This window comes from Prosopis cineraria, unplaced genomic scaffold, assembly GCF_029017545.1.
Source record: "Prosopis cineraria cultivar Desert tree isolate PC_DT_omini unplaced genomic scaffold, ASM2901754v1 PC10, whole genome shotgun sequence".
In the NCBI taxonomy this organism is placed as follows: Eukaryota; Viridiplantae; Streptophyta; class Magnoliopsida; order Fabales; family Fabaceae; genus Prosopis; species Prosopis cineraria.
This window is the reverse complement of record NW_026555341.1, coordinates 27,988,648-28,132,826: the sequence shown is the minus strand read 5'-3', so window position 1 is coordinate 28,132,826 and position 144,179 is coordinate 27,988,648. Positions and strand designations below refer to the sequence as shown.

The 144,179-nt window shown below is 31.5% G+C and overlaps 11 protein-coding genes, 1 non-coding gene and 1 pseudogene across 26 annotated transcripts in view; 6 read left to right on the top strand and 7 right to left on the bottom strand.

Annotated features, from left to right (window-relative positions):
• LOC129284483 (uncharacterized) overlaps positions 1-2,376 on the bottom strand; it is a 4,000-nt gene extending 1,624 nt beyond the window's left edge. Inside the window, exons 1-2 of the mRNA XM_054919978.1 lie at positions 1,751-2,376; positions 1-196 (exon numbers count right to left, since the gene is read on the bottom strand). The exon at positions 1-196 is cut by the window's left edge and continues 61 nt beyond it. Of these exons, the coding sequence (XP_054775953.1) occupies positions 1-196; positions 1,751-2,215 (661 nt within the window). The 5' untranslated portion in view covers positions 2,216-2,376. The remainder of the gene's footprint in view (positions 197-1,750) is intronic.
• A 15,956-nt stretch (positions 2,377-18,332) lies between these two features.
• LOC129321815 (alpha/beta hydrolase domain-containing protein VTE7-like) lies at positions 18,333-23,483 on the top strand. 3 transcript variants are annotated; one of them, XM_054967726.1, is made up of 10 exons: positions 18,335-18,779; positions 19,648-19,742; positions 19,824-19,921; positions 20,012-20,061; positions 20,654-20,764; positions 20,901-20,990; positions 21,258-21,350; positions 21,639-21,734; positions 22,598-22,663; positions 23,057-23,477. In XM_054967726.1, exons 1-10 carry the CDS (start codon positions 18,609-18,611, stop codon positions 23,240-23,242), a joined length of 1,056 nt encoding a protein of 351 aa, XP_054823701.1. In that variant the 5' UTR covers positions 18,335-18,608; the 3' UTR covers positions 23,243-23,477. The 3 variants fall into 3 exon arrangements, with proteins under 3 accessions (XP_054823703.1, XP_054823701.1, XP_054823702.1); XM_054967727.1 differs by having other exon boundaries at positions 18,339-18,779; positions 20,669-20,764; positions 23,057-23,470; XM_054967728.1 differs by lacking the exon at positions 21,639-21,734 and having other exon boundaries at positions 18,333-18,779; positions 23,057-23,483.
• A 7,758-nt stretch (positions 23,484-31,241) lies between these two features.
• LOC129323012 (PLASMODESMATA CALLOSE-BINDING PROTEIN 3-like) lies at positions 31,242-33,339 on the bottom strand. Of its 2 annotated transcripts, XM_054969516.1 has the most exons (5): positions 33,174-33,339; positions 32,995-33,092; positions 32,535-32,774; positions 32,366-32,396; positions 31,242-31,758 (listed from the first exon to the last, which is right to left on the bottom strand). In XM_054969516.1, exons 2-5 carry the CDS (start codon positions 33,050-33,052, stop codon positions 31,497-31,499), a joined length of 591 nt encoding a protein of 196 aa, XP_054825491.1. In that variant the 5' UTR covers positions 33,053-33,092; positions 33,174-33,339; the 3' UTR covers positions 31,242-31,496. The 2 variants fall into 2 exon arrangements, with proteins under 2 accessions (XP_054825491.1, XP_054825490.1); XM_054969515.1 differs by having other exon boundaries at positions 32,995-33,337.
• Positions 33,340-57,539: 24,200 nt separating this feature from the next.
• Positions 57,540-59,750, top strand: LOC129323145 (uncharacterized). 2 transcript variants are annotated; one of them, XM_054969720.1, is made up of 6 exons: positions 57,540-57,620; positions 57,687-57,827; positions 57,905-57,977; positions 59,093-59,144; positions 59,258-59,327; positions 59,432-59,750. In XM_054969720.1, exons 2-6 carry the CDS (start codon positions 57,720-57,722, stop codon positions 59,519-59,521), a joined length of 393 nt encoding a protein of 130 aa, XP_054825695.1. In that variant the 5' UTR covers positions 57,540-57,620; positions 57,687-57,719; the 3' UTR covers positions 59,522-59,750. The 2 variants fall into 2 exon arrangements, with proteins under 2 accessions (XP_054825695.1, XP_054825696.1); XM_054969721.1 differs by having other exon boundaries at positions 57,572-57,620; positions 57,713-57,827.
• Positions 59,751-60,586: 836 nt separating this feature from the next.
• On the bottom strand, positions 60,587-63,825 carry LOC129322388 (14-3-3-like protein GF14 iota). Its single transcript, XM_054968714.1, is given in 8 exon segments — positions 60,587-61,005; positions 61,118-61,164; positions 61,719-61,867; positions 61,966-62,075; positions 62,158-62,193; positions 62,195-62,246; positions 62,551-62,857; positions 63,579-63,825. Coding segments are annotated over 8 exon segments (783 nt in total). The 5' UTR covers positions 63,652-63,825; the 3' UTR covers positions 60,587-60,996.
• Positions 63,826-74,968: 11,143 nt separating this feature from the next.
• On the bottom strand, positions 74,969-76,391 carry LOC129284576 (uncharacterized protein At2g29880-like). The gene is made up of 2 exons (XM_054920091.1): positions 75,847-76,391; positions 74,969-75,724 (listed from the first exon to the last, which is right to left on the bottom strand). The coding sequence occupies exons 1-2, from the start codon at positions 76,189-76,191 to the stop codon at positions 75,143-75,145; spliced, it is 927 nt and encodes a 308-aa protein (XP_054776066.1). The 5' UTR covers positions 76,192-76,391; the 3' UTR covers positions 74,969-75,142.
• Positions 76,392-76,406: 15 nt separating this feature from the next.
• LOC129322529 (protein ALP1-like) lies at positions 76,407-78,963 on the bottom strand. The gene is made up of 4 exons (XM_054968836.1): positions 78,869-78,963; positions 77,241-77,749; positions 76,935-77,150; positions 76,407-76,861 (listed from the first exon to the last, which is right to left on the bottom strand). Exons 3-4 carry the CDS (start codon positions 77,110-77,112, stop codon positions 76,407-76,409), a joined length of 633 nt encoding a protein of 210 aa, XP_054824811.1. The 5' UTR covers positions 77,113-77,150; positions 77,241-77,749; positions 78,869-78,963.
• A 478-nt stretch (positions 78,964-79,441) lies between these two features.
• LOC129321627 (putative pentatricopeptide repeat-containing protein At1g26500) lies at positions 79,442-87,012 on the top strand. Of its 11 annotated transcripts, none has more exons than XM_054967464.1 (4): positions 79,442-79,715; positions 80,303-80,370; positions 81,135-83,341; positions 84,853-85,316. In XM_054967464.1, exons 3-4 carry the CDS (start codon positions 81,254-81,256, stop codon positions 84,856-84,858), a joined length of 2,094 nt encoding a protein of 697 aa, XP_054823439.1. In that variant the 5' UTR covers positions 79,442-79,715; positions 80,303-80,370; positions 81,135-81,253; the 3' UTR covers positions 84,859-85,316. The 11 variants fall into 11 exon arrangements, 10 of the variants coding, with proteins under 10 accessions (XP_054823439.1, XP_054823436.1, XP_054823437.1 ...); XM_054967461.1 differs by having other exon boundaries at positions 80,258-80,370; XM_054967462.1 differs by having other exon boundaries at positions 80,102-80,370.
• A 13,162-nt stretch (positions 87,013-100,174) lies between these two features.
• TRNAA-UGC (transfer RNA alanine (anticodon UGC)) lies at positions 100,175-100,247 on the top strand. The gene has a single exon. It is a non-coding gene; the product is annotated as a tRNA-Ala (tRNA).
• Positions 100,248-100,807: 560 nt separating this feature from the next.
• LOC129284631 (probable methyltransferase PMT5) lies at positions 100,808-107,626 on the bottom strand (annotated as a pseudogene).
• Positions 107,627-121,829: 14,203 nt separating this feature from the next.
• Positions 121,830-125,736, bottom strand: LOC129322953 (uncharacterized). The gene is made up of 9 exons (XM_054969421.1): positions 125,450-125,736; positions 124,841-125,058; positions 124,549-124,663; positions 124,206-124,298; positions 123,859-124,032; positions 123,637-123,756; positions 123,170-123,280; positions 122,191-122,272; positions 121,830-122,090 (listed from the first exon to the last, which is right to left on the bottom strand). The coding sequence occupies exons 1-9, from the start codon at positions 125,606-125,608 to the stop codon at positions 122,032-122,034; spliced, it is 1,131 nt and encodes a 376-aa protein (XP_054825396.1). The 5' UTR covers positions 125,609-125,736; the 3' UTR covers positions 121,830-122,031.
• A 1,718-nt stretch (positions 125,737-127,454) lies between these two features.
• On the top strand, positions 127,455-128,312 carry LOC129322527 (uncharacterized). The gene is made up of 2 exons (XM_054968835.1): positions 127,455-127,552; positions 127,700-128,312. The coding sequence occupies exons 1-2, from the start codon at positions 127,455-127,457 to the stop codon at positions 128,310-128,312; spliced, it is 711 nt and encodes a 236-aa protein (XP_054824810.1).
• A 4,297-nt stretch (positions 128,313-132,609) lies between these two features.
• LOC129322526 (L10-interacting MYB domain-containing protein-like) lies at positions 132,610-133,612 on the top strand. The gene is made up of 2 exons (XM_054968834.1): positions 132,610-132,927; positions 133,007-133,612. Exons 1-2 carry the CDS (start codon positions 132,610-132,612, stop codon positions 133,610-133,612), a joined length of 924 nt encoding a protein of 307 aa, XP_054824809.1.
• Positions 133,613-144,179: the final 10,567 nt, after the last annotated feature.

Here is a 144,179-nt window from a genome sequence, read left to right as displayed (position 1 = left end):
CATAGAAACGAAGGTCGTCTTGGGAGAGCCAAGAAGGCAAGGTAGTTGGTGATGATGATGAGTCAGCATTTGATGAATTGTATCCAAACCCTTCTTTTGGAAGGATTGGTGGGCCAGGTTTGCGACTTGAAAGCACATTCGTCAGTACACGTTCGCTTCCAATTTTAGCTATCTCATCTTCCGCCTTCCCCGCCTCCTATATCCCATTTAAAGCCACGCTATTTATTACTAGCTACATCAACAAACTGTACTCCGGACAATGAATATAATATCTGATCAACAAATGTTTATCCGGTTTTAAAGAATTTGACTCATAATTTATAAAGTCTTTAGATCATATCTTACTATCAATGTGAGGATATTATTGATAGATAATTTGTAAATGTTTCTGAAAAGCGCTACTAAAATTCAACTCGCTTAAACTTTTTTTCACTATATATTTTTCACCCTTAATCCTTTTTTGAGGGGCATTACGCATCTTTTATTGAAAGGTAGGGTAATATCCTTCCTAAATAATTTTTTTCAGGAGCAAAATTTCTCTTCCATTAAAAACTCATCATCTTTCTTATTATCTATTGATGTGGGATAGTTGTGTATCCACATACAATAATAATAATGCATTCTTACCCATTTGGACCATTTGATGTGGGTCAAAGGGGCTAAAAGTGCAAAAATCGGGCATGATTCTAGTAATAAAATTACTGCAAAATGGGTCAAAATACCATTTACTACTATCTGTGAGTCCCACAATTATTCAATATTAACAAATAATAGAAAAAGATGATGATTTTATGACAAACTGATATTTTGCTTTTGAAAATATTGTTCAGCGAGGATGTTAAACCCACCCTTTAGTGCAAAGTATTTAATGCTCCTTAAAAAAATGTAGGAAAAAATGATCTTTAACCCAAAAATATAATATAATATAATATAATATAACTATATATATATATATATAATCTATAAGAATGTATGCTATTCAGAACTTTGTATACAACAACATGCCTTAAATAACATCTGTAGTTGTGATATATGCACACAAGAGACTCATGTCATGGCCCTTTTTTCATCAAGTATATCATAACTAAACTGTGGGAGTAATATTATTGCACAGTCCATGTTACATATATAAATTGAAACAAGAATACAAAGTTAAACAGTGTAACGAGTGGTTGATGAAAGGGGACAAGTATAGGAACCATGCATGAAACCCAAGTTTTCAATTTTTTATTTGTATGTGTTATATTGTACTTAAATGGCTTATCCAAAATTTATGCAAATTTTATACTTTTCAATTTGGACTTTTGCATAATTAAATCCTCGCTGAGTGTGCAAACTAATTAAATTTCTAAAACATAGCAATTAACATTTTATGTGATGTTTGTTAATTGATATTAGTGATATACAAGGGAACAAAGTATAAATCATTTACAACAACTTATTTGACCGCGTTCATCCAGTCACGAGCTATATGTAAAATTTTCAGCTAACTTAAAACTTAAGTTAGCTTATAAAAGATGAACCTAGACTTTGTCCAATTTTATTTTCTACATTCACACATTTAAAAAAAAATAATATGCAAATTAATTCAGCATTGCATTCTCATGTCTCTTTTCTGTCTGTCTCTGCACTGTGCGGATTCGCAAATCAAATGAGATAGCTAGCAAGCGTTAATTTATAGATCTGGAGAAATTAGCAAGCTAAGGTAATTAGACGAAGAATAAGAAGAAGAAGAAGATCGAAGAAGAACCTGGAATCTGCAGATATAGTAATCGTCTCCATACAAAGCTCGGAATGCATCAAGAGGCTTGACTCGTGGATTTCTGGGCATGAGAGGCACACTGAGACACACATAGGCCTTCACTTTCTCAGGACGAAACATGCAGAGGTACCATCCAATGATAGCTCCCCAATCGTGAGCCACGAGGAACACCTGATCCACGCCCAGCGAATCGATGAGAGCCACGACATCGCCGACGATGTGAAAGCAGGTGTAGCTGGAGACGGAAGACGGCGCCTCCGTGTCGCCGAAGCCGCGGAGATCCGGCGCGACGGCTCGGAAACCAAGGGAACTGAGGGACAGGATCTGGTGGCGCCAGGTGTACCAGAGCTCCGGGAAGCCATGGAGGAACAACACAACAGGACCTTCTCCTTTCTCGGCGACGTGCATTTTGATGCCGTTAACTTCGACGGTTCTGTGTTGAATTCCTTCCATGTTGGTGTTGCTCTGTGATTATCAGTACGTTGATGGGCCAACAATGGTTAGAGAAGAAAACCTGTGCCGCTGAAGAACGTTGACAGAAAGGAAGAATTTGTTAAATGGCAACGCATGTTCACGAGGGAAGAGCAGGACGGTGTTATTGCTAATGAAGTACTGTAATTAATAGCATTTTTCCCCTCCTTTCTGGGCCATATGATACTTAATCCTAGTATTTAATATTCTGTACATCTTAAATTATAAAATAATTTTAAAAGTATTTTATTATTATAAAATACTCATTTCATTTTAAATTATAAAATACTTTTAAATAAAATTTTATATACCAATAAAATTCATTAAATACACTTTACAACTTTACTTTTTTAAGACAAAAATATAAATTTTCAAAAATATCCTTCATTTTTGGCCAAAAAAAATGCCTTTCATTTAATACTGCATTGATAAAAGAATAATAAAGAGAAAATATATGGGATGGATAATATTAAAAAAGTATAATTAATGAAATATTATTTTTATTAAAGTGTCTTATATTTTGAAACGTTGAATATGCCTTAAAAGTTTATTGTATTTTGGAATGAAGGGAGTATAAGCTAATTTGAAAAAATAAAATTTTTTTAATAATTTTTTTAATGTTATCTTTAAGTTGAAAGAAAATTGAGATGATATTATAGTGTACTGATTGAGGATTCATTTGGTTTCAGTTCAATTTATCAAAAGGATTTTTAAAATGGATTTTGAATCCAAATGTTGTTTAGTTTTCAATCTTTTCAAAGAAGTTCATTTAAAAAAGTCATTTCCAAATGTGATTGAATGTGCTTTTGGCTAATTAAAATAATAAAACTTTTAAAAAGTAGATTGAAAAGTGAAATGTTATTTAATTATACTACCCTAAGTTTAATCTCTTATTTTTAAAAAAATAATTAATTTATTAAAAATATAATTATTATTTAAATAATAATAATTAGATATCAAGTTTTTAACATTATAAATTGAATAATTAATCATGTTAGCATTATAGGTCAAATTTTATGTTATTTAAAATCTTTATCACATTTTTTAAATATTTCAAATATAGTACATTTGTATAATAAAAATTACAAATCATCATAAATTAATATCTTTTTTAATAATTATACATTCAAAAGCACATTTTATTATCATAACCCAAATAATTTTTAGTTTACCAAACTAACTTTTGAAAAAAATATATTCAAATATAAATTTTATTACAACAATTGACTTTTACTAAATAAACTTTCAGCAAATGAACTTTTAGTAAAATAAAAACTAAACACACACTAAGTGTGTAAGATATTTTTAAAAGTTTATAGATTTGTCTTGAAAATATAAATTTATAAAGTATCATTATTAAGCTTTATTAGCGTGTATAATCTTGTCTCAAATTATCTTATAATTTAGGATAGAATGAGTCTAATACTCCATCCAATCCCTATTATAACGCAACTTTAATCATCTCATTGGAATTAAGAAAATGTAGTTAAGTCATTAACTTTATTTGAAAATAAAAAATATTTTTAATTTTACCTATACTTAAATGAATTCTTTTTTTCAAAACTTGCATTTAATTTTCTATCATAGCTAATGAATTTAAATAGGGGTACCATTGAAAAAATAATAATTAATACATCACCTAGTTTTTTATATCAAGGACTAAATAATTCTTCTGAAAAATGTTCTATAATGGGCGCTGGAATAATATGCATATTACTTACTGGCTCCTTTGTTTCTTAGGCTTGAATGTCTTGATGAGAGCGAGAGATCAATTGAAATAAGAAAGAGATTTAATAAAATGAAATAAAAAACAATATGTTTGATATATACTCCCTCTCATCCTATTTGTAGAGTAGAGATAGAAGTTTTTTTTTTATTCTATTTATAAGTCACTTTGTTAAATTTTCATCACAAACTTTTCAATTTACCTTCTATTGAATGTTGGAGAAAAAAAATATCGTCAAGGAGTACATATTGAAAGTTAAAAAATTATTAAATTTTTAAATAGAGTTTAGGAGTTTAAAATTTTTCTTAGTTTTGATTAAACATATTGAAAGTAATTTATGAATGAAATCAAAAGAGTACATAAGGAAAGAAATCTTACTATCAATTGGATGACTATATTAAGAGGCAATCTGGAAATATTTTTAAGCATTCATTAAACTCATAATCATATCTTGCAAGGTTCTTATACCTAATGCAAATAATTGTATAATACTCTTTCTGTTCCAATCAATAAGATCTTTTTATAAAATTACATATATCAATAAAATTTGTTAATATTGTTTACAATTTTAATTCTATGATCTCCAAAATATTCTTCATTAATAGGAGTTTGGGAAATAAATATATTTAACGAGTGAAATAATAAGGGGAATTATTGAGATAATATCATTAACGAAGCTTTATCTTTTTAAAAATATCATAAATTTTGGGATATCAAATCACCTTAAAAAAATATTTTATAAGATGGGATGGAGGGAGTATAACATGAGAGAAAATCACATATATCTCATGTAAGTAAATTAATTATCAACAGGTTCATTGAATTTGAGTTATCACTTACTCCCTCCATTCTTAAATATATATAATCCAATTTTAATCAACTCACATAATTTAAAAAAGTTAGTTATTAATCCTAATAATTATATCTAAAATTAAAAGGTTTAGACTAAAATGTCTTTGTAATTAGTGTTTACCTTTTTCCTCTAATTTAATGATATTATCCCTTTATAAGGGATAATTTAAAAAAAAATGATAAATGCTTCTTGAAATGTATTGTTTCACTTACAAAAAATAATGAAACACATTCCCTCCTTTTTCTATTATTAGACATCTATGGTTATATTATCAGAATTAGGAAGAAGTGATTAAATCATTAATTTTGTCTAACAATAAAATAACTTTGAATCTTATAATCTCTGTTTAAATAAAAAAATTTTAAATTTACATTACATTATCTATAATAGTTAATGAGTTTAAATAGAGATGATAATAAAAAATATAATTAATGTCTCATTAAGTGTCTTATATTAAATATTAAAAAAATTTCAAAAGGTTCCTTATAATAAGGATCAAAATAGTATGATATTTTCTCTTTCAATAAAAAACACTGAAAGAGTATGAATATTAATAATAGATTAAAGGAGACTTGGGATTATGCTAAACCACAATCTGGAAAAGTGTCTAATAAAATATTTTTAAATTAATATTTTAAAACTCAATTTGTTCAATTTTTTCATGTATTACCAATTCGTGTTTCAATATTTACAAGTAATAGTTCAAATACTAATAACAATGTAACCATAATTAATTAAAGCTCATAAAAATATTTGAAAAATAAATTTATAACATATCTATTTTTTATCTAACATAATATTAATAACTTGTCAAAATTTAAGAAACAAGTTTGGTTTTAAAAATTAATATTTTTTTTATATATTAACAAGTTATGTTTAAATTTTTACAAGTGATAGTTCAAATCTTAATAACAACGTATCCATGATTAATCAAAACCTATAAAAATGCTTAAAAAATAAATTTATAATATATATTTTTTATTTAGTATAATATTGATAATCTATCAATATTGAAGAAACAAGTTGACAAAAAATAAATAAGTTCAGTTTTAAAAATTTGCTACTTTTTTAATATATTTACAATATGTTTGGATGTTTATAAGTAATTGTTCAGGTAATAATAATATGCGTCCATGATTATGGGCCCATTTCTTTAAGATTAGAAAATATGTAATTTTTAGATAGTTTAGATATTTTATTAAAAGAGATTTATTTTATAAAAATTTTACAAAAAGTAGACATGACTTTATATTTGGTTACAATAATAAAAAAATAATTATTACTTAATTATTTTTAAATTTTATGATATCTTCTTTGATTTTTATTTTATAAAAATGATTTATCACTATATTATTTTAAAATTTTATGATATCTTTGCATATACCACCTCTTTAAAACACTTTCTCTTATCAACCTCATTAGATTATTTTCAAAAGCTACTCAAAGTAGCTTCTTAAAATAATCAAAAATATATTTTTGAATTCTAATTATTTTTAAAAATTTAAACAAATGTAATAAAAACTCAAAAAAATAATTGATTTTTTCATGAAATAAACTAAAACAAACTAGCTGTACCAGCAACTCATAAATGCTTGATAACAAAAGTTAAAAATATACATTATACTTTGCAATACTTAACTAAAATATTTTTGGTGTTTTAATGGTAAAAATTTTTTGGAACAACTAAATGGTGAAGGGTTCAAATTCACTATGAATTTTAAAAAATATAACTTTAAATCCCTACACTTTACTTAAATTTTGCTATAAATTTGTATATTTTTTTAATATTTTAAGTCTTTACACTTTTATTTTTTGATGTTCTAAGTCCCTCTATAAGAAGTGTTATAAGAACTTAAAACACTAAAAAATAAAAGTATAAGGACTAAAAATATAAAAAAAATACAAAGATCTATAACAAAACTCAAGCAAAGTACATGGACCTAAAATTATATTTTCTCAAAAAATTTAATGGTAATCAAGGCTTTTGGATCTGTAGAATAATATCATATTCTATTGAACATTCTTTGCCAATATCTTGATTTTGAGAGCCTTTAATGAAATGAAATTCTTCCATAGAAAATTGTTGTGAATATCTCACTTTACGTCGATTTATATGTAAGTGTACAAGACTTTGATATGAACCTCCAATCATTAAATACTGATGCAAGAATTATATTGTATTCATACTAACATTTATTATGTACCATTTCTCAACACTAACTTTTCATTTAGATGAAGAAAAAAATTAAAGCTGGTGATTGGGATTAAATGGTTAAACTTAACGAGCTAATCTAAATAAATCTAAAAAATGTTAATGCTGAACTTGGAAGTTTAAAATTTTTTCTTTACTTCAACTCGAACAAACTTAAAAAATTCAAATTAAGCCCGAACCTAAATTGGCTTAGCCCGAATACTCAAATTTCTTTTTATTATTAATAAAATAAATTTAAAAAAGATAAAAATTAAAAATCTTAAAAGAATAAAATAAAATAAAATAAATTTAATAATTTAAATATTTGGATATATATTTATATATTTTAAATATGATTCGAGTAGGTTTGGCCTGAATTGAGCATAATCCATTAGGCAACTCTATAAAAAAAGTGAGGAAAGAAGGCTAAGAAGAAAAACTCCTAAAAAAGATTAAAAAAAATTTACTATTTTTTGAAAAATTCTCCCCTAGTTTTTCCCCCTATCTATTTTCTTCTCATTTTCCATCCATACAAACCAAACTTAAAAAATTATAAATAGGACAAGATTCAAACACTTAGCCTTATACATTTAATATATTTTTATTCAATCCAATTAAAACAAGTTAATTTTATTGTATTAATAATAAGAGTTTGTTATAAAATAAATAATTTATAAAAAAATACGTATCTTAATTTAAAAAGAGACAAATATCTTAAATATATAAAACTAAGTATACAAGCTTCTTTTCATAGATGTGGTACATATGAACGTTCATGCACTTAATAACTTGGACTTATGTACAGAGCACGATATATATATGCATATAAAAGGTTCATGCATGAAAGTCATGTTTGGATTCTTTGAATATTCATAGATCATGAAAATCTATGAAATATGATTATTTTTATAACAAAAAAATCATTAAATTTATTTTAAAAAATGCATTCCTTCAACAACAATTACCCTTGTTTAACACGTTAAATTCTAACATAATATTAATTACAATGGATTAATAAAATCAAGAGAAAATCATTATATTACTTTCTATTATAAAATAACAAGCTTTCTAGAAAATCTAGACAATAAAAAGTATATAAGGAAATATTTTACTAAGATTATATTAGAGGTTGGATGTTGTAACATCTCGTTACTTATACTAAACAATTAGACAGAGAATTTATGCGAATAAACTTCATTAAGAACTTAAATTTGTTAAGAAGGACCCCTTTTCCTAAATCAAGTAATCAACTCGTGGTTGCACCTTTTAAATCCCAACTACCATTTCAAAAAATGTTTATAAAATGTCTAAAACTCATTAGAACTAGAACCATTACAGATTTAAAAATAAAAATAAAAATTGACGAAAAGTGGTAAACCATATATTTGGTTACGACCTAGCAACCAGAGCACCCTGCATTGCGACCAATGACACAAAGATAGACATAGAAGCCTCACTTTTACAGCATGCACTACGGTCGATGACAAATGACACTATGTAATGTCAATGTTTTGAAACCAAGACAAACCCTAATGGTCGGACCATCACCCAATAAAGAAACAAGTTTAGTTTAATCATTTAATACGTTTTAATAGTTAGCTGAGTTAGCCAACTTTGACCCAAGAAGGTTTTGAAAACCTAGCAAAAAATCAAAATATGAAACAGTTGGACCGTTTAGAACCGTTTTTTTAATTTTTTACTCTTATTTTAGTTATACATTTTTTTATTCAATTTAAAAATATTAATATCAACTTACTTATTGGTTATTATATTAAAATATTGAGTGTATGATTTGTCTATTGACATTAAATGAATAAAAGTATAGAGAAAATGTAAAACTCATTAGCTTTAAAAGAACAAATAAGGTAAATATATATGAAAAAAATGAGGAAATTAAAATTTAATATGCTATATTTGAAAACCTTTGAACCAGTAATGATATTGTTAGTATTTTTAATGTTTTATATATGCGTGTGTGTATATATATATTATTTTTATTTAATTATTATGTTATCGATTGGTCCATCAATCTAACCAATTAAATCATGAAAACTATGACCTGTTAATCTTTTCGATCATCGTTTGGTTTGATTGCAAAGCAAGCGCTTTTAATTGAGCACATATGGTTATGCAAATTTAATTAGAATGATTATTAATTCAAAATTTCACATGAAACTTATAAAAATATTTAACTAATGACATTGATTTATTATACAAAAATTCAATCAGATTAGAAAGTTAGACACTTTAAATCCAAAAACAACACAATTTGATTCATAAATACAACTTGGGATTCCAAAACTATCTACACACTTAGCAGGCTTTAAGTCACATGTATTCAACATGCCCAAATTGACTTACAACAATCAATTTAACAACCCAAAATATTATAAAATCTATTTTGACAACTCAAAACCCACAATTGTAAGACACTTTAGGATCAAAAACATGAATTTGCATCCATATTAATTCTAAACCTTCAAACCCTTCATAATTCATCAAAATGCACATGTGAATACACTAAAGAGAGTCATAGTAATTATCATTACATCCAACACAGCCAAAACAATATAATTACACTAATAATAAGTCCAACATGCTCAAGGACAAGCCCTTGACAATGTAGATCAACAATCACATGAATACAATAAAGAGAGTCATAGTAATTATCATTACACTATGCCTAGCTAGGCCTTTGTTCTTTCTTCCTTGTTTTCACATGAGCCATCTCCTAAAAATAAATATTTTTTCTCATAGGCTTCTTTGGGAACCTCTTTAAAAACTTCAGAGTTATCTTTAAAGTACATTTTCTTTGCTTGGAAAGTCTTAAATAGATGCATATCTGCAGGTGATATATATCCTCCTTTCTGATCAACTTTCCAATAAACATTACCTACATCTTTGGTTGTGATAGCCAAGAAATTTTTTATCACATTTTCATGTAATGAAACTCACTAAGAAAATATTACGTATTTCCCACGGTCAGAAAATGCTCATTACCACAGTTCTAACCATGGTAATAAAAAATTGCCACAATTTATTCAAATCTTGACTATTTTAAACATGGAATTTAGCATTCCCACGATTTTCATGTAAACTATGGTAAATGTGACGGTTCTTTAAACTATAGCATTTTCCATGGTTTTGTCATAATAACGGTGGCAAATACCATGACATTGAGAAGAAAAGTGGCAATTGCCTTGATTTTTTTTATAAAAAAAATGGAGAATCACGTTTAGGCTCTCAAAATGTGTATATTTGCAAATAAGGCCCAAATGATCTTGATATGTCTCCACATGTCAAAATTATCATTTGTAAATATGTTCATAACTTAAATAATCTAATTACCCATCACATTCAATTCGCTATTTGACATTGTATTTACTTTGCTCTCTTCTTATTTCTCGCTCTTCCTTCTTCTCTTCTTCTTTTGACACCAAGTTCATGTGCTTTTTTTAAAACATTTTCAAGTAAGGGTAATTGGAACTAGTCATTTTATATGGAATCTAAACCTCTATCAATCTCTTCTTGGGTTTTCACTTTTTTTTTTTTTTAGTTAAAACAACAATTATATTAACTAGAACAAAAGGCTACATATTGGAAAGGCAAAGAAAAAGATGGATTGGCACTACAACAAATCAGCGATTTTCTCTCACAATTTTCTCTCAAACTTTTATTTTGGAGAGTTTCTCTCAAAAATTACCTCAAAAAAGTTCTCATTTTGACTTTCTCTCATATTTTCTTTCAAAATAATTATTAAAGAGAAATTTTGGAAGAAAAACTGAGAGAACTTGGAGAGAATGTGCCCACATCTTGGCGGAAAATGTTTCTCTCAACAAATTTCATAAGAAAAGCTTGACAAAATATGAATTTACAAAATAAAATATGATCTTTCTCTCAAATATTAAGAGAACCTTTCTCTGAAGAATTTTTGAGAAAAATTTGATAAGAGAAACTTTCTCTCAAAAACTTTTAAGAGAAAGTCATACATTTCTCTCAACATTATTCAAGAGAAGATTTCTTTTAGAGTTTTATGAGAGGACAATATATTTTGCTATACATTTTGTAAAGTAAGTTAAAAATATAAAAAAATAACCCTATCGTTTAGCATGAAATTAAAGCTTGATTTCTTATTATTTTATGGTATGAATAATAAATACTATTTTATAATATATTTTACAAGGTTTAAAAAATTTTATGAGCAATTAGTATATTAATTTTTTATATGTCATACATGGTATTTAATAATCAGCAAAATATATTTATATTATTAATATGTATGATATGTTACTTTTGTAATACATATAAATAATTATGATTAATATAATTGTATAAAATAATAGCAACTTTCACTTATATATATATATATATATATATATTAAAACTTCTCCGAGAGAAATTTACTTTTTTTCTTGTAGTGTGGAAGGAACATTTGATTCTCAGCGTCATTACTGTTGTTTGCTATAGCCATCCACACCCTCTTCTAATTTATGAATTTCTTGCTATTATTCCCACTGCACTCATCCTGCCTTGTTGTAAATATATGAATTTTGATTGTTATTAATTGACCTTTTTTTAAAATAAATTTCATCTAGGTTATGTGTAAATTTTATCTTGTAAATTTTCAAGTCAGATATAGTTGTTGACTTTTTGGATATATAAAATTTAATGTAAAATTTCACATCAGTGCTTGTTTCACTAGAAGAGTCAGTATTAGCATCAGATTTTCCATATTAATATACATCTTTATGTCAATTCAATGAAAGCAAATTATTATTCATTAATATTTTGTTGAAAATTTTTTCTGCTGTGCAACACATTATCAACTGTCAAAACCACATAAACCTGATAAATGGGCATTTCATTGAACATAATTGGGCTTTGATTGTTATTTATGTATCTTTTATTGTAAATTTTATCTAGGTAATTTGTAAGAAATACAATACAACATTTTTCTTATAATTTATATTTTACAACACTGACAAGTCCAGGTATAGATATTCACAATAAAATGTTCATAAATTTACAAGCCATGGTCCAGAATTGACAACTTTATATGTTGGCAAAGTTTGAAAATTGGCCGGAAAAAATTTGAATATTAACAAGTAAATGTTATGATATTTACAAATAAAAGTTTATAGATTGACAATTCAAGGTTCATAATTGACAAGATGATAAAAGTTTAAATATTGACAAGTACATATTTAAATATTTACAAGTAAAAGTCCATCTATTGACAAGACAAGACAAAATTTAAAATCGACAGTTCCTCTGTTGGCCTAATTCAAAATTAACAGGTAAAGATTCAAATATTGAAAAGTACATGTTTTGGTATTCACAAGTAAAAATTTATATATTGAGAGGCCAAGGCTCAAGTGACAAGATTATGAGTATGTAAAAAATTCACTAGTCCCCAAATCAAGAAAATATTCAATAAGCAGCCAGAAGTTTATAATAATACCAAGAGAATCTCCCTTATTAGCTCCTTCATGGCGTCTTTTTATTGGTGCTTATGCTGCTATTGATCACTTTGATGGTGCAGGCATGGATTTGATAGACATGAGGAAAAGGACTGGTCTAAATTATCACTTGAGGTTAGTAATGCCAGGATCATCCATGTAATTAATACATATTGAACTTGTCTTCGCTATTCAAGGACTTTTTGGTAATACTAAATTAATAATTTCAATTAAAACAACAGGATTTAATTCTCATAGCTGTTGCTGGAAATATTGCTCCATATTTCGTAGAGAGGTATGTTGTGAATAATTCTGAATCTTCAAGGGGAACTTCACTAGCAGAGCCGAGTTTTTTCTTCCAGAGCTCTATGATTTGGGCTTCTTTTTATTCCCAAGTGAGAGTGTTTTGGGCCTGAAAATTGGGCTACGCTAAACCCCAACTCAAACTTGACTTTGAGGATGAGCCCATCTTTTGGCTTTTCTTTGGGCTTTTTTTCAGTTTATGGGCCTTATTATAGTTTTTCTTGTCTTTGGTGGTCCAGAGCTTTGAAAAGAAATTTACCTTTCGTCGCCTCCTCTACTCCCTCCATAAGTAGCCTAGTGGAGCTGAGAATATGTGTGTTATATGTGTTAGTCTGGGTACACTCTATTATAAGGGTTAGATTAGGTTAAAAAAATATTGACTCATATAAAAAAAATATTTTTTGACTCAGACAAGATAACTTGAGAGTCAAATGGATTAACTTTAATGGATTAGAGTTGACTCATGCAACCCATAATATTTTATCAGAATAAAAAATGAAAAAATTAAAATGGAGGGAGTTTTAAGCACCAAAATCTCACAAGAAAAGCAAATATGGAATTAATCAATCTCATATGTTTTTATGTTAATTTTTTTAATTGTATGAAATATCATAATAGAACTTCTCATTTAAATATAATTTAAAAAAGATTATGAAAAATAATAAAGTGGTTAGTCTGTTGGACCAACCAACTCACAAAGAATAGATTGGATTATGATTTTTACAACTCATGAGTTAAATTCAATTCAATCCTGTGCATACATCCTTTAACTTATTCGGTGGGGTTGTCCGCCCTAAACTTATCTCTTTTGTGCTGTACTGTTACCAACTTTCTTTCCAATTTTTTTTTTTTTCTTTATCCTTCTCCATATTAGGCACGTCTCTTTATTGTCTCCATTCAAGTCTGCAAGTACATCGAACCTTGAACTAGTTACCTTCCTGCTACAGACTCCGACATCTATCATTCACGTTCTTGGAGGTTCCCTACTAATGATTCTCAATAATTGAAAAACCAAATCCAACAGACCGTCGAACCACCCACTGAAGCTATTAATAATTTATTTTGGATTACAAGATTATTTTTATGAATGAATCAAATTAGATCAGTGTTGAGCCATTATTGCGCTTGAAACCAGAGCAATTTTTAGAAAATTAAATTATTTTAAAAAATAATATTAAAAAAGGTTAAATAATTTTAAAAAAATTAAAAATTAGATCCTACTGTTGACTTTTATCCTTACCACATTTTAATCAATTTATTTTTATCTTTATCTTTTTAATTCATTTTATTTTATTCTTTTCTAACAAACAAATAGGCCCTAGGTCATATTTAGAGTTAATAATTCAATGCCAAGCCTAAAGCCAGCTCTAATAAGCCAACAAAAAAAATTGAGATCAAGCTTAGCAAAAACATACTTTTTTTCCATGTTTTGGCTTATTTGGATCAGCTTGAATAAGCCCGACAAATTTAAATCTAACCTAATCATGTTCAGCTTGGCCCAAATAGCTAAATAATTTTTTTTAAAAAAATATATAATATATTAAATATCGATTAATCCTTTAAATTTTATTTCATTTTATACTAAGAGACCATATATTTTAGTACATTTAGAGATATTTTCTAAAAAAATTCACATTGTTATATTTTTAATTTATAAAATATCTCAAAAAAATTATTTAAAATGTATCTTAATCTTGATTTTTAAACTTTAATACCCACAAAAATTTTTTAAAAAAATTGAGTCTTCTACATTTTTTAAGTAAAAAAATATTCTACATTTTTATAACATAAAACTAATTAATTTTAAAATAAAAAAATTGAAATCTGTATTTAAAAAATTTAAAAAAAAAGGGCAATTTAAACTAAGCTGAATAAGTAGAAACCTGAAAAGATTATGGTTGGACTTATCTTTTTGAACTTGTTTATAAGCACAGCTTGCTCAAAGTTACCTACTTTAATCATATTAATAGGTTATATCAAGAAAACACCATTTTTTTTCTTTTTGGGTAAAAAGAGGACACATTTTGAAGGAAAGAAGAAAGAACAACGTAAGAAAGTTTTGGACTTCGGATGCAGGGCACTATCACATACTCAACTTTAATTAATATTAATATTATTATTATTTGTCTTTTCATGCTAAAGAAAAGTCATTTCTGGAACTAAACCGTCCGGAGATTGTAAAACTTAAAAGGACAAATCATTTAGTGAAGTGGTGGTGGGTCTCTAAGCATCATTTACCATGTAAAGTACAAACAACATCGAGATTTGCTATTAAGTAAAAATATCGAAATGTGAAACACGAGGACAAGGCTTCAGGTGTGAACAGCGTGGTTTATTTCGCTTGCATTTCGGTTCACCATCTTTAACTAAGAGTGTTGAGGAGGCTGTACCCATCCTGACCAACCCATGCCAACTTATACTCATCTCGATTATATTAGAATGAGTTTATCTCAATCCAAAAAGAATTAAGATAGAAATTTTGGGACAGACCAAAATGGAGACGGGCAGGACTTAGGTTCATCAATGGGATGTCTCGTTTATTACAAGTATGTTATTATTATTAACCATTATTATTTTTTGTCTTTTAGACCAGTTTTTAAATTCAGGGTCAGGAGGACATTTGTGACTTTCATGTTCATTTTTCACTTTTAGCTTCCTACTTCACTTTCCCTTCTTCCAGTCTTCTACAGCACAGACCACAGCTCCATGTCTTTGCCTCCACCTCCACGCCTCCATGGCCATGTGATGTAACACGATTGTGAGAGTAAAGATGAACTTTCCCTTCCGGTCTTCCACTCTTCCACAGCAACTACAAACTACCCAGCGGCCAACAATACCCATGCCATGAAATAGCCTTCACTACTAAACACAATCAACTAATCAAACTCATGGTAATTAAAAGATTAACCTAATTAAGAGATAACTAAGTTTTAGTTTTAAAATAAAGAATTTTAAGTTTTCATAATTAAAATGAGTTTAAATCAATTATAATCTCTTATGTTAAAGTAAAAACAAGTTAGGGAAGCACGAGATATTTTAGAAGAGTGAAAGAAATTAAAAACAGTTGAAAAACAACTTATGTGTTACAAAATAAGGCAATGCGTTGTGGCTTGTGCACGCTGTGCCACAACGTGTTGCTTTCTATGCCATGCACCGTGGCTCAAGTGCCTAAGCGCAGCAGCATGTTGCACATTAATAATAGCAGATTTTTCTATCATTTGATAGCAAAATTGAGAAACTTTTGATGCGTCCCGATTCTTTGTATGATGTCCAAATGATATGATCTAAGTATCTACAGAAAGCTCTTTTTGTAAACTAGCTAATGATATAAATTTCACTTCTAAAACATGCCATACCAGGAAGTTGGACATTCAAATCCATTTTGATACTTTTCACAACTTTTCACAAACAAGAGGTGTCCAAACGTACAACAAGTGTCAAAAGCCTTTCCTAACACTTGGACCATATCCATTAGACCTAAAACTATCAGTACAACATGTCATGCACACTTAATTAACAATATAATACAAATCACTCTTCAATCCCTTTTCCACCAAAGAAAAATAGAAAGGAGAGGTAATTTTGTTGCATTGACTCATAAATCAATCATAACATGTTCAAAACATTATTTTTACACTTGCACTAGTATTTTGACTGTATCAACATATATATCTTATCATACACAAATACTCAAGGCCCAAAATATAATTCAAATATTTGCAACAACAAAATAGTGCAAGTACACACAATATGCAACCTAGAATTGGTAATAATATTCTATTACACAAAATAAACATAATCTAGAGGCATACAGTAGGAATGAACTAATTCCTAGTCTCTTGAGTCTTCTCCCTCTCTGCACTAAAGTTAGAGCCTGTAAAGTATTAAATGAAAAGGGTGAGTCTAGCCACTCAGTAACTAAGATAAAACCTACCCTATACAGTTATATATTAATTGCAATAAAATACATGCATGTGAAACCATTGAAGATGCCTCCTGTTGAAGAAGCAAAAAACTCTCTGTGTCAATCTATTAATAACTAATGGTGCTTGGGATCTCTCTATTCTAGAAGATTACTTTATCGACTCTGAAAAAGAATATATTAGAAGCATCCCCCTCTCTGCTCGTCTCCCTTTTGATAGGCCCCATTGGCTTGGAAGCAAAAATTGCTTATATACGGTGAAGAATGGCTATAATTTCCTTCAACAACCTACTCTTTCAATAAAGGCAGGTTCCTCTTTTCATCTGCATGAGCACATTTGGAAAGTTCTCTGGAAAACTTCGTGTTCCTAGGCGTGTTAAGTAGTTCTTCTGGAGACTACTTAATAATGCCTTACCCTCACATGAAAACCTTTAGAGACATCATTGTAGGTCTGATCTACTCTGTCAATACTGTAAGCGCCTCCCAAAAACTTATGAACACTTACTCTTACTTACTCCTTCTCTGTGAGTGGTCTAACAAGGTTTGGTTTGCCTCATCTTTAGGCCTAAAAATTGATAGCTCCAATATGACGCGACTTGATAGGTGGTTTCTTGATTTTTGCTCAAATCCCATTACTGATGATTGGCATTCAGCTCTTTTTGCTATGACCTGTTGGTATATTTGGAAAAATAGATGTGCTCATTATTTTGACAAACTCCCTCTTCGACCTCTAGAAACTTCCAAGCATGCTGAGGATGCTCTTCTTGAATTTTGGTCTGTCAATGTCTGGTGCAATACTACTCAACATGATCACAGCCAATGCATGGAAGTGGTTCGAAAGGAAAACTGGAAACCACTAGATGTAGGGCTGTGAAGTGCAACTTTAATGCTTCTTACTATTTTGATTCTAGCATTGCGGGTCTTGGAGTCATTTCTAGAGATCATTATGGTAGTCTTCTTGCTGTATCTGGAGAAAGAATTCGTGCTACTTCACCTTTCATGAGTGAAGCTTCTGCACTTTCCAAAGCTCTCTCCCTTGCTAATCAATACAGCTTCCAGACAATTACATTTGAATTAGATTGTAAAGTCTTTGTAGATGCAATGAATTTTGGTCACACTTGCCCAGAATGACCCTATACTGTCCTTTTTGCTGATGTTTGCGGCTCCTTTTGGTTAATAATTCTTGGTCCATTTATTAGATCCCTAGATCTACTAATTTAATTAATGATTGGTTAGGTAAAGAATGTCTCAAGGAGGTATGTCCTTTTGGGTGGAATCTTTGTCCTCCTTCCTTTTATCTGACTTGCTCTCTCTAGACTCTATGACTTGCTTTCTTTAGATTCTATGTCTTACTCTGATGTAATTACTTGATCTTTAATGAATAATCTTTCTGGCCAAAAAAAAAAAAATCAACTTTTTTAATATTTATTATTATCAAAACCTATATCGGATGTCCCGATGCTGATTTTGGCGAAAAGTCAAAGAATGACGTATGCCCTTGAAGAGAACAAGACCCGACAGCAAATAAAACAAGAGAGTTTTGGAGCAGAGCCTGACCACGTATTCTTAAATTTTAATTAATATTATGCCTTTTTAACATAGAAAAAGTTAAAGACAAAGCCATTTCAGGCAAGTGGCACTGAAACGTACGGATGGGTCCAGTGCCATAAAAACATAAAATGGATGATCATTTGATGAACTGATGGTGGTCTTCAATCGTCATTTACCATGTAAAGTATAAACAATATCGAGATTTGTTATTAAAAAAAATATCGAAATTTGAAACACGAGGAGAAGGTTTCAGGTGTGAATATCGTGGTTTATTTCGCTCGGATTTCGTTTCACTGTCTGAACTCGCGCTTAAAAGCTCACCGTCTTCGTTGCCAATGCTTAACTCAGTTTGCGCTTTGCAATCACAAACATGCAAGTTTTCTCTCTCGGTGCATCAGCTATGCCTACTAGTTGTCGAATGTTAAGGCGTTTCCGGGTTGTGGCTGATGGGTTCCCTTCGTTTCTTCCCAAAGAGGTGGAGAAAATCAAAGACCCATTTGCTCGAAACCTAGCCAAGAGGATTCAGAGACTACCTGTCCCTGTAATTTCTACGTTTACTCTTGTATTTCACCATTTCAGTGGAAATTTCGTGTGTTCCTGTTTATGAATTCGTGCATTAGGTGTGGGCTTGTCCTGCTTCACCGCCCTTTTGGGCTTCTTCTAAGTTGGGCGTTCGTTTATGATTTTCTTTCCTTTGGTATTTATCTTTGTGGCTGCCTTGTAAAGGAGTTAGATTATCAAAGATTATTATGATGGTGTCTTTTTTTATTTTTTTGGACCAGACGATTATTATGATAATGTTAAAAGCCTAAAGTTGTTTAATTTGGTGTCGGTTAACAAACAGCTGGACCTAAAACTGCTAACTCAGCTAGAAGGATTATGCGTTACTTTCGTGTCTCTAAAAGCATTTTGGACTTGAAGCATAACCGTTAGACTGGTCTACTATTACTTCGTCTCTTGAAATTCATGAACAAGGGATGTCAGTGAAAAAGCTGGTCTTGTGGTTCCCATAAACTTTGAGTGTATTCCTTCTAAGCAGAACTTGGTTCAATTATGAGTGTGATGCCATGGTTACTTGTAGTATGTATAGCAATTGACATTTTTTCCTGGAGAAAGGATGTCCTTATCTTAGTTGCTAGGATCTCTAGGCTGCCTTTTGAGACTTTGAAATTAGATTGTATAGGTTGTCCCCGATTACTTTCATACTCTGATCCCCTGAAGTGTAATTTAACTGCCAAATTGCTTTGGTTTGGAAAAATTTTGCCAAATGATTTCACTTTGAAATTTTCTTGATAATTTGATAAATTTTAAGTTTGCGTAATTTCTGATTCTCCCCATTCCCCAGTGTGATATGACAGTAATCCTTTTCTGCTTATAAACTGCTGATCTAGTCCATATGGTCGAAGCAGGTGAAGTTCTCAGAAAATCTGATAATGAGTAGTTGTGTGAAGCCACTGAAGGAGAACAAGAAAAATCCAATAGTTCTTCTACATGGTTTTGACAGGTTCTTTAACTAAGAGACAGAACTAGGTGATATACTTTGTGTTTAAATTGCTTCCGGATTTCACACTTTCTTAATATTCAGCTCATGTTTGGAATGGAGATATACATATCCATTGCTTGAGGAAGCTGGTTTTGAGGCTTGGGCTGTTGACATTCTTGGTTGGGGTTTCTCTGACTTAGGTCTGCTTTTTTGTTTCACCTTTGTTTTTCTACATCTTCCATTGCAAGATTAGTCATGATTTTATCCATCCTTTCTTCTTTATCCATCAGAAAAACTTCCACCATGTGATGTTGTATCAAAACGTGATCACTTCTATCAGGTACCAACATGTTTCTCAATGTATTCATTAAATCTTGTGCATTCTAAGGGACATTACAATTTAGTTGATAGTTGTAACAGTGTGGTCAATGTGAAGCATTATATAATTTTGTTAAACTCTAATTCTTTAAATTGCTTGCCTTTGCTACTAATAATGTGAAATGAAATTTTACCAAAGAAAATTATGTAAAATGAAATGATAAATCAGTTACATTATAGGCATTTACTTGATCATTAGGCAATTATTTTTTATTTTTTGAAGAAACAGTTGCTTTAGAGCACCAGAAAGAGCAAATGTATCATATGCGAACCTATATGATGAATAAATTGGAAAGTTTGCTGACGTTTTATGTTTGAATAGGTATATATAGTGGTATTACTGACGTGAAAAGGATAATAATAAAAACATCACAAACCCTGATTTTAGCACAATCATTACTCAATGTGCATGGCACACCAATTTGTACCAGGGATAGGTATGCTTGCAGGAAAGTCATATTGGTGCTTCCTAAAATGGCTGTTCACTGATTGTCAATTAATTTTGTTCTTCTTCTCTTTTGATTTCCTGCCAATCATTGCTCATTGTATTGAAGTTGTTCTATCAACAGTTTTGGAACTCATACATCAGAAGGCCTATGATATTAGTTGGACCAAGCCTTGGCTCTGCTGTTGCCATTGACTTTGCAGTCACTTATCCAGAAGCTGTATGTGTCATCCAATAATTAACTTCTGAATATCCCCCATAAACTGAATTTGGGAAAACTTCTGCTGCACAAAAAGGGTGCTTCATTTAGTGACAATGACATGCAACGAGAATTTATTTGCAGTTCATCTTTACAGGTGGAAAAGCTTGTTTTGATTGCTGCTAGTGTATATGCAGAGGGAACAGGAAACCTGGCAACCTTACCTAAAGCTGTAGCTTATGCTGGGGTAATCATCTGTTACTAAAATACTAAAGCCTCAACTGCTTGGCCTCAGCTATTATCTGGAAACTTATTTCAGAAATTTTTTCTGCCTAGATTATATTTTCTTTTTCTGTATTTCTTTATATAATGTTTAAAATATTTTCTGTGCCTTTTTTTAATGTTAGCTTCTACAGTATTCCTTTTTCCCTCCCAGTCAATATATGAGGATAGAATTGATTAGAAGCTGAAGTTATTCTTTGTTATACTCACTACTGGTACACTTTTGAATCAGGCGTATTTGTTGAAGAGCATCCCGTTACGCTTATATGCAAACTATTTGACCTTTTCTGACTTATCATTCAATACTAGCCTTGATGGGACTAATGTGAGTTTCCCAATTTTTAATATACCTCCTGTCATATAACGTATTGCTTGGATATTTGAATCATTGAATTTCATAACTGGATATTTGTCACATGAGCTGATGGATATCTTGGCATTTCATGCTCAAGAACCTAAAAAATTGAGCATGGAATCGTTGAGAGTCCAAATCTCCCACATGTATTAAGTGTTAGCACTCCTGCATTGTGTGCGGTACTCTCATACTGATCAATTATGATATACTTTGACACTTCAAAATTGAAATCACGGTGTTTATATAATATTTATATAGGTAGGCCGTTTGCATTGTTTGTTGCCTTGGTGGGAGGATGCTACTGTGGATTTTATGACTAGTGGTGGTTATAATGTTGCTTCCCAAATAGGAAAGGTACCTTTAGCATTACAAGTTAATGAGGCATTGTTTCGTGGTGTGTTGGTGTTTAGAAAAGAGAAGCATGTTATTTTTTATTGCTAAAAGTTTAGGTGAATTGGGTCCCATGAGTTCACTAGGGCTAGGGCATGCTTTAGGGCCCAAAGAGAAGCATATTGATACAGATTAATGGCTTAAAATTCGAGTACTCGACAGGGCCCATGAAGCATGCGCCTTTTGATAATTGATGATTCCATGAGACTTGTCATGTTATTTATGTTCGTTCCCCAACTGCTCCTATATAACTCATCATTTTAGCGGTCCCTAGAAAATATTTCCATATGTATGCTTCACACTACTGTCTTTGTCGAATGAAGCAGTTATACGAATTTTACATTTTTGAAGGGGAAGACAGATATATTATATACTTCCAAATTTAGTTATTTATATTTTAAGAAAATGTGTACCAATTATCATTTCTATAGTCTGAGTCAGCAAATGTTAGTGAAAAAGTTGTTGAGTGCTGGAACTTCTATAACCGGTAATTTTTCCAATGGGACATGTAGAAACTTTGTTTTATGATAGCTTTTATCTGCCCATGTTTTCATTCTTAGCAAAACAGTATTGCAGTCAGCTACTTTTACGGCAGACCAAAAGCATATCGTTTTCGGTTCGGAAAACAGTTAGATGTAAGTTTTAAATCGAGGATCAAGGGAGGGGATTGATTTCCCAGAAAGCTAATCAAATGCGATTGGTAAATGTCATAGACATGTTTAAATATTCAATTGGATAGATATTCGTACTATAGAAAAGTCCCTTATTCTTGAGTAAAGCAGTTTGCCTCCTCATTTTTGTGGGATATTATAACTTGTGCTTAACAGGTAAAGCAAAAAACACTGATCATTTGGGGTGAGAATGACCGTATCATCAGCAATAAGCTTGCCGTGGTTAGTTTCCATATTGTACTCTTTCTCAAACATGTGATTCACAAGATATGGGATTATTTTGTGTCTGGAACTCGTGTTTCTGAAGCACAGGGATCTAATTTCTTCAGATTTAGATCTAGTGAGTGGCCTAAATCCACTTACTCAATGTTTCGCGTGACACGATAATAACCATTTTATTTAATCAAAAAATTATCAGATCAAAATTCAAATTTTTGTTGGATGAAACTATATCTTGATAATTTTAAAGTACCGATAAAATTCAGTAGCTGTAATTGAGACACTCATTGAGTAAGTGAACTTAGGCTGCTTATTCAAATCTAATTTCTTTCAGTTTATTTGACTACTAGTAAGGCGATGATATTCTGTGTCAAAGTTAAAAAAAAACTTTTGCAGAGACTGCACTGCGAATTACCTGATGCAACTATACGCCAGATAGCCAATTGTGGCCATCTCCCTCATGTTGAAAAGCCAGATTCTGTTGTCAAATTAATAGCTGAGTTTGTTCAGAGGGAGGCCAGCAAGGTAAATCAGCTTGTGGCAAAGGAATCGTCACGTGATAGAACTATTATAGAAGCATAAGATGTATTGAATATTAATTTTTTTTTTGTGACATTAAATATTAATTATAGTTATTGCCTATTATAGTTGGATCCATAACTTGAATTTGATTTACGAGATGATATATTGCTCAATCATATTTCTCACTCTGGGGAACTGGAATCGGACAGTCTTTGAAGTTTTTCCCACGAGGACAATGTATATATCTCACATTGAACAAATATCAGAACTTAAAATTGACATTTATGCCTCGAGGTTCTTCATTCAATGAATTAGTATTTTGGGGAAGGGGGGGTACATCAGGATAAAGATGGAAGAAAAGTAGAGCAGTGAGACTCAGGATGGCAGTCTCATACATAATTACATTCTCTTGTGTCCCTCTAAACAAGTCGTCTACATAATTTCTTGTACTTGGCTTGGTTGTTGATAAAGTATAATGATGTCGTGCAATCTAAATAACTGATCTCACCTAGTGGAACATAGTTTCTTGCCGTCGTCATCACTGTATTCATCATGTAATGGCTCGTTTGGATGGATTACATGTAAGGGGTACATGTAATCCTGATGATCCTAAAGCAATTCCCATCTGTGAATCGTTCGGTTGTCATTTTACTTGTAAAGTTCATTACTTAATATAATCCAGATTACATAAAAAATTACATGTAATCCTCATTTCCTCCCATAAATTTAATCAAATATCCCTCCTCTCCTTCGTCTTCACATTGTGCCTGAACCTCATCACCAGTTGTCACCTTCCTCTGCATTCGCCGTCAACCCCTCCAGCCACCCACATCACTACCCTTTCTCACCCATGCCCTCAACATCCTCTTTCACTGTGCCTGGCTGACAGCGTCCTTCCTCATCGCTGCCAGAGTCATTATCGCCTCCCTCTGCTACCTCTGCTGCTGCCCAAAAATTGTTAATTCCAGAATCTCATAGTAGAGTGTCTTCATCCCGATTTAAGTATCTTAATCAAAAGCACCAAGGTTCACAGACGTCGTTTCCATTTGTCGCAAAAAATCTCACACACTGCAATTTCGGTTTTTGTTTTCATGTTGCATTCCTCCGTCTGTGTTTGCATTTCTGGATTTCTTATATGCGTTGCTGTTACTGACCTTTTCTTGGAGTGTGTTTCTGGACTTTGACCATGACAAGAGGGTGGTCCAAGGGAAGGAGTTGGGATTGTGTTAAGGGTACTTTAGTATTTTCATTTTCATAATTGTGAAAAGGGAAAATATAATTATTGGTCCCTGTAGTTTTATTGGGTTTTGTTTTTAGTCTTTGTAATTTTTTTTAAATATTTTTAATCCCTACAATTTTAGTAAGATTGGGTGACATTTGTTACTCAGATCCTTATATTTTCAGTGTTTTTTGTCTATGTAAGGATTGAAAACATTGGAAAAAAACTATAGATACAAAAGGCAAAATTTAGTACAATTATAAGGACCAATGATAATGTTTTTCCTTATTAAATTAAAATAAATATAAAAATTCTCATTTTTTTTCAACACTCCTAATGTGATACCAAACAAATTTATCGTAATCATTATCAAATTTCATTCCATTCTATTTTCCACCATTACATTACATTTCATTAGCTACCATTCAATGAACCAAACAGGCTATAAATAGAGAGGACTCTGAGGAGTTCTTTCGAATGTGTTCTTTTCATGTCTCAAGGTGTGTATTAGTTGCTGCTGGCTTTTGAGGGATATGAGATGAGATGTCTTGGTTTGGACAATGATCAAACCTTTAGGTTATACTTAAGCCGTGAGACTCTCTAGCCAAACAAGAAAATCTTTTTAAGATCCTTGAAAGTAATCCCTCAAATATAATTATTATTATTATTATTATTATTATTATTATTATTTGATACAGGGGCAGAAGAAATAAAAGCTATAAACGAAAAAAACTGCAAAATAAAACCAAGGGGACCTAAACATGGCTTCCACATAGAGGTCATCAGGGAGGATTATTGACGGTGCTTGGTTAGGTTTGCGATCTCCTATTTGATTATTCTCTTGTTAGTATGTCAGTGTCACACGCATACAGTTTGAAAATCTCCAACCCCCCTCCCCAAAAAACCTCCATTAAATTATTGTTAATTAATTAATTAATTTCTATAGTTTTGACTCAATTATAACTCAATCTCTAAATTTTAAGTCGTAATTTAATTTTTATAGTTTTAACTCGATTGTAACTTGATCCTTAAATTTTACCTCTTGCAATTGAGTCCCTATGATTTCAATCATTTAACTATTGATCCTTATGTTTAAAAAATTATAAAGATTAAAAATATTTTAAAATTTTAATATTTATAATATTTATAAAGATTAAAAGGGTTTAATAATTTAAAATATTAGTAATAAATTTTAACATAATTTTAATCTTTATAATTTTATTGCTGATATTATAAATATTATAAATATTAAAATATTATAATTTTAATCTTTTAATCTTTAAATATTATAAATATTAAAATTTTAAAATATTTTTAATCTTTATAATTTTATTTTTTTTAAAAATATATAAATCAATATTTAAGTGATTAAAATTATAGAGACTGAATTATAAGAGACAAAATTTAGGAATTAAGTTATAATTAAGTTAAAATTATAAAGACTAAGTTATAATAAGTCAAAGTTTAAATATTGAGTTATAATTGAATCAAAATTATAGGGATTAAATGATTAATTTTTTCATTAATTTACATTTCTAACAAACAAAAATTGGGTTTAGCATAAGGGATTAATTCCTCATAATATGATGAACTAATGTTTTGAATTTACGTTGAGAGAAGAGAAGTACCCACATTTAGTGCTTGACAGTGTCTTGAATTGAATTGTCTTCAATAAAAAGATACATGTAGGTAAAAAAAACTAATTTATGTTTCCAAAAACAAAGTTAGTTAAAATCTTTATTTTAAAAAAATTACATATTTTCAATTGTGTCCTTGAGTGTAATAAATATAACATAACTCATTCAAAACACTCTCATTAATTACTCAATAAAGCAAAAATGTAATTGAAATATATATATATATATATATATATATAATGCATTTTTAATGCCTTATATTTTGAACTAAATAAAACTTTTAAAAAATAACTTATATCATTGTTCGAAGGGAGTATATACAATAAGGCAAGAATTAAATATTTAATTTTATATATTTTATCTACTTTTATCCAATAAAATTAAAACAAGTGAATTTTAATGTGTTGATGACATTAAGAATAAGAATTTATTATAGAATAAATAATATATAAATAATACGCATGTCTTAATTTAATTAAAAATAAGTGCCTTAAATATATAATGCTAAGTATAAATTTTTCCTTAAGAACTACACCTTAAATATATATATATATATATATGCACTCCATCAAATCATACATATAAATCATTTCTAACAACTTCACCACAACTAAAGAGATGTAGTCAAATAATTGATAATGTCCAAAAAAATAAAGAAATTTATTAATTTATCCTTATTGAATCTATCATTTTAGAAATATTTTCTCTCTCATATGCAATATTTTACTCTACTCATAAAAAAATTGTGAATGGGTGAAATTAAAATGGAAAAACTATTGCTAAAAACCTGGAACAAAATCATATTTATTATAAGGAAAAATTTATCATTTAGTTTATGTAGTTTTGACCCACTTGTAACTCAATTTCTCAATTTTAACTCTTTGTAACTCATTTTTTATATTTTTAACTCAAATGTAACTTAATTTTTAAATTTTACCTCTTACAATTTAGTCTTTATAGTTTCAACCACTTAAATATTAGTTTCTATATTTTAAAAAATAAAATTACAAAAATTAAAAATATTTTAAAATTTTAAAATTTATAATATTTATAATATTAGAATTAAAATTATTAGTAATAAAAATATTTATAATATTTTTAAAATTTATTATTAATATTTTAAATTATTAAACCCTTTTAATCTTTATAAATATTACAATTTCAAAATATTATAGTTTTAATCTCTTAGTCTTTAAATATTATAAATATTAAAAGTTTAATATATTTTTAATCTTTATAATTTTATTTTTTAAAACATATGGATCAATACTTAAGTTTTTGAAACTATAGAGACTAAATTATAAGGGGCAAAATTTAGAAATTGAGTTACAACTGAGTTAAACTACTGAGTTAAAACTATAATGATTGAGTTACAATAAATTAAAATTAAATAAATGAGTTACAAGTGGGTCAAAATTACAAGAACTAATTGATTAATTTTCTTTTATTATAAAGGATCTTGAAAAATAGTAAGTATTGAGAAGGACTAAATACCAAAATATAAATTTTAAAAGATAAAATTGCCTCTAGTTAAATTTCATACATTTTCTCCAACCATATCTCAAATTGAATTTGAAAGTTACATTATTGATATTGGTAAATAAAAAAAATAAGTCTTATAAATATAAGTTGACAGTAAAAATGCTTTTAAACCAATGAAAAAAATAAAATGTAGTAATTTTTTAAAAAATAAATATTTTTAAATTACATTGGTTTAATTTTTGTAAAATTAATTATTTAAAAATTAATTATTTTTTAAAATATATTGATTTAATGAAATTTAATCCTTTTTTTTGTGTGAAATTGAAATCCGGACAACTTTATCTTTAAAAGATTTTTTTTTTGTAACTTATACAGTACCATGAACAGGGTTTATATTAATGTTATAATAGTTACTAACATTTATACGGGTCCTTTATCTTAATTTTAATTTTTATAGTCATTCATAATAAATATTATTTTCTTCAGTTCCTTAACAATAATTTTCCTAATTAAAATAGATTAATTTATAATCCATTTTTTTATGTACAAAGTGATTTATAATCATCAATCTCTTTTAGGATGTGGTTTTATATATAGAACTACATAGAAGCGTTTGCTAGTTTTATTCGCCCATTTCAGATAGAGTTCATTTATCTGGGGAATTAGGCAATTATAAAGTATATGGCTGGCATTGTAAGGACCCATTTGGTTGTGTATTTCATTTTTTTTTAAATTTTTTTTACAATATAATGTTTTAAATATTATGCAAAACAAAAGATAAAGAAAATATGTTTTTTGTGTTAATTTAAAAACAGTTTTACAATTTAAAAAAATAGTAATGATTGCTGCAGGTTAATAATAGTGGTTTATATAGTGACCGGTCATGATTAATTTACTTTTTAATGATCTAGTGTAACATATTTTGGAAGCAAAAAAAAATGAAAAAAATTTTAAAATATTTTTCTTTTTATTTAAAAACAAAAAATGAGACATTTTTGAAAATAGTTAAATTCAAAAACACTTACCCTAATTTAAGATATCAAACAAGCTCTAATTTACTTTTTTTTTTAATTGACACAAGCTCTAATTTACTTAAGTTTCAGAATACTAACACAAATCAAGTGGTTTTAAAACGTATGTTAGATCTATTAGTTTATACTAAACTAGCATCCAAAATTGTTAGGTATATTCAGATTTAATTTTTTAAAAAAATTTATTAATGTGAATTATATTATAAAAATAATAAATTTATTATACTTCATGTTCTTTTCAAGTAACTGAAATACTAAAATTAGCAACACTTTCTTTCTTTCTTTTCTTTTGTTTTTTTTGGTGGGATATTGAAAGGGAGATCTAATTAATACACGTGGTAATTAAATTAAGCGGTGAAATGCTTCACTTGTCTAGATTATTCACACCAACTACTTAATTGAATGTGGCTTCATAACTACGTAGCCACCGACCATTTATTTGTTTAACACCTAATTTTGTTGTTAATATAATATTTCATTTACCTGTTACATTTCATGTTAAACTAAATTCATTTTTTTATGTGTGGGATTTAGAAAAGAAAAATATAATATTAACATAAAGTGATATTGATAGCTAAACTTTCTAGCGAGTCGGTGATTCAGGAGACAGAGAGAGCATATTCCATGTTCATGGGGTGCTCTTCTTACATGTGGACTTTACGGATTAAATTTGAATTTGAATGGTGTAGATTTAATTTGATTTTATTATTTTAAAAGGCACATGATTGATTTCAAATAAAGATAATTTTTTCATTGTCATATTTTTTTTAAAAATAATTTTATCATTTAAAAATTTTAAACCCAAACCACCCATATAAATTTTAAACGATCCATATGTTAAGATAATATAAAGCTGTCAATAAATGTAAACTTGGCACTTAAATCCATAAGCCCTCTTATCTTAATATCATTACTTTTATCAAGCAACCTTATTGATAGGGCCGAAGTCAAAAGCTCATAATTTTTTTAAGATTAAAATTTTAAATTATACTCAAATACATATGTAAAGGGCAAGAGGGTGCTTGCCTCCGCCATAATTTCATTGGTCCCTTCAAATTTTTTAAAATTTTTAATTTTACTCATAAAAAAATGTAAAAGTTAGTGTTGGCTCTTTCGGATTATACTCATACATATATATAAATTACATACTACTTTAATCAAATATTTAAAATGTGTATATTCTTTATTTCTTATCATCATCCATTTTAATTTTTTTAAAAAAAAGGCATTAGACTTTTTAGAGAGAAATATACTTGGAGGAGGCGACGTTTTTTCAACAACCTCACTCACTTCTTTTTTATTACCTAAAATAAATATATAACAAATTAAATTGTTCTTATTCATTAATTTCAAAATCTAAATTATATAAGCAAAATAATAAAAAAAATATAAAGTCTCAGTAGCTTGCTAAGCTCAATTCCCTAAAGCTTTTTTGTACTAAAATTGTCAATTTTTTCAAGGCTAGCATTTAAAAAATACAGTACTCAAGAAGGTACCTTGTCATGCCCGGCTCTTATAGCCTTTGATGCCTTTGATGCCTTTGTAGAGTCCTATGTTAGTACAATAATGTAAGCCATAGGCATAGCCTTAAATTATTTCATATTTGTCGGTGACACAGTAATATCAGTCAAACAAACTTATTCTGACATTCGTCTCCAACCAACAAAATCTGCCCCACACAACGCAAGAGGAAGAAAAAACCCACCTGATCTCTGTCATTCTTCAATTATTAATTAATTAATTGTTCGATCCACGCAGCACAGTGATTGCAATCTCATTTATCAAACTTTTAAATTGACTCTTTGCATTTAACTTATTCACAAATCAAACTCAATAAAATTTAAAATTACATTATGAGAATAAAAGATAAATTAAAATTATTTTTTTAAAAGACCAAAATGCCCTTTAATTTGTGACTTTATTTATTAATTTAAAAAAACTTAACTTTTAATCATTATACTTTACTCGTATTTTCTTAAACTTTTATTTTTAATATTTTATGTTCATTTAAGGTCTTCATACTTTAATCATTTTAATCATTTAAGATCCTAAAACACCAAAAAATAAAATTATGAAGATCCAAAATATTGAAAAAAAATACAAGTATCTATAACAAAATATAAACAAACTACAAGAATCAAAAGTTATATTTTTTCTATTAATTTTTTAGCAAAATTTATTAATTACTTAATTTTACTTAACACACTCAACTGAATTATATCATTTGTTAAGTAATTTTATTTGTTAATTCTTCAATATGACTTATTAATTACTTCACTCATTAAATCAACAACTCTTAAATAAACTATATTACTTATTAATCATATGACTTTATTAATTAATTTCACAACACTTATTAATTTTGTAACTTGTTTATACCATATAAAAAATGGAAAAATGACTTATTACTTACTTCACATATAAAGATGATTTCAATTTTATCTTTTGATCTTATTGTGAATAAATCAATCACGTCTCTAATTCATAAATGAAATTCTCTCTAAACAAAAGGGGTCACGCCACGTACTTGCATTGACAAGCGCATAAAAGAATACAACGTCTCCATCAGCTGAAAACGACACGTCGGCCGTTAGAATGAATAATCAATCAATTTTATGTGGCTAAAATTTCATTAATTTTTTTTAATATAAAATACTGCCTCCCACAGATACACAAACAGGGGGGAAATGTAAGAAAAATAAAAAATAATAATAACAATAATAAACCAAACAAATTCTAGCTTAACCCAATTGAGGTATTGTTTCTGGATGATTCTCTCTCAAATCAGAAAATAAATTTACATGACTACCCATCCTCTGCAGTGGCAAAATCTCATCCACAAATCAAACCCCACCAGTATTTTCCTTCTAATAATAAAATAAAATAATAACAACAACACCAACAACATCAATCCTAGCGTACAATAACAGCAAGCACTGTACCTTTTAGAATCTGAGAAAAGATAACCACAAGGTAAAAACAAGAGGAATCAGTAGTTTAGTGCCTTCCACAAGAATCTTTCCCCCATTGCTACCATCGTTGAATGGTGATGTAGATGCTGATGGGCTAATTCCAAACACAGGACTCCCATTGCCGGTGCCGGTGCCAGTGCCGGTTCCAATACCGGTTCCTGTTCCGGTGCCGGTTGGTGGTGAGATGGTGGAAGGAGATGTTCCTGGTGTACCAGTTGTTGGGGTGCCTGTGTTGCTGCAAGAAGAAGCTAACTAATTGATCAACAAGATTATATACCAAGTATCCGGACCCTAATTGATCAAATGTAGTTTTTAGGGCAGATCTTGGGTCAACAACAACGTGAGAGGATAGAACAAGACAAATTACTGATGAAACATCCAGATCACATGCCAGTTAATTGAGATTATTTGTTGTGTCAGGCAAGAAACATGATGGTATATCTGGAAAAGGACCTTTTAGCTGAAACTTTTTATACTTCAGAATCTGGGAAAGTAGATAGATCAACCAAACCAAACCAAACCAAAAACATGTCTTTATTTCTGTCTTCTTTTTTACAAAACAAATCAGTTTGAGAAGCGTTCTTGAAATCCTTTTTGTATGCTAATAATGGCAGCAAAATAGAACATAACAAGAGGATATGAATGAAAAACAGAGGATTGGTTTCTTGCAAAAAGATTATTGAATAAAAACTGGGAAAGATCAATCAGGTTTGAACAAGATTCCCAATTTTATATTTAAAAAAGAACAAAAAAAGACCAAAAAAAAAAGATAAAAAAGGGATTTCCCACTTCCACCCAATTTACAGAACAAAAGACTGAAGATCCAAAATCAGGAGACATACCTTGAGGGATAAACACAAGAAGATGAAGTAGCTGCAGATCAATGAGAAAAAGGCCACAAGAACAAGAGAGAGAGAGAGAGCATTAGAAACAGTAAAACTAAAATCCCTCAAGCTTGAGTCCCCAAAAAAATAGTTTGGAGGATCAGGAATTCAGGGTAGTGTAGTTTACATGGTGGGTTAGCACTTGTTGTGGCCGTGCCTGCAAAATCACAGCTTCCCTGAGTTTGACCACTTTTCTGAAAATAGCTATTAACAGCCCAGTTACAGTGATCTTTCACAGTGTTAGGGTTATAACAAGCTCCATTTTGAAGAATTGGAGTACAGTCAGCTCCAGCTCCACAAGCATAATCTATATTTTTCTGAAGCACTTGATCACCCACACCATCTTTGCATACACAATAAAGAGCACCTGTTCAAGAGAGAGAACAGGTTAGTCCCCACAAGATCAAACCTTTTTCTCTAGCCCTTTCTGATCTTAAAAGCAGGCTTCAGAGTTCTCTTTAATCGAAACACAAAACCCATCTCACAAAGACAAGAACATGGTGAAAACCCAAATCTCATAATCATCAAAATCTGGTTGAGGAAAAAACACAAACACCATATGGGCACAGAAAACCAGGATCGCTTACTTGACTGGCCAATCAAGGCTGAGATTGAGAGAAGCAGTAAATACACCAAGAAAGCCATGATTGTTGATGATGGGTTTTCACTTTTCGATTCCAACAAGCTGTATCAGGTTGGATTAGTTTGATGAGGCAAGAGAGGGAAGAAAGAAAGAAAGAAAGAACAGACAAAGAAGAACAGAGACCTCTCAAGAAAAAGGCGATTCCAGTTGATATGGTGGCGATGGGCGTGTGCGCGTCTCTATTATGTGACGCACAGTTTTCAACTCAACACTAATGCCCAGGTAGCTTCACATCATGTATGATATCGATGAGCATGCTTATTTACTCATGTACGTAAAAGGAAATGAAGAATGTAACAAGTTTATTGGTTATTATTAGTTTATTACAGTGATTGTTTGTTGAATCAACCCGGAGATTGTTCTGGGGAACTGTGAAACTCATAAAGGCTGAAACTTTTGTGAATATAATAATAGTGATGATTCATTTCACTATTTCAGTATTTCATGGTCAAACGGGTCTAAACTCATGAGGGTGGTCAAAAGTTAACCCAACCTTGCCCTGGTTAAGCTTGGAATCTCCGAAATAATAATAATAATAAGAAAAAATTAATCTTTTAATCCCAAACTTTTAACTCACTTGTAACTTAGTTCCTCAATTATAACTCGCTGCGATTCAGTTTCTCAACTTTTGATTTACCTATAATTTGATCCTTATTTTTTATTTTTTTTTAAATTTTTTTTATCAAATAAGAGAGATAAAAAAAATGTTCATATATTATTCTAACATGAAAAAAATTAACAAAAGTTGAGGGATTAAATTGTAAGTGATTCAAAAATTGAGGGATTGAGTTACAAGTGAATTAAAAATTGGAGGACTAAAAGATTAATTTTTTCTAATAATAATAATAATAATAATAATAAAAATGGAGTCTCTGTGGGCCCCAGAATGACAAAGTCGGTTCCTTTGTTTCTTTTCTTGTAAGCGTGCGTTGTCACCAAAATTTTCAAGCTTCATAAATGGCACAGGAATTGAAGAACACTACGGATTAGAATCCGATGGATGGTAATTTCTCATTTGACACCACAATAATAATTGGATTCAATCAAATAATTATAAAAAATGTTATCATATAATATTAAAAAAATATTAATTTTTTTTTAAAAGGAACAATGAATGTAAAGAACGCTTTGATTACAAGGATTATTCTAGATTTTTGGAATAATTAGTCATTAATACAAGGTAAAGTTTGAGTAATTATTTTTTTAATTTTATCTCTTATTTACTTATTATTATTTAAATTTTTAGACAATAATTTATTATAAGTATTATGTAAAGAAAGATAAAGTTGGAAAGTTACATTTTTTACAATTTTAATGTTATAGGAAGTTACATTTTTTTCAATAAGCATAAATTTGATTAACTTCACAAGATCAGATGATAACTTATAGACTTCAATTTTCTCTGTAATTTTAATAAATATTTTAATTTTATTTGGACCTATTAATCTCTTAATTTATATATGATAAAAGTATTAAATATTTACTCCATTTCTTTAATTGTTTATGTCAAGCACACATGATCTGCATGTTTGGCGCATGAATCATTCATATCATACATAGAAGCCAAGACGCAAAATCTGAAGTTGGATTATGCTATCATGTCATTTTTCAAACGGTTATAGTTCCTTAATTCTTACTATATATAATGATTTTCCAAACATGGTACAAGTAATTTTACACACATTATTTTAACTTTTTTTTGGACAAATATTATTTTAACTTTTACTAATTTTTAACTTTATTATTTCCTTCATTTTTCTCAAAAAAATTGTCAAATTGTTTTCTTGATTACATGCCATATTATCATGCTTGATTGTACCCAGCTTCGCCACATCATTTTGTCCCTTTCCTTTTCGCTTCCCGTATCAATATTTAAATCAAATTTTGAAGGGATCAAATTTAATATTTTACAAAATAATTATTTTCTTTTTAATTAAATAATAAACTATTTAAATCAAATATCAGTAGTTTGGATTTCATTGTTATTTTTCTAATTTTATATTTTCATAATAATTTTGTAAAATATTAAATCAGCGCTATTCAAATTGGATAGTTGATGGCAACACAAAATTAATCGATTACTACAACAGTTACATAGATTAATGAACTTAAAAAATAAAAATAAAAATCATTAAGTGCTAATATTACCTTAGGATTTGCTTGCCCTCATCATGTTTATGACTAATTGCATATGATTTATTCTAATATGCTAAAGTGCCAGCCATTTTTACTACTCCCTCTGTTTTCTTTGCATGAGCAAGTTTATTACACATTTTAAGACTCAGATTTAAAAATACTGTATTTTTTTTAAATTTCACAATATGTCCTTAGTTGTTGTCTTGGACTTTTAAGATTAGTATAGATAAAGGTACAATTACAAAGTAATAATTATTAATGTCTTGCCATATTTTAAAAGCACAAGTAAATAAAAAAAACAATTTCTCCAAAAGAACTTTTGAAAAAAGGGCATGATCAATTAAATGATTCTCGTCTTGACTGATTTTAAGGTACTTAATATGTGAAATGATTAAAATTTACTTATATTGAAAACAGGAAGGAGTATTAATTAGGTACTACATATACTCTCTCAAGTTCTAAATATAAGGTCCACTTAAACAGTTTACATCATTTCAATTAAATCCTCATTAAAGATCCTAAATAAATGTCTTCATATTGACAATTGAAATTTCAATATATCATTTTTTAAAAAGAGTAATAAATAAAATAAAAATTTTAAAAGATTCCTTATATTGTGATTTGAACAGGGTATTAATTAAATATAACAAGCTTACGTACCTTTTTTTGGATTCCATGAATTAGTTAAGGGAAGTTTATAGGGAGAATGGCAAAGAGGTTTGAAAAGGACTAATTAATTTAAGTTAGGCCTTAAGTATTAAATTTTAAGAATTTACAACTCAATCTCTCAATTTTGTAATTTTATTATGATAAATTTGTAACTTGTATTCCAAATTTTAATAAGAGAGATAATTTTTTTATTCTTCAATCATGTTAAAATTTAAAAAATAAGTTACAAATTCATCACAATGCAATTGTAAAATTGAGAGATTAAGTTACAAATTTTTAGAGTTTGACACTTAGGACTTAACTTAAATTAATCGATCTTTTTGAAACTTTTTTGTCATTTTTTCAATTTTATACTCCCTTCCTTTAATATTAAAAGGCATTTTTATAAAAATATCATGTTCAAAATATGTATAAGGCATTTTGGATGGTTTAAACTGCAATTAAGTTTTTCTAAAAACTAAAATCAGGGTGGTAGTTAATAATATTTTCTAATTGAGAAGTATTATCAAACAACTGTAAATATAAAAAGAAAATGTAATTTTAAAGATAATTAATTAAGATATTGAGAAATGTAATTTGGTTAAAAGTGTTTTATAAAACTTAATATAGAGAGCATGTAATACCTGAAGGAGTATTAAAAAGGATATGAAAGTGAACTAGTGCTTGAAAGATAAGGTCTTGTGAGCCAATGAAGACACAAAACATGCACAACACAAAATGTTGAGAATTTTTTTTTTTTTTTTATCAGAGGTCACTTGAGGTGGTTATGCCTTTATTGATACTTCTATCTCAAGAAAAACTCTCAATTCAAGTCTTCTATTCCACGTGAATTTTTTAAGGATCGCTATGTAATAACTTTGTTAAAAGTAATTTACCTTCATATCACTAGGAAAAAGGCAAAAAAAAAATGAATTTGTTTTTTTATAATTATATGATTTTTAATATTAGTAATTAATAATTAATTCAAATTCAATCATTGTTATTATCTAAATACTCAAATAGTCATATCAAAGTGTATGTTCACATCAATATTATGATCCGTGAACAGTCATTTTCTAGACTAAATTATGGGCTCGTTTGGTTATTGTTTTTCAAAACAAAAAAATTAAAAACCTGTTTGATTATATTAATTAAAAAATAATTTTAAAGTTAAAAAATTGATTGATAGTAGTGATCGATAATAGTTAATAATAGTGACCTATAGTTGGCCTTAGCTGAAGCAAGTTACAATAGTTAAATATAGTATGATTTAAGAATAAAATAAAAACAATTCTAAGATGTTTCTTATTTTTTAAAATAAAACATGAAAATAATTTTAAAAAAATTTAAATATAAAACAATTCTCCATCTATTGGAAGAGTTACTCACATTTAATATCTAACTGTATGTTAAATAGGATTGTTTCAAATAAAAAAATATCTGTAAGCAATCAAAAAATAAATACTAGTAGAAAACATGCCATTTACACCCACCCATCTATCTACACCAATTCAAGTGCACATGGTGTAAAAATAGGAGATGGTAACATTTTTATAAATAAATAGAAATCTAACATGATATCCATACCAATTCTATGCATAAGCGATGTAGATATAGATATCTAAATCAGTTACATGTGAAACTGATATATAAATATATTATATATTTATTTTTTAAAAAAATTTCTTGAGATATCTACATCGGTTACTCATGGCACCGATGTAGATATCTATATATATATATTTCAAAAATACTCTTGAGATATCTACACTGATTATTTGTGAAAACAATGTAGATTTATTTTTTAATTTATAAAAAATTATTTTTCAACATAACTACACCGGTTAGTACATTTAACCAATGTACATAATTTTATATCCACACTTGTTACTATGTATAACTTGTGTTGATGTGCATTTCAAAATTATGTCTAACCCTTTCTTCTTTTATTTTTTGTTGTCATTGTCTCTACGCACTTGAAAATCTCAAATTCCCAGAATCTCTATATTGTGCTCATGCTTGTATCTTTAGTTCATCTTTGCCTTCTTAGTTGTTATAGTTGTGCTTGTGTTCATGGTTTGATTCTCTGATTCAAACCTAGTTCATTTCTCAGAATCATTTGCATTTTACCGAGCTTCATTCACTGATTAAACCCACATTTTCTGATTTGCTTGCTAAGATTGAGCTTGGTGGCCTGCTTCGCCTTCTCCCTCAATTCTTCTCTAACTTCGTCGCCTGTACTCAAGCATCCTAGAATCCCAAGTATTTTTTTAAAATTTTTGGGTTTTAATCTTCTTGTTTCCTATATATTGATTTTTGATTGATTATGGCTTCCCTTTGAATTTGGTTTTAATTTTTCATTTTCATGTATGATTGATTTTGGCTGAGTGGTGTCCCGTGGATTGATTGAGTTTGAATCAATTTTAGATATTAAACAATTATGAAAACTTGTTGCTTAGTTTTTGTGTAGTTAATTGAACCAATACCCGTAGCCACGGACCTAGCTTTGCTTTAGGGTGTGTAGATGCACCTGCTAAGTTTAAAAAAAAAATTACATGCACACGATGTTGAGCTCTCAGTTATGCCCCCACAAACATGCTAATTTTGAACCCACTGATCTCAATTCAATCCAAACGAGAACAATATATAAGATGCACAATTTCCTATAGAGACCCAATTTGCAAATTGTAAACTTAGTTTTGAGTAAGACTAAGATCAAATAGATATGGAAGTTTTATGTTGGGTGTTTACAATTATGGTGTGTTTTATTATTTGCTTTTGAGAATGCATTTAAGGTCTTTGACAAATTAGGTGAAAGAAACATGATAAATTTAAATTATGTGCGTTTGGAAATTTATTGGGCAAGATGCTATTGATTATGAGTAAATTTTATGTTGTAAAATTGTTGAAAGTCTAATATTTAGGGAAGACTGGCAATTTTTTTTAAATCATGAGCGTTAGCTAAATTTATCTAGAATTGTTAGCTTAATCAGTAGTAAACTCTGTGTTTGTATTTGTATAGCTAAAATGCTAGTAAAGGAAGCTAGAGGCCCTTATGAATTGCATGACTGTGTTTGTTTATCGATTGTAAATTTATTAAAAAGTTCAATATTTAGGAAAGATTCTGCCAATTTTTTTAAAAAATCATGAGTGTTAGCAAAATTTGTTTCCCTTTTACCCTCTAACTTGAATTGAAAATTAATGTCTTAGTATGCTTGCTTTCTTTTTTTAGTATAAAACTTGTTTGGCCCTATCCTAATAGATTTAGTGATAATCCATATGTTTTAGGAAGACAAATTAAACATGGATCATAGTTTTATAAATGCCAAACAAATGAGCATAGAGTTTGCTAATGGAGTTAAGGGTTTCCTGCAATTTGCTCACAGCAATGCTGAAGATAATAGTAGGAGGTTTTATTATCCTATATAAAACTATTTGAATGAGGGGTAGCTAAATGTAGATAAGATATACAAACACTTAATTTGTGAGGAATTTCTCAAAAGTTGTAGAGTATGAATATGGCGTGGTGAATGACTAAACATGCTGATACCAAGTACATCTCAATCATGGGATGTTGATGTTGATGTTAATAATGATGATGCTATGGTTGATCGGTTGGATGACATGATCTGTGATGTAGGAAGGGGCTTTTAAGCAATCCCAAGCATATAATAATATGTGTAGTGATGTAGAGACACATTGTATTCAAGGTGTGAGGAATTTAATTTGTTGGAAGCAGTATTAAAATTGGTAAACTTGAAAGCTAGATCTGGGTGGAGCGACAAGAGTTTCACAAAAATTCTTAAGTTGTTCAAATTAATGCTTTTGAAAGAAAATGTGTTGCCATTTCATTACTACGAGGTAAAGAAAATTCTATGCCCATTGGGCATGGAGTTTAAGAAAATACATGCATGCCCAAATGACTACATACTATACAGGAAAGAGCATAAAGAGGAAAGAAGTGTTCACTCTGTGAGATATCAAGGTATAAAAAGAATAAAACTCCTATAAAGGAGCTATGGTATCTTCTAATTATACTAAAGTTTAAGCAGTTGTTTGCAAACAAAAAGGATGTAAAGAATCTAAAATGGCATACAAATGAGAGAATTTTAGATGGAAAGCTTTGGCATCCAGTCGATTCAAAGTAATGGAAGAAAATGGACACTTTTTTCCCTAGTTCGACAGTGATCAAGGAACTTCAAGCTTGGACTTAATATGAATGACATGAATCCTTATGACAGCCTTAGTAGCATACACAGTTCATGGCCTGTTTTGTTGGTGATTTACAAACTTATTTCCCATGTTGTGCATGCAACGCAAGTATATCCTGTTGTTTATGTTCATTTTAGGACCGAAACAATTAATAAATGATATTGATGTTCACGTAAGATCCTTGATTGAAGACTTAGAAAAATTTGTAGGAGGTAGGTGTGGACATGTTCGATGCAAATTAGAAAGAGGTATTCAAGTTGGATGCAATGATTTTTTGCACCATAATGACTCTCTTACATATGAAAACTTGTCAAACTACAGTGTTAAGGGATATAAAGCATGTTTGATTTGTGAAACAGGCACATGCTATTATCAACTTCATCATAGAAAGAAGATAGTCCATCTTGGTCATAGGAGATTTCTCGAAAAGGATCACTATTATTATAGAATGAGGGAAAGCTTTTTATAGTGGCTAGGAGCATGAAACTACCCTAAAGCCATTGCAATAGAGCAGGTTTATGAATTGGTGAAAGACATTAATGTTATCTCCGATAAAATTATAAAGAATAGTGAAAAATATATGAAAAAAGATGTTTATCTTTTTTGACTTTTCATATTGGCATCCATTATTCAAAAATATATGGATATGTAAAGAGTCCACGCTGTCCTGAAGCATCAATTATTCAAAAAAAAATGTCTATGAAAAGGCAGTAGAATTTTGTCAAGATTACTTGAATAATGTATGACTCATTAGATTGAGACAACATGATGTCAAAGATCATAGATATGGTATGTCTATGAAGACCATGGATCCTTATGAATTTGCAATAAGTAGACTTACACATCTTGAATAACGTGATTAAGCTCAAGACTATATAGATGCGCATAAAGAAGTTGTAAGGAACCAGAATAATCAAATTAAGATGACTGAGCAAAGACTGAATAGAGAGCATAACAACTACTTTGCAAAAATGTTTAAGTAGAATGTTGAGAAGGAAGATTGTGTTTATGCTATTGTTAAAGGGCTAGCACAAGGTCCTAAGTATGATGTTATATGTTGGATTACATGTTATATTAATTGGTGTTTGTTCTACATGAAGTCTCTAGACAATAGGAGTGATGTGCAAATAATGGCATTACGCTAGTGGCCTTAGGCATGCACTTCTCTAGCTTGAAAGACCTAAATCCTGTGTTTCATCCATGCCTTATTACAAGGTTATAGAAGAGATATGGGAGGTTAATTATATTAAATTTAAAATCTCTATGTTTAAATACAAGTAGATGTTAAAAATGGTTTTCATTAGGATAGGTTAGGATTTACATTAGGTAATCTAAATACTTTTAGTTTTATCGATAAGCCTTTTATTATGGTGGTCCAAGTGAAACAGGTATTTTATGCCACTGATTCAAGAAATGAAACATAATCAGTGGTTCTTGAAGGAAAAAGGAATGTTAATATTGATGAGAAGTATTGTTCAAATTTTAATATTTTTATGACTCTTTCTTTCTTAATAGGCCTACCTATAATGAATATAGAAGATGAAATGGATGATGAATATAGCACAAGAGATTATGATTGTGAAGGGATATGGGAGAATATCCCTATTTAAAAATATATTAAAATTTAGTTATTTATTTATCATTGTGTTTGACTTATTTAATTAGTTATTTCTTGTATAATTCATCTTAGAACATGTATGATTTCTTAAATTGGTTATTTCTTGTGTTTTATTCATATTAAAGCATGTTTTATTTATTAGTTATATCACTAATGATTTTATTTATTATCTAAACAAGAACATGGAGGATAGGAGTGCTAATTAGGACTAGCTTGACCCTTCTACTTTGATTGTGTATACTATTAGTGATGAGGGTGTGCCATAGAGCATCCCTATAACTAGAAACTAGAGCATACCTATTAGTACTCAAACTGCGGGGAGTAGCCAATCTGTACAATCGAGGAGACTTAGAAGTGGCACATAATTAACAGAGTTAGTTCTGAGTAAAAGTAGAGGCAAGAAGATTTCGATCCAATTTGATGACAATTGAAAGCCAATTAGACCTAATGTGGCCAAGTTTATCATTTTTGTAGGCCTTCAAGCTCGCAACGAGCCAAGTATATTAGCACCCATGTGGGATTGTCCCAAACAAGTGAAGGAATAGATTTAAGAAGCCATCAATGTATGAAAAACATACTTTTATACTTTTTATCATCATTTGTCACTAATTATTTTAATGGCATATATTGCAGATCACCTATAATGTTCCTATTAGTACAGACTTTAAGCATAGGTTGATGATCTGGGCCTATGAATGTTGAATGAACGTTGAAGGGGTTTTTCAAGACATTACTAACAAAGAGATTTGTGCTTATCGAGGTGCTAGAAGGATAACCCTGGCCTAATTCTTGTACCCAATATACGTTTCTCAATATGACTATTTTGAAGAATTTGTTAGGCTCCGGACTACGCCAGATGCTATGGTGAGTTAGTTTGGTTTTAATTTATCATTTTCTAGTTTAATTTACTTATATATCATTATCTTTATTAGATTATGAATATTTTGGTAATTCTAATTCATGGAAAAGAAGGAGAAAGCCACAAGAAGTTGAAAGGAAGAATAACTGTCGCTAAATAAAGTCTCATAAGGGCTATATGTTGGTCAATAAAGAATTAATGGATGCCAAGAGGAGGAAGAGAGAAGAACAAGATCAATCTGATCCTTCTATTCTACTGTCCCCATCATCTCTAGTATGTCACGATGAGAGATGGATTTATGCTTACCAAAAGAAGGATGGGTCCTTTTCAAGCAAGCATGCTCGTGAGATTACTTAGAACAATTTTAAGTATAATTGTCATTTGTATATTAATTTTAAATATGAAATATTACTATTGTTTGTTATTTATATGTTACAAGATGAGCTTAAATGAAAGCAATTCAATGGATCATTCTTCCTAAAGGGAAGGAATGATATCTTGACCATGACTACGAGGAAAGAAGAGTATCTTGGATATGTTTGGGGATTTGTGTAACATTATAAGTTTTCAACTTTGAACTTTGAGTGTTCTTAGGATAAATTAGTCAAATATGAGATTATTAATTAATGGTATTTTTGAGACACTAATAAAGTTTTTGGACCTCTAAATAGCTTTAAAAATGAGCTAAAATGGTGTACAGGTCTTCCAGGCTCGAGAAGGTGGCCAAAAAGGCATGGCAATTGTTTTGCCACGTGCTGCAATGCACACTTAATGCACTATAGCAAATGGCCAAATTCTAGCATAGACCAGTACGTCTAATTTCAAAAAGGAGAAAGAAAGAAAAAGAGAAGAGTGACGGAGGAAGGGCTTATGGTTGCTAGGCCTTAACCTTGTGAGTAATTTGGAGGCATTTTGAGCTAGTTAAACCTTAGCTAAGCTTCCTTCACATCTCCATCTTCCTTTTATTGTAAAATTTCTCAGGTTTAGGGCAATGTGGGGCTTGATTAATATCCTCTTGAATTTTGACCAAACCCATTGGCTTAATTAAGGTCTTGGGGAGTTAAATCAAGCTTCTAAAACTAGGTTTATGGATTGTATAGTGATTTGAAACTTTTGGTGAGGGTTTGGACAAATCCTATGTGAAAATTTAGAGTTTTGGAATAATATGGGTAATTGATTAGTGATATTAGTATGTTTGAGTACTCAATGGGATTAATAGAATGCGTTGGAAGAGTTGTTGATAAAATAAGATTTTAGGTATAATAGGTATTTAAAATTTAGTAATTTTAGAGTTTAATTAAAGTGATAATTGAAAAATTATTACTTACTATTGGAGTGTTGTTGTGTGTGTGGACTGTGTGAAGCAAATATTAGACCACGATAACCCTTTTTATTGAGATAACAGAATAATTTACTCTATTTGATTAAATGTTTAATTATTTATGAGTAAATATGTATTTGTTTATGTGCATTGAAAGCATTGCATATTACAAAAGAAGGATTTTATGTGCATTTGAAATGTTTTAAAATAGTAAACTCATGAAAGTTTCTTATATGAGCAATTTATAGGTTTGGATACAAGTATGGAATATGTACGAGAAGTGTGAGCATGATCATGATAAGAGGTGGGAGTTAACCCATAAGAAGGAGTAGTAAAAGTCCATGTGGCATATATCTCCTTAATATTTAGTAAGGTATGATGTTGAAAATTATTTCCTTAGTACCCATATAGGATACGATTTTAGAGATTTACGCTCCTTAGCATCCATCATGCGGTGTTGGAGTAACAAAACTCTGATTCATATGTGCTAGGGGGAATGATAGTTTAAAAGTAGGATAAGATACCTTTGGCCAGGTGATCCTATTACTGAAAGTGAGCTCAGGCCATTGTGTATAAGCACTTGATCTACTAGAGCCTTTCATTTCAGTCGGGGTGATGTGAAGGTTCGGATAGTAAAATAATTATGCTAGAGTGTGAAAATGACCTATGATTATAGAAACATTGTTAGAATATGCTAAATGTATGGTTTTTACTTATATGAGTTTTACTTACTTATAGTTGTGCATGTTAATTGATAGTTATAAATTATTCTGTTACTAAGACATTTATCTCACTCTATGATTATATTTTATAGGTGAGAGTTCCGATAGGAAAAAAGGGAAGGAAGGTATTAATGATCACTCTTTCCTTTTATGTTTTGGTTTTGTAACGAATGTTATGAATTTTATGCCAACTTAAGATTCATGCATATTTTGAGTCACTTATATGAGAATTTAGGTAATGTGTGTGTCTCGGCTTATAATTGATGTATTCGTGATTAAATGATTATGAGTAGTCGAGATACTAATACAAGTGATGATGTTGTAATGTTTTATATATGTGAATGGCCATAATGTGCTATTTAGAATGAGATTATCCCTCTTTGAATTCACTGTGAAATAAGGGATTTAGTGGTCAATTTGTGTTTGGACTATGTTGTGATATAATTGACCTATCAAGTTATATGTGGTCCATTTGAGTTAGTCCAAGTGGTTGCAAGGCTATTGGCATTAGGTTGTGAGTTTTGGACACCTTTGTGTGTTAACATGGTTTGAAAATGAACCATTTTGGGTTTAGGTATCCAGCTTTTAAATGGTTGTATATTTGAGTGTGAGACCGATGCCAATAATTAGAAGGCTCAAAGAGCTACGTATGGACACTTAAACTGCCCAAATCAAACATCAGAAAGCAAAATGACGAGCTTTGAAAGTTAGATTCAGAGTGCTGTCAATCGTTGTTTGCTATCATGATAGCAGTGACACACCGCAGCACAGGCCATACATGCTGCAACGCATCGCACAGCAAGAACTATTAGTTCTCTATGTCATCCACCACGATGGATGGAGCTTATTTTTGGGCATTCAAAAATGCCTCTTTTGGTACTTATTTGATAGGTTATTTGATCTTCTTGCTTCCTCTACCTTATTTAATTTATTTTTAATTATGGTTTGAGCTCAAACATCTTTTTAAAAGGATTTTCTTGAAATCTCAATATTTTAAACTATCTATTTCTAAACTCTTGAATTGTGATAACTTTTTTTAGAGATTTTAATTTATCTTGGTTATCACAACAGTGTGCTAGAGTGTTATTTTGGTAATGTCGAGGCTAGCATTACAATACAGATCAATGGTGAGCATGAGTAATGTATTTAGATTACCTCATCAACACCACTCTTTAGGACTTGTGACTAGGGAGGAGTTGAATGCCATGTTAGATCAATTAAGGGCTAAGGCAAAGGCAGAGTTTGAGGTTACTCTTAAAGCTAGGCTGTAAAAGATAAAGGAAGAAATGATGATGATGATGAGCTCAATCAAGGAGCCAAGTAGCTAACGAACTCACTCCCCTACTTGTCATCCGAGCACTAAAGGGAGCAACATCGTTTCACTTCTTTCAAAGGATGACCTTACTCTAAAGCATGAGTTGCTACTTATATATGAAGGATTTGGATAAATGTTTAGTAGCACACAATTGCATCCACGAGAGGTTAAAATGTCACTTTTAAAAAGTTCAAGAAGATCTTGTCAAAATCACTATTGAAGATGAAAATTGATAATACTTTTATCCCATTCTCTACTAATGAGACTAAGACAAGGAAAGATACTAATAGCACTTTTTACTATAGCCAAAGAGACTTGTTGGGAAGCCTCAAGATTCGATAATAAATTTATTAATTGTAATGAATTCTTCACATTTAAAAATATTTTACTAGATTTTTTTTATTTAATAGGAAACCACATCATCCCATAAAGTGGTTCAAAAGCCACAGTTGTTCAAGCTAAGTCCATGGGATTGATTTGTACTGATGGCATATGGTGGATCAGTTCCATCTAGGTGTTTTAAAGAGATTCCTAATCTTGCTAGTATAAATAATTGTGAAATCATTACTGAGAATGAGGATCTCTATTGGATTCTCATTGATACTAACATAACCATGACAAACATTCAAATTGAGATGATATAAGTGTCTTTTTGTAAATTTAAATGAAATTAAACAATTTAACTTTTGAAACTAACTTGTTTTCATTTTTTTTTAGGTTTTTGCATCAATTGTTGGTTTCCTTAGGCAAAGAAAAATCATACAAATTTCTTTCCTCGTGTTATAATAATGATAAGGAGAGCATTAAAGTGGCAAAGAAGGAATACATGAACCAAAGGCTCAGTGAAGGTGGAAAAGAGTATTACTTTTCCATGTTTCTCAATCTATAAATAAATATGTTTGAATTTATTGGTATAATGGTATCGAATATTTGCTTAAGTCACCTTATTTTTTTACAGTACATACTTGCAATTGATAGTGTTCTCATTAAAGAGCAATTCTATCATCTTTTTATGCTCTACATCGTAAACTCAATTCAACAATAAAGATGTCTTTTGATTAGTAAGTGTGCTTAAGGAGTCTTATAATACATTTTTTCTTTGTGATTAAATTACTAACTATATGATGTTGATGATAGGGCTATGATGATTGGCCAATAAGTCTGGTTGGACAATGCACCACGTGATGTTAAAGATCCTACATGGATAACACTAAAGATAATAAATAGTACATGTTTTTATTTTATATAATTTTGATGATAGAGCTTGCTTTTAGTATAATTATGATAATGTTGTGTTATTTCACAGAGCCATTAGCAACCCCCACTAAGTTGTGTGGCTTTTATGTGTTGAGACATGCACATTACAGCTAACTTGGCTGAGTTCACTAAGGAGGTAAATCTAATTTTAGGTGTTATCTATTTTTTTGTTTTCTTGTAATTGCTAATTTAATTTCCTTATCCTTAATATTTTCATATGTTCAATGATCCATCTTCAATTTCAGATTTAGAGATCCATTAAATTAGACAACATTGGAAACTTTTCATGTTAGACCTTCACAATAATCATCCTTTGAAAAATGAGTTGTGTAGTTTTGTAGTTGTAGAAAACATTGGTATACATAGTTGTATGTATGATTACTTAGTTGACAATTTATGTTTTATGTGTTAGAAATTGTACATAATTTCAAATTCATTTGATTTAAACAATATTTAATTGTATTGAATTTTGCTCGATTGTTTGGCTGTTGGATGTTTGATTAATACATGCTTTAAATTGCAACCAATTATGGCTGGGGTAAATCAAAAAAATGAGAGTAATTTTTTTTTTCAAAATGAACTATCTACACTAGTTGTGACTATATATATACACTAGTTATGGATATAATAGGGGTAGATATCTATATCATCCACACCAGTTATGACCATAATTATAAAGTCCCTTGTATGATCCAAGCTTTACCATCCTTTAATGCACAACTACTATACAATATCATATTAGTAGCCCTCAATTTGTTTTCAAAATGGGGGATCATAACTTCTTCGAAAATATATTCAAATAAAAGGACTAACAGAAGCGTAAATATAATTCCACAACTCAAAATAACATAATCATCTTTTCTGAAAAAGGGCCATATGCTGCGACTCATACTACCATGCACCGTAGCATGTGGTACAGAGCCACGGGTTCTTTCCTCTAGGCCATGTCAAATGACAGTTCACAGAGTGAACTTTCGCCGCACACCATTTTCATACTCGATATCCAGTTAAAATGATTCAAACACCCACATGAAACTTTTAACATATTCTACCTAATTAGACAAGTTTGGACACGATCCAATTGTTCGATCTAAAATTAAATACCAGAGGTGCAAAAAGTCACTTTTTCTTTTAAAAATGGCACCTTAAGTGTTCAATTCACTTTTCTTACCTCTTTAGACTACTCTAAGCCTTGAATCAAATCCAATAGAACTAAATACATCTGATTAACATAATATATCATATATATCACATTAAGTACTCAATTTGATTTCTCAACACCAAATTGCACACTTGTGGACTTATATGAAGTACAAACGTATAACCACATACACATATATACTTATTCTACCTTTAATCATCCGACTCATACATATGGGGCCAAGCCTCACCATATAGTCAGAAACCACAATCACACTTGACTGATACAAATGGGGCCAAGCCTCACCATTTGATCAAGTTTCCTATAAATATATAATTTCATACAATAAATTCACATACAAGTGGAACAAGTTATACAACACATAATATAAACTAGCTTAGATAGTATCTAGGCCTACCTATGTATTCACCATTGTGATACACTCAATGAGATGAAATACCACATACACAAACAAGTTTTCAACAATATAATCACATATTTACATTATATACACTTATACGTCCTAATTGACAACTCAAATCTTTAATCGCACATTTATACATTCATTATGTTCAACTGTAGTTATACCGCTACTAGATGAGATTACTCTTTTCTTGCCTTCTTTCCTGGCCTTTTCGTGCTTTCTACACTTGTGTACAAAGGTAACAAAGTAAGACATACATCCCAGTAACTCGAATATAACCTAAATACTAGTCAGTAAGCAAAATCATAAGCAAGAGATAAAGTAGCATTACTTTAATAAAACAGTATAAATATACATGCACACAATATCATTCTCATTCATGGCTATACTCATGCACTCCCAGTTCTTGCTAGCGAAGCAAGCTCTATGTTTGAATTAGGACTTCTAGCCTTACACAAAACAGGACCCACCAAACTATTGCCTTAGTTTGGGAATTATCAGTATGAGTGGTTTCTTGAGTCTTACCTAGTGAAGCATTCCTAACGCTTTGACTATTAGGACTTCTTAGCCCTACACAGACTAAGACCACAACCTCTTACCCTAGTCTAGGATATACTCATGGATCATTCTCTTATGTCCTTCCTGGCAAAGCAAGCTTTACATTCAAGACCTTCAGGACTTTCTAACTTTACATAGAGTAGGGTCGTAACTTCTTACTCTAGTTTAAGGTACACTGGCAAATGCAATGCACGTGCTTATGCACATGTCACTTCTCACACATTTCAAATATCACTCACACACCCACATGCATCATTCTTTCACAATATTGCTACTCTATCAGTTCATAAAATACAATGCACACTTTTATACAAAGTACTTGTAAACAATTTACAAACAAACAAGTAAAAGAGTTACTCCAATTACCTTTTTACCCTTCTTACCAAACGTTAGCATTTGTACTGAACCTCTGAAGTTAGTTCAACTTCCTCAAGAAACCCTCAAATGCTCAGTCTACATAATAAACATCCTTCAATCAATTTCCAACAACTAACACAAGCATCAATATGGTTAAACCAAATCCTTCAACACATAAAACAGTTCAATTAAAACCTTTTAATCTCACACAACCCGTTATCTATAATCATTTTCCCTTCAGGCTATTCAAATAACCAAATCACCTTTAATTTTAACTTGTTAATTAATTTTACCCATTTTTAACCTAATAACTTAGGTTAATTAAGCTCATATCCTCAAAATTCAATCATTAAACTTCAAACCATTCGCAAAACCTTAATTTCGTATTCAAAAGCCCTTTTTAAACCTTTTCCCTAAATTTCAATTCCTTAAGACTTTCTGAATCAATTTTTCTACCAATAACTTTAAGAAATTTGGGTAGAAATGTAGCACAGGGTTATACGATACTTATTCAACAAGTCACTGGTCAAAGCAAAATCCCAATCACCTGATAATGGTTTCCCTAACAAAGATCACTCCCTCTTCCTCTCACGCATGATTTTTCCCTTTTTTCTATTTTCATGAGCTAATCACATCACTTTTAAGTAATTTCTATGCAATATAACGCGTGGCATAGTGAGGTCAATTTCACTTAGGGTAACACATTTCATTCTAGCTTGCCATTTCACCATTCAATCCTGTCAACATAACAACTGAGTAGCACAAAATATCAAACCAACATTGAAACCAAATTAATTTGCTAATTACTAATTTACCCCTAATTAGCAACTAGTTTTCTTGAATTGAAATTTAGGATGTTACAACAATCGGTGTAGATGATAGGATATTTATACTGGTTACTTATTGTAACCAGTGTAGATAGCATTTTTTTTTTTTAAAAAAAGCATAATTTCCTTATTAGTTATCTACACCAACTTGAGAACTAGTGTAAAATGCCTAATAACTGCACCGGTTGAATAACTGATGTAGATAATGTCAATATATCTACACCAATCTTATTCATACTAGTTGTTAAATTGATATAGATAAGTTCTTTTAACTAGTGTAGATTTGCTTGTCTATACTAGTGAAAACACTTCCCTCAAAAAAAAATATTTTTTGTTTTTTAAAACAAACCAAACATGCCTATATAATCCTAAAACTTTTGTTTATGTACAAACAACCTCCCTATTCTTTAAAATTTACAATGAACCTCCTAGTTGTTACGTTTATGTAAATAACTTCCCTTCTGATATTTTGTCCATTATTTCATTAAAATAATATAATATGATAAGTGGTTTATTTGCACGTGACTTAAAAGTTTTCAAAATGATTTCCATTTGACTCAAAATTTAAAATAATTTATGTACAAGCAACTAAGTTGAAGGAGGTATTTGATTAGACAGGTTAATAATATATTATGCTTTCAATAAATAAAAAAAATAATTAAGAATAAAGGTTATATGTTAGAAATTAAAAGCTCATCAGTCAAAAAAGAAAAAAAAAAATAAAAGCTCAGAAGTTCATTGTCAACTTTTAAAGATCATGAAAGTGTTGCATGCGTATAAATTAAAGTTTGGAAGAGTTTTAACTTTTTTTAAGGACAGTACAACAATTTATTGTGTTTTAATTTTTTTTATTTATTATAATTATATTTTGTTGTTTCTAATCCTTTAGTTTAATCTATATGCAATATTATTTTTTATAGTTTTAAAATATAAATAAGGACCATGAATTGTTATTGACAGAGTTTATTTTGTTGTAACTATATTAATCTTTTGCTAACATGTTAAAAATATGTTGACATGAAAATAAATTGACCAAGTATGATTAAAAATAAAGTTAAGAGGAAAAGCTTTCTTTTATATTTTGACTTAAATGAACAAAATGAGGGAGACCAATGCAAAATTAGTTATACATGTAAAAGAGTTAATAGAATTAAATACACATCAAAAAAAATTAACTTTGTCAATACTAACTCATGTAAAAGACTAGCATTATAAATTATATATCAAACTAAATAGATTGAAAGCAACGAAAAAATTATAAGGACTGGAAAACAAAATGGAATCATAATACATATATCTACTATTATATTTCTAATGTCTTTCCTAATAATGATCCTTTAGGGCATATTCACTTTTAAGTAATTATTATTATTTAGGACAAGATGGCACCAAGTGTCGTCTTTTGAAGAAAAAGAATAATAATGATTGGTACATGAAATATATGCTACTTTACAGCTAGCTCCATGCAGCCGATGAAGATGAGTGCTTTACCTTTCAAGTCTTGTGATTTTCGTGTAATTAGTAATTAGAACTATTTATGTGCCATAGATATGTATGATTTGTTTATTAAAATAAGATGTTATATATTTAATATCTTATGCAAGAAATATATTATAAAATAAAAAAGTAAATTGGCCTTAAACTATAAGTCTAGAAGTGCATGGAACTTTTCAAAAATAAGAGAAAATGACCCCAAAAAATTCTTTTGGTCATTTTATGTAATTTTTGAATCTTTTATTATAATTTTTGTCTTCTTTTGTAAATTTTAAAGTTATTTTTTAATCAACTAATTTTTAAATTAACTTGAGAGAATTATTTTGGCTAAAGACCAGTGAAGAGAATTATTTATCAGTGGGTCACAAAAAAAATTTAAAAATTCACTGCAGGATTTGTGAGCAAATTGAATAAATGAGTGGCTAAAAAGAACTACATGTCCTTATGCAAAAGAGAGAAAAAATGATTGACAATGAATATTAGTAAATTAACAAGTAAATTAAAAAATTAATAACTGATGATTCTTCATTCAGAACAAAATAATTGAAATAGTAAGATTATTGACAATTTATATAATTTATAACTAATATTTATAAATTAACAAGTAAAAGTTAGATAATTAACAACTAATATTAGTATGATTATTGATAGATGAAGTCAAGTAATTTATAATTGATGTTTACAAATTAACAAATGAAAATAAAAAATTAATAACTAATAATTGTGCTTTTCAATTGAGTGAAAAAGTTTTGTAAAGAATTCACAAGTCAAGTCAAGTAATTAACAAGCTATATTGACAATTAACAAATAAAATTATGAAACTAACAAATAATGTTCTTAAGATTATGAGGTCACAGAATTGATTAGTTAACTATTTAACAAGCATTGCTAAGGGATTAAAATTACAAGCAAGCAATTAACAAGTAAATTAGGTAGTGACCAAGTATTTGTTAATTTTACAAAAGGAAATTTTTATCTTTTCAACCACTTATTTTATTTCAATTTAGTCCAAAAATTGGCAACAAAATTTTAAATTTTTTTGGGACCTATTAATAAATATTTATCTTTCATGATTTTTAGCTGAAATTCTTCCAATTAACTTTTGTTAATGACAAGAGGTAGATTACACAATTTTCAAAGTTAAACGGGAACATTGAAAAAAAAAATGAGTTTAGAATCTCAATTATTCTTGGACTTATAATTTAAGGGTTAATTCACTCATTTACCTTATATATATACATTTTGTAACATTCCATGATTGACTAGATGGCTTATTTAACCACACTAAATGTAATAATTTTATAATTATTATTTGATAGCATTTTATTTTTTATTATATTTTTAAAATAAATACATGAAACTCATTTTTTACTGTAATTTATAGTTTCAATGGACAAATAAATAATTTTTTAATTTTAATCTTTACAAATAATTAACATGTGGTTTATGGCATCAACTAGTCTACAAAAAATATACTACCTCCTTCTTAATTTATAAGACATTTTTTTAAAAAATTCAATATTTCAAATATAAGACACTTTAACAAATCAAGGTTTTGGTAATTATACTTTTTTCCAAAATTAACCGGCACATTATATTATCTTCTTTAAATAGAGTACTAAATGAGGGGCTTTTGTAAAATTTATATTTTTATTTTGAAAAAAAGTTGTAAAGCATATTCAATGAACTATATTTGTAATTTGGTATGTGTGATTTTATTTAAAAGTATCTTATAAATTAAAATGAAGGGAATATTGTTTAAGGGTAAAAGAGAAATTGGCCATTAAATTATAAGTCAAGAGCGTATGTGACCTAAACTTATTTTTGATGTAATGAAAATCATTAAAATTTTGAAAAAAGAATTATCTGGCCTTTATCATTAACAAAAATTAACTTTAATTGTTAGTAAAAATGACCTCAAAAATTAAAAAAATCAATAAAATTTTCTTGGTCTTTTTATGTAATTTTTTGGATCTTTGTCTATAATTTTTTTATATTTTATTGTAATTTTTTGCTCATTTTTTGTAATTTTGAGGTCCTTCTTATCATTTTTAGTCAACTAATGATTAAAGTTAACTTTTATTAACAGTAAAAATCAAATTGAACCATTTTCAAAATTAGACAAAAAATGGGATTAAGGTCTTAGATGCTCTTAATTTTATATAATTTAAAGATCAATTTATCATTTAATCCTATTATTTAATAACATTGTTACAAGAGTTGAGAGACGAGATATATTAAGTCATTTGTATCCTCCATTCCTCCTTCAACTCTCCCTTCATATGCTCAATCCCATTCGTCTATTTAATTATTCATTTAATCTAACAGTGTATGATTGCTCATTATCACATTAAAGTAATATGTTCTCCATTTAATAACTACATAAAAAACATTATGATGTTATTTTCAAAAGCATTTAAGTAATGATGATGAAAATATATCTATTTTAATGCTATAATTAGCAATCTTATATCATTAAAGTAAATAAATAATTAAATGGGGGGATGCAATTGCATGTGAAAAAATGTATTGAGGGAAGGTACAAAGAGATCTAAATCAAATAATAAGATCAACTTAATTAAGTCAATAGCTGCTAATCCGCTAAAAGGCTATAGCCGTTAATTGTGAAATATCATATTCAAATTCTTATGAACGTAAAACCAATCTTAAGAGAGCTATTTTCAAATAGGCTTTATAATGTTTAAATTTGACCAAAAATCAAGCAGGAATATAGAAAAAAGGGCAAGTTAATAAAATTGCATTACTAATTAAGTTTCTTATCGTGTGTCTTAACCTTTGCCATATCAGAGCTACTTTAAACAATTCCGTGCATACACTACTCATGATGCTAAAAGTGAGACTCTGAGGTTGCTTGAATATAACTTTACGTCCATGTTTCTTCAAAATGCTTGATTGAAGCTTTGAAATTTCAAATGGAGCAACAAAACCGAATAATTGGACATCGGGACCACCTTGGCAAATAATAATAATAATACAATAATAAAGAGAATATATATATATATATATATATAATAATAAAATCTCTCTGTATAAATGATAATTTGATCTTTTAAAATGTCATAATTTTCCTGAAGTCTCTAGGGACTTTTCTGTCATTATTAAATTTATATAAATTATCAAATTGTCCTTGTTCAAAATAAATAATTCACAAGTTTTATTTAAATATTCACAACTTTCTTTCTTATATTTGCAACAATGCAACAATAAATAAAGAATTAACATGTAAAATTGATTTGTTATTACATTATTGCTAATATAGAAAAAAGTTGTAAATATTTAAATAAAACTTGTGAATTATTCATTTTTAATAAAGATAATTTTATAATTTATATAAATTTATTAATGATAGAAAAGTCTCTAACGACTCTTTAAAAAAATTATTAAATTTTTAAAAATTAAATTATTATTTGTACATTTTAAAAGAGTTTATTATCATTTTTTTATATATATAAATATATAGAGAGAGAGAGAGAGAGCGATTTTTTTTTCTTTTGAAAAAAAAAACTTTAAAAAGTAGGCAAAGATTTACATAATACCCAGCTAAGATCCTAAAAGTTGATTTTAATTTAGCTGTTTCTGCGACACGCACCTTTATTCGTGTGCCAACTTGTATTCTGTGTTATAAAGCTTTTTTATTTCATAACTGAAAAGAGAACACAAAAGTGGATTTAGAAGAAACAAGCTTACGTTGGAAAGAAACGAGCACATTTTCAAATTGAAGATAACCAACTTTTGAATTCACATCTTTATGCTGATGAAACTTGGAATCCGCTTGATTAAATTGATAAATTGTAAATTAATATCTTAATCAATTTAATAAAATGCCTTATTTTTTATCATGATTAAATTATGATTTGATGAATAATTCTTAAATTAATATGTTGATCGTTTCCGATCTAGTTTTTTAATACTTTGACAGAAATCTTAACAGGTGTGGGTAATATAATATCAATAATTTAATTAATTTTTTCAGTCTAAATAGTTTTTAAAATATTCTACATATATGTTTTTTCAAAATAATAATAGAAGTAGAAATTAATTGATGATACTTTAATTTATTTAAATTTCAATAATTTTTTATAAAAATTAAAGAGGTTCAAAATTTAAAAGTGACATGTTTGATAACATTTTTATATTTTGATATCAACCATTCACAATAAAAGAAAAATAAGAAAATACTAAGGAGTTTCATTTTCCACCTGCATCAGAATATTACAGGTCATTTAAAATTTTGTATAAATACTATAATATTGAAAATCAGGTCATTTAAGCTACATAATATATTAATAAATTCATAATATTTATTGTTTAAAGAGATCTTATATATTTAAATAAAAAGTACTACCTCTATTTAAAAATATTTGAAAATCATGTCATTTTTTGAGAGATTAAATATTCAAAAATGTAAGATATTTTTAATTTTTTAATGTGTAATCATTACTTTTTTTTTAAGTACACTTATTGAAATAACTCACTTTATATTTATTTTAATATGAAACTCCTTATTTTATAGGAGTAAAATATGAAAAGATAGAGTTAGTTTAAAGATAATTAATTACTTTATTGAGGGATGAGATTTAGTTAAAATGTTTTATATTTTTGAATGAATGGAATAACTATTATTCAAGAAAATTTAATATAATTTTATGTTTTAAAATTAATAAGAAAAATGAAAAGAGATTCTAACTAACACGTGTGTGTTTCTCAGTTCAACACGGGCCTTTTGAGGTGGCACATACATGATACATCATCCATGCTTCCTAGTTCACACACACATGCATACATTACTCAATAAAAAAAAAGTGGAAAAATAAACTTTTTTTCCATAGACAATTTTAGTAAAGTTAATGAGTTTATTTACTCCATGGTTTACTAAAGTCTAAGCATGCTTCTGAACTCAAATGCTACTTATAAAAATACTTATATATTGTTTATTAACAAAGTTATCAAATGACAGTGGAATTTGAAACTCCAACCTTATAAACTGTAAGCCAAATTATTATTAATTAGATTAACTTTCATTGAGGGGAAAAAGAAATTAGTATCACCAAGTGCTTGGACTAATTGGCTAGGAGATTGATTCCTCTTAATCAAAAGTTTTGAGTTTAAATCTTATTATGTAGTAGTTATTAATTCTTAGTGAGAGATTTCTCCTTCAAAGAGGTACCTGCAAACTGCCAAATGGATTAGTTTAACTTCTTGTTGGTCCCTTTGGTTAAAAAAAAAAAAAGGAAAAATCACTCCAAGGTTTTAAATGTTGTGCAATTACAACTTGACAAAGGAAAATGATAATCTATACCCAAGTTGTTATTTTCCTTTATCAAATTATCAATTTTTTTTATTCAGTTGTAATTACATAAGATTTTGGACTTGACATCATTGTGTACATTTCACGAGGTTTTAAGGTGATTGAAATTCTTATGTACACTTCTAATCATTTTTCCAAAAAAAAAAAATCCTAGTATTAATCTTGCCAAGGCCTAGTTGGTGTTAACTGGACTATATGGCCCATATTTTTATGGGCCTCTATTCTTTTCATCAACAACACAAGGTATCCTTGTCTATCTTGAAAAGAAAAAAAAAACACAAGGTTTCTTCGAAAATTCGGTGACTTTCCGATCGAATGCCCAATGCCAAAACCCTAGCGAACAGAAAAAAGGGTATGGTCATTTTCCTTTACAGTTTAACCGATAATACATATACACATTCATCTTCGCTGAAAACAGATTTTGTTGCTGCTCTATTACTCAAGTGGTTATATGAAGATGGGCAGTGGAGGAGGCAAAGCCAAGGAAGAGGAACAAGATGGCGCGTCTGTTCATTCTCCATGCAAAGCTCCTCCCTCCTCTGCTTCTTCTTTACCCAAGGTTAATCTCTCTTTCACCGATAAGAGGATCACGCTGGAACATTTGAATTAAATGTTGATTTGTAAATCTGGTTATAGGAGCCAACGCAGGTCGATTTGGAGCTGAGACTGTTACAGGGTCTTCAAATTTATTCGCCAAAAAAACTGCAAGGCAAGTCGCTTATTTGCAATAATTTTAGGTTTTCTTTCTTCGAAAGAAATATCTGTTTTTGCTTCAATGCGTCTGTGGAAATGTCATTTCTGTTTTGCTAGAATTATATGATGCTGATTAATTTTGATTGGTTTGCTTTCAGCTCGAGATTTCAGTAATAACAACTAACACCTAAAAGATAATGATTTAGCTGATGATAGCAACTCGTCTCGCATACTGTCAAGTTACGGGGCAGCTACTGGCTAGTTAGCATTATTAGCTGAGGGAACATTGTTACAAACAATTGGACACAAACACTTTCCTAGCTTCATCGGATTTGGAAGCGTTTAGATTTTTTTTTTTAAAGAATTATTATGATTATTATTTTTGTGTGTGTATGAGAGAGAGGGGGACGTTTTAAACTTGGTGTAAATGCCAATCCCGTGTCCATTTAATTGACAATTCATTTGCTTTTTAAAAATCCTGTGTTATTTTCGACTAAATCCTCCAAAAGAAATTGATAAAAATGTCTCATGTGGGCTAAGCTTAATAATTCCCCCCCTTTCTGTACTTCCTTCTGTAAACATCCAAATGATAGAATGGTAGTATTATTTTCCATTCCTTCCTTTCCCTTCCTAACCTACGCCTTTCTTTTTCATTTTGAAACTATGTTCCTAAAACGTGCAAAGATAGCATTAAGCCATTAAGTTATTCTAATTCATGAGATTTGACATCGTTTGGCTTCCTTTATAAATGAGAATTTACTTTGACAAACATGAAGTTTGGTCTTCTTTCAACCTTAACCTCCATCAAGTAACTCATGAGTACCAACTAATAATTTTGATGTTCTAATGATACTGACTTGAATCCTGGTGGAGGCAATTTGGTCTTATCCTGGTCAGGTAATTTTATAGTAGCAAGTACAAGCACGTGCAGTTCAAATAGTCGCTTTCTCTTAGCTAGTTGTTATATGACAAGTATATTATTTTTGTCGTATGAAGAGGAGCTATGCTAAGATGGATGACAATTTGTGGCAATTTTACAGAGCTTTCCTAATGTCATGGTGTTGCCAAATAAAGGAGTGAATTATTATAACTTTTTATGCATGCTTAAATGGTTAATACTTTTTCATGCAGGCATGCATCGCCACTTTGTTATATATGGTCTGATGGAATATTTACGCAGGAGGTTAGGTCCTCTAATCACGACTATTTCCTTGTAGCTTGTTTGACTATCAAGTATAATCAGCAAGATCTACTTCTCATTACATAATAGAAGATCTCAGTATGGTCGTTTTACAGTTTTGATCGAAGTTTCTCTTCTGAGGAAGTCCTGCAATTGCTGGATCGATTTTACAATATAGAAATGCTGGTACTTAATCATTAAGCCATGGTTTTTCTGTTTCTATTCATGTTCATGAAGTTTTTTAAGCTTTATTTTAAAGCTGATAAAGTCTCTTTATGTCCCCTCCCTAGAAACCAGACGATGAAGAGATGGACTTGCTAAACCGTGAACAAGTCTTCTCTTTGCCTCCAAGTTACCATGTCAAGGAAGATACGGATTAACATTTTTGGAGTATGTACATTTTTATATGTGACAGTTGTTCAGCTTTGGATGTGTACAGCTGGTTTTTTTTCCATTCCCCTCCCTTAATTTTGGGTCAGATCATATTTTGGGGATAAAGGTTCTTCTTAAGTACAAGCTGCACTTTGGAGGCTTAGATGTAGAATAAAAAACTGTCTGAAAATTGTAATGGATATACTCTGTACATGATACGAGAAATCACCCGTACTAGCCCATTCCGTCAAATACAACTACCGTTGGTTAAAAATTATGTTTTGATATTAAAAAAATGTTTTGATGAGCAACTTTGGATAACTTACGAAATAATTATATGTGATAAATGAAACAAAATATTAATCACTTAAGCAAGTGATTGAGGGATTAAATCTCAACTCTTATATATGTGGTAATTTAGTTAAGAGAGATTTACTCAACGCTCTCAATATCTTGAGAGATTTTGTTGGTGTTCAATGTAGACTTCTTATGTTTATCCACAAAATATGAATGATAATTTGGAGATACATGGAAATATAGAGAATCCGAAAATCATTTATGACTATGACCATATGCAAAATAATTTCTCCTTTGTGATAAGGCCTTTAAATGATATTAACTTCGATAGTTTCTTTAAACCAACTAACCTGGAAGAAAAACAAAAACCAAAGGAAAGACTTTGAAAAAATGATAATTATACAATATTTCTTTTTTAATATATATAAGAAAAAGTTTAAGTTACATCTCAAGAGTTTATTAGGATGAAAGCATATTTTCAAACTCAAAACACTTACAAAAATACTTATAAATTGTTCATCAAGAAATTCTTCATATTAACAAGATTTGATTCTACAATCTTGTAATCATAGGTCTACCTCTTGCAAAGTGGACCAACCTTTGTTGGTTATACAATATTTCTTCTTTACAAGCTAATCATTTCCACCCCCCTTTTGGTTCCAATGATATCCATTCCTCTACCTTTCATCATGGAATTCTTGTCCTACTAATTCAATTAGCATGATCATCTATTAGAATAGAGTCTATAGGATATCTCTATCGATTTATTTGATCATTCACCTTAATATTGAACTGAATAACCACATTTTCTAGTAGTCAATGTATAGAAACTTTGCTACACATTCGAAATCGAAATATATTAAAAACAAGTGGACAACGAAAATAAACAAAAGAAAATCATTCTAAAGAATCTAAGACAGAAATAGCTCATAAAAGTAAATGCAAATCATCCATTGGCTTACTTAGGAAATAAAAAATAAGGGTAATAAATCCCCAAAAAAAGAGGACAGCCGCAGATAGCATTTCTAGCTTTGAGTGGATTTTTTAAAAAAAAAGGCATGAGAACTGTGAAGTAGCCACTGTCTGCATTGTCTGGTCCAAATCCATGGCAAGAAAAGCTTAAAAATGCCCCCTTTGCAGAGTAACTTAGAGATATCAGACTACCATGTCCAGCTTCAGGGCCACCTTAGTTCTTCTGCAAAATAAAGAATATCACATCCTGAATTTAGAACCTTGTGTGTGTGTAAAGCAGCCATAAAAAAATCATGCATATAATATATAGAAAAGAAATAATTATCAAAACAGACCTCAGGTTCAGCTGGTTTGGCCTCTTCATTTTTGGTATTATCTTCACCTGCATCAGAGAATTAATTACTCGAAACTCAGCGTTAGAAGAATTTCAATTGCACTATAGGGTACATAACACGAAGCTTGATGCAGCTATCTAGCTTGGAGTTATTCAACAATAATATTTGAAACTGTGTGACTTTGATCCGAGGCAACAAATTCTATAGTGAAAGGACAGCAGGAATTTTTTCCTTTCCCACTCACACTAGTTATATTGCTGGAGTTTCAGGTACACCCATATGCAAAAGAATTAGACAGTCAAGTCATGGATAATCGACATATAAGCATGTCATACATAAGTATTACTAAAGACGATACTTAATTGCTTACACGTCTCTTCATGATCGAAAAAACTCATTATCCATTTGAAATCTTCCAACTTGATTTTCTTTGATAGTTGGGAAAGGGAGGGTCTACATTGGAGGAATGTTTCTAATTCACTGTACATCAAGCTTGTCTAATGGTCTTGGACAACATTTTTCAATAATTTACAGAATGACATTGTCCAGGGTGAAACTCAAACGCACCCTATGTCATTTCAAGTTTCAATCAACACCCTACCTCCATCCTCTGGCAAATCGGAGGTCCACAGAGTCAGGTTGTCTCTCAACAACTGCATGATCAGAGTGCTGTCCTTGTATGACTCTTCACTCAATGTATCCAACTCTGCAATTGCCTCATCAAAAGCTTGTTTAGCCAAATGACATGCCCTGTAAGTTTCAGCGATAACATTAGGACAAAAGCTAGCAAGCCAGGCAGCTCGAGCTTAATACCCTTGTATCTGTGATAGGGAGAATCAGAGAACTACCTTTCAGGAGAGTTCATTATCTCATAATAAAACACAGAGAAATTAAGCGCAAGACCAAGGCGGATCGGGTGTGTTGACGGAAGTTCTGTGTTAGCAGTCGCTGAAGCGGCCTGACATGAGAAATAGAGGACTGCATCAAGTAGCAATATCATAAAAAATCAACTCAACACTAAAATAAAGAAAGGCACATACTTCATATCCCTTGAGGGACTGCTCAGCAGCCTCTTTTCCTTGCTTGGTCAGTCTTGAACTCAGCAAGATACCTATAGTAGTCACCTTTCCTGCAACAAAAATATGCTGACAGAGATCAGCGATGGAGAATGGCAATAGAAGATAAACTCATACATAGTTTCATGGCTCCTCCATGGCATCAAACACCTGTAGGATCAAGGGCAAGAGAATAAAAAGAGATAGAACTATATTTTCTTCACACAGTATCTAATATTTTAATCAATTTAAAGAAGTCAACTATGCAGTGAATAGAAGGTGAAAGAAGTAATCAGATGCATGGACTGGAAGAGGAAATGAATTAATCAAAGAGTGTAATGCAATAGTTGAATTAAGCAGAAACGCAGCCTGGCTCACATTTTATAGTAGAAAACAGTAGCTTCTCCAGATGTGGAAGAAGGTATAAGATGCTCATCAATAATTGTCAGAATGTCACCACAAATCTTAGAGAGTTCCTCCTCAACCTTTTGGCGGTAACTCTTGATCAGTTTAACATTGTTCTCATTTCCCTTAGACTCTTCTTTCTGCTCAATTGAAGACATAATACGCCAGGATGCTCGCCTTGCACCAATGACATTTTTATATCCCACAGAGAGGAGGTTCCTCTCTTCCACAGTAAGCTCAAGATCAAGTTTTGCCACTGTCTTCATATGCTCAACCATTTCTGCATCACAAATGCAAATATTCATAATGTAGAACCCTGTGCACAGTCAGACTTTTAACTCCCATGCATGTTCAACCTCTGGTCTATAATATAATACCCTTTGGAAAATTTAGTGAAGCATTTATGATGTATTTTTTAAAAAAATACCCTTCACATGATTAACCCTCAATTTATTGGGAAGAGGGAGCAATCAATACTATTCAATGAAGGGTAGTTTCGAAATTTTATGATAGTTTTATAAAAATTCAAGACCACTAATTGATTAGAACCGCTTTTTCTTAAACAGTGCAATTGTTAAAAGGATGATTAACCGGAGGCAGTACCAACTTGAGAGAAACAAGAACTAAAGGGCTTTTGTCTTCATAAAGCTAGAAGCACAACAAGAGAACATAAATTTGAGGACAATTGAAGAACATAAAGGAAAAGATCAAAAAAGGGGACGGGGGAACAGTTTTTTTTCACAATACATGCCTCGCTTGCTTTCCAATTAACCACAGAAATCCAAATGACAAAACAAATTCTAGCATTTAGAGTGACATTTCCAACTAATCGAAACAAAAGTGTCGGAAAAGCTACACCCGCAATTCGTAACGTGATCCAACAGAAGGCAGAAGCACAATATAACCCACAGGCAGATCAATAGCAACACTGACGCTAAAAGCGAAACGCAATAAAGAATGCTCAGGAAAACAAAAAGGGCAGAGGAAAAAAACCACGTTACCATCGTATCGCTCGGCCTGCTCAGAGAGCTTGGCCAGGTAAACGTGGGTCTCTCTCTCATTGTCCGAAGCCATGTTGTGAGAGAGTAATCAGAGTAAGAAAGAAACAACAAGAAGTACACCAGCAATCTAGAGTCGAAGAATACGAAGAAGAAAAGAAAACCACGGGAAGGGTTGGGTTGGGATCACAGAGAAGAAGAAGAACGCTTAAATGGATTGGAAAGAAATGAGGGCGTGAAGTGCCGAAAGATCGAGCAAGTTGTGGGTTGGAGTGAAGATCGGGTCTGGACCGTCGGATCAAATATTTTCAAAGAGAAGCGCGGAATCGTTGTCGTACTGATTCGAGGTCACTAACAAAGCGAAAGAATTGTTCTCATATTTAATTAATTATTATAAATATTATGTTATAATAAATATTCAAACCTCATGTCTCTTAGGTTTTCCTTATCCAATATTCTAATAAATGACTTAGAAGGTTTCTTACCTACGAACGCCATATAATACATCATTATATATCTCTTATTTTTTATAACAGTATATTATTAATATTTTATAACTTGTAAAGGCCATATAATACATTACTATATGTCTTTTTATATCTTTGTAACATTAAAATAGAATTAAAATGGTTAAAGACCTATAAATAGATATTATTTCCAAAGCAATATACATAAGTGAATAAAAAATCATCCTCTATTGTTTCTCCCATTTATTTTCTTGTCTTATTCTTCTCTACTCTTTATACTCACTTTGTCCCAAGATATAAGATAATTTTAGATAAAATTTCACATATTAATAAACTTCATTAAATACAATTAATAATTTTATATTTTTAAATGCAAATATAACTTTTAAACATATCCTTCATTTAATAACCTCAAATCTACACTTAATTAGCATTAAATAGAGAGAAAGTGTAACATTAGAATAAGCCTCTTTAATAAAATATTTATCTTCTCAAAATTTCTTATATTTTGAGACAGCAAATCTTTTTAAAAATATCTTATAATTTGAGATGAATAGAGTATTAATTATATTTTATAATATGTTATCAAACATGAATTGGCTTAGCAAATAAGGTATGAGCTTTTATATTGATATGTTTTTTATATTATATATCATTATATTTTATTACTCTATTAATACTCATGGTTATGCTGTTTATGCATTTATTACAATATATTTCATTGTTTTATTTTTCTCTCTTTTCCCTTCCTTAATAAAATTATTTTACATTTCTCCATTCTATCCATTTAAAAAATAATCATGTGATTGACAATTTAATTTAATCTGGTATTATCAGCCATTCATTGCTTTATTTTTATTATTTTTTGTTTTATATTTTTATAAAGGTTGGTATACTTATTTTTCCTTCTTTATGTATATATATTGATGTCATTTTTACTTATTTTTTTAGTCCTCCATTAAATTAATATATATATTATATATATATTGATCATATTATGTTGTTAATATGATTTGTTTTATTTATTAATATCATATGAATTACTTCCTCCATTAAAAAATGTAAGGCATTTTTTGAGGAGTTTGATATTAAAAAATATGAGGCATTTTTAGTCTTTTAAGGTGTAATTATTACCTTTTTTTTAAAAAGTACCCTCATTGATAATGACTTTATATTCATTATAGAGTGTTTAATAGAGATAAATATGAAAAGATAAGATTAGTTTAAAAGTATGTAACTGCTTTATTAAGGGTGACATTCGTTTAAAGATAGCTTACATTTTTGAACGAATGAAGTACTTGATTAATTTATTTGCTTTATTGCCTTTCTTTATCTTTATTGTGCTTATTCATTTAGTAAGTTTGTTTGTTTATATTTGTTTTTTTTATATTTGTGCTTCATTATGAATATTTTATGATTTAATTATGGTTATTTATTATTTTAGTGTGTGTGCAAATGATTTTTTTACTATAATATTTATTATGCTTTATATATTAATTTTGTCATAATTCTAACTGTTATTATTATTTTAGTTTAGATTATAGCAAATCTTATCAAACTTGAATTTATGGCTCTTGATGTTACAAGAAAAAAATAATCTATTTGAGATGTTAGATGTTGAAATTCACCTAGATGTCAAAGATTAAAAAAATAAAATTTTACCTTGAAATGAGGCAACCAATCAAGATAAGGCCAAAGTAATGATTTTTCTTTGCCATCATCTTCATGAAGGGCTAAAAATTAAGTACCTAACAATAAAAGATTCACTAGAATTGTAGAATAATCTGAAAGAAAGATATGATCACTAAAAAAGGGTACTTTTTCCAAAAGCCTGATATGAATGGATTCATTTGAGTGGATGATTTTAAAATTATAAGTGAAAATAATTGAGCAATTTTTAAAATAAGTTCTTAGCTAAAATTATGTGGTGAGAAAATAACTAATGAGGACTTATTATAAAAGACATTTTCAAATTTTCACATTTCAAACGTGCTCCTATAGCAGCAATATCATAAAAAGATTTTTAAAAAGTATTTTGAATTAATATCATGTTCTTGTAGTTGAACAAAATAATGAGTTATTGATGAAAAATCATGAAATCTATCCCATTAGATAAGCTCCATTCCTTAAAAATGAATCTGACTATACATAGTAATTACCATGGTCAGGGTCGCAACCATGCACATGGTCATGGCAAGGGACGCGTTGATTATCATTATTATCATGATGGTGGTACTAATTATAAACCTACTACTCACCAAAAGAAGCAAAATAATTAAGGGCAAAAAAGAGATAAGAGTGGTTTCTCAAAAACTATTGAAAATCAATGTTATTGATGTGGTATGAATGTGCATTAGTCACATACTTGTCGTACGCTTTAGCATCTAGCAAAGCTTTTCAAGCCTTCGTAAAAAGAAATTCAAACAATGTGAAAGCAAATTTCACTAATTAAAACGATGATGTTGAGGCAAATTTTGCATATAAGAATAGTGATATCAATGAGCTAAATGGTATTAAAGGCTTTGATGCTATGGCACATTCGGAGGTGGCTAGTTTCTTTGAAAATCAAGATTAGAAAGTTTGGTTGAGAAATACTTAGAAGAATTTGAATTATGTTTTATTTATGTTTTCATTTAGCTCCCTTGTTTTCTTTGTAATAAAATCATTATTGCTTGGAATAAATTTTGTTTTATTAAATATTTATTTAATACATTTTCTCTTTTGTTGAAGAATATGGATATTTCTCTTTCTTTCATTGGACATAAGAATAAAAATATATGCCTCATGGATAATGCTACAAAGCACATCATACTAAAAGATAAAAAATAATTTCTTTTAGTTAACAATAAGGGATGGGAGCACCAATATTATAGCAAGTAATACCAAATTAATTGATAGTTTTGAAAGAGCAATTATCATATTACCTAAGCAAGCAAAAATTATTATAAATAACGCATTATATTTATTTAAGTCTTAGAGAATTTTGTTAAGTTTTAAAGATATCCTCCGAAATGGGCAACATATTTTGAGACTACAAATGAGAAATATATTAAATATTTGCATATTATAGATTTTAGATCTAGAGAGAAATGTTCTAGAGAAATTATCCACGTTATCTTCTGGTTTGTGCTATACAAATATTAATACAATTGGAATAAATGCAACAATAAACAAAAAGTTTACTAATCAAGATGCATTTATTGTTTGGTGTCACCAATTAGGACATCTCAGGTTAACTATAATGTGAAGAATTATAAAAAATTCATATAAACATCCATTGAAGAACTAAATGATTTTATTGAATCTTGTGTTTTGATGATAATAAAGCCAAGAAAAAGGAGTTTGTCACTTGTGCAGATTATAAACATCATCAAAGTGACAAAACCTCCAAAAGTATGAGAATCAAGAGAAAACTTAGATTTGTAAGTTTACTTTATTTCGTTCTTCTTTAGATTCAATTGTAAGAACTAATGAGAGCTATCACATGTTTTAATAATGGCAAGAATGCATCATATTTGAACCAATTCTAGGCTCATAATAAGTCCTTTGGACTTAAGTGTCAAACCTTTAGAATACCTTGTGTTCATTTATCCAATTCATGCTTGATATGGTAGGTGCCACACATGTGTTGGCTACCTGTTATATATGATAGGACTTAGTAGATCCAATTTAAGCTTGAGCTAGAGTGAATCTCACTTGAATTAGACTTTAGAAGTTAGTCACTTTATTGTAACTCATTTCATGCTTGAGCTAGAGAGCGGCACAATGTGTTTTGGCATATAATGTATGGAAATATCTTAGAGATACTTTTGTGTTATGATTCATGCTTGAGTGAACTTTGTGACCATGCTTGAATTATTCATAGTGTCAGCTTGAAGTTTATTATAGTGACATTTCACGCTTGAGTTTGGATGATTCAAGTTTGAAATGAAGTTTTCCTTAGAAACGCTTAAGTTTGACTTATTTATAAAAAACTAATATGGCATTGTAGCTTACTTAAGAAAATTAAATATTTTCTTTGGATGATGGCACACAATGAAGTCCATATTTCTTCCCTCCATGCCAAACGTGGTTTCCAATCATCAACATGGAGGATAGCGTTATGCATCTACTCAAAGATTGCTCCCAACGTGCCTAAGACAAATGAAACGAAGTCATAGCACTAAGTAAGTGGGAGTAATTTTCAACATTTGAAGGAGAAGACATGATATTGTGGGATATGACAACTGATATTGGTAATGCTCATACCACAAAAATCCCATGGAAGCTCTTACTTGGTTATATCTATTAGGACTTCTAGTGTGTTCAATGCAATAGGTTATATTGAACCCTAATTTAATAATTACAAAATAAAGAAATTGTTATTTTGCAAATGATTATTATCGGCAAATTTAAGGAAATAAAGTTTATTTGATTAAGATCTTTAACCTTCCTTCTTGATAATTCTTTTCTATTTAGATATAATTATTTGAATTGCTTCTTATCTTTGAATTGATTACAGCTTAAATTAGATTGAATTAAAACTTTGTGCCGAAATCTTTCTTGGACATACTGGTGGAACTCATTCTTACCGATTTGACCAATTCTTACCCAAATATGTGCCTTGCTACGCAAATATCTCCCTCTATTCTTAGCCTCTCCTATTCATAACTTTACTACCGGTATATATAAGATCTACCTAAAGATTTCTTTCCTACTCAAATGAACAAGTTCTACTGAAATGTTTATCTCTATTCTTAGCATGATTTTTTTACTAATATAATAGAGTTCTGTCCAAATATCTCATTCCTACCCAAATGTTTTTTTTTTCATTCCAGTAGAAATCTTCTTTAATCAATGTCTTTTATGATAAATAATTCCAATATATCTCTCATCTACTAGTATGAAGCTCGTCACTATCACTCTTAATACATTCATACGCATACTAGTTTATCTTTCATTTACCTATATGAAGCTCTTCATTGTCACTCTTAATGCATTCATACATACATATGCCCGTATATTCCATTTCCTACTAATCTATCTTTAGAGATTTGTGCTTTGTTTTTCATTCCTTAAACAAAGCATCTTGAAGCTCTTCTAAATTCTAATTTTTTTTTTCAGCTTCCAATTGTTGTGTTTACTTTCTTATCATACTATAATACGCTTAAATACAACCATCCATGACATTAATCTCTTATTCATTCTTTGATTTATTTATTTTTACCTATATGTCTTTGCTCTACTAGTATTACTTTCTTTTACCTTTTGTCAGAACATTTAATGAAAATAGCTGTTACTTTCCTTAAGGTGCTAATAACATGCAAACCCATTGAAAAGCATTGTTTTACTACCTCAAATAATAAAGATGAAGTTTTCAATGGCAAGCTTATAAGTCTAACAAATTTATTTCAATAATTATTTATAATAGGACTAATTTATGAAGCAGGAAGAGAGAGAAGTTATTGAGCCAACTGCATACATTCAATTCTAACAACTTTATACTATTATGTTCATTATTTGTGAGCTTCATTGATTGTAAATTCACTTTTAAAGAGAAATATTCAATAAGAGTAGTTTATTTTTAAACTTACTTTATTTATCCCTATTTTCATTACTTGAAATAGAGAAACTTAAGCTAAAGAAGCTTAAGAGGGCTTATAATCACATATTATAAGAGGGAAAGTTTCATACTTAGTAAGAAGTCTGTATTGAGATGACTTAGAGTACAACCTCCTCTTATATATCCACTTAATATAAAAGAGACTACAGTGTTACAATTAACTCACATCATTCACAATAATTAAATTCCATTTTAAAAGTTTCAGTCAAAGACTTACTTCATAAAATCAATTAAATCATAATTCAATCAGAAAAAACTCAACAGAAATAAATCATACACTTTCCAAACACATAGTGGACATGACCCACCAGCATTTCTAATTCAAATGCATGCATTACAGCACATAAAATAAAACTAAATTTTGTCTATGCACCGCGGCAGACAGTCAGTGTACCGTGGCATGTGGCACAAAGCCACACGCTCTCTTTGTCTGTGTCGTGTGCCGCAGTACACCTGTCCATTTTTTTACTGTCATTTCGACAGCAAAATGAAGAACTTTCAGTGTGCACCAATTTCGCATACGACCTCTGATTGGAGTGATTCAAGTGCCCACATGAAACTTAGCTCATATACTAACTAATGAGATATGTTTGGACATGATCTAATAATCTGATTGAAATTTAAACACTTAGGTGTAAAAAGTCATTTTTTTTGAAAATTTGGCGCACCGAAGCGCTAAAATCAATCCCTTTCTTTTATTAGACCATACTAGGCCTTAAACCAAGTTCAAAAGGATCTAAAACACCTGATTGACCACAATTAATCACAATCATACACATATATCAAAATTTGACCCCTCTACAACCAATTTTCACAATTTACTAATTTCACAAATTATGCCATTTCTTGCATAACATAGCCCACTTGGCTACTTCTCAACTCAATCATATACAAACATATGCATTCATATTTATAATACAATCTTAGCCCTCAAATTACTCATTTCATCATAATTTTAGCTTTTGGCTTTAGATTCACCCATAACAACTAAAATACGATCTTAGCCCTCAAATTACTCCTTTCCTCATAATTTGTCCTTTAACTTAAGATTCACTAACACATAATCATTTCAACACCAACATATTCAAATCAAAGCTCCCTTGTCTCGAACAACACATATACATATAATTCGGGCTTAATTTCACAAAAACTCAATTCAATCATGCATGCAACCTATGGCACCTTTTAAGGCATTAAGGAGAATTGTTTTCAATATCACACCCTAACAGGGTACTAAAAAAACCTTATCATATGATCTTTATCATTCCCTATATTCAAGTAAACTCCCACCACTCAGATCATGCTTTCTCAAACCATTTAAGGTTCCCTTTTCACAATTTACTTTTTCTTATGCATAATATGTACACACACACACACATCACTTACATTACAAAACACAATTTCAATGCTCATTTTAACCAAAAGTTATTTTACACATACAATCACTCAATGCTATAAAACATGCTCAATTCAAAATCAGTTCATGCACTACATAGCATACTAGCATACAATTATAATAAACAGTCAAACAAAGAAAGTTATTCGGTTACCTTAATTTTTCTATCACTAGAAAGGTTACTCGTAGGATCACTATCGTACAGGCTTATTTCAAGCTTCCTTTCTCTACTCACGCATCCAATATGCTAATCTGAATAAATTTGGCACATTAATCATTTGGCCCATTTTGACTAAAAACTTATTTTTATTATTTAAGACTATATTCATCTGTAAACTCTTTTTCATTTATCCATTACTACTTTATATCACCTCAATAGGTCTTATTTCACTCAAGACAGATTTTGCCTTAACTTTCTCTCTCTAAAGACCCAAAATTAAGCCTTCGGGTTTAAAGCTCTACCGTTCAGCTCTAAACCAGTCATAAAGCTCTAATTTAGCTTTCAAGAACCTTTTTATTACTATTAGACAAGAATTAAACCTCTCAAATTCCACTGGTTCAATTTTTCTATAACTCATTTTTAGAGAAATTTGTGTAGAATGGAAGGTAAGAGTTATATGTAGCTTACCTAGCAAGTTACTGATCTGAATCACCTTCCACCGCTCCAAAATAACTTGACCTAGCTCCTCACCCCTTCTTCCCTCTCTGTTTTATGTGTTTCTCAAATTTTCTCTTCTGAAATTTTTTGAAATTCATGACTTATGGAGTGAATTTCTAGTCTATGCGTCGCGGTGCACAAAGCACGAGTCGTGGCGTGTGGTACAGTGAGACTTTATCTCACCATGCGTACTTGCTTCAACCTGAAACACTCTCTTATTACCCATATCTGTTCATACAACACACAAACTAGTCAAAATACCAATCAGTTCTTTGAATCTCTAATCCCACTTTAATTTTTACTTCTTCCTTGATTTACCTCTAAACTTAGGATTAAAAAATTCAGGAAGTTAAATAGACCCTAATTTAATCTTGGTGGATTTAGTGAGAAATCTCAAAGAGGTCGTGGAAATTGGATGTAGGCTCAAGTATATAGAATTAAGTCATTCTTGTTTGGTGATATTATTCTTTACTTATCTTTATATCTGCTTGAATTGCATTAAATTTTAATTAATCCAATTCACCCCATTTTGGGCATATTTTACAGGTCGTCTAGCATAGAAGAACCAATTGAGAATGCTTCTTATTAAGCTGTGTATTTAGAGCTATTATGGATATAGTCTTGCTCCGTTCTTATTCTCTAAAACTTAGTAGTAGGAACAACTCCACCATTCAAATCCCCTAATAGATGGTTTTATCAAACTTAATAATGATACCTCTATACTAAGAAACATGGATAGTGTGTGGGAGAGGGGAGTTCTACATAATAGTGAAGATAGTTGGATTAAGGGATTATATGTTGCAAAATGGACCCCTATCCTCCTACAATTGCAGAGGTTATGGGCATAACCAAAGGGTTGGGAATTTGCAAGAAGATGGGATTGAAAAAGGTTGAAATTAACAATGATTGTATTGAAGCCTTAAACATGATATTCAAAGACAACATTAATGACCATCCCTTCAATGAAGTGATTCAAATTGGATTATTTATTATGCTTTTGTGTATAGAAAAGCTAATGAGTGTGTCAAGTTGTTTGTTAAATTTGCTTCTGATTTGAATTTTCCCTTTTAAGTTTTTGATCATCCTCTACTTTGTTGCTGTAAGGTGGTGAATAATGAAAGGGTGTCTAAAAAGTAGTTAATTATTTTCTTGGTTGTAGTTTGTTACTTTGCTTTAACCAATACATCAAGTTATCCTTTTTATTATTAAAAAAAAACTAATACGAACTTATCATTTTAATAAAAATCAGTTATAAATTCAATAATATTTACTTGTCACTTACTCACTTTAGTTTTCAAACTACTTACTTGTGGAGAACATAAGTCAAGTTGTAATTTTTTTAAGGTTTACTTATCAATGTACTAAGGGGTACTTGTTAATATTGTTTAACATGTAAAAAGTGTTAATAATATTCAACTTGTAAAAAGTATTTTTATTGATCAGAGCACCTTGATACCTGCTTTATCTTTGGTTAGTAGTTGCAAATAATGTCCCATCAAGTCAACAAGATGGGGTATTTAGAGTTAAAAAAAGAAAGATCTCTAGTACTTTTTGAGACTTGTTTTTTATTTTTGAAAACAAAAAAAATTAAAATTTATTTGAATAAGTATTTTTTATTTAGTTTTTTTTAAAATTTTTTATTTTTTTTAAAATAAGAAAAATAAAACAACTTTAACTTTTTAAAAATAAAAAAACAAAAAAATTTTAAGTTATTTTCATTTTATTTTTCTTATTTTTAAAATATATTAAATTGATTGTTAAAAATTATAGCTACCTTGATCAATTTTTATTCTTAATCATTACTATTAATTGCCTATTATCATTACTATCACTCCATTTTTTAATTTTAAAACTTTTTTTTATTTAGATAATTAAACATATTTTTATTTTGCTTTGTTTTAAAAATAATTTTAAAAATTATATTGTAAAACAGTTTTTAAAAATAAAAAAAATAAGAACAGAAACTAAACATGTCTTTAATTTGCTTGATTTTCATTTCCTTTCACAATACAATCTTACACCAATTAGTAGGGGCGAAAAAAAGAAAAGAAATACTTTCTTTATTTCTACAACTTCAGTTTTCCTTCTTTCATTTTATGAATCCTTATATATTAGCTTCCCCTTGAAGATTTGCACATTGTTTGTCACCAAGGACTCTATTTTCAGATTCCATTAGTGGAAGAGCAAAGTTGTCTTCTCAATTCAAGTATCTTCTTTTTTATTCAAATTTTCCTTACTTCACCTTTTCTGCTTCCATGTTTCCCTTTTCCGGATTCTCTAAGGCCCCGTTTGGTATGATTGAATAGTTTTTGATGGAATTGGAATTGGAATTGGAATTGGAATTGGAATCAGAATTGGAATAGAATTGAATTATAAAAGTACGTTTGGTATGTCAGAAAAATTAGATGGAATCCTTGCATTACTTTTGTTTGGTATGCAAGACATGGAAATGAAATTATACTTAAAAGACAAAAATACCCCTATATAAAAATTAAAATAAAACATAATAAAAACTTAATTGTGTATCAATTTTCTTATGTATTTTATATATTAATGAAATATTATATAAATCATAGATTATATTTGTAACTATTATTCATTAGCTTGGGCCAAACAAAAAGTTTTATCATCAAAGGAAACATTTTCTTGAAAATAAAATTGGCAATGGTTCCCATCCCTTCTACTTTAAAATAAATACACTAACACGTAGATTTAGAAAAAAAATGTCAAACAAATCAATTCTACTTCTTATACCAAAAAAATATTATAAATATATAAATTATATACAAATATTATATATAATACTATCTTATATATATATTATAACGTTTTATATATAATGAGCAAAAATATCATTCAACCTTTTATACTCCCTTTTTCTTTTTTTTGCTAGCATATGATAGCATTTTCTATTTCCATATTCAGTTTAGCAGGATCTCAAATCTAGACCAATATTGTTTCAACCATGCTTGAGAAATATAGACCTTGGGAGTTGAATTCATTCTATAACTCCATAAGAAATGATTGTGAATTTGAGTAGATCAGAAAAAAAAAAGCTAGCAAATTGAACAGACTCATGAATTTGGCTAGAGAAAATGTAACTAGAAAGATTCATGCCTTTCCACCTCTTCCCATCACTAAGGATGAAGTTAACTATTTATCACATAAGTAGCATTTGTACAAAATGTCTGACTCAATTTTTTTGCCATATCTTCCAATGCACAATTTACCTACCATGGCAAAACCAAAAAATGAACTAAAGAAGTAGACTTGAGCACTTTACAATCAGACTTCCTATATATAAGGCAGCCACAACTATGTAATCAAAAAGGCTACCAACCATGACAGAGCCAAAAAAATATATCCATCATGGTTTACAATATAGACTTAGCTACACTATAATACCCAAAAAGAAGCAGCATATATGACTTACACATAACGCATTTATGCATAAAGTATTTTACGAACCACAGCTGCCTTAGCCTTATCTGGTAGGTTAGGAAATCCAACAAGAATTTTATCATCACCTATCATTTTAAGATATGCATCAGTGCGCTCATTGTCAGTAAGATCTTCAACCTTCAACAACTCATCATATAGAGCCTCTCTTCGTGCATCTAACATTGCTTCTCGAGCCAACTTGTCTAAACGAGCTCCTAATTGGGCAGAGGAATCCTTGATGTCTTGGGAAGTAGCTGCTAACATCTCTTTAAGTGCCTCAGTCAAAAACTCATCACGATCTTGACTAGTTCTTTTCCTTTTCTTAGACTTAGAAGTGCCAACATTTGTGTTTTCTGATGGATGGTCTGAGAATGTAATTGATGGATCCATCTCTAGTCCAATATCCACAGTATCTTCATCAACATTAGTAGCTATTGTATCAAACTCTGTATCAGCTTCAACCTCATGCACATCATTGCTTGAAAGTGACCCTTTTCCTACAGCTCTATCTTTTCCAAATATAGAGCATAGTGCATCAAAGAGAGGAAAGGGTTTGTTCTTGAAATGAGCAGCTTTTTTATGGCTCTACAAACACAAAATCACATAAAAATATCAACAGCTAGTAAGCTTACACACTCAAATCTGCATCAATATTTATTATAAGTATAAAAGCTGATATAAAAAATATTTTTCTAGTAAAGTTTTACCTTAACATACTCATCCCACACTTCCTTGTCTGCTGTGACACATTGTTTGTCGGGGTCCCAACCAAATCCAGATGTGTTTGAGCCATATAACATATCATATATGACCTGCCAACTAGTCTTCAAGGTCTTCAAACGAGATTGAATGTGAGGTACAGCTAGTATCTCGCATCCAGGTGACTTCTCCTCTATCATTCTTTGCAACTTCTTTAAACCTCCAGCCTTAAACCCATTATCTGCAACCAAGGTCCCATCATCACGAAGCTGAAGCAAGGATTGCACAAGAAGAGAGTCTTCCTCAGGTGTCCAAACATGATGGGTTGACTTTGTAGAATCGCCACCTGTCATGATCTTACTTAAACAGCAAAAATTATCATTAGTTTTAACATATCATAACACAATCAATTGCTATGAAGATAAAATATCATACATCACAATATTGCAAAGAAGGCAAACATCACTTAATAAAACCATTCATAATGTTGTCATTACACAAAACATACATCCACAAATTTTCAACTAGAATTCAAGTCACATCTAGATTTAGGTGTCTCTTCTAATGCTCACATACTGCCCCTATGACTCATAAGTTCAACAAACATTTCATTTGCCAAGGTATCACGAAAGTTAGCCCATGCATTTGATGTCTCAATTGTTTGAATGTAAGGTATCTCCATATCATTGGTATTTGTCTCCAATGCCTCTATGTCAATATCCAGTGGATCATCTCCTTGTCGACGGATCAAATTATGAAGGAGACAACACGCTATGATAACCCGATTATGGACTTGAGCGGGGTAAAATGAAGGACTCCTAAGAATAGCCCATCGTAGTTTTAACATTCCGAAACATCGTTCAATAACATTACGCGCAGATGAATGCCTCATGTTGAAGCATTCACGTGGAGTTAAAGGTTGCCGTCCATCCCTCCACTCACTTAAGTGGTATCGCTGACCTCGAAATGGGGCAAGAAATCCTTCACAATTTGCATACCCCGCATCAACCAAGTAATATTGGCCTACAAGAATAAAAGAAATTAACTTTAAGCTCATTACTACATTGATCATTACTAAAAAATAAATTAACATTACCTTGAGGCACTTTCAAACCATTCCTACGACTAATAGCATCTCGCAAAACTCTACCATCAGCAGCTGAGCCTTCCCAACCCGTTAAGACATATATGAATTGTCCATCCGGAGAGCAAACTCCCAACACATTAGTAGTTATTTCCCCCTTTCGATTTCTATATCTCGCTTTGTCAGCCATAGGCACCTTCACTTTAATATGGGTTCCATCAAGAGCACCTAAACAATACTGAAAATGGCAAATAATTAATTAAAAGAACAAGTAAATTATATCATTAATAAAAGTTGTGAATTAAGATATCAGATTACCTTAAACCACCTCCATTTTTCGTCCATTGAATCCTCAGTAATTGGCTCAGGTTTCTTTAGAAGCTCTCGATTCAATTTCATCATAGAGGTTAAGACCAAATTAAAATACCTACTAATAGTTTCACCAGACCTCCCAAAATAAAATCGTATAACTCTATTTTTTAAATGATGTGCAAGGATATGCAAGAACATTGCCACTTGCTCATCAACTAGCATGTTTTTGGTTGGTTTCAAACCTCCTATAACATCAAGCATAAGACATAACTTGTCGAATGTAGCTCTATTCATTCTAAGCTGGTTATAACAAGTAATGTCACTGTTATACACCAAGTTCCGTAAGTGGACTCTATTAGCATAGAAGTCTACCGTATATGGCCTTTGACTAATACGATTCCTACGCAAGGCTATAGTGGTACAAATGGCAAAGAAACATTGATACATAGAGTGAAGAACATGCATCCACCAAATCATCAAATGAACTATCACATCTCTCATTTCTGGATCCATAACTGTAGGTTATAAATTTTAAATATTAGGATAAAAAATTCTAAAACATCCAACAAATATCACTTTAATAGACTAGAAACAGTATAAAATTCTATTGGCAACAAAAACAGTATAAAATTCTAACATAAAACCCATATTTAATAGACTAGAAAATCATGAAACTCTAGTAAATCATCTTAAACTAAACACACATTGTGTCATACTAATTGTAAACAAGTTATAGATACAAAATCCACTAGTTATAGGCCTTTCAATATTAGATCCTGACCATGTGCAAGTAAGGAAAATAAATGGGAGAAACACTAAAATATGAGCTAGCCAAGTAAAGATAAACCAACAGTAGGTGGCAACAAAGTGGATAAGGGATCAAGAACAATTTGATTAGATGTATTGTACTTGAGATTGCGCTACAAAATTTTAGGACAGTCCCATAATAAATATTACCAGAAACGGATTGCCCATTTGCAAAACCTAGTCAAAGAAAGAAGATGAAGGAGATTCAAAGATCAAAAATTTTCAGATAACTTTTGCCACAGAAGTAAACTCTCGTACACTACACTTTCTGGATGCATGGTTTTGTGACAGTCACACTGAAAGCAGTGGGAACCACCGAATATAAAAAAATTTGGGTGGTGGAGTTGAAGATGCCGACAATATAGGCATCGTGAAAATAAACAAAACGGTGAATTTGAATTACTGTGCATCATCTGTAACTGGAAATCCAGAATCAGAGGAACATGCGAATAGCTTCAAAGATGGTGATAAGGCATCATGGTGAAGCTAGTCTCCGGTGGATAAAATTAAACACAATCTTTTATTAGGACAGTCCCATAATAAATATTTTCTGAAACAACAGCCTACAGTAAGAAGTCATGAATACGGCAAAAACACAATCTTTTCCAGAATTCCAGAGGCTATGTCTCTTCCTTTCAATAAAATTCTCCGCCTTTCCAATCTTCTCCGCCTCCTTTCAAGCTCGTCATTCTCTATTCTCCTTTTTTTTAGTACTAATTAGTTTAATTTTCTTACCCAGAAAAAAACCTAGCTTAAACAGGGGAGGCGGCAAAAGGATATAAAATCACGGAAGAAAAAGAATGGAGGAGGGAAGTCGATTGCCATACCTTGGTCGCGAAATCCAAAATACCAGTCCAGACCGCGTTGTCCGTCGTCTGTCTCGTCTTCAATCTTGCCACAGCTCTCGCCTTCTCTCGTTCTGCAATAGCTCTCAGCTTTCTCTCCCTCTGTCGCGACCGAGCGTGAATGTGTGAGTGAGGTGAGGCCGTGAGGGTTTTATTTTTTTTTGAGGGCAAATTTGTCATTTTGAAATTTGTATGAGGGCAAAAGTGTCTTAAATATTACAATTCTATAGAATTGCTCCCAATCCCAATTCCATAGATTTACATAAGGAATCCAATTCAGCTTTTTTTCATAGAATTAGGATTCCCAAGAATTACAATTCATATCTACCAAACATCACTTTATTCAGATACCTATTCCAATTCCATTTCCATCTTCACAATTCTAACCTACCAAACATGGCCTAATTCTAGATCCCTTCATCTGGAATTTTAGTCTTTTTAGGATCTTTTATGTACTTCACTTTGCCTTTTTAATATAATTTCTCTTAAATTCAAAAAAAAAAAAAGAAAAATTTGGTTCTAGTCCCAATTACTGCTATTCATCTTTGTCCTTCCTTCGCGTTCCGATGTTCTCTTCGGAAGCAATCTGAAACTTCAGAGTAGAGCACAGGCCGAAGCTTCGAAGTTCACACTGCTGTTCGCATAATTTCGGTCTTCGCACTCGCTGTTCAGAACTTTAAATCAAGGTTCATATCTTGCCGTTCTCGTTGCTGTATGCTTCTTTCCTATCGCGTTGGTCTCTGCTCCTTTCCTGTCGTCGTCGCTGTCTGCTGATCTCCTCTCTGCTTTCGTCGTTGCTGTCAGCTCAAGTCGCGTTCGAGGTCTCTAGGTTCGTCTGCTTCTTTCCTGCTCCGAGTCCGTTACCTTTCCAGTGTCGATAAAACATGCTTTATATCGTGTTCGTTTTGAGCCATGTGTAATGCCTAGTATGCTGTTTTGTTTTTTGCTCTGAGGTTTGAGTTGAATGTTTTCTGTTTGAATGATTGAACGATTGAAGCTCTGGGTGTTCAAATTTTGGCTCTGTGTTATGTTCAATTAACTTCTCTTCTTCTATTGGATATTCTCATGTTCAAAATTTGGTTGATACTTACCAATGCCCTGTATCCAAGCTTAGTTTACCTATTTTCTTCTACTGATCGTAAGTTTAGTTTTGGTCTTGGAAGAATTGGTACTGCTCTGACTTTTCACCTTGGCTTTCTCTTGTTTTTTGTATAGCATTCTTTGAATGAATTCATCTCCTCATTCCCCCCCCCCACCCAAAAAAAAAGGTGCATTGCTCTGAGTCATAGTATTATCTTTTTTGATTGATATGGATTGAATGACTGAAGCTGTGGCTCTTTATTCTCTCTCTCTCTCTCTCTCGGTACTAAGTTCTAATGGACAGCAATAACATAGTTGATTCTTCACCTCTTCAAGGATCTCAATCTCAACAACAAATTAATGAGCATGTTACAACTCCCTCAATCACTTCAAGTTAACCAATGGTAAGTAACAACTCCACCACTGAACATGACGTCGCTAGGGGTGTTATACAATTGTACTGAGTTCTACTCCCTCCGTTTCTATTTGTAGAGGAAAAAAAATTGTATCACACAATTTAAGAAAAACGGTTAACTATATTAATTGTGTATAAAAATAAAAGAATTGTACTACATTATTCTTTATTAATTATGCTAATCAAGCTTCATTAATTATTTCTTATGACTGTGAATGATAAAATTATGAGGGGTAATTTAGAAAATTTATAATAAATACCTATTGGAAAATGCGATTTTGCTTATAAAAAAAAAAAACAAACTAAAAGTCATAGTTTTTCCTATAAAGAAAAACAGAGGGGGTAGTGCTATTGTTGTGTTGTTGTCATTGGTTATGATGAATTGTTGTGTTGTTCCAATAACTTGGGTATATTGGAATAATTTTTATTTGAATTTATTACAGGTTTTAATTTAATTTTAATATCATGTAGGCTTTAAATGGCCTCAAAGCCTGTTTAAAGCCTACACATTGTAGGCTTTGAAGCCTGCTCAAGGCCTACATTTATGCAGCTTTTTATAGGCTTAAACCTCAAAGCCTACTTAAACCCTTTAAGGCATGATCCAAAAGCCTTTTTCAGGCTAGAGCCTAGGAAAGGCCTGCTTGCAGGCTTAGGCCTGTTTTGGCCAAACCCTGGTCTGAGCTGTTTCCACCCCTAGGGGTGTTCATTGATGAAGAAACATGAGGGCATGTCTGATATATATTTTTTTAGCAGAGACCAACTAAACAACTTTGGAGCTGCAGTGGGCAGTGGCAATATATTTGTTACTCCGTTTGATTGTTTAGTGCCAACTGAACTACTCCAGAATTTATGAAAGTGACTAGTCACTGTACATGAGAAGAAAAGAAATTTTAGTGAAGCTGTTGGAAACTTGTTGTAGTAAGATTGTAATTGAGCAGTTGCATTCACAGTGTTTGAAATCAGGTCTCACCCATGATAGGTTTATTGCAACCAATCTTAGTGTGCTGTATGCTAAATATGCATCAACAAGGCACGCGCATATACTGTTTGAAGAAACACCCTACAAAACTGCCTATCTATGGAATTCCATGCTTAGGAGCTTATGTAGGAAGAGAGCATGGGAAGAGACCTTACGCCTATTTCGCCAAATGATTGTTCAAGCTGTATCTGCTAAGGACAGACCTGACAGCTTCACATTGTCAGTTGCTCTGAAATCATGTACAGGTCTTCTGGAGCTTGAATTGGGAAAAACAATTCATGGATTTGTCAAGAAGAAGAATGATATGGACATGTTTGTGGGGTCGGCTTTAATTGAACTCTATGCAAAATGTGGACAAATGAATGATGCTGCCAAAATTTTTATGGAATATTCGAAACCAGATGTTGTTTTATGGACTTCAATGGTTACTGGGTATGAGCAGAATGGCAATCCGAGAGAAGCTTTGTCTGTTTTTTCCTGTATGACTGTGCAAGAGCATGTGAATCCTGATCCAGTTACACTTGTTAGTGCTGTTTCTGCTTGTGCTAAATTATCTGATTTTAGGCTTGGAAGTAGTATACATGGGTTTGTAATAAGAAGGGGCTTTACCACTAAATTAGCATTGGTCAACTCATTGCTAAATTTATATGCAAAAAGTGGTGCCATCAAGATTGCAGCTAATCTGTTCAAGGAAATGCCTAGTAAGGATGTTATATCTTGGAGCTCAATGGTTGCATGTTATGCCAATAATGGAGCTGGAAACAATGCATTAGATCTTTTTAATAAAATGATTGATGAAGGTGTGGAACCAAACTCAGTTACTGTAGTTAGTGCATTGCAAGCATGTGCATCCACTTCCAATTTGGAAGTAGGCATGAAAATTCATAAGTTGGCAGTTGATAAAGATTTTGAGTTGGATGTAGCAGTCTCTACAGCTCTGATCAACATGTATATGAAGTGCTATTCACCTGAAAATGCAATTAATGTATTCAAAAGAATGCCCAAGAAAGATGTGGTCACATGGGCTGCTTTGATAAGTGGGTATGCTCAAATCGGGATGGCACACATATCAATGGAGGTTTTCTGCAACATGTTATCTCATGGAACCCGACCAGATGCAGTTGCCATAGTGAAGATTCTTACTGCTTCTGCTGGATTGGGGATTCTTCCACAAGCTGCTTGTCTACATGGTTTTGTTTTTAAAAGTGGGTTCAACAGTAACATATTTATTGGATCATCTCTCATTGAGTTGTTTGCAAAATGTGGTAGCATATACAATGCAAACAAGGTTTTCAAAGTAATGATAGATAGAGATGTTGTTGCCTGGAGCTCTATGATTGCCGCATATGGGCTCCATGGGCAAGGAGAAGAGGCTTTGAAATTATTCAATCAGATGGTTAACGATTCAGATGTTAAGCCTAGCAATATAACCTTCCTTTCAATTCTATCTGCTTGTAGTCATGCAGGTTTGGTTGAGGAGGGCATAAAGATGTTTGATATGATGTTAAATGAGTACCAACTGAAGCCACAGTCAGAGCATTATGGGATAATGGTTGATCTTCTTGGTCGCATGGGAGATTTGGATAGGGCAATGGACATAATTAATCATATGCCCATGCCAGTTGGGCCTCATGTTTGGGGAGCCTTACTTGGTGCGAGTCGGATACACCAAAATGTAAAGATGGGGGAGATTGCGGCAATGAATCTTTTCTCATTAGATCCTAATCATGCAGGATATTATATACTTTTATCAAATATCTATGCTGTTGAGAAAAATTGGCATAATGCTTCAAAGCTGAGAACATTGATAAAGGAGAATAGGTTGAAAAAGATAGTGGGTCAAAGCATGGTGGAAGTAAAAAATGAGGTTCATAGTTTTGTAACTAGTGATAAAATGCATGCTGAGTCTGATCAGATTTATGATTTGCTGAGAAAATTAGATGTGAAATTGAGGGAAGAAGGGAATGCTCCTCAATTACAGGTATAGGAAATTTTATATGTTCTACTCATGATTGTGTGTGATCCAATGTCTGATTTCCAAGTTCTACTCGTGTTTTCTGACTCAAAAGTGTTTTAGTGCTGTTGCGATGTTGCCCATGTTTAACCTAACACTGTTACACGCCCAAAGCAAGGCCATTTTACATTAGGGAAGCTTTCCATTACTTCTGCTTTGTATATGTATTTATGAAGTCGTGTTATCGCTTGGTGTAGAAATAATATTTGATCTGTTACCCTTAGGAGTAGTTGTTTCTGTAGTTTTTCCTATGTTTGATCTCCCTATGGACTAAACAACAGATCTGTTAAGGACTAATAGTGGAAGGATGGAAGTGGTGCCGTGATAAGCATGTTAGTTCTTATTAGTCTCAATTCTCTTTTTGATGTTTATCTCCCTTCATTGTTTTTAATGTTTTGCAAGGAAATTAATTTATTGACAAAGCATATTATTTAATTTCTATATGATATTAGCCTTTGAAAAAATGGAGCTGATTTTTTGTTTTTAATGAAAAGTGACTCATACATTACTGAGAATTACAAAATGTTCCTTAGACATTATACTTCTTCCTTCCCCCTCCTCCTTATATAACCAGGGCGGAGGATGCTTAAAGTGGCACAAAAAATCAGGTATAGTCTGAGCATACCTCTGAAGACTATCTGCGCATCTAACATGTTCTCTAAACATAAAATTAAAGCTCATAAATTTGAATCTTCTAATAAGCATTCTTGTGTCCTGCAAAATATATAGTAGGGATGGTGATGTGTAAATTCCCTAGTAACTAAGCCTATAGCATAGGCACAATCAGAAATAACCTAAATGGAGTTGATTTTGAATGACCTAAACTACAATCATTGAATGAGATTCAATGACCAGAACCTCAGGTCGAAAATGCATCAGAAACCTGTCATAGCATTTTGTTGAGGATGTTGAATTTCGTATCTGACAAGGAAAAATTAGCAACTAAATTTAAATATGGCATAGAAAATTGTTCAAAGACTGTTTGAAAATTGTTCTCTTTTCTCTTTTTGTATGTGATATTTTTCTGTTTGACAAGAATCAAACAATTGTCAAGGCATCAATTATGGCATAGAAAGTTTCAGTGAACTTGAACTGTGCAATTTGAAACTGAGATGGAATGCTGGAGAGTGATAGATTGTACCATCAGTTAGGGCATGGATATCTAATGGATATATTAAATGAAAAGCCTACTAGACATCAAGTGTGCGAGAAGGAGCTGACATATAGGCTGATTTTATAAGATAGATATTCATCTGCAGCCTGTTGGACAAATTTATGATAGTTCTTGCATTAAGTGTAATAGATAGATATACTTGCATTGGACATTACTGAAAGTTGTGCAGTTTAACATACGCTGAACATTGTAAAGTTGTGGGCGGGGGGGTGAACATTGCAATGTTATATTAGCTGTCGTAACTTGAAAAAAAAAAAAGGTATATTGAGAAGGTGGAAACTTATTAGCTAGACATTGATTGCAGGTGTAGATGGTTGCTATCGATGGCAGAGGTGCATTACCCACCTTCTCTTCTACATTCAGTCTTTGCAGCACTTCTCTCTCCTGCTCCAGAACTTGTTCCACTTTCAGTCTCTGCCCCAATTTCAGTCTTCCGCTCCACTTGTGAACTTTGTTGCTGAGGTAATTTGAAGAACCATTAGAAATTTTAAAAATAAAAATGAACAGCCAGATTATGTTGAAATGGAGGTTATGACTCCTTCATTTTTAGCAAAACGGTGTGCATAAGAGATGAGCATGTGGTGCTCGTCTATCTAATGAGCATGGAATGCATACTCTCATTTTCAGTCCCACCTCTGTCAAAAACTCAAGAATGCTTCTTCGAAGGACAATACTCTCCTTCAACAATCCTCTTCATGGCCACCACCTTCGCTCCCTAGCCACTGCCTTGTGGGAACCCCACCTTGCCAACCCTATCACACCAGTGAACCCTCAACAGCTCCTCCGAGTGTGCACCATTCTCTACCAGCAGCAGAACTTGCCGGAGCCCAGACTCCACTCTAAGCTCCGATCCTCCGAATTTGATCTCACTCATGAGTTTTTCATTCAGGTATGCAACAACTTTCCATATTCATGGCGACCTGTGTACCGCTTCTTCCAGTACACCCAATTAAACCCATCATTCAATCACACCTCCATCTCCTTTAACAAGATGCTTGACGTAGTCGGAAAATCGAGGAACATTGAGCTTTTTTGGGATCTTTTGCAAGAGATGGGACGGCGTCATTTGGTTAATGACAAGACTTTTCAGATTGCGTTGATGGTTTTAGGTGCTGCTAGAGAGTTGAAGAAGTGTGTGGAGCTCTTCCACTTGATGAATTCCAATAACTATGCATACAATATAGGAACTTTGAACAAGGTGGTTGAGACTATGTGTGGAGGCAAGCTAGTTGTTGAAGCTAGATTTGTTGTTTTCAAGTTAAAAGAATGGATTAAACCCAATGGGGATACTTACAAGCATTTGATTAGGGGTTTCTGTGATGGGGGTGATGTCATTGAAGCCTCAAAAATCTGGAATTTGATGGTGGATGAAGAGTTCAAGCCTGACATGGAAGTGGTTGAGAAAATTATGGACACCTTTTTCAAGAAGAATCGGTATGACGAGGCTATTAAGCTCTTCCACACAATGAGGGTGAAGAGGATAGATGAACTTTGTCTCTCAACTTACAAGCTTGTGATCAAGTGGATGTGTAAGAAGGGAATGATCACTCAAGCACAGGTTGTGTTTGAAGAAATGCGCAAGAGGGGCATACATGGTGATAACTCAACAATGGGATTTCTCACATATGGGCTTCTAGCAAGAGGGAGAGTTAGAGAGGCTTATAAGTTTGTGGAAGGGATTGATGAACCAGATATAAGTGTCTACCATGGATTGATGAAAGGTCTTTTGAGGTTGAGAAGGGCAAGTGAAGCAACTCAGGTGTTTAGGGAGATGATCAGAAGAGGTTGTGAACCAACTATGCATACATATATAATGCTGTTGCAGGGGCATTTGGGGAAGAGAGGAAGGAAAGGGTCAGATCCGCTTGTCAATTTTGACACCATTTTTGTGGGTGGTTTAGTCAAAGCGGGCAGGTCATTGGAAGCCACAAAGTATGTGGAGAGGATGACGAACAGAGGGCTTGAGGTGCCCAGGTTTGATTATAATAAATTTTTGCATTACTATTCCAATGAGGAAGGTGTGATAATGTTTGAGGAGGTTGGGAAAAAGTTTAGAGAGGTAGGGTTAGTTGACTTGGCAGATATATTTGAGAGATATGGGCAGAAGATGGCTACTAGAGATAGAAGAAGAAACAGAGCTCCGTTGCACCATTGAAGGTTGTAATGAGTAATGACTGCAATTGTCTGAAAATCCGAGGCTATGCTGAATTATGTGGAGACGTCAAAGTACAACCCAATTTTTATCATATAACTGATGAGAAAATTTAATTAAAATAGTTCAAGGAAAAGATAAGATTCTCTTGTGAGCAATCTCCCCAGGTACTTTCATTTGTGATTATAAATTTTTGTCTGTTATTTTTTATTTGTTTATGCATTTATTCCACTGCAATCCGCAGGAATCATAATTTATTTTTTTTTATTTAATCTGCTTCGATCATACTTAATTTTACTCTAATCCGCTTTAGTTTGAGAAAAACGCAAGATTCTCTTTTGAAGAATTTCTGCTGTGGTTCGAGCTATATTTCCAAAGGATAAAATGCAGGGGGAATTTTGTGGCATGAGCGAATGCATCGGTATTATATTATAACGAGGTGAGGTTCAATTCTGATTGTTGTCGCCCCATTTCATGATATTCTTAGACATTTCAGTGGTTCTGAATTTCCGATGCATGACTCGGTGCAACTCTTGATTTTTTTCGAGGTTATGGCATTTTGGAGTAATGGGTTTTAGTTGGAGTTCTGCTCATTCTATGGCACCATTTACTTAAACTTAATGTCTCTCATTACAGGGGGAATTGCCTCACTATGATAATTAAAACCACAAAATTTATTGAAAATAAACATCATTTATCTACGCAGTATGACTGCATGAGACGTACAGTTTTCCCCCGTCTTTTTGTTCTCTAATTTTTCAGAGTGAAGTTGAGATAATTTCTAAAGAATATGTTTCTTCTATAATTTGTTCTTGCTATATCAATTTTTGTGATACAAATCAAATGCAATTTAACAATGAAATTCTTCTCTTCAGGTGCTGGCTCACCTGGTTGCTAAGGTTAGCTAACAACTGATGGAAAATTTTTGAAAAGAATTGGTGTTTTGTACTTTTGGTTAAAAAACTAATGTTGAATCAAAGGGATTTAGATGGATGAAATTACGGTGGTGGTCTAGTTTGATGGACAGTTTGAGTTTGAACAAATAAATATGCTGCTTTGTCGTGGTTGAAAATTGAAAACAATGAAGTTTCATTTATTTTTATTTGCTTTTCTTGTTGAAATATTCCGCATATGATGTACTTCTTTCATTTAAAATGTAAGGCATTTTTTGAAAAGTTGGATGTTAAAAAATATAAGATATTTTTAATCTTTCGAAATGTAATCATTGCTTTTTTTCTAAAAGTATTCCTATTGATAATAACTTTATATTTATTGTAGGGTATTTAATGGAGATGAATATGAAAATATAGAATTAGTTTGAAAGTAAGTAACTATTATTTTGGAGGGGAGATTTGGTTAAAAATGTCTTATATTTTTAAACGGAGGGAGTATATGAAAAATTTTCTCTTGAAAGCATATTATAAATGGAGTTAATAGCTATGCATGCTAGATTGACCCCTTGATTTTTTTTTTTTTGGCGCTATATATCTATTTTCTTTTCTTTTTGTTATTTATCATTTTTCTGTCAAGTTCCTATCATTGAATATCCTTTATATTTTTTTGGGAAAGGATTTCTTTAGGCAGGGTGTCCTGCTGAAGGATTTCATGGGATTAAATATATTGGTGATGGATCAAACTAATACAAAGTCATTACAATTGTTGTCACGTGGGATTCAACTTACAACTCTTAACACATAATTTTCTCGGGTTACGCTTTAATCTAACCTTTCGAACATATATCTAATTTGTTCTATAGATATTGCAGATTTGAAGGTATAGCATTAATCAAAATCCATTGTGGGTTGTGTTCAAATAGGTTGGGCTGTGGATTATCACAACCAATTAGATGGACACCCCCAAAAACACAATTGAGCTGTTAAAGAGAGATGAAAATGAGATCGCTTCATCGAAGAAAATGCAAGACTATCTCAACATTAGAATTGAAAAATAAGTGGGCTCAGCCTTTAAAGATTTAGATTTTAAAGCTTAATTTCTTAAAATTCCTCCAAATCTTGAGACTAATTCTTATGTAAAAGGTTTAAAGTCGGGCTTGTAAGCACAGTTACAAAAAATAAAAAAAATTAATATTATAATTTAATTAAAATATTTAAAATTAAACATAAAATAAATTAAGGTAATTACTCTAGTTAGCCAAAAAAAGAAATAATTTCTTTGGTTAAACTTGATAGGAATCGGAACACCCATTTAAGATAATCAAAGCAAAGTATGGCTATCTAACACCCATAACAAGACATTAGCTATGAGTGAAAAGCAAATTGTGAGAGGCGTGAAGGACAATAGATGGGATAGACATGAGGGTCAACTAGAGATGAAAATTAAGATGGGCTCAGTCTTTATGAGCCCAGATCGTAAAACTCAGTTACCTAAAATTTAATTTAATTTTGAGGCCTGGTCTTTATTTATAGGGCTCAAGGGCCCTTAAGTCCTTTTTCTGGAAAAAATTTAATATTTTAATTTAAACAGAATATTTTAAAATTTAACATAAAATAAATTAAAGTCTCACATAAAATTCAACAAAGATTTAAAATTTTAAATTTAAGTTGAAGATTAAAATTTTGTTGATGTAAATCTAAATCCTCATCATCATTATCTAAAAATAAAATATTAGATCCTTCAAATGTAGGTTCACTTGTTAAAAATGAAGGTGAAGATTTAATATCAATTATATATATTTATAACTTCTTCATCATCTATAATAAATATTAACCAAATTGTGTTATTATTAATCAAATATATGTATGTGTGTGCTTGTGTGTGCATGTATAAGATAACTCGGTTTATCAGGACTTGAAGGGCTGCCCATGCTTGAACTCTTTTTCACAGGGCTTATTAGGGTTAGACTCTCAAGCCTGATCATTTTAAAAAAAGTTTAATTTCTAAAGCTCAAATCCTTATTTAAATAGGGTATCCAAACTCAGCCTTTTAGGACCAGCCCTTGTTCTTGGATCTAGGAGCAACAGGGCAAGCAAATGCTGGAGGGAGAGTTGAGTGACTTTGTGTGAGGCAAATATGAGAGACGAGGCAGGGATCATTGAGGCCTAATAACAGAGCAGAGATGTCGAGTGAGGCAGAGATAAGTGATGGCTAATGGGAGAGCAGACGAGTGACTGTGAAATCTTCAATTTTTAAGTCGAGAGTGAGAGTTGAAAGATTAGAAATTAGAGAAGTTTAAGTCTTAGGTTTTTCTTCTACACACCATTTTTTTTACATAAATTGCAAGAAAAAAAAAGATAACAAGGCTTGGAGGGTTGCTTAGGCCCAACTCATTTTTTCAAGGCCTATCAGGGTTGAGCTCAAAAGCCCGATTACCTTAAAAAAATTTTATTTTTTAAATTTGAATCCTTATTTAAATAAGGTTTGTAGACTAAATTTTTATTTCCAACTCTACTCAACATGATTACTGTGGCACTTCTGACTGACGATTGTGATGCTAATTATACACTGCTTGTGACTTGGAATTGAAAGATGTGATAGCTGTGTTGGATCGGGTTCTACTAGATTATGTTTGTTGGATTAGTACTAGTAGGATTATTATGTTATGTTGGATTAGGTTTTATTTATGTGTCAGTGGTAAGTAGTAAGGATTGGCGCTGGCGTGTATCTTCGTGTTTTGTAGGATGCAAGTGCTAGAGAGAGAGAGGTGAAGAGACATTTTTTTTTCTTCCTCCCATTCTCTTCCTCAATCAAGCATAGAGAGAGAAATTATATCTCTTTACTTTTTGTCTCTTCATTTTGTCTCTTATTTTCTTTCCTTATTTCTTTGATTAGCCAACTGCAGTGTAAGGGTGTGTTTAGTTTAGACTGGAGAGAGAGGCAATGAAGGGAGGGATTTAATGATATCATGTTTGGTTTTGTTAGATGGAAAGGAAGGGAAGGGAAGAAGTTTTTAAGGATCTTTTGTTTAATTTAAGAGAAGAGTGGATTAATGCATGTTGGCTCAGATGGCAAAAGGTTTGAATTCCCATAACCATCAGCTCTTGGATGCGATCCTTGGAGCAATGAGAATGGAGAAAATATGCTTGGGAGAGCCCCCACCTTTGGGCCCCACAATGCTGAATTCAGATTAGTCGAGGCTATCAGCTTCTGATACCGAATCGTCATACAAGGAAAAAAAAAAACAGAGGGAAGAGTGGAAGGGATAATTAATTTACTATTATACCTTTATAAATTAATTTATTTTTTAAAATTGTTCCTAATATGAAGTAATTTTATACCTTAATTAATTTTAAATGGTGTGTTATATATATTTTAAATTATTATAATTTTATATTAATTAGTTATATATCCATATTGATTGAGCAAATAAAAAGTAAGCACTCTGACTGTTTGTAGAAAGCAAATTTGACATTGAAAACCACAATGTGAGCCTTTTCTTTCCCCTAATAAATCAGCGCATCAGCTTCCTTCTGGAGTGAATAATCTCAAGATCCCATCCTCTATAGAATAAGGTCCCTGGTTGCAAAAATGTTGGAGATATCTGAATCTCCACCACAACCTTATAAGAACCTGTTTGATAACTCTTAAAAGCACATTTAAATCATATTTTAAAATGTATTTTGCCAAATTTAATAATAGTTGGATCCTCTAAATATATTTTTGTCAAATTAGAATTGAAAACTAAATACACACTAAATAGAATAGCCTGCTGGTTCAGATTCAAGTTGATAGAGGAAAGGATAGGGAATGACAAAGTGAAACTCACTTGAACAGAGAAGTGCTGACAGTGAGATGATGGAGATGGCGAGATGCAATTGGATGACGCCATGATGGTGTGTGATTGAAAGGGATTTTTTTTTTGTTTTTGGAGGATGACAAGAAAATCCAAAGTAGGGAATTAATAACAATTAAGTTTTTTATAAAAATTTTTTAAAATATATTATAAATATTGATTTAAATAGTTATAAATAAGAATTATAATGTAAATTTAGAGTTATAGTTAGAATTTAAATCTTTTATTTACAATTGAAATTTCTAAATTTAAAACTATTTGAATTAATATTTATAATTGTTTTTTAAAAAATTTTATAAGCGACCTAATTGTAATTAATTCCTTATTTGGAACCTTAATATCATTCTCCCAATTTTTTTATAAATGGGCATTTATGGAATATTGCTTAAAAGTTGAGGCAAGTTAATTAGAAATTTTAGTTTCCCTCTGAAAAATCCTAATTTAAAAGGGAGCAACATAAAGGGAGGGGAGGGTAAATTTTGTCTCTTATCTCAAATTTTTTTTAACCAACAGAGAGGAGAGGAGCATTTTCCTTCTCCTCCCATCCAATATCCTCAAACAAGTATACCCTAATATGCACCAAATGTACTAGCATTTTGATTCATTAAAAATGTAGTATATGGAATTCCCTAATGATGCATTTGGATGCTTGAGAATTTTAATTTGGATTTGAATTTAAATCACATCTGACATTTGGTTATATAAAATTCCTTCGATTAGTCCATGTTTTTGTATAACTTTTTTATAATTTTAAATTTTCTCTAGATTATAGTTATTTAAAATTTACCTACTCCAATCTTATCATTTTCTAAACATTTTTTATTATGGGTGCCTTTGTTTGCATATCACTCCTTTTATCTCTCATTCTCATCTCACATTCATTGATAAATAGATGTAAGATTGGCACTTTCAATCTTCTATTTCTATTTCAAATTTCAGGTCATCTTTCTTTTATATTTGAAATTTTTTACATTATCTAAATAAAACATTTTAAATATATGGATTTTAAATGTGAGAATAGCAATTGAAATGGTGGATGAATTTGTATATCAAAATGTGATCCTTGAATAACTAGATTGTTTTTTTTGTATCTTTTCACTAATTGTGTAGTTGAAATGAACCAAGTCTTTTAGCATCACGTATGTATCCGCAATTCTTACACTATCACATACATATCTCCCTTCCACTACTAGTTTTGCAAATGGAAGAATTGTTCCGTTTTCATTACTAATGTGGATTGATGTAGACACCCTTGCTTTACTAGAATTTCAATTACAAGAGTTTCAAGATGATCCAGAATAATTTTCTTCTGTTAGATGAAATTCTATATCATAAAAATAAAAAATGATTTATTTTAGAATTCCTTATGACCTAGTGCACATAAAAAATATAAATAACACCTTATTTTATTATAGATTATTTCATCTTATACAAATTAAATTCTAGATAGCAACATGTTATATTGTATAACTTGCACAAATGGTACTTTATTACAAGAATTATTACCACATGAACTGTGTATATTACAAGTTATTTAAAAATTAAAAGCTAGTTTAGAACATACATAAATAAAAATATATATTAAAATAATGTCAAAAATAAAGATGATACATTATTCTTTTCTATTTTATAATTTATTATATCATTCATATTAAACAAATTAATAACATATTTTATTTCAAAAATTTGTTATCCCATACATATTAAAAATAATAACAACATATTTTAATTTAAAATTTATTATACCGTGCATATCATATTATGTGTAAATATCAACAATTTATTTAATCAAAATTATCTTATTTCACAGTTTATTATCTTGTATATGTTAAAAATAGAGAAATTTAATTTGTAGATCCTTATAGCTTTCTCAATTTTGAATTAAGTCCCTAGATTTTTTTGTTTAAAAATCAAACCCTCATAGTTAGATTTATTAAATATATTAGTGTTAAAATCTATTTTTATCCTTGAACTATAAACTCATGATCACCAATGTCCTATACTATATTTTAATTCAATCCACCTCTTAAACTTTTAAAACCAAATCGCCTAGTATCCTATCATTAAAATTAGTTAGATTTGACTGTTGAAATTATTTTTATTGACTAAAAATGAACACTTGGTAGTCCACATGTCACCAGATAGTATTTATTATTATTGATAAAAAATCATTTCATTTCAAATATATTATTATTTGTAAATTAAAACTCCATAGAAAAATAAAATTGATACACATAGATTTAAGTATATAATTTGTGTAAATTAAATTTATAATTGTGTCAATGAGCATCTTAGACCCTAAATTATTACTCAAATCCTAAACTCTTAACTCTTAAAATGAGCATTTAAACCCTAAAACTATTTCTTGAGCAGTAAATTATACCCCATCATTAATTTACATATAACTGTATTTACTTTTGACTTGTGAGGCCCAATCAAAATTTGATGTGACATCAATTTCCTTTTGACACGTGGCATGTCAGCTAAACTATATAACGGTCAATGTTGTACGGATAAACAATGAGAGATAATTTACTCAAAATTTACAAATTGAAGGGAGTTTTTTGCTCATTTTAAAAGGTTAATGTTCAAGATATTATTCAAGTAATAATTTAGGATCCAAAATACTCATTAACCCTTTATAATTTCATTATGGATAACATGTCATATTTGCAATGAAGAATAGACAAATTGAAACTACATATTACAAATATAATTTAAAAATGATATTTTAAATATATTATTTTGAAATTGAAAAATTATTTTTCAAAATTAACCAAATTTATTTTTTAATAAAATAAAAAAATAAATTTTCTACAGTAAATCACCATAACCTGATCATGACTAACCGAAGATGGCTGCACCATTTAATGTTTTAGGCAACTTCAATTTCTTGAAAGAAAACTCATTGTTTTTTTAAAAAAATAGATCATTGTAGAACTACATGGTGATGTAGTTGTATATAGTTGTACAATGGTAAGTTAACAAAGTTTACTATATAAGTTGATTAATAATAATACTATTCTTCTTACAACATTAATTCAACTGCCTCATGCTTGCGCCTCTTATTAGAGTTCAGGTAATGCTGATGTTTTTTTTTTTTTGTGTTTTCTTTTAATAGCTTAGAAGAAAAGATAATGCATCTTTTATGATAATGCATCATGTATTAATACTTTATGTTCATGAATTTCTCCTTTTTCTTTGACATATATACTTAAAAGTTCATTGTAGATACATGAACTTGTGTGAATGGAGATTTGTAGTAGAGACAAGTGGATGGATGAGAGGGAGACGTTTTACTCATTATTATTCGAGCAAAGACTTAAATGCTTAACATTATATATTTAATATACTATCTCTCTATCTTAAATTATAAGACACTTTTAAATAAAATCTCACATACTAGTAAACCTCATTAAATATACTTAATAACATTATTTTTTTAAAAAATAAACGTTCAAAAATATCCATCATTTAATATAATGAAAAGAGAAAAGACCAACATTAATTATAGAGAGAGGAAGGGTAATATTAAAATTGACCCATTTAATAAAACATTAATTTACTCAAATATCTTATATTTTAAAATGGAGAAAACTCTTTTAAAAGTGCCATATAATTTAGGACGGGAGTAGTATTATGTAATCAAATAACAGAAAATAGATTTTAAAATATTAACAATATTAGTAACAAGGGTTTGATATAGAATAAATAATATATAGAAATATTTATGTCTTAATTTGATTGAAAATAAACACTTTAAATGCATGTAGCTTACATTTTAATTTATGTGAGGATAACATATCTTTAAAAAAAAAATTGTTGTACATGGAATTAAATTATATGTTGTTTAATTATGTTTGGAAATAATAAAACTCTTGGTCTCTTAATTTTTTTCAATTATCTAAAATTTAATCTTTTTCAATAAGTTCCTCAATTATCATAACCATAAATAATTAGTCCTTTTGATGTTATTTTCTCTTAAAACAGAAAGGATTAATTGTGTATGATTTTTAAAAACTTAAAGGATTTGATTAATAAAAATTAAATTCTAGAAACTAAATCGATAGCTAGGGTAAATTTGATAAACAAAAAATTTCATTATCCTTTTGATAAACCAAAAATTTAGTTTGATTCTGGTTTGGAGGTTTCTCATTATTATTGGCTTGATTTAACAATAGGAGCGAAATTTGGGTATGATTTGACTTGGAATACTGTATTTATCCTTCACATTTTCCTCCATGCATGGTTTCTTCTTTTGATAGTAAGACTATTTGGATCGATAACATTTTAGGTTATCATGTGAAAATCACAACACCACCTGTGAAGCACAGACATTTTCCTATCAAAATTCGTACGTCCTTTGTAAAAATGGAGTTTAACTTGAAAAAAAACTGAACATGCTTCGTAAAAAATTCAAACATGTCCTTGTAAAAACTTGAAGTTTGACTCATAAATTTTGGAAAATCACCATGAAGTCATCATAACCATTCAAAATATTAAAAGGTCCTATGAAATTTGTAAATAGCTGTCAAGTCCTTGACAATTTAAGGCAACTTAAGGGTGAATACAATTGAAATGACAATAATTAAAATGCCTATGTTATAAGATGCCTTGTTGACAACTTGGCAAAAGTCATTCATCATAGGAAAACGGTGATTGACAAGTGATGTATCTGCTAGTGATAAGTGCGAATTTATCAAGTGAATGATAAATATCTCACTTGTTAATAGCCTTTGCTATGTGGTGAATGGTGAATAACTATTGTCGAGTTGTGAACAATATATCTTATAATATGAACATTTTAATCATTGTCATTTCAATTTTTATACTTCCCTAAGTCCTAAAGGACTTGACAGCTAGAGATTTTATGAAACTTTTGGATATTTTGAATGATTTTCCTTAATTTTTTGGTGCCATGTTGGTAATTTTAGTAAATGTAGAAACCACATATTTACTTGTAAAAAAATAAATAACATATTCTTGTAAATAATTGAAGTTTGACTTATAATTTTTTTTTTGGTAAAAGGTTTTCAATAAATGTGAAAACTACACATGCACTTGTAAAAAATAGAATATGTTCTTGTCAAAACTTAAGTTTGACTAGTTTTTTTTTTTTGTTTTAAATAAATGTTTTGAAAATGACATATACAAGAACATGTCCTTGTTAAAACTGGAGTTTGCTTGTTAATATTTCTGAAAACTTGGATAAAGTTTGTCAATGTGTTACAATCACACTTACACCTATAAAAAACCGAACCTATCCTTGTTAAAAAAAAAAAAAGTTTATTTGCTAATTTTTCCCCAAACTTGGAGAAATACATAACAAAGCATGAAATTATGCAAGCCTATTGTATAAATCCTGTCAGAACATTAGCCATTTGGTGTTTAAAATTAATTTCATTTAGTATTTTGTGTGATATCCCAATTTAAATTAATACAAAATAAAAAAGAATATTTGACGGTAATTAAATTAATTAGAAGATGATCATTGGGTGTAACTTAATATATAATTTTAGGTTTAGATGTTTTGAAATAGAAACAAATAATAATTATTATAATGATAATAATAAGTTAAGAATATAAAAGAAGAGAGAAATATAAATTATTAAATAGAGGGAAAGTGGAAACTTGAAACGGTGATGTTTAGAGGAATTTTAAAAAAATCAGACAAGAAATGAGAGGAAAAAATGATGCGGGACCCACTCTTTTTGTTTAAACAAACTCTCCACCCATGGCCATTGTCTTTACCCTGCCCACCTTATCTTTCTTCTTCTTCTTCGCTCTCTGCTTCCGGTGGCGCCGCGCGAGACAGAGGCTGAGAGATCCTTGCAGGCAAGCCTCCATGATAAGATATTTTAGGTGAGATTTCTAACTTTTTAAAATTATGTAGTGTTTTAAATATTTTTTTTAGTTACTTATCCTCTTTAACTGTTAATTTTTTGGCAGTGACAGATCTAGGGTTTGAAAGAGAGACAAATTTATGATGAATAAATCTTGTTGTTGAGATTCTTAGTGGTATGATAAATATTCTGAAATATTATCTTGTTATGAAATTTAGATTTGAGACTTATGAGTTAAATCTTAAATTTTTATGGGTATATTTTTGCTTAATCTGAAAGCATAAGTTTATTTGTTTTTCAAATGATTATTTAGGATAAGAAACAGATTATTATAACTTTAGAATGATGATTTTAGATTTGAGTTCAAGTTAAAACAGACTGAATCAAACATACCGAACTTAACTTGATTTGGTTAGATTTTCGATTTTGCTCACCCATACCTTTCAGGCTTTCACTCGGTTTATCGCTCCCTCATCCTCGTCTTTTAACAATGTCTATTTCTTCCTTCAAGTGATGTTTGGCTCTTCCATTTCCTGGCGACATTCATGTTCAGTTTTAATCATATTTTTTTTTTATTTACAAATAAGTTGATTCTCCTTTTGTTGTTTTTTTTTTTTTTTGGGTCAAATAAGTTGTTTCTCCTTTAACGCGTAAGAAATCTTTCTCCTCCTTTCCCTTTGTTCTTCTGCCTTCTTCATCAAAACTCTGACTTCTGGCTATCAGACAAAAAAAAGAAAAAAAATCCCTCAAAAATGGAAATGGTCTTAAGACCCGTTGGGTCCTTGTTCCAGTCCAAAAGTAGTTTTTTCAGGTCTATATTTGGCTCAATTAATCCAATTCAATCCTATTTATAAATATTGTTTATAAGGACATATATATTATTTATAAATATTAATTTTAATTATTAAAATTAATAAAATAACCTTAATCATAAAGTTAGAGAGTATACCATAATTTCTAACTTCTCTTTGTATCATCAATAAACACCAATAAATTAAAATCAATCTTCAAACTATTTTTTATTATCAAAATATTCTTTTTTATTCCATAAATTTGCACCCAAAATACTCAGAAATTGTAAATTTAATCTCAAGCCTAAAATCATCATTCTATAGTTATAGTAATATGTTCCATGCCCTAAATAATTATCTAAATAGCAACAAATTAACTTATATTTGTAGATTAAATAAAAATTTATTTATAAAAGTTTAGGGTTTAATTCATAAGTCTTAAATTTAACCTCCTTCAACAAATTAATATCTTAGAACATTTATTATAATACTAATAACCTTAACAACTGTATTTATTTATTATAAATTTGTCCCCCTTTTAAACTCTTGATGTGTTACTTTTAAGAAATTAATAATTAAAGAGGTTAAATGATTAAGAAAAATATTTAGAACATTTATGTAGTCTTGAAAAATTTAAAATCACACCTAAAATATCATATTATAGAGCCTTACCTTATGAATCAGCTCTCCCATAGCCGATGCTCTGTGTGTGTGTGTTTGTGCAAGAAGACAAAATGAAAATGGAAAGAAGGGGTGCATTGTATTATTAGGAGAATTACATTCGAGAATTTGGGAAGGTAATTATTTGTAGATAAATACTAATATTGAATGAATTGTTCTTAAAACAGGAATATAATTTTTTTTTTTAATGAGACTTGTTATTGATTATTGTATATAACTAATTTCCTTTTCAAGTCCTTATATGTAATTCTTTCTATTTTATATTTGATTGTGGGTCCCACAATCTCACTTACTCCCTCTCCCTCTCTCTCTCTACATATTAGAGTTGTGCAATCGAGTTACGGGCCAACTTGCGATCTAACTTGTAGGGGTTAGCATTTTAGTGGGTTGGGTTGGGTCAGCCTGTCAAAATAAACAAGTTGGGAAAACCAAACCTAACTAGCACAATAACAGGCTAGTGAGCCCACGGGTCAACTCACAAAATATAATTTTATTTTTTAAAATAATTTAAAATTTATAATCAACATATCATATATAGATAATGATTTTTTTTCATATTATTTTTTAAAATAAAATTTAAATATAAATCTATATTATTTTTCTTAATGAATTTATGTTTGTAATTTCAATTAATAGGTCTTATGATATTGACAAATAATATATATTCAAAATATTTTTTATAAAAACTAACAAATAATTGATTTACAAATTATAACAAACTTCATTTGTAAATTTTAAGAAAGATTTATATTATTTTTTAAATGTAAAGAATATATTTGAGATTCATAAATTATATATTTAAAAAATATTATCATTATTATAAATTTATAAAACATGTATTGTGATTGAATTTTTTTTTTTGAAAAAACAGGCCAACCCATTCTAACTTGTCATTTTTGCGGGTTAGGCTAGCTTAATTCATTTTAAAAAATGAGTTAATTCTTTTAACCCAACTCATTAAAATTGACGGGTTGAATGAGCTAGCCCATGAACTCAACTCATTTTTTCGGCTCTAATATATATGCTCCTTTTTTTTTCTTTTATTTTTTATTTCATTTATCAATCTAATTCTTTGTTTTATACTTATTTATTTATATTTTTATTTCTAAAAATTCTTAACTTAAAATTATATTATAAGTTAAGTTCAATAAAACATCTCCCTATTATTTTTAATTATTTTATTTTTTATTTAATCTAATTAACTTATAAAATTTTTAAATTGAAATGTTACACTTTGGGAGCAAAAGGAGGGAAAAATCAGATTTCATTATGCTCTATCTGGAATTTTGTTGCTCCACGGACCTTGGTAGACAGGCTCCCTAATTTTTTATCCCAAGTTTGATTGGGGTCTTGGGGAATAGATATGTTACCATAAATTCTTATGTGACTAAACAAAGAAATCACAACTTGGGGATGTAGCTCAAATGGTAGAGCGCTCGCTTTGCATGCGAGAGGTACAGGGTTCGATCCCCTGCATCTCCACTACTCATTTATATTAAAGCGCTTTGATCCTTTCATCGACGCCGAACTCGAAGCCCCAAAAATAGACAGAGAAAATCATTCCCAAACTTTCACCGTCAAACGTTCAGGATTTGATTATAATAAGTTTTTTGCACTACAATTCCAATGAAGAAGGTGTGGTCATGTTTGAGTTTGTTGGGAAAAATGTTTAGGGATAGAAGAAGAAACAGAACTCCATAGCAGACGTATTCGAGTCCAGATAGATGAACAGAAGATGGCTACAAGAGATAGAAGAAGAAGTAGAGCTCAAAAGCACCATTGAAGGCTCTATTGAGTTATGACTGAATATGTCTTGAAAATCTGAGGCTATCCTGAATTATGCTATGCAGTGACTCATAACCGATGGAAGATTTAATCAGGGGGCAAAAAAGTAGCATTATTTGCTAGAAAAGAAAAATTCTTCATTGTTGCAAGGCTATATCTTTTCTGGAGTTTTATTTGTGCCTAGATGATATTTGCATTCGCACAAAATTGAGGGAGGAGGATCATGACACCTTGTAGATACGATGAATAATAAATAGTTCAGAGTTGCAATATCAAAATTTCATTCTTGAATTTTGTGGCCATTCACAATCTTGGTCAAAAAATAGTGATTGTTTGACAGATGCTTCGAGTCCAATGGTGATCAATGAAGAAATCATACAGAAAAAATTGCTAAAACATATTGGATGAATGAATTACAACAAACTGCTTTGATCAAAAAGGAAACCAAAAAAAGAAATTAAAAAATCTGTGGCTAGCTTCCAAAGAATTTTTAGTCTAAAACTTCCTCATCCTTGTTCCAATTGTGGACATGGGGGAACACATCAAAGCTCTGGGTGCTATATATACATTGCTGTGCCGACCAAACAATTTATCCTCTGAAATTATACAATTGATTTCATCAGTGTTACAACAAATCACTGCAGGTCAGAACAAAAATAAATTGATGACTTTTTACTATGCTCCAAATGAGTTTATTTCATATCTACAGATATCAGGAACTGCAGTTTCTCAACCTTACATCATTGTCCAAGCCTAAAATATTACAAAAGGGAATTGCAGTTCTTCATGCAGAATTTCCTTTGAGTGCTTCATTTACAATTTCTGATAACAGTCATACTATGATCAATCCAGATCCTATGTCTCATAGGTCCAATGTGATGCTCTTAATCCTATTTAATTTAATTTTAGGGTAAAATCACACTATGGTTTAAACCATTCTCTTCACATTTCTTACTTTTTCCAGTTACCATTTAATCACCTTGTAATATTTTGTATCAATTTTAACATTAATTAGATATGTTTTTCATGCGTTGCACAGTCTGAAGTGAGCTGTATTATTCATAAGTTACTATAAATTTTAGATTATATATATTGATAATCCAAGTGAAAGTTAAAACAACAAGCATTCACTATCTTTCACTCATACCTTGAAAGTCATTCAAGGCTATTATGAAGATTAAGCTGATGTTTCAAAATTGAAACCATATGCTTAATTCCAATAATGGCCTCATATCACTGAAAATGTTCCACTATTCATACCTAGTTAGTAACAGAAAAATCCACATGAGCGTTTAATGGGGGCACAATTTTCCATTAATTTTTTACCAAACTAAATGCCACTGTCAAAATGACAAACTTAAAATATTTACCAGAGCAAAAAAGAAATTGGGTTCTTTAACCATGGTGAGACGTGTCGGAGCTCAATCAATCATTTTTTCACAAACGGTTTCTGGCAAACAAGTAGTAGCCATTCACTGCCATCCTGAAGGTCAATTACCCTTCCTTCCCAACGCATCTGTGTTGCAAGCGTGCGGCCAATCTCTATAGCTCCCTTGTTATCAGAAAGAATGATCCATCCCTATCAAGCAATGAAACCAGAAGTTCAATCTGTTAGGGTTGCTAGAGTTGGACCATTCCAGTATACCTATAGTCTGACACCCGCAGTACCACAGCATTCTAATTTCAAAAATAAGTATTTGAAGGGTGCATAAGAATAAACGGCCATGCATCATTAAGGTCAAATAAATGAAAGTAAAGAGTCTACGAAACCAGCATTTCCAGAGGATAAGATCAAATGCAAGACGTAGGGGAATAGTTGGGATTGGAAGAGAATTAATGTTCCGCTTAATATCGAAGCATATTTTCTATATGATCATAATATAAAATCCAACTTACCACAACATAAAATTTTCTGCAATCATGATAATGGATAAAGGGACATGATTACCTCTGGACGCAGTATTCTATCCATCTCCAAAAATAAGTCTTTCATGCTGCACCTATCCGAAGCCAGATGAGAGAGAAGTCCATTTGCATGAAGCATATCATACGTCCGAGGGTAGGTTGGGAAAGGCTCGCACCTGCACATCAACAAGTGGATTACACAAAAATGAATTTTCCTGAAGCTCATGAACAATGAGTTTATTTTAGAAGAGATGGAGGAGTTTCATGGATGATGAAGATAATGAAAAGCGCATAAAATGTGGATCTTTTTGCCAAACTAGATTTCCCAGTAGACTTGGAGGTTTCAGGGTAACAAATCGGATGCGTAAGTACTGTTTCTTCTCAAGAAAAAAGGAAAAGAAGACTTGAATGAACAAGAGCATACCAGTCATGAAGAACACCGGCAAACCCTCTATCTAGTATAAGAGGAAGTGTATTAGAAGCCTGGACAGGAACAACGTTCATTACCCACACTGATTTTCTTCGTTCTAGGAGAGCATGATTAAAACCCCCATATTTAGCACTCATGTCCATCACATTACGTAACATGTTAAATGGAGGCAGTGGATCTTCATCTCCTAGCCTTTTTGGATGGTCGGAGAAAATTAAGGGTGTAAGCAAAGACCAAAAGTTGCTGACAGCTGCTCTCCAAAATTGCATGTCTTGATAGAAGTCTGTAGGCTCAACTCCTGCAGTACTATGAAGAGATAAGTGCAAAGGCAAAACATGGTACAACATGAGGATGAAAATTGAGTGGTGAAGCGAGGAGAAGATAATCAGAATCTGTTTAAAAAAGATACTTTCCGTGAATTTTAAGTTCGGCTGTGCTCAATACAGATACAGATCTGTTCTGTATTGGTATCCAGCGCTTGCTAGAGGTCCCACTTATACATGGCACGAGAGGCTTGTAATATAACTGAGCATCACCCCCTTCTTTACAAAGTGGTACAGAATCCTGCTTACTACAAAATTAAAAAAACACATACGTCACTAACTTCTGTCAAGTTATAATAGGAACTCTACAAAGGACAACTAATAGTTGTAAACTTGATATCAATAATCTTCCATAAACGGTTAATTACTATGATTGAACAAAGCAAACATTCACATTTTTCAATATCCCTTACCGTGCTGAATAGCATTTAGTATCAGCAGTCTTCTGCCAGATAAAAGTCTCATCCTGCTGAGCTAGAAGAGTCCAACAGATTTTTTTGGGCCAGATCTTCCATTGGGTTCAACATGATTCTCTTTTTCAGGTTTACCTGCGATGCACCTCTTATTGGCCTGCTTGTGGGTGAAGTTAAAACAAAGTATCCTCCGGGTTTAAGAACACGGTCAACCTCTATAAGGAATAGACCATCTGTAGAATAAAGTCATTGTCAGTAAGAAAAAATGTTCACAGAACTTCATACATGAGCTAAATAATGAAGAACTAATAAATTGCAGTGAAGTATTCATAAAGTATTGAAAAAAGGGATAATGCCAAAGGCATTACTCTAGAGAGTAAGGGCAGGTGTCACTTCTTCATAACGACATTCAAGTATCCATCCCAACCTCTCACTTGATTGGGGTATAATTATATATTTGAACAAAAATAGCATTTGCTTAACCTAAACACAATTGATACTAAAACCAAGATATGAATTCACCACTAAAATATAAACAAAATAAATACAGCACGAAAGGCTACAGGCCAAAAACTGTGAAGATCTAAAATGTCAGCTAGAAAGTAACCCAGTGCATGGTTCAGTGATTTCCACTTTCTGTCAAGTTACTGCAGATATAATAACGCATAAAGGCTACGGTGAAAGCCTTAAAAAAAAAAATGACAGAGAGATTACCAATTTCTTGATTAAATGGGGGAAAGTACCTGTTGGCCTTTATGCCTATTTTTATGTTTTTTAACAAAACTAATTCCATCTCCCTTGTCAACATTTATTCTTTACCCCTTAATTGTATTCACATGACAACAGCATGATAAATTCCAGAAAGATCAGGTACCAATACCCCAAACTCAGTGCATTGACAGTGGACTCTGAGCAAATACTTGTACTCTAAGAAGCAGAGACAGTGACAGTGACAGTGACACTGACATGGGCCACTAATACCAATACCAGCTGGAACATAAATAGTCAATGTGATGGCAAAGCAAATCTAAGGAGTCAGGTTCTTTTTGAATTCTCACATTGTGTCTAATACTAGGAATCCAGCATATGTCAAAGAAGGTTTAGAAAAACGCGTCGAAGAAAGAAATGGATCTGATATAAATGTGCCAGTTTCACAGGCTGTACTAGTGCATCCCCATGTCTCCTAGTACTTGTAATGCCTAACCACTAGGTTCCAGCTTAAATTTGTGCATTGACATACAAGGTCCTCGTTAATAAATAAATATTGCATATCAATAAGATTTCACCTTGTATCTCCCACTTGCTGACTCAAGAAAAACCGCAAGCATCAATCAGAACCTGCAAAACTTTTTCAGTAACATTAAAATTAAATTGACATCAGCTGTAAATCAAGTTTTGGATGTTTCTGTACTATGTTTCAGCTCAAATCTCAAAGCCCCAAACACTTTCCTCATTGATCATCCATCCACCATATATATTATTTCAGGAGTTACTGAGGTTGAATAACTAATTTTTCCATGGAGAGAAATAATGTATATTTTCTTAGGTTCTATGACACCAATGATGCAGCACCTCAAAATCAGTCTATTCTCTTATTCTCTAACCTTAATCTAGAACAACTTTGGACAACTAAAACCCCACCCTTCATCTTTAATTAATGAATGATGAATACATTCATCAGTAGGTAAGGCAATAAACAGGAAAAACTAGTTTGCAGGTAATATGTCAAGCAAGAAAGTCTAGGAAAGAAATGAATTTGAATTTCACTAAGATGTCAAAAGAAGTTTACTACCGAGGGTAGATTAATGCCTCTTAAATCTATAATTACCTTTCTCGTCCCACATGATACCACTCTGAGCACAGTGAATCATATCAAATGATAACAAAGGATATGGAAGCTGTCTTGTAATAAAGTTGCCAATCACTGCAGGAAGACCCCTCTCAAGGGTCAATTGAACCTGGCTGCCAGTAGCCTCATACGCCGCAATACAAATTGCCATTAGATTCAATGTGGCTAAATGAGCTCCAAAGCTACCAAATCCACAATCGATGTCTAGTATAGTCCGGATCTGTCATAATGCCACAAATATAAATATTTCACAATATATGATGCTACAGAATTATCATGGTCCTGGGTGATAACTGAAAATAGAATATAGGCAGCTAAATAATGTATTCTTTCCTATTTTACTATAAACAGAACTATTTTGAATAGATCCTGTGCCTATCAAACAATATTGTTCACCAAAGAACTATTTGGAGACAGAAGACTTACACCAGCTTGAGAAAATTCAGTGTCACTACCTAAGCCTATCATCTCAGCCAGTTGACGAGAGTACTCTTTGACACCACCAAAGATCAAACCATCATCTGAATGAAAAGCAATTTGATTTTCCTCTAATAGCATCAACCTAGATAATATTTTACAAGAGATTTAGATAGTGAAAACATATTCATTGTAAAACCATAATGGAGAAAGACATTGTAAAAATGGTGGTGCTTTAATTGATAGTCATTTATAAAGGCTTAAACAATGTATTCTGGCCATTTCCCCACCCTAGGAGCTATATAAAGAAATACCTTTTGGTCAGACTTCCAGAAGAAAGAAATTGGTCTTTGGATATCTTCACGTTTCCACTCCATATAACATCCCTACCAGCTGCCCATCTCAGGGGAATCTTATAGTCTTTAGGAGTTCGAACCAGACAACTCTCACCCTCTCTTGAAATTCACAATGCCGATCAAACTCCTCACCTGCTCCAAAGCCTGCTAACAAGTTTGCCGAAACATTGTGGCAAGGCACAAAATTTTCCCTTTCCTTGCCACAAAAGCCAAGCTCTCCTTGCCTAGCAGCACCCAATGTCACTGCACTTAACTCCAAATAATCAACTGCTACTTGCTCTTTTATCCTTCTATAGTTTGAATAAATGGAAGATGCAGGAAAGTGATGTACTGGTTGAATATTATTTGGAGAATATGAGCTCAAGACAAAAATTAGTGCAAGCAGGATAATTAGGCACATGACTAACCAGGTCCCCGGTGGTCTAGTGCCAAAAGTGATTAACAATTTATTATACCAGGATCTTCTCATCTTCAAATCGTGTAACTGCTTTCGCACTGATTTAAAACCACCAAAATTCAAATTCTGTCATGATATATAAGCTTCCATTTATGTTACCCGGAATATTGGCAATTCCCAAAGCATTTAAAAAATAGCTCAAACTCCTTTCTGGACGTGCATTTCTTTTGCCAAATGGTGTTACCTTCTCCCTCACATGATTAAGAGAAAATGCTCAGTATATTCATCATAAACCCATCAAGAACGTACTTAAACAAGTCTTTCATTATGATGCTTAAAAATCGGCACGCAACTCTGAATTAACAATTCAGAATCAGCCCAAGCGCATAAAATAATGGCAAATTCCCGGATATATCTAAATTCAGTTGCTGGAAATGGTTGACCATTAAAATTCCTCTAGAACTGATATTCCACAACCAATCGATTAATCCGATCGCCTGCAACAAAAATAAAGAAAATTCACTCCATTAATCTCCCACAACTAAGTGGCCACCCATTTCATTCCTAAGAACGTTTAGCTGAATCTCACAACCGATTCTTCTCGGAACCGCGCGCAAACAATGTCTACCCATTTATCATTTCCATGTTTCACACAATTCCCATGACAAAAACTCGAAAATTTCCATCTCCAAAAAACATTAAAATGTCAAAAGGAAGAAAATGTAATAAGATCCGATCGAAGCCTCGTCACGTAAACATGAAAAGAACACTGCACTTGAATTCAGTGAGGAAAACTGAAGACAGAAAATATATGGAATTAGGGTTTTATTCGTACCACTTGAGATCGTTAGAGAGTGAGATTCAGAAGCAATGTGTTGAATGGAAAGAGCGCTAATTGCGGTTGTGTTCAAATCATTTGGATGCTTCCTATGTTCACATTGGTCGTTCATCTACCACAGATTGATTAACAAAATATAACAGAAAAGTTAATTACTGAATTTGGAAACCAACCAAAGAATAAACGTCAGAAAATTACATTCAAATATCAAGAGATTGTGTCAGGCCAAAAAGAAAAAAAGAAAAAAAAAAAAAAACAGCATGACGCAATGATTGGCCAAAACAAATCATTGTGTTATATAATTAATAGTTAAGAGTTTAAAGAATTTATAAATTTGTTACAAGTTAACAAAAATTACAGAAATATTCACTCTGCTAAATTTTGAATTTCATCACTTTCTTTAATTAAACATAAATAAGATAGGAATAATCTTTAAAATAAACTTGACGGTAATAATTATCTTCAGTACTTAGTAAAAATTTGAAAGTTGGCCCAAAAAATCTAAATTTTTTATCATCAATTAAATCAAATAAATTGTATCATAATATCACTCTATTATTCGTTATTTGATTTTTTTTTTAAATGAGCATGTGCAGAAGTTAAACTCCAAACCTTAAATTTTTCTTTCTTTCTTTTTTTTTTTTTTTAAGTTTCTTGTTTATGGGAGTCTCATTGATTAGTTTATCTATCTCCTGGTGTCAAGATAAATCTCGCCCATCTTAAAAAAAAAAATCAAGACAAGACACAAGTTTAGTGTCAGGATGTGCCGTCCCATCCTAGATGTGTATCTTTACTATTTTTTTTTTTAAAAATGCATTCTTTATTTTAGGTATGTGACTGTTGTAACACAGTAATTAAAATTAAGTTGCGTAGTTGTAATTTATGGTTGTTCATTTTAGTTTTTTAAGACTTAAAAAGTTATATAATTTGATAAATTTTGTATTAGACTTAAGTTATATTTTTTTAATCTCTTATAATTGATTGGTTCTGTTAGTTTTATTACCACTTCTGTGATCTCTATATTAGTTTCAAAAGAAAATTTTGTATTTAATTACTCAAAATTTAAAAATTTTAGTTGTGGTTTGATAAAAAAAAATATACTCTCTCCGTTCAAAAATGTAAGGCATTTTTAACTGAATCTCACCTCCTAATAAAGTAGTTATTTATTTTTTAACTAATCTTATCTTTTTATATTTACTCCTATTAAACACCTCATAATAAATATAAAGTTACTATCAATAGGGACATTTTAAAAAAAAAGACAATGATTACATTTCAAAAGATTAAAAATGCCTTATATTTTTAACATTCAACTTTTTAAAAAATGTTTTACATGTTTAAATAGAGAGAGTATATATATATATATGTTCATTATTTAATTCTCATCTTTCCAACTCTCTCTTTCACTCTTTATCTTTTTTATTGGGATTTCTGGGACTCATTCCATCTCAATCTTAAAGAGAAGCAAACAACTTTTAATATATGACAAGATACTAAGTAAAAATTCATTCTTATTTCTTTTTTAGAATGAGACACAAGATAAAACTGTTCTGATCACCCACTATCTCATGAACACAATGTTTTGAAACTCAAACCGGACATTGAATCAGAAAGAGCAATGAATTGTGGTTTTCATGATTTAACCGATTAGACCGGCGGTCGAACCGGTGATATAAAAATTAAATAAAAAATAAATTTATATGCGCAATTATATAAATAAAACATTAATTTGTCAATGATGCTTGAGATCTTGACCCTAAAAACTAGATACTTAGATCATTGGAGCTAGAGGTAGAGGCATGTCAATACAAGCTCGTGATCTCAAAGGAAAATGTTGGAGTTGGAGGCATGCCATCATGTCATGACTCACAAGCTTTCAATCTTGATGCTAAAGATTGGATCTTTAGAGCTGGAGGTAGATGTTGGAAAAGAAGTTAGAGATTGAGTTTGGGCCATGAAGGAAAGATTGGAGAAGAGAAGAAAAGAGAGAATTAGTGATTAGAGAAGAGAAATTGTGAATCTAAGCAACTCAACCTAAATTTCTTCTTCTTTTTTTTTTTTAATTTTTTTGGCTTTAAACCGAGTTGACCTAGGTCCGATTTTCGGGTCAAAACCAATCGGTTCAATCTAGGTCAACTCCGGTCAAACACTAAATTGGTTCAATTGATTGAACCAGACCGTTTTATTCAGTGGGTGACGATCAGACCGGTCGAATTGCTTGGTCCAATCCAGTTTTAACAACATTGCGTGAACATCCTGAAAGCTGAAACCATAAGAGCGTGTTGCTAGATCTTTCCTGTCAAGCCATGAGTTGGAATCGGCAAAACAAAAGATTTATAAATAATTTAACGATATTCAACTAAATTGAACGATTTTCAAAGGAATCATGCCGGTTATGTTAGCGAATAATTTTTAATATGTTTTAACTTTTAATTAGTATATTTATAATTAGTTGTCATGAAGACTTTTCGAAGATTTCAAACTTACAGTGAATTGAACCCATTCCCTTACATTCGTAAAGCAAAAGAAACGACATCACAGAATTTCTGGAGCTCGTGCCAATGTTCATGTGCATCACAAACGAAGAGCATGCAAACTCATCTCCTATTCTAGATTAGAGATGCTACACGCATCATTCCAAGTAAATGTTGGGACTAGAGAGCATTTAAAAGGGGAAGAACAGCTTCAAGAGATTACGTATAAGTGATTATAGGATCACATTTTAATCCAAAATTTCAAGACATCTTTTTCATTTATATACATCTTTTTCATTTATAAATTTTAATAATACTTTGTTTGATTTTATTGAAAATGAGAGGAGGAGAGATGTTTTTAATAATTTTTCGTTTGGTTTAGAAGGGAAAGAAATATAATAATTAATTTATTATTATATCTTTATAAATTAGTTTATTTTTAAAATTGTTCCTTTTATCAAGTAATTTTTCACCTTAATTAAATTATAATTTTAAATGGTGTTATATTTTTTAAAAAATGTATTATAATTTTTATATTAATTATTGTAATATATGGATATTCAAACCTAATCACACCCACATCATGATTATTTTTTTAATCAGGATAGGGAAGTGAGTCACTGTAGAAAAGTGCCAGTGAAAAGATGGTAAGTCAGAAACTAAGGACAAAATTGTCAAAAACTTTAGCTTCCTTTCGATAAAACTCATAAATTAAAAAGGAGGGATGGAGGAGAAAATTTTGGCTCTCCTTCCAGAAAACTCCAATTAGGCATATTTTTAAGTTATTGAATTTATAAGTTTTTTTTTTAACTTATATTCTTCTTTTTCATCTTAATTTCATGTTACGTGCAACTTTTTTCCTGTGTAAAGTCAACTCATACTAAACATTTCAATAATAAATGTGATCATTTTTTAAAATATTTTTTTACTTATAGGAAGGTTTTACAGCATTGAGGTGCCATCAACTTCCAAACTTTTCTCCATGAACCCATCAATTCCATCCTTGCATGAGGAGCAGTATACTCACATGAGCTTACTTAACAGTGAACTTATGATTTAGGGTAAGTTTACCTTCACTACTTGTCTGAACTATTAAAATTGATTTTGTACTCCTAAAAATTATTAAATCTAAATTACCAAATCCATGTTGGAATATTATTTATGAATTAGCATTAATTAATAAGCTCAATAAATTGGTCTTTATGATCTTGTGTGGACCGTGATAGATGGACCACACAAGTGAGCCCAATGGGCAGAGGCCCAACCCACAACCCAGTAGCCGTCAGTTATTTCCTATCTCTTAACTGACTGAGTCAGAGATAATAGATAATATAATTATTTAATTATTTAATAAGGCGGTTACCGATCTGATCTATATAAGGCGATTAGTCGGTAACCACAAACACACGACTCATTCTTCTACTTCCATTATCTCTGAACTCTCTGAAGGCTCTGGGGACTTGTGGGTTGTGTACCTGCCTATACTTGAGGTAATCGAGATTTCTCTAGCACTCATGGATTCTTCAAGTACGCATGAATTACTTTATTCTATCATATTTACTATACATATGAATTGAGATAATTAGATTCAACACGTGGCATCAGAGTCTGGTTACAAACATCAATCTATATATCTCAATTTATTATTATTTATTTTATGCATATGAGCATGTTCAGATTTTATTAACATGCTTGATAATTTTTTTTCTTTTCATTATTATCATTGAAAATGAGTATAAGATTTACTGTATATTGCCGTGCGCCTCTCTCCCTTCTCTTTCCTTTTATTCTTGTTTTAATCAACACCGGGGAGCTTTGGAATCATGGACTCTTCAGTGTTGTCCAAAAAAAAAGGGGAGGTTCTGTCATCGCCGGCGTTCTCTTTCCGCCTCTTCAAGTTCACGACGTCGCTGTGGAACTACCACCATCGTGGTAACTGGCAGCTTCAGGTTCGCCGGCGTCCGGCAACCGTTGCACGCCGGCAACACCTTCCTTCTCATCTTCCAACTCGCGGCTGGAGAGGACCCAAAACGGGTCGTGGGGTTTTGTGGATTATGGGCCCACAATTTAGTTTGGGCCCAAATCCAAAAAAAAAGGGAGAAGCTGGCGGCGCAAAGGAAACTGGATCCTAGGGATTCGGTTTCTGTGTTTTGGGCCCAGATGAAATCTAGGCCTGGTTCCAAAAAAAAAAACTTCTGTTAATTGCGTTTCGACCCCAGTTTTAAATTACCTATTTGGGCCCATAATTTCTTGTATTTATGTATTATCCCCAATATATTTCTAGAAATCACAGTTCAGTCCCTTAACTTCCAGAATTTCAATTTTGACCCAAATCTCTTCCAGAATTACCCCTTTACCCCTGGATGCCTTTTAAAATTTTACCCAAGTTCTAAATTTGTTCCCTAATTCTCAAAAGACCTTAAGGACTTTTAAAATTATTTTTTGTTTTGTCCTAAAGTCATAAAGTTTGTGACTTTGTAAATTATTGATGATGTTTAGGATCTTGTAGCATTGATAATGGACATACCCCATAGGTATGACATTATTAATGTGATTTTGATGGTTGGCTTTGAGAATAGGCTAATAGCACTCCTTTAATGTATTAGATATTTATTGTACCCTATAGGTATGGAAATGTTTAATGCATTATTTTGTATGGACTTTTGTGTGAGCTAAATCTTTATGGTATATGAGCCTTCTTGGTGCATGGTTATAGTTGCATAATTGATAATCGCTTATTGGGAATTCTGTTTTATAATTATGTTGTGCACGCATAATTAATATTTTCCATTTTCTATTTTGCGATTTCAGTTTCTGCTTTTACGCAACTATCCTTTATGAAGGCTCTTAATGGGACTAACTATGATGACTGGAAAGAGTCTCTCAATATGTATCTGACCATTTTTGAGAAAGATTTAGCTCTGAGAGAGCCCAAGCCTGCGGATCTCTCTTCCGAGTCCAGTGCTTCTGAAATAGCCTTCCGTAAACAATGGAGTGAGTCCAACCGGATCTGTCTAGCGATCATCAAGTACACAATTGAAAAGGAAATTAGGGACAGCATTCCTGAAAATGATACTGCAGTGGAGTACTTGAAAGCTATTGATAACAAATACAAGAAGCTTGACAAGACTCAAAAGAACTATTATCTGTCACTTCTTGACAATACTCGATACGACGGAGTTTCTGGTGTCAGGGAGCACATTCTGAAGCTTGTTCATTACTATAACAAGCTTAAGTCATATGGGATTGATTTGGGTGAAAGCACCTTGATTTACCGTGTTCTTCAATCACTGCCATCAGAGTACGCATTCTTGAGGACTTCATACAACTCACAAGAAGCTGAATGGTCTGTTGACCAGATGATATCGATAGTCACTCAAGAAGAGGAAGCTATAAAGAAGAATTCCTCTCACTCAATAAACTATGTTTTCCATGGCTCTAGCAGCAAATCTGGAGGGTCACATAAGAAAAAGGGAAAGAAGCATGATGCCCCAAAGCCTAATAATCCAACCTTTAAGAAGGATGGTGATAAGAGTGAGAAGTCGAGGAAGAAACCCTTTAAAGGGTTATGCAATTATTGCAAGAAACCGGGTCACATTAAAACTAATTGCTTCAAATTGAAGAACAAACAAGAAAGTGAAGGCACAACTCTTCAAACTGCCCCTCTGGCTCTAGTTTGTTTTGAATCTAACACCATTGAAACTTCTTTTGACTCATGGTGGCTGGATTCTGGTGCCACTGTACATGTTGTGAATTCTCCACAGGGGCTAAGAAACCAGAAGGTTCCAAGAAAGGCATAGAGGTCAGTCTTTGGCATAGCAGGGAGCAAGGCATCGGTTGAATGCATTGAAACTATTTCTTTGTATTTAAATTCTGGTCATGTTTTACATTTGAACAATGTTGTTTATGTACCTTCTGCGAAGAGGAATTTAATTTCAACTTCTGCATTGGATATTTGTGGCTATTCATTCTTCCAAGGAAATGGAAAAATTGACATTTGTTTTGATTCCATTAATGTTGGTGTCGCTTCCTTGATATATGGTTTATATCGATTGAATGATTGGTCACTTGAACTTCCTAATCTTCATGTCAATGCTGCTATTGGGCATAAACATCAAAGGCCTAATGATAATTCCTTTATGTTATGGCATCGTCGTTTGGGTCATATCTCTAGAGAGAGATTAGAACGCATGATCAAGTAAGGTGTCTTACGAGACCTTGATTTCTCAGATTTTGAGACTTGTGTTGACTGTATAAAGGGAAAATTCCCTGCTAGAGCTAGAACCAAAGGGGCAAAGAGGTCTGAAAATACTTTAGACCTAATCCATACTGATATCTGTGGACCTATCACGCCTCCGGCTATGGGTGGTTTCAGATATTTCATCACCTTCACGGATGATTACTCTCGTCATGGATGGATTGAACTCTTACGTGAAAAGGGCGAGTCCCTTAATGCATTCAAGACCTTTAAAGCAGCAGTCGAATTGAAATTTGGCAAGTTGATCAAGTGTGTGAGATCTGATAGAAGAGGAGAATTTTATGGGAGATATACTGAGACTGGCAGGAACCCTGGGCCATTAGCTTTGTACCTTCAAGAGCATGGCATTGAAGCTCAGTATACTATGCCTGGCACCCCGCAGTAAAATGGGGTTGCAGAAAGGCGAAATCGTACTCTTATGGATATGGTTAGGAGCATGATCAGTCACTCCTCACTGCCGGAATTCTTGTGGGGTGATGCACTCAAAACTGCTATTTATATTTTGAATCAAGTTCCTAGCAAGTTAGTTCCAAAGACTCCATATGAGTTGTATTTTAGAAGGACTCCTGCACTGAAGTATATGCGAGTTTGGGGTTGTAAAGCACAGGTAAAACCTTACAATCCACAACAGATGAAGCTTGATGCTAAAACTGTTGATGGTTTCTTTATTGGCCATTGCATCGGATCTCGTGGGTATAGATTCTATTATCCAAATCACACTACTAGGGTAATTAAATCTGACCGAGCTTACTTCTTTGAAGATGCCTTAGACAGTGCGAGCTCTGTGCCTAGGCATATTACCTTGCATGACGAAAGTAGTATTTTGCCTATGCCTATCTTGACAACTCTTCATGTTGACAGAAATAATGTCGTGGATCAGAATGAAGCTCAAGATGAACCATCTTTAGAGGGTGATAGGGACATGGTTGTTGAACCGAGACGGTCCCAAAGGGTTCGCAGGTCTGCTATTCCAGATGATTACATGGTATATTTGCAGGAATTTGATTCAAATGCTATTGATAGCTTAGACCCAATATGTTACCAGGAGGCTATTTCTAGCTCACATTCTTCTGAATGGTTGGAGGCTATGAGTAAAGAAATTGCCTCTATGTACCGCAATCACGTATGGGAGCTTGTAGAGCTACCAAAGGGGTTTAAACCAGTGGGTTGCAAGTGGGTCTTTAAAACAAAGCGAGGAGCTAGGGGTGAAATTGATAGATATAAAGCCAGACTTGTAGCTAAAGGCTACAACCAGAAAGAAGGTATTGATTACACAAAAACCTTCTCTCCGGTATCCACCAAAGATGCTTTTAGAGTGGTAATGGCTTTAGTTGCACAGCTTGATCTTAATCTTCACCAGATGGATGTTAAGACTGCGTTCTTGAATGGCGATTTGTATGAAGAAGTCTACATGACACAACCTAATGGTTTTGTTGAATCCGGTAAAGAACATCTAGTGTGCAGATTAAAGAGATCCATCTATGGGTTAAAACAAGCCTCTAGGCAGTGGTATCTGAAATTTGATGAAGTTATCACCTCTCTCAGTTTTGTTGAGAATGTCTCAGATCAGTGCATCTATCAGAAGTTTGATGGGAACAATTTTGCCATTCTTGTTCTCTATGTTGATGATATCTTATTAGCCAGCAATTCAATAAGTTTCCTCAATGAGATAAAGCACCTATTGTCCTGCCATTTTGACATGAAGGATATGGGTGAAGCCTCCTTTGTTCTTGGGATACAAATTCATCGTGATAGATCTCGTGGTATTCTTGGTTTATCACAGGCCACTTATATTGAGCGGGTACTTAAGAGATTCAAAATGGATTCATGTTTTCCTTCACCTGCTCCTGTACAGAAAGGTGGGCTGTTGTCAAAGTCACAGTGTCTCAAGGATTAAGAAGAGGGCTGAAATGAGAAAGATACCATACGCTTCAGCTGTCGGCAGCCTTATGTATGTTCAAGTGTGTACTCGACCAGATATAGCCTTTGCCATTGGAGTGCTGGGTCGATACTTAAATGATCCAGGTTCGGATCATTGGAAGGCTGTTAAGAAAATTATGAGGTATCTTTAAGGTACAAAGAATTATATGTTGACTTACAGAAGGTCAAATTCTCTTGAGGTTGTTGGGTATTCTGATTATGACTTTAAGGGATCAGAAGATCTTGAGATTGTTGGCTTTTCAGATTCAGATTTTGCCTCTTGTCTAGATGATCGTAAATCCACGACTGGCTATATTTTCATGTTGTCTGGAGGAGCTGTCTCTTGGAAGAGTGTGAAACAAACACTTACAGCAGTTTCATCTATGGAAGCTGAGTATATTGCTTGCTTTGAGACTACACGTCACGCTATATGGCTGAGGAAATTGATATCTGGCATGCACCTAGTTGAGTCAATATCACGTCCTCTAACCATTTATTGTGATAACAAATCTACAGTATACTATGCTAACAATCACAGAAATTCCAGTCGTACAAAGCATTTTGATATCAAACTTATGTTTGTGAAAGAGAAAATTGTTGAGTCTCAAACCCGTGTGGTACACATTCCTGGCACGCAGATGCTTTCAGATTCGCTGACTAAGGGCTTACCTGTAGAAGTTTTTCAAAATCATGTAACTTGTATGGGTATTATAAATTCCTTTGATGCCCTAGTTTAGTGAGAGTTTGAGAACCTTCTTTGTTGCAATTTCTCTTTAGGCTTGGTTTTCTTCTGTGAGTTATATTCAGTTCAGTTAGATACGTCTATGTCATTTGTATCCCTATAGGATTCAATGATTCTGTTGTGGTACGCTATGCATGTCACTTGTTTCCTCATAGGAATCAGTGATTTATGTTGTTATCTTACTGAGCTGTATTTGAAATAAAATTTCATGTTTTACTCAGATTATGAGATGTCATAATCACTTGTTTCCCCATAGGATTCAGTGATTTTGTGGAGTTTCATTTTCTGAATTTTGTTTGTGGCTTGTTTATACAACTTGTTTAATTAATGCAATCCAAGTGGGAGATTGTTGGAATATTATTTATGAATTAGCATTAATTAATAAGCCCAATAAATTGGTCCTTATGATCTTATGTGGACCGTGATAGGTGGATCACACAAGTGAATCCAATGGGCAGAGGCCCAACCCACAACCCAGTAGCCGTCAGTTATTTCCTATCTCTTAACTGACTGAGTTAGAGATAATAGATAATATAATTATTTAATTATTTAATAAGGCGATTACCGATCTGATCTATATAAGGCGATTAGTCGGTAACTACAAACACACGACTCATTCTTCTACTTCCATTATCTCTGAACTCTCTGAAGGCTCTGGAGACTTGTGGGTTGTGTACCTGCCTATACTCGAGGTAATCGAAATTTCTCTAACACTCATGGATTCTTCAGGTACGCATGAATTACTTTATTCTATCATATTTACTATACATATGAATTGAGATAATTAGATTCAACAATCCAATGTAATGGTTTAGATCTGCAATGATCCCTTCTTTGCTCTCATATGCAAAGAAGCAAAGGCAACGCCTATGATTTGATGAAAACCATCTCTCAGAGAATCACTTCGATCTTAAACAAATCATCGATCAAGCATTGAGCTAAGCAGGTAGGAAAATAATTAGAATATTCCACTTCCAATCACCTGAATCTGTGACAAAGTCTGACACCTTCATCGACTTGATCTCGACAGGTAAGTCAAAAGTACCCACTCCAATTCCTCATGGTATTTTTTTAATAAAGTAACAAGTTTCGTTAAACTTTTACAAGTAAACATTTATTAAACCTTAACCTGCCAACAAATTCTCATTAATAATTTAATAAGCAACCATTAGCAAAACATGTTAAGGTCTTCACAAGCAGATGACTTGGAAACTAAAAATTGAGTTGACAACATATGTTAAATTTTGCAATATATGAGTAAGAGGTCATGGTGATTTGATGGCAATATACTTTTTAAAGGCCAAAGAGTTTGGATTTGCATTCAGTGCTCATCGTGCCGATGATCACGGCATGCTCATCACTCAAATGAGTGATTCAAGCTATTCATTTCAACTCAAAATTATCTTTACAATTAATTTTTAAATGTTTTAAATATTATATTTGTTAAAACAAAAATTATAAAATTTTTTAATATTAAATCTAAACTATTTTTAGTGCTCATTAGATGATGAGTACTATGGTACCCATCACCTCTGTTGGAATCAAGATAGTCCAGATTCAAGTTTTTATTTTTATTTTATATTTATCAAAATAAAAATGTATAAAAATATCAAATTTTTAATAAATCTATTCATCATTAATTTTATCAATACAAATTTAATTTGAATGGTCTAATTTAATATACATTTTTTATAACTTTTACAAATTAATTATTTAAATGTACTCTAGACAGTACAGATAGAAGACAATGTAATTTAAAATTATTTTTTTTATAATTTTTATAAATTAATTATCTAGATATATTTTAGACACTTAAAAATTTAATATTAATTTTTTTTATAATTTTTTTAAAAAATTATTTTAACAAATGTAATATTTAAAATATTTAAAAATTAATTTAAAATCAATGATAAAATGATTTTGAATCAAAATGAATGACGTGAATCAATCATTTGAGTGATGAGCACTTGGTGCTAATTAGCGTGATAAACACCAAATGTGAATCCAAAGAATTTAGGGTTCAATCTTTCCTTTGACCACCTTAGATATTTAATAATAGGTGGCCAATGCCAAAACTCTGATTGTGAGACGTGACTTAAGGGAGAAAAAGAAAGAGTAGTCCTTTTCACAACCTAATTTAATTTCATTTAGACCTTTTAGGTGTGCATGGAGAATTCAAAATTTTAAGAACTTCTTGTTCTTCTTCTTCTGCTTCTTTGTTTGCTTATAATAGGCTACAAGGGTTCTTTAGCGCGGTTTTTCCCATTAGAAACATTCCTCTGTAATTACCAATTTGAATGATATTTATTCAATTCTTTGAATGAAAAAAAAAATCACTTTTCACAAAATATCTAAGAATTACTTATTTTTTCAAACTTACACCAATAGATCCTCAAAGTGACTTAATTAAAGAAATTCTAAAGGTCATGGTGAATAATGAGGTTTGGGGATTAAGGATCTTCGAAGCCAAAATGAAGCCTTCATTATGAAGTTATTTTGGAAATTAGTAACTGAACCTAAGGATTTCTGGGTTGAGCTTCTTCAAAATAAGTATAGATGTGAGGAAGAAGGGCTACCCAAAGTAAAACAGAAAAAGTGGCCTCTCCTTGTTGGAGAGGACTTGCAATGGAAAAAATTATTCAGGGATTGGAGGAAGAGAATTATATCTGGTCATCAAACAAAGCTTTGGCTGGAAAAATGGTCTAATGTTGAGACCCCCTTTTTCCAACTGGTTTCATGTAGAGTTGGTAATTCAAGCTAGTCAAAATTTGATGAAATCTAAGAATTTGGATAAGTTTTAACCAAATACCCGAATTTTTTTTAATATTAATAAAATAAAATTAAAATAAGATAAAATTGAAATTTTTAATTAAAATAAATTAAAAAAATGTTTAACAAGGGTTTTTGAGCCAACCCGTATAAGTCCAAAGTGTTAGGATCGAACTTTACCATGCAGCTTTTTTTTACATGTTCAAGTGTTTTAAGCCCAGCCGAATTGATTCCAACCTGAATAAGCCTAATCTACTCAAATTACCAGCTCTAACTTCATGTGAACATGGTTTTTTTGAACCTTGATGCTACTGTTGCTGATTTTGTAAACAATGAGGGAGATTGGGACAGGAGAAAAATGGCGCACTGGTTATCTTCTCGTGTTGACCTCATCACTAGCACTTAATGCCCCAGAGATATGAAAGGAGTGATGAGTGGTGAGGATAAATTTATATGGAACCCATCTACTGTTGGTTCATTTACTGTTAAATATGTCTACAATTTCATTTTTGCAGGTACTAATGAGCAAAGAGACATTAGGCGGAAGCTTATTTGGAAGTTGAATGTGCCAGAGAAAATGAAATTGTTCCTTTGGCTGGTTGCAAAAGACAAGCTACACACAATGGAGCTCAGAATGAAAAGAGGTATTTCTGAAATATAATAGCTGCCCTTTAGGTTGTGGTGAGGCTGAAAACTCAATGCATGTTGTAAGGGATTGTCAAACTGTAAAATTTTCTCGGCACCAGTGCATTAAGCCAGAATTTAAGAGCATGTTCACCAGCTTGACATGTACAGATTGGATTAAATGGAACCTGAAAAAAGAGCTAGGTGATGGATGGTAATATGAGAAAGGCACGTTGGAGTATGCTATTCTCCTATATTTGCTGGGAAATCTGGGATTTGAGATCTAAAAAGGGCTTCGATAATGAAGACTCTAGGATGAACTTACATGAAAAGAAGTTCTTGTTTAAAGTAGCCATGGATGAGCAACTGCTAGAAAAAAGTCAGTCATGACAGAGCTTCAAGGGAAAAATGGAGCACCATAACGTCCCGGGTGATGGTCATGATTGGATACAAAGCTTGAAACTGATGGTTCTGACCTCTCTCATGGTTTAGTTCTTGTGGTGGAGTGGTTAAAGGACAAAATCACTCCTGAAATGTTTGGTTTCTGTTCAAAATTGCTTCATTGCCCACCTACTATTGCTGATTTATTTGGCATAGTTAAGGACCTGAGATATATGGGAAAGAGGTTTATGTAAGATAAATGCTTGTACTGATTGTACTAAAGCAATTAACTTACTCACGAGATCAGTCCAACCACCCCTCTTCCGAGATGCTATTAATTTTTTTATAAAAACTAACTATTTAATTCTTATAATTTAAACTCAATTGTAATTTAATTTTTAAATTTTAACTCGTAATTCATCTTTATAGTTTTGATTTAATAACAACTCAATTTTTAAACTTTAATTCGATACAACTCAATCTTAATTTTTTGAACATTCAAAATATTAACCCCTATATTTCAGAAAACAAAATTATAAACATTAAGATTATTTTAAAATTTAAGACTACTATTTTAAATTAATATTAAAGATTAAAATTATTTGACTACTATTTTAAATTAATAAAATTTAAAGATTAAATTTAAAATAATTTTAATATTATAATTTTTTTTACAATATTGGAACTAATATTTTAAATGTTCAAAATCATAGGGACTAATTGCATCGAATCAAAATTACGAATTGAATTGTAACTGAATCAAAATTATAAAAGACCAAGTTATAACAAATCAATATTAAGAATCAAGTTATAATAACTTGAGAGACCAAATGAATAATTTTTTTTTTTTTTCTCTAGATATTTTGAGTAGAGACTGGAATGTTAATATCAACTTTATTCCTAGATTTTTAACAACACACCGGACCCTCTAGCTAGGCAAGGCCATTTTTCATCTAATGATTTTCTCATCTTCGATCATCCTCCACTTTTTGTATGCTCATGAGGATGACGAAGGGTCTCTCCAGTTTGTATGTTTTGACTATCGTTGATTAATGCATTTCAGTTCATATTCAAAATTAATAAATAAATAAATAAATAATGAAAGGTTGGCCTAGGCTGCTTCATGCTTACTCTTATTTTCCATCAACAACAAAATCTTTAAGATTATAAATAATCATTCCCCAGAGATAACATGACTTTATTGATAACCGTAATCTAAAATGAACTTTGGAAGGAAAAAAAAATCCCCAACTTTGTTTTTGATGGAGGAAAATAAAATAAAACTTTAAATTCTACAAAAGAGATTTTACATGCTTACCCAGGAAATGACTACCACAGTTTATCAAAACGAGCAAGAGAAGTACACAAATTTCACCAAAATGTCTTCAGCAGGTTGTACAGGTTCTGAAGGAATCAATTAGAACATCTTCTTTCAGATTATGACCTGTGAATCCCAAAATATAAAAGTCCACAAACAAGCTTGAGAAGACCTTCATTCTTATATGTTTAGTGCTTACATCAGAAAAATCTCACGATGTTATTACCTATAAAGACTATCTTATTTGTCCGCTTTTCTTCCTTTTCCCACTGGCGAGTTGGTACAATATCGTATAATTCCCTCACCCCCTGCCAGATTTTCAGTAATAAAGGATTTGAGGTTTTTATTCATAACAAAACCTAAGCAACAGGAGTTAACTTCCTCGACACACGTTGTATCAAAAATTCAGAATTAAATAACAAATATGAGGGGTCGTGTAAAAGCCCTTCTATCAGGTTTGGATACAGATTTTCTGAATCTCCAGGCTTGCAAGTTGTGTAAGACAATGCAGAACACAAATGATAGACCTTGTATTCTCTTTGAGAAAGAAAATCCTTATACAATAGGCATGCATAAGTACACACACACACACACATGTATATAATATAAAATTTGAAAGAAATCTGTTATGGAAGTTCAGTTGTTAATGATCAATTCTCAGCAAGATATTTTTTGTTAACGATCAGCCTGCCTTGATATTGAAATAACAAATGGTATAACCTGTTGAGAAATTTACATTTAGGAGTGAATGAAGGTTGCAATCATTAACACAGGTTTATTTATCAAGACCAAGCATAATCGTAATGTCCTATAAACCGAATATCCCTCTAAACAGCTATAACAAAAGCCAATGCAACGGTAATAATTCCAACAAGTTCCTTAAATGAATCTCTCAATTTCCTTACAGAAATGTGGGCATTCTTTTAAACAATTCAATAATGCATTATTGACTATTTGAAGGAGATTTTCCCATGCATCATAATTTTAATGAAAACTAGATAGGAAACATTTAAGAAATGCATTTAAGTCATTTCTTACAGTAATCATAAATTTCCGCACAAACAAGCCAACAATGAGAGAATAACCAAAAGCCAACTTAGATGCCGGAACAAAATGACCTCAGCTTCCATGTCTAACACCTTTTAGTACAATATAACTTCTGGGTAAGTCTCAAGACCATTAAGTATGATAATTTTTTTAGTTACCTGCAACGTATGCAGTTGATCAGAATTTTGAACACTGAGAACACCTTTGCAGCGATATACATCCATATCATATTTCTTCTCCCAGAGAATCTCCTCAAGCCATGTTCGAACCTGTAAGCGTGGATAAATATACACAGAATTAAGTTGATAGTGTGGAAAGTGTATTCAGTAAACAGAAACAACACAAATCTTTTGCCTGTTATGTTTTGAAGGAAAGAAAAAATGAATTGGAGTTTCAAGTGAAACGAAATGTAGTATCCCGGTTGCACAGTGTATACAAGTGGGAAAGAATGGGAAAGAAATAGAGAGGGCACTATTTATTAGTTTTCCTATTAAAATTATAAAGTGCTGCTCATCATAAAATATACAATGATGCCAGTAACCACATGAGGAGAAACTTCAAGGATTAATTACATATCAAGTGACTGACAAAAACATGATGCGTTACAAGTAGAAATTAAAAGTACCTTTTCAAGATCAACCTTATGTGACTGACAAATGCATATAGTTCTCACACTGCTATCATGAAGCATTTTGGAAGACAATGAACGGCTTTCTTCTAATAATTTCTCTAAATGCGAGGCATGCTGAAACAAGAGCAGTAAAAGTAATTTTACTAGTATGTAGGTGGGAAAAATTGAAGCAAAAATATGAAATATAGATGAAGAACAAAATTATGTGTCATTAACTGCAGAATCATAAGCTTGGCGGTTCAATATCTTTGATAAGTCAACTTGACAGCGGACAGAATGAATTGTCTCAGCAAGGGAGTTAATGTTATGAATTTCCTCCTCCAGCTCCTCCAAAATGCTTCCAGAACCTTCTGGAGAGACCAAATCAACCTTGTTAAGAATTATAATATCCTACAACAAAGAGCAAGGTTATTAGCTCAACACCGCTGAAGTGGATACATTAAAAAATAAAGCCATGAGAAATGGGAGAAAAGTTTGATAAGAAAGAATCAGCAAGATCCAGCATATGCTTGTCAAGCACTGAACAGCAGCAGCCAAAATTTAGCCATGCACTAAACACGTACCGCAAATGCTATCTGAAAATATGCTTCTGGAAATGATGATGATGAGCCACGATGCTCAGCAAGCTGGAAGCGAAGGTTTTTGGCATCCACCACCTGTTTGATCAGAAATTAAGTTTAGAAACAAAAACACACACATACACTCTAAGAATTAAAAAGCATCTTTTCCAGCAAAGGAAAGAAGAGTAAAGCCTTATTTGCCACACATGTTCTAACCATCCAAGGAATGAATAGTCTTGAAATACTTAGTTACTTACTAGCAGCACTCAAGTGAAAGAAATTCCAAAAAAGTTGACATAAAAGATGTGAAAATACTTTTACTCAAATTCATCCAAAATATACTTACAGTGATGATAGAATCAAGCTTTACTGCTGATTCTAACTGTTCATCCAACCATAGGACAGATGCCAAAGGTGCTGGGTTTGCCAATCCTGTGGTCTCTAGCAATATATGATCGAGTCTAGATCACAAAAAGAAAAAATAAAAATGCATAGCTCAATTTCCAATATTCGGTAATAATGGTAAAAAATGCAAATTAGCAATTACCAAGTTATACAATATGAAGATGTTACTGCTCTCTAATGTGTCATTTCATTCGATTAAATCATAAATTTGAAACCTTTCTTCCTTGCTTTACCTTTCCTTTCTCTGTACAAGTTGCTCTAATGCTTGAACCAAACTATGCTTGACCGTGCAACATATACACCCATTATCAAGCTCAACCCATTCTTCAACAAGTGCACCACCATCCCCTTCATTTATCATTGCCCTTTCCACTCCAATTTCCTCACCAAACTCATTCAAGATGACCGCGATCCTCTTCCCGTGTTGAGAATTCAAAATATAATTAACCAGCTGAAACAATTGGTCCAACCCTATGTTCAAACTTTGGATACCATGGACATGGTAATTTAAAATGTTGACAAACAACAAGAACAGAGAAGAGAATAAAGGGAAAACCGCATTTTACTACCCTTAACTTAAACCCTAACAACAAAGTTGCTATCAAGTTCAAAAAATTAGTGGGATTTAGTCATTTTAACACTTCCATTTCATTTCCTGGGGCTCTAAGTTTTATATACTAATTGTATAATCAGACAGAAAAAAATGCAATTTCCAATATATATATATATAGATATGAACCGAATCCCCAAAGCTCAGAGCATGGAAAAATCTTACTAAGTAATGCAAAGGAAGAGATTGGGGTCGCAGAGAGAGGCACAGAAATTCGACGGGGAAAGCTTACAGTGGACTTGCCAGCTCCAAGATAGCCGGTGATGACAGTAACCCCAACTGAAGCTTTCGAGTCGGAGTCGGAATAATGAGACGTTGATTCCTCTTGTTGGATCTGAATAGCTATAGGTGGCCCTTCTTCTTCATCGTCCTCCATTCTCGACCCGATCATTCTATTCCAGTTCTTGCCTTGCACAGTTGCAGGGATCCTTCTTGCTCCAAGAACTTGCGTAAATTTTCAATGAGGCTCCTTTTTTCTTTTTCTTTTTTTCACTTAGAAAGAAGCATTTAATCAGACATGGGAGAGAGAATATGAAAAATGGTTGGATTGGGTTGGGCTTCAATTTATTGTGGTCCCTTATTAGCAAATGAATGGTCGGATCAATTTAGTGCATGTTTGGATTATAACATAACTTCAGTTAGAGTGAGTCAAACCTCAGTTAGGAGCAAAAAAGTGAAAAAATAATGTTTGGATTAACAAAATATCTCAACCATAGTTAGAGCAAAACAAGCGTTTATTCAGAAGCTGATAGTTGTGGCTTTTTCCTAGCGTCGCGTTGATATGGCCGTTGGAAGCATTGATTAGCTTTTCAATTTGTGCATGTTTTCTCTCTCCTCTCATTTATCCAACCCACGAGCCAAGTTCCAGCTTTTCATTCCATTGTGCTCTCTTCTCCCGTGACCTCGCAAACTGATACTTCGAACTAGATCGGAGCTCCACCTTCATTGCTCGTCTGGCGTCCAAGCTCATCTCCATTGTGTTGAAGCAAGTGACCTCCAGCCGATCTCCAGCTTGCTGTCATCTCCTCTTGCGTCCATCGTGTCCCTGCCCGGAAGTGGTCTCTCTCCCTGTTGCCCATCATTCTTCGGCGCCAACCAATAGATCTGCTCCTAGTCATCGGATCTACTCTCCGTTGCTTGTCCTTGCCAAGTAAGCTTTTCTTTTGTCTTCTTTCATTGCCTTCCTTGTTGCCTTTTTCGTTTATGGTTCTGCTGTAGATCTTGGATCCCTGTTGCAGTCTCTTTTCACATCTCTGGTCCATCTTCGTCTCTTTTGCCTTTTTCGCTGCCTACATTCTCTGGTCTGGTCTGTTGCATTCTCTGTGTGGCATTTTCTGGTCTTTCACTGATCTGTGGTCTGCTGCATTTTTCGGTATTGCATTCTCTGGTCTGTTGCATTTTCTAGTCTCTTGCATCATGCATGGAAGTTTCTTCTTCATTTTTTTTTTTAAATCACACCTTGGTGGAAGTTTCTGATCATCCTTGGCAAAAGGAGAAACTTATGGTTTCTGTTTCTTTTTTTTAGCCAGCTTATTTTTTTTCTTGTATTATGTTTTTGATGATCCTTAGGTTTGACAGAACAAAAGTAAACAAGGGCTGTTTTTTCTTGTTCTATTTTTTTTCCTGTTTTATGTTTTTTCGGCCAGGGATTTGGAATGGAATGGAATGTGAACAAAACAAAAGAAAAAAAAGGTTTTATTAGCTTACCCTCATAAATAAAATTATATTTGTCATCTTTTATAGGTTTAAGGATTGATCAAAAATTTTTTGGACAGAAACAAGGGCTGATCAATAAACTAAAATAATTTTATATACTTGCACGGAATTTGAAATAAATTATGTTGGTGAACCTTTGTGTTACAGAAACATCTGTCCCCTGAAATATACAAACATGTAATACACACACCTAATGCTTGGTGATTCTTCCTGTTTTTGTATAAAAGATTCTGGAGAAAAAAATATGTTAAATTGATACATATATGTAGAGATATATATTGATTTTGCATGTTTGTGATGGCTGGCTAGTCTATACAATAATGAACAGCGACAAAGGAAAAGCTATGTGAAATTCAACTTTAACAGAAATTTTCATTAAAGAATGCTTGGAACAAGTGTATAAGAAATAAAGGAAAGGAACTGCTTTCAACAAAAATGGGTGGTAGGCAATAATTGAGGGATTTGAGGTAAAAATAGGAAAAAAGTATGAGCGAAAGCAATTAAAAAATAAGCTAGATAACATGAGGAAAGAATGGAATGTATGGCATAAGTTGTTTTCAAGTGAAACCGGCTTAGGATGGGACAGTGACAAGAATACTATTGATGCTCCAGATGAGTGGTAGGAGTGAAAATCTTGGTATGGATTAGTTGTTAAGTATTTTTAAAATTAGAATTTAATTTGAGAATTTTAATTGTTGGTTATTTGAATGGTTGCAGGAAAATCCTCTTTATGAAAATTTAAATATAAAGGTCTGAGATTTGCAAGGGAATTAACCTTGATATTCAAGGATGTCCTGGCAACTGGGGAGACACTTTTTGTACCATCTGTTACCCAGACCCAAATAGAGTATGATGATGATGAGGATGTGTACCGCCCTACTATTGACCTTCGAGAAGGCTCTGGTAAAAGTGAAGAGGAGCTAAATTTATCTGACACTGTAGCATCTACGGGGGTCACCGATAAGTTGTTGGCCTTGAATGTCACTACAAATACTGGTAGAACTAGTGGTGACGAAAGTCAAGGCAAGATAAAGAGGGTGGTAGGTGTTGGGGGAAGGAAAAAGCAAAAAGTCCCTACCTCAATGAAAATAGCAGATGCTATGAGTGAAATGGCCAAGGATAATAGAGCTAGAACAGAGACAGTGAACAAGATTTTGGCAAATGACATAGGAGTTTTTGAGGTTGTGGCTCACCTAAATGGACTTCCAGAAGTTTTTGGTGATAAAGATTTACATTGGAGATGTGTCAATCGTGTTCTATACAAGCCTATACGAGATGCTTACTGGAAACTTAAAGACCATCCTGATCACTTGGTCAATTGGTTGAAGCATCAAGTCTACCATCTACCGAATTTTATTTCAAAGAATGCATCAGGATGAATTTTTATCTAGGCTTATGATGACTTGACTGGTATTTATTTTCACTTAAAGACTACTTGTAGTTGCTTTTGGCTGACTTGTACTTTGCTATGCTTATGATGACTTGACTGGTGTTTATTTTAACTTAAAGACTACTTGTAGTTGCTTTTGGCTAACTTGTACTTCGCTATGCTTATGATGACTTGACTGGTGTTTATTTTGACTTAAAGACTACTTGTAGTTGCTTTCGGCTGACTTGTACTTCGCTATGCTTATGATGACTTGACTGGTGTTTATTTTGACTTAAAGACTACTTGTAGTTGCTTTTGGCTGACTTGTACTTCGCTATGCTTATGATGACTTGACTGGTGTTTATTTTGACTTAAAGACTACTTGTAGTTACTTTTGGCTGGTTTATAGTGAATATTTAACTCTTATCTAATGCTTATCTTATGCTTTATCTTTTATGTTATTGAATGATATTTATATACTATGTACTTTATATTATATACAAATGATATTTACATACTATTTTACCTCAAGTTTAAAAATCATGGAAGATTCGAATGAGTATATGTTAGGTTGGAAGAAGGTTGGGATGTAGATGTGGCTTATCAACTACTTCCCTTGTTACAGCAAGATATAACGGAGCAAGAAGAAATATGTCAATTAGTTAGTGAATATGTGATGCCATATGTGTGTAAAGAGCCACGGAGAACTAGCATGCAAACAGGGCAAATGTGGGTCAATGAGATTTTGCAAGGTCATCTTGATCGTTGTTATGAAATTTTTCGAATGGAAAAACATTTGTTTAGGCAACTGTGTGCGACACTAGTTGATCTTAGTCTAAAAAAGTCTAAAAAAATGGAAGTTGAAGAAATGGTTGGAATGTTTTTAAATACAGTTGGACATGGAGTTGGTAATAGGATGATACAAGAACGATTTCAGCATTTAGGGGAAACTGTCCAAAGAAATTTTCATAAAGTATTAGCTGCCTGCCTTAACCTTTCCAAGGCAAACGTAAAGCCACTCGATCATTTGTTTGAATGATGTCATTCAAAAATTCAAATGATCCACGGTATTGGCCATTCTTTAAGGATGCTATAGGAGCAATTGATGGCACTCATGTGCCATGCGTGGTTAGTGTTGCTGATCAAATTAAATTTATTGGAAGAAAGGGATATGCAACACAGAATGTCATGGCTGTATGTGATTGGGACATGTGTTTTACTTTTGTTATTGCGGGATGGGAAGGTACGGCTCATGATGCCCGAGTATTTGATAATGTCATATTAACTCCTTCAATGCATTTTCTGCATCCACCTCTAGGTATATTTTATTCAAGTCACTATAATTATTATTGCATTAATTTAATGTTTGTTAAATTTACAACACTTCTTTTTATGTAATAGGTAAATATTATTTGGTTGATTCTGGTTATCCAACACTAAATGGGTATCTTGGTCCATATTGTTGCGAACGTTATCACCTTTCAGACTTCAGGTGAGTTGCAGGATTTGCAAACAATAATGAGGTCTTCAATTATTATCATTCAAGTTTGAGATGCACTATAGAAAGAACTTTTGGAGTATGGAAGAATAGGTTTGCAATTATATGAAAATGCCCAAATTTAAATATAAAATACAAGTTTAAATTGTTTGTGCAACAATGGCAATACGTAACTTTATTAAGAGAAATTTAATTACTGATGAGCAATTCATTCAAGTTGAAGATGAAAGTGTAGATGTCCTTGAGGAAGATATTGATATTGGTGAGGCATCTTCATCAAATCTACCCGGATCATCAAGACAGATGCAGCATGTTCATGATATAATTAGAGACCAGCTTGTAAATCATATCAATTGAACATTAATTTATTTTAGGTTTTTGTAATTAAATATTTAAAATATTTTACTTATTAGTTGTGATTTTAAATTTAATATTTTTACTTATTAGTTAGTCTAAAAATATAATCATGCTTATTTAAGATTTAATATTTAAGAAAAAAATTCATGCTTATTTTTTTCATTAAACTTCTCAACTGGCTTTTGAATCAAATTATATAAATGAATTTCAGTTTATCTAACTGACTTTTAAAAATAAGGTATCCAAATATAAATCACATTACATCAACTGACTTTTCTTCTAACCTCAGTTTGCTAACCTCAATTGAACCTTAACCTCAGTTATAAATTTTGTTAATCCAAACACACTCTTAGTGCATATTTGGATTACACTCTAGCCTCAGTTAGAATAGGTATAATTGAGGTTAGGTTGCAAAATACAAAAAAAAATTGTTTGGATTAGCACAACTTTTCAACCTCAATTAGCTTAGAAATGTGCGTTATCTAAAAAACCAATTAATCTGGTTTTTCCCTTCTCAGCATTCACGTTTGCCCGTTGGAAGCAATAAATGCATTTTAAATTTTATTGCTTTCTCTCTCTTCTCTCTCTTGCTTCTTGTGCATGCTGCTTTACCCGTGACCTCCATTTGCTTCACCCGTGACCTCCATCTGCTTCAAAACTGCTTCAAAACACACTTCCAAATCTGCTTCCTTTGGCCAGTTGTCTGCTTCTAGGGCCAATTGTTTGCTTCTTCGGCATCGATCTCCAGCTTTCTACCGTGTCCCTGCTCCGATCTCCACCTCTCTTTTGTTAGTCATTTTTCTATCTATCTCTAGCTTTCCACCGTGCCCTTGCTCCAGTCTCCAGCTCTCTTCTGTTAGTCATTTTTTTGTTGATCTCCAGCATACCACCGTGCCCTTGCTCCAATCTCCATCTCTCTTCTGTTAGTCATTTTTCTGTCAATCTCCAGCTTTCCATCGTGCCCCTACTCCGAAGTGCTTTTTCTCGCTGTTGCCTCTCGATCTCCACCGTATCCACCAGATCTGCACTTCCTATCGCTGGATCTACTCCCCATCGCTTGTCCTTGCCAAGTAAGGTCATTCTTTTCATCTCCTTCGTTGCCTTATTTCCTGTTGTGCTATGCTATTCCTTCTTTGAAGACTTTTCTTCCTTCACTCGTCGTGCGCTGCTGCTCCAGAAAGTGATATGTGCTTGTTGTTCTCTCATGTCCACCCCCTGTTTGTTTATTTTAGAGCAGAGGAAGATATAATGCGTGTAACATGAGTACAGATGCCCATAAGATGCGTTTTTAGAACTCGGTTATTTATAATGCTGTTAGACCAATCATCTTTTCTGCATTTCGGGAACTCACTTGTTATGTGTTCCTCGAATAGTTTGTGAAGCCATAGATTGCTTTACTTGTAGTGTCTTATCTGAAATTATTGTTGAAGTGTTTCCAAGGCTTTCATACTCTGACTTGAAGGATATTTATGTTGTTTGCTATTTTCATATTGACATGAAAATGAGCAGCAGTCATTCAATATTCTGAGCTTTTTGGTATGTTATGATTGGCTTATCCTGTTACTGGAAAGAATAGGTGGTGGGTGTCCACTGATTTTAAATTGCATGCATGAACATTAGTGGCATACAATTGCCTCTAAATGAGTAAACGTGTCTGCTATCTATATTGTTGATTACTTGATTTATTATACCTATATTTATTAACCTGAATAGTGAATGGAGTGGATGGCAGGTAACCATTGCCAGGGGGCTATGCATGTTAAAATTTCCATTTAATCATGCATTTGATGGTCTTAATTTTTTTTTATTTTTGGGAGTAAGGTTACGACAGAGCAGAGTATTTTTTCTCAATTAATCTTAATCAATCTTCTACAGCTCAGGAGAGAGGATTTGTAAATATAGCACGATTATTATCATTGTCATGAGTAGCTATGGCGATCCAATTAGCATATTTATTAGTTTCCTTTTGTACTAGCTCTCTTTTATACGTAGTCCATGCTATAACATCTTTTTTATTATAACTTTCTAACTTAGAGTCTTGTAGATATCAAGGATGCGTGCAGTAGTATGTAACACACATTAAAATGTGAAATCAAATTAAAAAATTAAAGCTATGAGTGACATGCATGTTATGCATTGTACTATTATTATTGTGGCAATTTTATAATATTAACCACCCAATATAAATGCTGAAGGTCATATGATTCATAGGTCAAATGTTAAAGCATACCTCAGCTTCCTCCTGTTGCACTTTAGCTTGCTCTAATTCCTACTTGTGCTTCAATTCTTTTTGTGCAAGTTGCATTATTTTAAATTTTTGTTCTTCATTATATAAACTCCATGAATTTGAAAAATGCTAAATTGAAAATAGGAGATGTATATTGATTTTGCATATATGTAGAGATATATATTGATTTTGCATGTTTGTGATGGTTGGCTAGTCTCTACAATAATGAACAGTGACAAAGGAAAAGCTGTGTGGAATTCAACTTTAACAGAAATTTTCATTAAAGAATGCTTGGAACAAGTGTACAAGAAACAAAGGAAAGGAACTACTTTCAATAAAAATGGGTGGCAGGCAATAATTGAGGGGTTTGAGGCCAAAACAAGAAAAAGGTATGAGCGAAAGCAATTGAAAAATAAGCTAGATAACATGAGGAAAGAATGGAACGTATGGCATAAGTTGTTTTCAAGTGAAACTGGCTTAGGGTGGGACAGTGACAAAAATACTGTTGATGCTCTAGATGAGTGGTGGGAGCAAAAAATCTTGGTATGGATTAGTTGTTAAGTGTTTTTAAGATTGGAATTTAATTTGAGAATTTTATTGTTGGTTATTTGAATGGTTGCAGGAAAGTTCTCTTTATGGAAAATTTAGATATAAAGGTCTGAGATTTGCACGGGAATTAACCTTGATATTCAATAATATCCTGGCAACTGGGAAAACACTTTTTGTACCATCTGCTACCCAGACCCAAATAGAGGATGATGATGATGAGGATGTGTACCGCCCTACTATTGACCTTCGAGAAGGCTTTGGTGATAGTGAAGAGGAGCTAAATTTATCTGACACTGCAGCACCTACGGGGGTCATCGATGAGTTGTTGGGCTTGAATGTCACCACAAATACCGGTAGAACTAGTGGTGACGAAAGTCAAGGCAAGAGAAAGAGGGTGGTAGGCGTTGGTGGGAGGAAAAAGCAAAAAGTCCCTGCGTCAATGAAAATAGCAGATGCGATGAGTGAAATGGCCAAGGATAATAGAGCTAGAACAGAGACAATGAACAAGATTTTAGCAAATGACACAGGAGTTTCTGAGGTTGTGGCTCAAATGGACTCCCAGAAGTTTTTGGTGATAAGGATTTGCATTGGAGATGTGTCAATCTTGTCTTGTACAAGCCTGTGCGAGATTCTTACTGGCAACTTAAAGACCATTCTGATCACTTGGTCAATTGGTTAAAGCACTAAATTTACCATCTACTAGATTGGATTTCAAAAAATACATCTGGATGAATTTTTATCTAGGCTTATTATGATTTGACTTTTGTTTGACTTGTAGTTGCTTTATTTTAACTTGTATTTGACTTGCAGTTGCTTTATTTTGACTTGTGTTAGACTTGTAGTTGCTTTATTTTGACTTGTAGTTGGCAAATGATGACTTGGTTTATAGTGAATATTTAACTCTTATCTAATGCTTATCTTATGCTTTATCTTTTATGTTATTGAATGATATTTATATACTATGTACTTTATATTATATACAAATGATATTTACATACTATTTTACCTCAAGTTTAAAAATCATGGAAGATTCGAATGAGTATATGTTAGGTTGGAAGAAGGTTGGGATGTAGATGTGGCTTATCAACTACTTCCCTTGTTACAGCAAGATATAACGGAGCAAGAAGAAATATGTCAATTAGTTAGTGAATATGTGATGCCATATGTGTGTAAAGAGCCACGGAGAACTAGCATGCAAACAGGGCAAATGTGGGTCAATGAGATTTTGCAAGGTCATCTTGATCGTTGTTATGAAATTTTTCGAATGGAAAAACATTTGTTTAGGCAACTGTGTGCGACACTAGTTGATCTTAGTCTAAAAAAGTCTAAAAAAATGGAAGTTGAAGAAATGGTTGGAATGTTTTTAAATACAGTTGGACATGGAGTTGGTAATAGGATGATACAAGAACGATTTCAGCATTTAGGGGAAACTGTCTAAAGAAATTTTCATAAAGTATTAGCTGCCTGCCTTAACCTTTCCAAGGCAAACGTAAAGCCACTCGATCATTTGTTTGAATGATGTCATTCAAAAATTCAAATGATCCACGGTATTGGCCATTCTTTAAGGATGCTATAGGAGCAATTGATGGCACTCATGTGCCATGCGTGGTTAGTGTTGCTGATCAAATCAAATTTATTGAAAGAAAGGAATATGCAATACAGAATGTTATGGTTGTATGTGATTGGGACATGTGTTTTACTTTTGTCATTGTGGGATGGGAAGGTACGGCTCATGATGCTCGAGTATTTGATAATGCCATATCAACTCCTTCAATCCATTTTCCGCATCCACTTCCAGGTATATCTTATTCAAGTCACTATAATTATTATTGCATTGATTTAATGTTAGTCAAATTTACATCACTTCCTTTCATTTAATAGGTAAATATGATTTGGTTTATTCTGGTTATCCAACACTAAATAGGTATCTTGGTCCATATGGTTGCGAACGTTATCACCTTCCAGACTTTAAGCGAGTTGCAGGATTTGTAAACAATAATGAGGTCTTCAATTATTATCATTCAAGTCTAAGATGCACTATAAAAAGAACTTTGGGAGTGTGGAAGAATATGTTTTCCTTATTAGTTGTAATTTTAAGTTTTATATTTTTTATTTATTAGTTAGTCAAAAAAATATAAACATGCTTATTTAAGATTTAATATTTAAGATAAAAAATTTATGCTTATTTTTGCCATTAAATATTTCAACTGGCTTTTGAATTAAACCATCCAAATGAATTTTAGTTTATCTGACTGACTTTTAAAAAAATGGTATCCAAACATAAATCACATTATATCAATTAACTTTTCTTCTAACTTCAATTTGCTAACCTCAGTTGAATATTAACCTCAGTTGTAAATTTTTTAATCCAAACACACTCTTAGTTAACTTTTCAAACTACTACCGGGTGCTTGTCTAAGTGATTAGAAATTTAGATAGCTTAATTTGATATCTCAAATTTGAGGCTTGAGATATGCAACTGCACAGCTAAAATCAGGAAAATGGGTTGAGCCCGCAATCTAACCTATAAAATTTGATAGGTTGGGTTAAATAAATTAGCTCATATTTTAAAACAAGTTGGGCTAACCCAACTTGCAAAACTAGAGAACTAAAACGGGTTAACTTGGGGGCTAAACGGGCTAGCTCACGGGTTAGCATAATTTTTTAAAAATTAATTTTTTTATTTTTAATCACATTATATTTTTTTATAAATATACAATAATGACAATATTTCTCAAATATATAATTTATGACTCACAAATATGTTATTTACATTTGAAATATAATGTAAATCTTTTTTACTATTTGTAAATAAAATTTTTATTATAGTTCATAAATCGATGATTTACTAATTTTTATAGAAATATTTTGAATATATATTATTTATTAATATCATAAGATTTATGGATTGAAATTATAAATATAAATTTATTAAAAAAATAATATAGGTTTATATTCAAATTTTCTTTCTTAATGAGAAAAATAACACACCCAGGTAAGAAGATAATTAATAATAAAAATCTAGCAAGATGAAATTTCTTGGTTGAATTCTATGTTCATTTTATTTATTTACAAGTTCTTTAATTGCTAATTTTTCTTAAAATGTGAAATATATATATATATATATATTTATATTTTATAAATTTTAAATTGTTAAAAAAATTTTGATAAATTTTTGCGAGCTAACCAGTGGGCTAACCAACCTACCAGAAAATAAGTTGGATTGAATTTTTCAGCCTGTTTTATATAACAGGTTGGCTTGGACCAAGCAGCAAAAATATCAGCCTTCATGAGCTGGCCTGTATTGCCCAATGCTATGCACAGTTGAGCATACAAAGTATGTCTGGCTAATGGCACCTGCAAAACCCCTCGAAGAAGAGCCCAACCTACGCAATGAATCTGGATTAGTCTAGAATCAGGTGAGCAGGTAAAGAACTTAGGATACCCACACTCTCCAAGATACTGGGTCGGAAACAAAAAAAAAAGCTTTTCAAACTATTTATCCAAATAAATTATTCCTTTTGTTTAAAAATATAAAATATTTTAATTGAATTTTATTCTCTAGTAAATTAATTAGTTTTTTTAGAAAATACTATATATTTTTATTTATCCTTATTTAATATGGTATTTCACTTAAAAATAAATATAAAATAATTTATTTATTAAAGGTATTTTTAGAAAAAAAAATATTAATTACAACTTACAACATTAAAATAGCCTAAATTTTTTAACAATTAACTTCTCAGAAAATATCTTATATTTTTTAATGGGGGGAGTATATTTTTATCTTTTAAATTAAGATTAAATAATAATCATCCACCAATAAATAAATAAATAAAATTTAAATAATTAATATCAATACATCATACTATAAATCTGGAATAATGAAACTTTTGATACTTTATAAATTAGCTTCAATTATTGATTTAACTCTTTAAATTTATTTTTATTAAATTAATCCTCATTAAATTAATATGTCATCCCTCTAAATTATAAATGCAAATTAATTCTTAAATTAAACTAATGTGTAAAGTATGTCAATGACTTGTTATGTGTATATAGCCAAATAAAAACAAGTCAACTATCAAAAGTTATCCAATTTTCTTTTTTTTTCTTATTTTTCTATTATTTTCACAAGTCATCAAATATCAAAACCCACTTATGTTGATTAATGCAACAAAAAGATATCAAAGTATAACACTTTAAAGGTGTAATATGTATGTATGTATGTATGTATGTATGTATGTATGTATGCATGCAGGGGATGAACTAGGGGAACCACACCTATAGCATCCTAATTTTAACTTTTTGGACTTAAGATATTATGATGGAGTGATTCCATTTAGTTATTTAAATAAAGATAATTTAATTGAAAGAAGTTAAATTTGAAGGACTTAATTCCAACACATGATTTTTTTAGAAAATGAGAACAAGTAATAAGTTTTGTTTAGGGGAAAAAATTCAACCCAATCATTTGAAATTGTAGAGTCTTAAAAAATAAAATAAAATTACACATACACACACACATAAAAAATCAAAATGTTTAGGGGTTATTGAATTTAAAAATAAAAAAAGAAAGAAGATATAAAAAAAGGCTGAAGAAGATAAAAACAATTAATAAAAATCAACTATGGGCAAGTAGTGGCATGTGGCCTTGGCCCATACCAATCATAATCAGTAATATAATAGAAGATAAGCAATAGGTTCTAATAAAGCTTTATATAGAAGGATTTTTGATCTCCCATCTTTTCTTTACTGATGATCTTATCCTCTTTAGAGAAGCATCTTCTTCTCAAGTGGAGATTATGACTATTTTTTTGAATCGATGTTGTGATTCCTCGGGCCAAATTATGAATAACTCCAAGACTGAGGCGCATTGTTCCAAGAATGTCCATATTTTAAGATCTTAAAACTTGAGCAAGAGAATGGAAATGTCGTTGACTACTAACCTAGGTAAATACCTAGGTATTCTTCTCATACATAATAAGGCATCTTATATGTTATTTGCTCCTATATTTGAAAAGACACAAAAGAGATTAAGTGAATGGAAAGGTTGTTTCCTTAACAAAGTAGGAAGAGCTACTCTCATTAAGCTTGTCCTCTCTAACTTACCATCATATCGTATCCAAATTATGCTTCTCCTTAAACAATTGCTTAATAAATTTGAGAAAGAAAGTAAAAGTTTCTTTTAGGGTCATTCTGAGAGTAATCAGGGCTTTTACTTATTATCTTAGGATAAAATATCTTCAGATAAGCTAGAGGGTGGCCTTGACATTAAGAATTTAAGGAGACAAAATGAAGCTTTTGTGATGAAATTGTGTTAGAATCTCTTATCCAATAATTAAAGTCTTTGGGTGAAGGTAGTAAGAAGCAAATACAAGTGTGGTTCTAAACCTATAACATCCTAAAAAACTAACCCCTAATTAAGTAAATAATTATGGTGTGTGATTATATAGAGAGCTAATGGATGTTTTGGGTTGTGATTTTAACCCTAGAATTGAGTTCAGAATGGAGTTAGGCTACCCAAACTTTGAAATAGAAGAAAATAAGGAGAAATGACTCTATGCAACATACCATGACACATGCTTGAGATGATATGATGAACAAGTCACTAAAACACGAAGATCCTTCTCTGCATCACATGCCATAGTGCATGGTCACAATGTTGCAATAATAAGAGTTATATCAGGCGTGAGAAACAAAAAGGAAACAAAGAAGAAGGATGAGGAACACAAGAACTCTGCTAGGACATTTCAAGTTTGAAAGATTATAAGCAATTTAAAGCTTATAAACATTAAAGGTAAGTCTTTTAAGTCATCCACTTCCTTCCTCTTCCATTTAGAGTTGTTAGAGAAGTAAATTTTCAAACTTATGGGGATAAAGATTCGAACCCATTAACTTAAATAGAGTTAATGGAAGTAGTTTATGTTATTTAATCCTAACATTTATGGCTTTATAAGTTTTGGTGATTATAGGGTAATAAATACTCAAAAAACCTTAATAAATGTGGTGCTTGGAGTGATATGATGTCATTAATAAACCCTATCGATATCCTTATATATGAGGAAAATAGGGTTTTGAGAGTTTAGAAGTATTAAGTTTGATATGGAAAATTATCCTAATGAGGATATTGATGATTATTTATGTGATTAAATGTTTAGCACCATTCAAGATTTTAGAAGCTTTAGAAATGTGTATTTAAAGGGTGAGATAATTGGGAAAAATCTTCTTATGTTCTTATGTGTTAATTAATTACTTTGAATTATGATTTAATATTGTCAATCATAAAATTATTTGTAATGCAAGTTTAGCATGTGAGATTTGAATCATTCTTTGATGATGTTGTAAAGTTTAGAAATAATGTAATTTTGTATATGTCGTGTAATAAATGAAATGCTAACATTGTAGATTCTACGATAATATAGCGTTCAATGATGTAATGTGATGTGGTTTTATGACATAATATGATATGGAGTTTGTAACATCCTAAGTTTCTTTATTAGTAATTATTAGTGTTTTCAAGGGGTAATTTGATCAATTTAGATAAATTGTTATTTAGTGAGGTTTATGGAGACTAATATGATTTTTAGATCCTTGGACAGCCTTAGAAGAGTGCTAGGTTAAGGTTCAAGTGGGCCATAGTATGGAAGGAAGTTTAAAATTTCATGGGGCTTTCTATACCATACGCCGCGGCGGGTGAGTCAGTACGCCATGGCGTATATGCAAAATTTTCACTTATTAGATCGCGAAAACAAATTGAAAATAGAAGAGAGAAAAAGGAAAAATGAGAGAGTGATGGATGAGAGCTTTTGGTATGCTAGGGCATGATCCCTAAGCTACTTTGAGGGCATTTGGAGTTTGATTCACCATTGGGTAAGTTGTACATTCTCTTTTTTCCCTCTTTTATGTGAAAATCTGAACATTTTGGGGTGATGGGGGCTTTGATTTAGGTTCCCTTAGGTTTAGACCGAACCCATTGGTTTATTTAAAATCTTAGGGAGTTAAATCAAGTTTTTAACCTTAAGTTTATGAGTTTTTGTGATGATTGAGAATTTTTAGTAAGGGTTTGGATGAACTCTAAGTATAATATGAGGATTTTGAGATAACATGGAATATTGATTAGCGAATTTGGTGTGTTGGAATGTGTAATAGGATGGTTAGAGTGTGTGGGAATGGTTGATGTTGATAGAAAAAGGAATTTGAGTATTTTAAGCACTTAGAACCTAGTGAATTTGAAGTTATCTAGAGTGATAATTGACGATTGTCACCTATTTGTGTAAATTGAGCGTTGCTCGAGCCTTATTGTGCGTATAAAATATGTGGAACTAATGTTGAGCCATGGTAACCCTTTTTGTGTGACAAAAGGGTTGAGGTAACCATATAGTTTATTGTGTTTATTAACTATTATAACTGTGTAGAAGTAATTTTAAATAATAAAGTTGTGGTTTTGAAGATTTTTGTGCATAATTTGACATTATAAATGATTTTAGCATGAAAAAATATTTTGTAAATAGTTATTATTTCTAATTAAAATATATATACTATGTATATAAGTGTGATGTGAAAATGTGATGAAAAGTAGTAGAAATTATGAAAGAGCATGATCATAGGGGGTGGGAGTTCACTCGAGATATGTAGAAATATGTATGTGTAGTGATATGTGAGTGAAAAATCCATATGGTCGAGCTGACACCATGGGACATCCGGTGCAGCATTATATGGGATTATTACCATGGGACATTTGGTTAGTCTAGCAACTCCCTAGTACCCGTTAGGGTACGGTTAAGAGTCAACAATGCCTTCATCATAAGTGTGTGAAAAGGAAAAAACTGTAGTCTGTAGGCGGGTTAGATTACTTTTGGTTGGGTATTTCTATCACCGAAAGTGTACCGGGTCAACAAGTGGTTGAACTAGGAGAGCCTATGGTTTCATGTCGAAGAGCATTAGAGGTTCGGTGGTTAGATGATCATACTAGTGTAAAACTATGTGTTTTATTAAGAAGAGATTCATATATCTCATAATTATGATGTGCTTAGTATTTCTATGGTTTTGATACTTTTTCATGATTATTTGTGGTAAGAAATATTTAATGAGCTATATTAGTTACTGAAATATTTATCTTACCCTGTGGTTATATTTTATAGGTGAAGGCTCCGGTAGGGGTAAAGGGAAGGAAGGGGCATTTGAAGAGTAAAGAGCATCATTGTATAGCTCTTCTCTTTTCTCTTTTTATGTGTTGTAACAAACATTATCGATAATTATTGCCAACTTAGGAACATGACATTATATGGGTATCACTTATATGAAATTATGATAAGTGTGTATATATTGGTTCAAGAATGATGATATGGATTAATTATGTGCTTAGCCAAGTTGTTTACAAGTGATTTATAAATATATATTAAGTGTCTTGAGTGTCAAAATGACCAATGGATTGATGTGTTGAATTTTGTCCACCCCATTATGTTTTTATCTAATAGGGGTTTGGAGGTTATTTTGAGCATGATTGTTTAAGTGTGTGATGTAAATAGATTGTTATGTGATATATGGTCCATTTAAGGTGGTTAAGTTGTCTCCGGAGCTATTGGCATTGTGTCTTGTGAGTTAGACATCATGTTTTGTTGTAAAAATAAACCATTTTGGGTTCAGGTATCTATCTTTTAAATGAATGATTGTTTGGGTGTAATTTCGGTGCCATTAGTTAGAGGGCTCAAAGAGATTTGTGTGGACACTTAAACCACTCAAATTGGATGTCAAATGATAAAACAGCGCACTCTGAAAGTTTGGAGAGATGTCATGACAACAATATGCTATCATGACAACAATCTGTTGTCATTGCTGTCTCTGGTGTCATGATAGCAATCTGCTGTCATGATAGCAAGTGTGCACCATGACTCATGATTGTTGCGCTGTGACACAAGAGGCCCTTGAGGGATTCGTCCCTCTGTGCCATCCGCCGTGGCAGATAGACCAGTATTTGCTAAAAAAATGATGTTTAAGCTAGATTTTGTTATAGTTTGTTTCCTATGCTTTATATTTGCTCTTAATTGATTTTTAACCATGGTTTGAGCTCAAACAATATATTAAAAAGGGTTTCTTAGAATCCCAATATTTTAACTAATTATCTTTAAACCCTTGAGTTGTAGTAACTTTTTCTGAGGATTTTATTTAATCCGAGTTATCACAATGATGTGTGAGTGTTGTCTTGATAATGTCAAGGCAAACATTACAGAGTTCCATGATAATTGTGATATGAAAGTGAAATTATTATAAATTGATATAAGTACAATGATAATGTTAAGCATGAATATACAGTGAATACTTTGCATGCTTGAAATATTGTATTTGTATATCACATGATCATATGAGGTGGGAGTTCGCTTAGGAAGAGAAGTAGTAAGTATAAAATCCACTTACTAAGGCCGCTATTGGAGCTCGATGGTTTGCCTAGATATATTTATTACCTTACTTGTTCAATGAGGAATTGTCTCATTGTGTATTGAGGGACTTAAACCTATTCTAGTTTTCACTTGTTTGACGAGGAAGATAGCTTAAGGAGAATGACACCCCGTAATGTGAGATTTAAGGAAATCGTTACCTATAAGTAAGTTAAGTAACGTTGGTAAAGTATCTTCTTACAAGTGAAAGGCAAAGGTAGTCTCATCACATGGATAATTCTATTATGTAATAGCCCACAATTTCATGTTGAAGGTAAAAGAAAGATATAAAGGAAGTGTGATCATACATATTGTGATTAAGGCACATGGTTGTTTGTTTTGTGACTTTGGTAATAAAATTATCATGAAGGCACATGGTTATTACTGTTTATACATGAAAATGAAATATTGAAATGATATTATGAAAACTTATGAGATTAGTGATGTATTATGCTAAAAATGTGCTTTGTAAAGTTGTTGTTTTGTCATGAGCACAAAATTATAGGCTACTTGCTTTTTGACTAGTTGACATGCATTAGTATAAGTTGGACATACCGTAGTTATTAAGTAGTTATACTCACCCCTCTCTCTTCAATATTACAGGAGTTAACTCATCTGTCAAAATCGAAGAAAAATGCCTAAGGCTTTAGATATACATCTAACTTAGTAGGCCTTGTTTATTTTGAGTCTTATGTGTATAATTCATTTTGAAATTGCCAACTAGAAAATTTCATATTTATTTATGTGTACTATGTGATTGTTAAATTGAGTTATGTAGTTTGAGCCGTAAATTGTATGTGTATTAATTATGAAATCTAAAAAAAGGTCAAAATAATAGTGCAAGTAAAAAGTAAGTAAAATATGTTATTGATATTGATTGATGTGATGATTTATGAATTTGAGGCTACTCTTTTTGTTTTTAGTGTTAATGGGTTGAGCATTGAAAAAATGATAGATGTGTTATGTGTATGACGTGGTGTGTTGCATAGGTATCCTTGGATACATTAAGTGTGGTCTAAAGTTAAGTTTAGGCTTTTGGCACTTGGATTATAAATTAGGCACTCAAGTTGTGTTTTGGTTGAAAAAAGAGTGAGTTTAGGAATGAATGTTCAATTATTGAATGAGAAGTAATTTGACTGTGAATGAGAAGTAATTTGATTGTGAAACTAATACCATTAGCTAAAGTTAGGAGAATACTTTTTGCAGACACTTAGATCACTTTGATCAGACATCAAATTGAGAAATGAAGTGCATCAAAAGTCCACTATTGTTTCTATCAAATAACAGCAATAGATGCCATCATCCTGTGCAATGCATTATAATGCATGGCATCTACACCACATCACATGGCACTAAGAGGGATGAGTTATGGTGTGTTGAGTATATGCTGTGATGCACCCCCTATTTTCTAATTGATGATTTTTAAATGCCTTAAATGCAAATGCTTTATTATAAATTAGTATCACATGCTTCTGTAAACTGATTTCACTTTGATTTACTATTCAAGAATGTATATTTAAATGTTTTTAAGATTTGAAAATTTGGGATCCCATTTATGAAATTTCATAAACTTAGTAATCATTAGGGGTGATCTCGGGATTACCTTAGTTTTTAAAGTTAATTGTGGTATAGTAAGGAAGACCTTAAAAGACTAGTCTTAAACATTAAGAAAAAGAAGTCGTCTTCCTTGACCTACAAAAGCATCTATGCTATTTGGGATGATTTTGAAGCTAAGGTGAGGAAGAGAATAGGCAATGATAAAAGTACCTCTTTCTAGTTAATAATTGGTTCAAGCTAAACATCCCATTG

What these genes read in the sequence shown, in the direction of transcription:
- LOC129321815 (XM_054967726.1), top strand. Translation starts at nt 18,609, where the DNA reads ATGCAAGTTTTCTCTCTCGGTGCATCAGCTATGCCTACTAGTTGTCGA. An exon ending in TTCAGAGACTACCTGTCCCT is followed by an intron (nt 18,780 to 19,647) that starts GTAATTTCTACG and finishes TGGTCGAAGCAG; the next exon opens with GTGAAGTTCTCAGAAAATCT. An exon ending in TCAGCAATAAGCTTGCCGTG is followed by an intron (nt 22,664 to 23,056) that starts GTTAGTTTCCAT and finishes AAACTTTTGCAG; the next exon opens with AGACTGCACTGCGAATTACC.
- LOC129323012 (XM_054969516.1), bottom strand. Translation starts at nt 33,052, where the DNA reads ATGGCTTTCTTGGTGTATTTACTGCTTCTCTCAATCTCAGCCTTGATT. An exon ending in AGCCTTGATTGGCCAGTCAA is followed by an intron (nt 32,775 to 32,994) that starts GTAAGCGATCCT and finishes TCTCTTGAACAG; the next exon opens with GTGCTCTTTATTGTGTATGC. An exon ending in AACAAGTGCTAACCCACCAT is followed by an intron (nt 32,397 to 32,534) that starts GTAAACTACACT and finishes ATTGATCTGCAG; the next exon opens with CTACTTCATCTTCTTGTGTT.
- LOC129323145 (XM_054969720.1), top strand. Translation starts at nt 57,720, where the DNA reads ATGAAGATGGGCAGTGGAGGAGGCAAAGCCAAGGAAGAGGAACAAGAT. An exon ending in CTGCTTCTTCTTTACCCAAG is followed by an intron (nt 57,828 to 57,904) that starts GTTAATCTCTCT and finishes ATCTGGTTATAG; the next exon opens with GAGCCAACGCAGGTCGATTT. An exon ending in ATGGAATATTTACGCAGGAG is followed by an intron (nt 59,145 to 59,257) that starts GTTAGGTCCTCT and finishes GTCGTTTTACAG; the next exon opens with TTTTGATCGAAGTTTCTCTT.
- LOC129284576 (XM_054920091.1), bottom strand. Translation starts at nt 76,191, where the DNA reads ATGACAGGTGGCGATTCTACAAAGTCAACCCATCATGTTTGGACACCT. An exon ending in TGTGGGATGAGTATGTTAAG is followed by an intron (nt 75,725 to 75,846) that starts GTAAAACTTTAC and finishes TTGTGTTTGTAG; the next exon opens with AGCCATAAAAAAGCTGCTCA.
- LOC129322529 (XM_054968836.1), bottom strand. Translation starts at nt 77,112, where the DNA reads ATGGCTGACAAAGCGAGATATAGAAATCGAAAGGGGGAAATAACTACT. An exon ending in TGGTTTGAAAGTGCCTCAAG is followed by an intron (nt 76,862 to 76,934) that starts GTAATGTTAATT and finishes TTATTCTTGTAG; the next exon opens with GCCAATATTACTTGGTTGAT.
- LOC129321627 (XM_054967466.1), top strand. Translation starts at nt 81,254, where the DNA reads ATGAGAAGAAAAGAAATTTTAGTGAAGCTGTTGGAAACTTGTTGTAGT.
- LOC129322953 (XM_054969421.1), bottom strand. Translation starts at nt 125,608, where the DNA reads ATGATCGGGTCGAGAATGGAGGACGATGAAGAAGAAGGGCCACCTATA. An exon ending in ATAAGGTTGATCTTGAAAAG is followed by an intron (nt 123,281 to 123,636) that starts GTACTTTTAATT and finishes CCACGCTTACAG; the next exon opens with GTTCGAACATGGCTTGAGGA. An exon ending in ATCAACTGCATACGTTGCAG is followed by an intron (nt 122,273 to 123,169) that starts GTAACTAAAAAA and finishes AAAATCTGGCAG; the next exon opens with GGGGTGAGGGAATTATACGA.
- LOC129322527 (XM_054968835.1), top strand. Translation starts at nt 127,455, where the DNA reads ATGAGGAAAGAATGGAATGTATGGCATAAGTTGTTTTCAAGTGAAACC. An exon ending in ATTGATGCTCCAGATGAGTG is followed by an intron (nt 127,553 to 127,699) that starts GTAGGAGTGAAA and finishes GAGATTTGCAAG; the next exon opens with GGAATTAACCTTGATATTCA.
- LOC129322526 (XM_054968834.1), top strand. Translation starts at nt 132,610, where the DNA reads ATGAACAGTGACAAAGGAAAAGCTGTGTGGAATTCAACTTTAACAGAA. An exon ending in GGTGGGAGCAAAAAATCTTG is followed by an intron (nt 132,928 to 133,006) that starts GTATGGATTAGT and finishes GAATGGTTGCAG; the next exon opens with GAAAGTTCTCTTTATGGAAA.